The sequence below is a fragment of the Equus asinus genome, chromosome 14, assembly GCF_041296235.1.
Source record: "Equus asinus isolate D_3611 breed Donkey chromosome 14, EquAss-T2T_v2, whole genome shotgun sequence".
Lineage (NCBI taxonomy): Eukaryota > Metazoa > Chordata > Mammalia > Perissodactyla > Equidae > Equus > Equus asinus.
Window position 1 is genome coordinate 24,091,102 of NC_091803.1, and position 144,179 is coordinate 24,235,280.

Consider the following 144,179-nt stretch of genomic DNA (forward strand, 5'->3'; position numbering starts at 1 on the left):
AAGGAAACCAGACCATTGTTTTACACCATATGCAAAAATTAACTCAAATTGGATTAAAGACTTGAATTTAAGACCTGAAACCATGGAATTTCTATAAGAAAACATAGGCAGTAAGCTCCTTGACATTGGTCAAGGTATTTTTGGATTTGACATCAAAAGCAAAGGCAACAAAAGCAAAAATAAACAGGTAGGACAAGATGAAACAAAAGCTTCTGCATAGCAAAGGAAACCATCAACAAAATGAAAGTAAATATACTAATGGGAGAAAATATTTGCAAATTATATATCTGATAAGAGGTTAGTATCCCAAAATGCAAAGAACACATTCAATTCAATAGCAAAAGACAACCAGTCTAATTTTAAAAATGGACAAAGAAACTACTTAGACAATTTTCCAAAGAAGACACACAAATGGCCAACAGGTACATGAAAAAGTACTCAATGTCACTAATCATAAGCAAAATGTAAATCAACATTACAATGAGGTATCACCCCACACCTGTTAGAATGACTATCATCAAAAGGAAAGAAAATAAATGTTGGCAAAGATGTGAAGAAAGGGGAACCCTTATGTACTGTTGGTGGGAATGGAAATTGGTATGGCCACTATAGAAAACAATATGGAGGTTCCATAAAAAATTAAAAGTGGAGCTACCATATGATGCAGCAATTCAACTTCTGGGTATATAACTAAAGGGTCTCATAAAGGTATCTGCATTCCCATGTTCACTGCAGCATTATTCACAAAAGCCAAGATACAAAAATAATCTGAGTATGTCAATGGATAAAAGATGTGGTACAGGGGCTGGCCCCGTGGCCAAGTGGTTGAGTTCGGCGTTCCGCTGCAGGCGGCCCAGTGTTTCATTGGTTCGAATCCTGGGCGCAGACACGGCACTGCTCATCAAGCTACGCTGGGGCAGCGTCCCACATGCCACAACTAGAAGGACCCACAACAAAGAATATACAACTATGTACTGGGGGGCTTTGGGGAGAAAAAGGAAAAAATAAAATCTTAAAAAAAAAATGTGGTACATACACACAGTGAAATACTATTCAACTATGGCAAAGAAGAAATCCTGCCACTTGTAACAACTTGGAGAACCTTGAGGATGTTATGCTAACTGAAATGTCAGCCATGAGAAAGATAAATACTGTATGATATCACTTTTATGTGTGGAATCTAAAAAAAGCCAAACTCAGAGAAACAGACATAGAGTGGTGGTTACCAAAGGCTGGGGGGTGGAGGAAATGGGGAGATATTGGTCAAAGAGTACAAACCTGCAGTTATAAGATTAACAAATTTTGTACAGCGATCTACTGTACACCCTTGTGATTATAGTAATAATACTATATTATATACTTGACTGTTGCTGTGAGAGTAGATCCTAAATATTCTCGCCATAAAAAAGAAATGATAATTATGTGACAGGAAGAAGGTGTGGGAGCTAATGCTATGTTGATAATCATTTTGCAATATATAAATGTATTATATCAACATGTTGTACACCTTAAACTTACATAATGTTCTATGTCAATTATGTCTCAATGGAGCTGGAAAAAAATGATAGAACAAACTGTATCAATTTCCTCCTAAGATTGAGAACAAGGTTATGATGCCCTCTCCCACCACTTCTACTCAACATTGTGCTAGAAATCCTAGTCACTTAAAGAACTCAGTGAAATAAAACAACACACATAAAGTTTGGAAAATAAGTAAACTGTTTTGATTCAGAGATTATATGATCACATACCTAGGAAATCCAAATAAATCTACAAAAAAGTTATTACAAATAATTAGTGAATGTAACAAGTTTGGAAAGATTACATAATACAAGATCAATGTACAAAAATTATTAGAATGTGTATTATTAGCAATGATCAACTGGAAACTGAAATTTTTAAAGATATAATTTATATTAATATCAAATAAATAAATAATCCAGCGAATAAGAAGAGCAAGGCAAACCTAAGTATACTTCTAAGTCCTTAGTAACTCTGACTTATTAAAACTTTCTGTGCTACATAAGTCTTGAACCTCTGTTTTACATCAAAATGGATCTGAAAGAGAAAAAATTTTATTTTTACAGTTAAAAGTTACATGGGAAACAAACACTATTTTATAAAACAATTATGTAAAGAGTAAATGTATATCTTGTAATACTATGTCATAACTTGCTCTATACCTTTGCACAAGAAATTTTAAAAAAAACCACACATAGTTCATTTAGGGTGAATTTTTTGATCTCTAAAAGAAACTATGGACTGTCACATTCTCAAATGCCACAGAGTGATAATTTTTACAACATTAATGTTATTGCTTTTCATATGTGTAACAACATTGGTGACTCCAAATTTAATAACATTGGATTATGGTAGAAGAATGAGAAGATAAAATTTTCTTAGCAGTGTAATTCACCATCATGTTTAAAATTAGTAATAATTTACATTGTTTATCTTCTGAAGTCAATGATCTAAATTAGACTATCCATGCATATAATGTGGATAATATACTATTACTCTGTTTGTTTATTCAATGAACAATTGCCGCTATTGCTATGCACTGCTCTAGGCCAAGGAATGGAAACACAAGTGAACAAATCAGAGATCCTGGTCCTTGTAGAGTTTTCATCAAAAGTTCATACAGTAAACTTCTTTCTTCCCCCAAATAATAAAATCTGTAAGATGATTTAATAATATATATAAAAATTATTGTGGATGTACCTCCCTTTCCCCATATTTTTCAAATAAACGTTTTCAAAAAGTAAAGGTATTACAAACAGAGAGTATATTTTCACAAATATTTTGAGACTAAATTACACTATCCTGATATCCTGAAAAAATGCTACCTTGGAAATGAATGCAGTGGTAAAACTACAACAGAAAAAAGAAACATTATTCTTATAGGAGCACGAGAAAAACTCCATGCACTATGCCACATGTAGTTAGAGTGGACATATAAAGATCCTCAAATGTAGCCGTTTAATAGAGTGAGTCATGGTGAAGGTCAGCCACACAAATAGGTGAACAAATATTATAAATGCAGAACATTCAGGATATATAGTCAGAAGGAAATTTTTGAAATGACAAAAAAATCCACCTTATTTTCTAAAACATTGATAATATTAGTTTTTTTCTATTTTCTATTTTATTGAGGTTATGATAGTTTACAACCTTGTGAAATTTCAGTTCTACATTATTATTTGTCAGTCATGTTGTAGGTGCACCACTTCACCCTTTGTGCCCACCCTCAACCCCCACTTTCCCCTGGTAACCACTAATCTGTTCTCTTTTTCCACGTGTTTAACTTCCACATATGAGTGGAGTCATACAGAGATTGTCTTTCTCTATCTGGCTTATTTCACTTAACATAATACCCCCAAGGTTCATCCATGTTGTTGTGAAGGGGACGATTTTATCCTCTTTTATGGCTGAGTAGTATTCCATTGTATATATACACCAAATCTTCTTTATCCAATCATCAGTTGATGGGCACTTAGGCTGCTTCCACTTCTTGCCTATTGTGAATAATGCTACAGTGAACATAGGGGTGCAAGGGTCTCTTTGAATTTCTGATTTCAAGTTCTTTCGATAGATACCCAGTAGTGGGATGGCTGGGTCATATGGTAGATCTATTCTTAATTTTCTAAGGAAACTCCATACTGTTTTCCATAGTGGCTGCACCAGTTTGCATTCCCACCAGCAGTGTATGAGGTCTCCTTTTTCTCCACAACCTCTCCAACATTTGTTACTTTTTGTTTTGGTTATTTTTGCCATTCTAATGGGTGTAAGGTGATATCTTAGTGTAGTTTTGATTTGCATTTCCCTGATGATTAGTGATGTTGAGCATCTTTTCATGTGCCTATTGGCCATCCATATATCTTCTTTGGAGAAATGTCTGTTCATGTACCCAGCCCATTTTTGATTGGGTTGTCTGATTTTTTGTTGTTGAGTTGTGTGAGTTCTTTATATACTATGGGGATTAACTCTTTGTTGTATATATGACTTAGAAATATTTTTTTACCAATTGGTGGGTTGTGTTCTTGTTTCAATACTGTATTTCCTTGCCTTGTAGAAGCTCTTTAGTCTGATGAAGTCCCATTTGTTTATTCTTTCTATTGTTTCCCTTGTCTGAGAAGAGATGTATGGTGTCCAAAAAGATCCTTTTGATACTGATGTCAAAGAGTGTACTGCCTATATTTTCTTCTAGAAGTCTTATGGTTTCAGGTCTTACCTTTAAGTCGTTGATCCCTTTTGAGTGTATTTTTGTGAATGGTGTAAAGGAATGGTCTATTTTCATTCTTTTACATGTGGTTCTCCAGTTTTCTCAACACAATTTGTTGAAGAGACTTTCTTTTCTCCACTGTATGTTCTCAGCTCCTTTGTTGAAGATTAGCTGTCCATAGATGTGTGGTTTTATTTCTGGGCTGTCAATTCAGTTCCACTGGTCTATGTGCCTGTTTTTGTACCATTACCATGCTGGGTTTTTTGCTTTTTTGTTTTTGAGGAAGATTAGCCCTGAGCTAACATCTGCTGCCAATCCTCCTCTTTTTTGCTGAGGGAGACTGGCCCTGAGCTAACATCCATGCCCATCTTCCTCCACTTTATATGTGGGAAGCCTACCACAGCATGGCTTGCCAAGCTGTGCCATGTACACACCCAGGATCCAAACCATGGAACTCTGGGCCACCAAAGCAGAACGTGTGAACTTAACCACTGCACCACCAGGCTAGCCTCCATTACCATACTATTTTGATTACTATAGCTTTGTAGTATGCTTTGAAGACAGGGATTGTGATGCCTCCCAGTTTTGTTCTTTTGTCTAAGGATTGCTTTAGCAATTCAGGGTCTTTTGTTGCCCCATATGAATTTTAGGATTCTTTGTTCTATTTCTGTGAAGAATGTCAGGGATTCTGATTGGGATGGCGCTGAATCTGTAGATTGCTTTAGGTAGTATGGACATTTTAACTATGTTTATTCTTCCAATCCCTGTGCATGGAATGTCTTTCCATCTCTTTATGTCATCATCAATTTCTTTCAGGAAAGTCTTGTAGTTTTCTTGTATAGGTCTTTCACTTCCTTGGTTAAATTTATTCCAAGATATTTTATTCTTTCTGTCGCGATTGTGAATGGTATTGTGTTCTTGAGTTCTCTTTCTGTTAGTTCATTATTAGGATATAGAAAAGCTACTTATTTATGTAAGTTGATTTTGTACCCTGAAACTTTGCTGTAGTTGCTGATTACTTCTAATAGTTTTCCAATGGATTTTTAAAAGGGTTTTCTATATATAAGATCATGTCACCTGCAAACAGCGAAAGTTTCACTTCTTCACTCCCTATTTGGATTCCTTTTATTCCTTTCTCTTGCTTAATTGCTCTGGCCAAAACCGCCAGTACTATGTTGAATAAGAGTGGTGAGAGTGGGCACCCTAATCTTGTTCCTGTTCTCAGAGGGATGGTTTTCAAGTTTTCCCCATTGAGTATGATGTTGGATGTGGGTTTGTCATATATGGCCTTTATTATGTTGAGGTACTTTCCTTCTATACTCATTTTATTGAGAATTTTTATCATAAATGGATGTTGGATCTTGTCGAATGCTTTCTCTGCATCTATTGAGATGATCATGTGGTTTTTATTCCTCAGTTTGTTGATGTGGTGTATCACGTTGACTGACTTGCAGATGTTGAACCATCCCTGTGTCCCTGGTATAAATCCCACTTGATTATAGTGTATGATCTTTTTAATGTATTGCTGTATTCGGTTTGCCAATATTTTGTTGAGGAGTTTTGCATCTATGTTCATCAATAATATTGGCCTGTAGTTTTCCTTCTTTGTGTTGTCCTTGTCTGGTTTTGGGGTCAGGGTGATGTTAGCTTCGTAGAATGTGTTAGGAAGTGCTCCATCTTCCTCAATTTTCTGGAATAGTTTGAGAAGGATAAGTACTCAGTCTTCTTTGAATGTTTGGTAGAATTCTCCAGAGAAACCGTCTGGTTCTGGACTTTTATTTTGGGGGAGCTTTTTGATTACTGTTTCAATCTCTTTACTTGTGATTGGTCTACTCTGATTCTTTATTTCTTCCTGATTCAGTTTTGGGGGCTTCTAAGAGTCTAAGAATTTATCCATTTCTTGTAGGTTGTCCAATTTGTTGGCATATAGTTTTTCATAGTATTCTCTTATAATCTTTTATATTTCTGTGGTATCCGTTGTGATTTCTCCTCTTTCATTTCTAATTTTATTTATTTGAGTCTTCTCTCTTTTTTTCTTAGTGAGCCTGGCTAAGGGTTTGTTAATTTTGTTTATTTTCTCAAAGAACCAGCTGTTTGTTTCATTGATCCTTTCTACTGTCTTTTGTTTCAATTTCATTTATTTCTGCTCTAGTTTTTTTTTTTTTTAAAGATTTTATTTTTTCCCTTTTTCTCCCCAAAGCCCCCCGGTACATAGTTGTATACTCTTCGTTGTGGGTCCTTCTAGTTGTGGCATGTGGGATGCTGCCTCAGCGTGGTTTGATGAGCAGTGCCATGTCCGCGACCAGGATTCGAACCAATGAAACACTGGGCCACCTGCAGCAGAGCGCGCGAACTTAACCACTCAGCCACGAGGTCAGCCCCTCTGCTCTAGTTTTTATTATTTCTCTCCTTCTACTGACTTTGGACTTTGTTCTTTTTCTAATTCTGTTAGGTGTGGTTTGAGATTGATTATCTGAGATTTTTCTTGTTTATTGAGGTGAGCCCATATTGCAATGAATTTCCCGCTTAGGACCACTTTTGTTGCATCCCAAATGAGTTGGTATGGCATGTTTTCATTTTCACTTGTCTCCAGATAATATTTGACTTCTCCTTTAATTTCTTCATTGATCCACTGGTCGTTCAGTAGCATGTTGTTTAATCTCTACATCTTTGGCCTTTTCACACTTTATTCTTGTAGTTGATTTCTAGTTTCATAGCATTATGATCATAAAAGATGCTTGATATATTTAAATCCTCTTGAACTTCTTCAGGCTTGCTTTGTTTCCAAACATATGGTCTATCCTTGAGAAAGTTCCATGCACGCTTGAGAAGAGCGTGTAGCCTGCTGTTTTTGGATGGAGTGTTCTATATATATTAAGTCCATCTGGTCTAGTTTTTCATTGAATTCTACAATTTCCTTGTTGACTTTCTGTCTGGATGATCTATCCATTGGTGTTAGTGGAGTGTTGAAGTCCCCTACTATTATTGTCTTGTTGTTGATATCTCCTTTTAGTTTTGTTAGTAGTTTCTTTATGTACTTTGATGCTCCTGTATTTGGTACATATATATTTATAAGTGTTATGTCTTCTTGGTGGAGTGTCCCTTTTATCATTATAAACTGCCCCTCTTTGTCTCTCTTCACCTATTTTTCCTTGAAGTCTACTTTGTCTTATATAAGAATGGTGACACCTGCTTTCTTATGTTCACTATTAGCTTGGAGTATCATCTTCCATCCTCACCTCTGAGTCTGTATTTGTCTATGGGGCTGAGGTCTGTTTCCTGGAGGCAGCATATGGTTGGGTGTTGTTCTTTAATCCATCCTGCCACTCTGTGTCTTTTGATTAGAGAGTTCAATCCATTTACATTTAGAGTGATTATTGAAATGTGGGGGCCTAATGCTGCCATTTTATTGCTCATTTTCTGGTTCCTCTGCATTTCCTTTGTTTCTCGTCCCACAGATTTTGGACTACCAATTCAGGCAAGTAGTTTTCTAGGTTGGTTCTTTTATTTTTAATTTGTGTCTCTGTTATAATTATTTGCTTAGTGGTTACCATTGATAACTTAGGTTTAACGTATGCCCAAAATAAGCATAATATTATCATCCAAATGTTATTCATGGTTCCCCATTTTTCTCTGGCTCTCTCTAACTTCTGAAGCTTTTATTCTAATATTAGTTTTACAAGGTCTAGCATCAAAACATAGGAGTTCTAATTAAAAACTCAACCTTTATTGTAATACAAACTATCAAGGATCATTATCAATAGAATTGATAAGAAAAATAAGCCTAAGAATTAGCTTTTTGTAACATAATATTTTACGCCTATGACTCCTTAAGAAATCTCCCACTTCTATTTAGATATGAAAAAAATCATACTTGTGCACTGGAGCCACAGGCAGGGCTATGGTACAAGAATTCCCACAGCTAACCAGCACTTTTTACACTGTGCTATGTAGTCTCTTACTTCTTTTCATTTTAGTAGATATTTATTGATTGCCAACTCTGTGCAACTCTTTGTTCTAAACACTGAAGATAGAGCATCTAACAAGCTGGTCAAAGTACTTGCTCTCAAGGAGCTCACATTCTAGTTGGGGAAAATATACAGGCAAAAAAAGTTAAAAATTAGTAAAACTTTAATCAGAGTTAAGTGCCATGAAGACAATCTCACAGAAAGCATCAAAAATGATAGAGCACTACAACATAAAGAATGGTAAGAAAGGACTATTTCTTATGATCTTTGTCTTTCTTTATATTGGTGCACACCTGAGTCTTCAATGTTTCAGAGGCAGCTTTCATTTTATAAAAATCTATTATTTCTTCTTCCAATTGTCTTCTCTCCTCCTCAAGTTGCATTGTCTTCTCTTGTTGCACTCTTTTAAGATGCTCAAACTTGTCCTGTAGCTGTGAAACAAATTTAAAGTTGTGACTCAAAGCACACTATGGTGGCACATCCTTAGGATCATGCTTGTTTTTTTTTTTCTGATTATCAAACATATGCTAATTATCAGAGTAGAGCTTGATCTAAACAACAGTCTCATAAATTGTTTTTAAATTAAAAATTCAGATATGAAATTTTTTTCTTGATTTTAATTTAAAATATGTCCTCATTGAACCAAATATAATAAAACCAAAAGCTATGAACAACACTCAATTTTTAAAACACTTTACTTTTCCTAATGAAGCGTATTTTCTCAGTCTATGTTTTCCCACAAATCTCTTCAAATAAAATTTGATAAATCCATGCTCACTGAAATACATACATTAAAATATAACATGGATTATGAAACATTTGTTGAGAATTTAATTGATAAAGACTTTTTGAAAGGGAGTCTGATAATTTCCTTGTTAACTGAAGTTAGCATAGTGATAGAAAGAAACAAAAAGCTTTAAGGACCTCATTCAGTTACATTTTATTTACTTGTGGTGTTTTATTTAACCTGTGGGACTTAAGCCAAGTTAGCAATATGAAGGAAATGATATCACCTTGGATTCCGTTAGAGATAGGCCTAGGTCTTTGACACAACTTTATTCAACAACATAAAGTTTGCTTATATGCATCAGAGGAGTTGTGTTTTTTAAAGCTATGGCTTGTATGGCATAAAACTATGAAGGACAGGTTTATTTGCAGTTTAACTTTTTGAAGGGGTTTCCACTGCCAAGATATTAACCATCTGGCTTGTATGTCTGTGAAGAACACAAGCACAGTCTTAACACCAGTGGTTCTCAACCCTGGGTGTCCATCAGAATTATTCAGTGAGCTTGTAAATCTCCCAAAGCTCAGGTTGCTCACAGATCACTCACATCAGACTAACACTGAAACCCAGGCATCAGTGCTTTTAAAAATTCCCCAAGTGATTTCAGTGTGCAGCAAAAATTGAGATCCATGATTCTAAATAAAGATTATTTTTCCCTCTGCTGGAGTCAGATATCTCTTGGAATTACATTTTCTGCCCTGAGAAGCAAATGAGCATCTAGACACAATGACAAGAAGAATGATTGGAAAGGCTGGGGATGTGAGAGTGCGGTATCTATATCTATAAATAATGACAAAAATCAATGAGAAAATGTTTTACTTAAAGATGGGAGGGTGAGGGTAGAAATCAAAAAGAGCTAAACTTCATATTAATATATAAACATTTCAAAAGTTAACCACTTCATGGTGTAAAACAAAATTTTGGATAGCAGGGGAAACCCATAATTGGAAAGGGGAGGAATATTTTAATAGTTTTTCAGTTAATTGAGGATATTCTTTGATACTACATCAAAACCTGACAAATGCTAGTTTCTTAAAGGTCAGCAGCAATGAGGAATTTGATACCATATCAGTGAACTGTTTATCTTCTATAATGTTACAATCTATTGATCTATCTTGCATTTTGAATTAATCTTTTACCCATATGTGATTTGTCACATAATGCATTGATTATTTGGAAAATATTGGCTCACTGATTTATCTGAATTATGTATATCTTCCAAATGGAAAATTTTCCAAAATTCTAATATTTGCTTGAGACTCAAATATTATTACTGGCAAAGAACACTGTCAGTTGTTTTCCTTACAGGGATAGGCTCACTTTATTAGTTTTTGAGACAATATCTGCCAAATACTCAAGTCTGAATAACCATTGTTTATCAGTCAATTGTTCTTTCAAATAAAAATGGTGTTCCATGAAAAAAAATTTAACCACTTCAGTGAGAAACTTGACTTTTTTCCCACGTCAGGTACAAGGCAAGGATGTCCCCTCTCACACTACTTTTCAATATTGTACTAGAAGTCCTTGCTAATTCAATAAGGCAAGAGAAGGAAATAAAAGGCCTACAGATTGGGGAGGAGGACATAAAACTGTCTTTGTTCACAGATAGCATGATAATCTATATAGAAAATCCAAAGAATTCACAAAAAAACTCCTGGAATTAACTAGAGATTATAGTAAGTTTGCAGAATACAAGATTAATATACAAAAGCTGATTACTTTCCTACATACCAGCAATAAACAAGTGGAATTTGAAATGAAAAACACAATGCCAACTGAATTAGCACCCAAAAAAAAGAAATACGTAGTCATAAATTTAACAAAATATATCCAAGGTGCATATGAGAAAAACTACAAAACCCTATTGAAAAAAATCAGAGAACTAAACAAATGGAGAGCTATTCCATGATGATGGCTAGGAAGACTCAATATTGTCAAGATGTCAATTCTTCCTAACTTTATTTAGAGATTCAATACCATCTCAATCAAAATCCCAGCAAGTTATTTTATGGATAACAAAAAAATGTATTCTAAAGTTTATGGGCAAAATAAAAGATTCAGAAGAGCCAACACAATATTGAAGGAGAAAAACAAAGTTAGAGGATTGATGCTATCCAACTTCAAGATTGACTATAGTAATCTGACTAAAGCTACAGTAATCAAGACAGTGTGATATTGGTGAAAGAATAGAAAAATAGATGAGAGCAACAAAATAGAGAACCTATAAATAGATGCACATATAGTCCATTTATGCTTGGCAAAGAGCAAAGGCAATACAATGGAGGAAAGATGGTCTTTTCAATAAGTGGTACTGGAACAACTGGACAGCCACATGCAAAAAAATGAATCCAGACATAGATCTTACACTCTTCACAAAAATTATCTAAAATGGATCATAGACTGAAATGTAAAATACAAAGCTATAAAACTCCTAGAAGATAACAGGAGAAAATCTAGATGACCTTGGGTATGGTGATGATCTTTATGGTGATGTCTTTTAGATACAATACTGAAGAGACAATTCATGAGAGAAATAATTGATAAGCTGAGCTTTATTAAAATTTAAAACTTCTGCAAAATAAAACGTCAAGAAAATTAGAAGACAAGTCACAGACTTGGAGAAAATATTTACAAAAGACAGATCTGACATAGGAATGTTTTCCAAAGTATACAAAGAACTCTTAAAATTTGGCAATAAGAAAAAAAAATCTGAGTAAAAAATGGACCAAATACCTTAACAGACACCTCACCAAAGAAGATATGCAGACAGCAAATAAGTATACAAAACTCTGCTCCATATCATATACCATCAGGGAAATGAAAATTAAAACAACAATGAGATACCACTACACATCTATTAGAATGACCAAAATCCAGAACACTGACAATACCAAATGCTGATGAGGATGTAGAGCAACAGGAACTCTACATTCCTACCTACAATTGTTGGCAGGAATGCAATACAGTGCAGACACTTTGAAAGACATTTGTTCTCCTACAAAACTAAAAATGCTCTTACCATATGATCCAGCAATTGTCCTCTTTGGTAGTTACCCAGAGGAGTTAGAACTTGTCTACACAAAAACCTGCACGTGGATGCTTACAGAACATTTACTCATTGTCAAAAGTCGAAGCAAACAAGGTGTCCTTCAGTAGATGAATGGATAAATAAACTGTAGTACATTCAGAGAACGGAATATTATTCAGTGTTAAAAAGAAATGAACTATCAAGCCATGAAAAGACATGGAGGAATCTTAAATACATATTATTAAGTGAAAGAAGTCAATCTGAAAAGGCTACATACTGCATGACTTCAACTATGACATTCCGGAAAAGGTAAAACTTTGGAGATGATAAAAAGATCCATGGTTGCAAAGGGTTTGGAAGAAGGGATAAACAGGCAGAGTACAGAGAATTTTTAGGGCAGTGAAATGCTCAATATGATATACTAATGGATATATGTCACTGTAGATTTGTTCAAACCCATAGAATGTACAACACCAAGAGTGAACTCTAAGGTAAACTATGGACTTTGAGTGATTATGATGTGTCAATGTAGGTTCATTCTTGGTTTAAAAAATGTGCCATTCTGGTAAGTCATGCAGATAACGGCATAGGCTATGCATGCGTAGGGGCAGGAAGTATATGGTAAATCTCTGTACCTTCCTCTCAATTTTGTTAAGAACATAAAATTGCTCTAAATGTATAATTTTAATTTATTAAATTTTATATTTTAAATATATACAGTTATGTCAATTAGCTTTCAATAATGCTGTTTTTAAAAAAGAATAAATTCAAACTTTCTCATAAGAGGATTGAGCAATATGTTATCAATGTGATTTATTATATTGACAGATTAAATGAGAAAATCATCATCTCAGTAGATCCAAAACATCAGTTTATACAGAAAATAGGACAAAAAATTTTCTTATTATGGAAAAAAATATCCACCAGACCACATCATATGTTACAGTGAAAAATTAGCAATATTTCTAATAAGTCAGCAAAACAAAACAGCCTGATGTCTATTCTCCTTGAAGTCACAACCTATGCAATAGAATAAGAAAAATAAGTGAGAAATATAAATATTGGTTACAAAAACATAGAAGTGTGACTAAGTTGTAAATAATATGATGATGTAAATAAGGGACAAGATAATCGAAAACTATTAGGACCAATAAAAATAAAATTTTTCCTGCTGTCTTGCAATAATCAATTTCAATATAAAAAAGAAAAACCTGTTCCAATTGTAATAGTAAGGATAACTTTAAAGATGCTAAGAATAAGCTGAACAAAATATAACAAAGACCTATACGCATTCTAAATAGTTTTTCTGAGGAACATGAAAGTATATCCTGAATAAATAGAGATGAATATAATATCCCTGTGGTAAGTCACAATATTGGTAAAGATGTTATTCTCTGGAAATTAGTCTATCAAGTTAGTGCAATCTCAATCAAAATCCAACAGGACCTTTTAAGGAACTTGATAATAGTTCTAAAATCTGAAAAACCCAATATGCAACAATAGCCAAGAAAATTAAGCAAAACTGGAAGATGAGAGGAGAGACTTGCCCTAAAATATACCAAAACAAACTTGTAAAGCTATGATAATTAAAATTCTGTTACAATAGAAGAGAATGAAAAATATATATCCATGAAACAGAAAAGATGGTCCAGAAATAAACCACTTGTAGAAATTTAATGCTATAATATAAGTAGCATTTGAAATCCACTAGAAAGGATGAACTACTCAAATGCTATTTGTATAATTGGCTACCAATCTGTAAGAAAAAATACAAAACTAAATCCCAAATGTAAAAAACAAATCTATAAAAATACTAGAAGAAAACAGGAATATACATTTATACCCTTCAGGTAAGTAAAACTTTCTTAGGCAACAGAAAAAACATTCAAAGGTTATAAATGACAAGACTAGTACATTTGACCATATCAAGGTATAAAATTTCTATTGAACAAAGGTCATTATAAATAAGGCTGAAAGACAGCAGACGGATTAAGAGAAGTATTACAAATATTTATAAAACGAGCATTTTTTACAATATATAAAGAATTATAAATCAATGAGAGAAAGACAAACAAAAACACTATAAAAATACAGGCAATTCTCTGAAAAAATACAAGCAACAGATTAAAATATGACCAAATTCTCTAATAGTGTAGGATATGTACAAACCTAACCTTGAAAATTCTAAAGATACAAGTTTGAATTTTGACTAATCCATCTGCTAGATGTGCTTAGAAAGTTTACTTTAAGCTCTGTGAGCCTCCACTTTCCTTGTCAGTTCATTAGTTGTTGTTTACTTATCATGTTTTAAATAATTAAGTTGTTACTTTTCTGAGCAAGCCAGGTAGGCCTGTTTCCCTCTCACTTTGTTCTCTTTCAATGCCTTTGATATCGACCCTAATATCAGTTTCCCCACATAAAACCCAGCATATATGGGGTTAAAACCAAAGCACTCATTCCCTGCTTACTCTCTGGCTTCCTGGCTCCAGAATCCACTATTCTCCATGGAGACAGACACCGTCAAGGACAAGCACCTGGATCATCTCCTCCCCGCAAAGAGATACAGGCTGGTGGGAAAGCTGCTGACCAGCAAGGCCATGTGCTCCCCCTCCCCTACCTAAAACACCAAATAAAAACCCCTTCCTTTTAGCTTTTCGGGGAGTTTGGGATTTCAGCATTAGCTGCCCTCTCTCCTTGCTCAGCGCTGTGCAAAAATAAAATTCCTACTTTCTTCCACCACACCTGGTGTTAGAGATTGGCTTGCTCCACAACGGGTGAGCGAACTCACTTCAGGTTTGGTATCACCTTTAGAATTCTGGTTGTTTTATTTCTACAAGAAATTCATTTGCTTCTTTCCAGAGGCATTACTAAACCCTGGTAAGAAACTCTGCTACTCCTAATTTTGCACAAGCAATTTTAGGCTGTGGTTGGCTCTTTTTGGTTCTTCCTGAAAGGACATGTAATTGACGAATGGGAGAAAAACTGATCTCCAGAGAGCAAAATTAAAGCAGAAGTACAGAAATAAGTATCATAACGAAGGGGAGTGAGGTAGGGGAGAAATAGAAAATTTAAATGGTTGACGTGGTCTCCAGTCACTTCCTCCTTTGGGCTGAAGTCCCCAAAAGATCCAGCTATGCTTTCTGATCTTGATGCCATAAGATACCCTTGAATACTTCCAAAATACTTCCCTTTATACCTAAGCTAAAGAAATTTCTATTACTTATAGTTCAATTGTCCCTGACTGAGACATCCGGTATGCAGCAGCTAGTCACTATATTTTTTCTATGGAAAAGGAAGTTTATGTTCCAGTTTACCTGCTAAAACTAAACGTTCTTAAGTTGAAGCCACATGCACTTGAGAGAAAGATATGTATGATTTCAAATATATTCCTTTGCCAAAAATGTATTGTAGCAAATAATCAAGACCATATTGGCAGCCTCTTTTTCCGTTTTCTTGGAAACATAGGGATTAAATAAAAAAGGACCCACATCATTCACCAACTAAAATTTCTCTGATTAATCAAGGCTTGCACTAGTCAATATTCACCTGCTTATTTACAAAAGTGAAGAGAATTTTCTAACGCAGTAGCAGTGTTAGAAATTCCATGACTCTTTACAGAAGTCAATAGCTTAACTTTGTTATAAATTAAACTTTATGCATAAAAACTGAAATTATACATAAAATAAAGGTAAATAGCTTTTAAAAATTATTTTAGGGGTTATCTAAAAGGAAAATTCTCTAAATTTGCTATAAAAATAAAATTACAGACTTTTTTTAAGGTTGCATTCAAAACCTATATGGTAAATAGCTACTTTTTGAATCATATCATAAACTAAACCCTTTGAGATTAAAACCCTCAGATCAGTAGGATGTCTAAAAATCAATATGAATTATATCAAACTAGTAGTGCTTGCCTCTTTTTCAGCTTCTTTAAATGTTGCTTCTTTCTCCTTTACTAGCTTCATAAACTTCAGTTTCAACGCCTCTTCTTCCCTCTGACATTGATCAGAGAACTCCTGTCTTTTGGCTTCATAGATCTCTTGAAAACTAAAAAGTAATTTTGATTACTGTCATAATAAAGTGTTAATATAAATAAACATGGAAAAATATATTGTATGTCATGTCCTGTATGAAGACATTTTCCAATATTCTCTTCTGTGTCATGAGATGTAAAAACGTGAGATACAATATCAAACATGAGTATATAGAAATTATATATAATGAGTACTAGAATTTTGAAACAGTTATATCAGTGGTTTCTTGTCCCCATCACTTTTCATTATATCACGTCTTCACTACTTTTGACTATAAAATTTGGGGAAACCTCTAAATTGTGAGGTTCTCAAAACAAAATAAAGCCAGGCATCTTTCAAAACACGATTTAAGATAGCCCGTTCAATTTTGGTTGTCTTCAAAGTACCATAACTGATATAACTGGAATATACTACACTGTCATACTTCTGAAGTGCAAATCCTATTCCTTTTCAATATAGCTAAATACGCCCACCCTCAAACTGTTTTCATTTGAATTCCATGTCATCATACTGCTGCTTTTTCTCTTTACTGCATCCAACACTCATATATTTTGCCATCCTTTTCAATGTCCTTTGTCATATTTTGTCAATCTTTGCTAATATCTGCCAACCTCCTTCCTGAGCTTCTGTTTCATGTAAAATACAAAAATAGAAACAAAATAATGTTTTCCTTTTGGATACACATTGCAGCATATACACATACTGCAGCATGTAAATGAGCCCTTGCATTATGTTGCTCCTACCAATTCTCTCCATGTAAGTGTGAAGATGATTAGAAAACATAAAATTCAGGATGGCCCAGGATGTGAAAAGTACACTTATTCTCATTCCCAAATTATTGTATCTCATTGTTTTAGGGGATTTCTAAATCACCCATTACCTTCTTCTAGCAAGATCACCACTCACCTAACTGGCTGGTTGTTTGGGCCAACATCACTGAAGCCCATCTCCTGCAGTTTGCAGCACCTATAATTTTCATAGTGCCAAGTGTGGGTTTGTTGTTTCAGGTCTTCCATATTTCTGCTAAGAAGAATATCCCGGAGCTTAACAAAGTCACAGTGATTCTCATTTTCCACTAGGCAAAAAAATAATAAAACCACAACACTCATTATCAATCCCTGGCACTCAAGTATTCTTCAATGCATGCATGCATAAAAACACACTTAAAATAACAGCTAAGGGATCATTCTGGTTAATAGCTGTAATTCTTTAAATCATGGAACTGTGGTTATATGGTGCATACCAATTATAGGCAGAGTTTATTTTTAGACCAGGAAACTTGCTTTCAATTTATTAGGCAAACAATAAATAGGAAACAATGAAATAACACTTTATGTTATATTAATATATGTCATAGGTTTTCATTAATAATTATTGTAATCTTTATTATTTAATGCTATATTAAATTAATTTAATATATTACTATTTCATTAATAAATAATTGTAAATTAGCATTTTACAAACTACTCTCAATGTATTTCACAAAGTGCTAATAGATAATGCAATAATTTTACTAAAGTCAATAATTTCATTAAATAACTTACAAAGTAAATAATTTTATGCACTCATAAAGGCCTTAACAATTGTGCATGCTTTGGCTATCAAATTCTACGTATACACCATATTTATGAGACAGGCAATATTCAAAATCAATCAATAAATTCACATGGCTCTCTCTGATGTTTGTATATCCAGAAAACTGAGCACAACATATTGTGTATTGTGTACGATATTGTAACCAAATCTTAATATTCATTATAATATGTTGTTTTTAAGTATGTTCATAAATTTAAAAATTTCTAATACATCAATTGATAAAAGACAACTTTTCAAAACTACTACAGGTAGAGATAATCCATCTCCCAGTACTTAGCATCACAAGTATATGAACCACAGCTGCTTACTACAATATTCCAACTCATTATGATAGTAGCTAACATAAGTGTCTAGGTATAATTTATCCAAAGGTAAATTATATTTCTTGATTTTAAAAAGAGTTTACCATCCTTTTTTCTAGTGACTATTTAAAAGTGCTTTATAAATTAGATAGTAGATAATTTATGTGACATGCTTTAAACACTAGTATTTATACTTCAGTGTTGTTCAAAGTTCTTTTGTTCAAAGCACTTTCCAACATTCTGAATGTGATGGTTTATGTATAGAGAGATAATATGCATATGGTAGATTGGGGTAAATGAAAAGGTTCTGCTCAGCCTCTGTGGATTTTTCCCTAAAGCACCATCCAGCAAATTCCTATGAGAATGAATCATAGTTAAAGTGAGCACTAACTTAAGTGAAACAGAATCTGTGCTTCCTATTAGTGACTGTGAATTAACTGTTTTGCAAGAGTTACCAATATTGGTTCACGTTAAAATGTTGATTTGAGACTACAAGTATATATATATATATATATACCCATATATATAATTGTGTATATAATATATAATATATAATAATTATTATTTATTATATTTTATAACAATATATTATTATATTTTATATATATTATAATATATATAAAATTATTCCAAAGCAAGCCTTCTCACTTTCATCATATTTACCTTGTAAAACTCCCCAAGGGTACTGACGGCCTCTGACCACCCTTTTTCCAACTTTCACTTCATCCGTACTTCCCACTACAGCAAGAGGTAAGTGTCCCTAGAAAGTAAGAACAGTTTTAATCATATTCCCTTATACAAATATGGCTTACTTTCTTACTCTTGTCTCTGTTACGGAATAATAAAGACAAAAATATCATAATAAGTTTATTCAAACAAATGATATATCCTGCCTCAAATTTTATGACTTGGCAATAAATTGATTTCTGCAACCATTTATGTCAGACCATGCACACAATTAAAAGCTATTTACTGAGTAGAGCCTAAAGCAAAGCATTCTGCTGTGGGGAATACAAAGAAAAAAGATTTTTAGTAGACATATTTTTCTCACATTCTCTTTACCTTAAAACACAAAGATAATGTCAAATAAATCATACACAGAGGATCTCATCAAGACGGCGGTGTAAGCAGACTCTGAATTCATCTCCTCCAATGAACACAACCAGGTTACAACTATTTTTGGAAAAATTACCCCAGATAGCAAACTGAAAACAGTATAAAAAGAACCACCACAACAAGGGACAGTCCTGACTGAGGCAGAAGAGGCAGAAATTCCTTCTGGACAGAAAAAAAGCCACCTTCACGAGCAGCAGAGTTTCACTGCTGGCCAGGGGGGAGCCACCCTCAGATACGCAGCCCTCCCTGGTGGAGTGAGGCCCTGAGAGGGGGCCCGACACTGCTATAAGCATCCTTCAGACTCAGCACAATTGAGACAAGGGTCTTACTATCTGGTTTTGTGGGCTATTAACTGCAGTGGGTAATACCTTGAGAAAAGCTATCAGAGGAAAGTAAGAAAAAAAGGCTCTTAAAGGGCCCACACACAAGAATACTCTATCCAGCAAGGTTGTCATTCAGAATGGAAGGAGAGATAAAGAGCTTCCCAGAAAAGCAAAAATTAAAGGAGTTTATCACCAAGAAACCAGTTCTACAAGAAATGCTGAAGGAACTTATTTAAGCAGGAAAGCAATGACCATAAATAGGGATAAAAAATTATCAACCCTCCCCCCTCCCCAAAATCCAGGCAATAAAATCACTGGTAAAGGTAAAAATGTATTAAAGGTAACAGACCAACCACCTATGAAATAACATGAAGGTTAAAAGACAAAAGTACTAAAATTACCTATTTCAATGATATGAGGGTAATGGATAGACACACACAAGAGATTATATATGATTTCAAAAACATAAAATGTGGGAGGAGGCGAATGAAAAAACAGAGCTTTTAGAAAGAGGTCAAGCTAAAGAGTCTATCAACTCAATATAGACTGCTGTATACACAGAACATTATACAGGAACTTCATGGTAATCACAAACCAGAAACATATAATAAGTAAGCAAATAAGTAAGATGAAAGAAATCAAAGATATTACTAAAGAAAGCCATCAAACCACAAGGGAAGAGAGCAAGAGAAAAAGACAGTAATAGAGAAGAACTACTAAAACACCCAGGAAAAAAAAGTAACAAAATGGTAATAAGTACATATCTGTCAATAGCTACTTTAAATGTCAATGGACTAAATACTCCAATCAAAAGGCATAGGGTGGCCAATTGGATAAAAAACAAGACCCATGTATATGCTGCATACAAGAGACACACTTCAGACCAAAAACACTCACAAACTGAAAGTGAAAGGATGGAAAAGGATACTCTATGCAAATGACAAAGAAAGAAAGTGGGGGTAGTAATACTTATATCAGATAAAATAGACTTTAAAGCAAAAACTGTAACAAGAGACAAAGAAGGGCACTACATAATGATAAAGGGAAGAATCCAACAAGAAGATATAACACTTGTAAATATCTATGCACCCAACATAGGAGTACCTAAATATATAAAGCAATTATTAACAGACATAAAAGGAGAAATAGACAGTAATACAACAATAGTAGGGGACTTTAACACTCCACTTACACCAATGGATAGATCACCCAAACAGAAGGTCAATAAGGAAACGCTGGCCTTAAACGACACCTTTGACCAGATGGACTTAGTAGATATATATAGAAGATTCCATCCAAAAACCACAGAATACACATTCTTTTCAAATGCCCATGGAACATTCTCCAGGATTGATCACATATTAGACCACAAAATAAGTCTCAATAAATTTAAGAAGATTGAAATAATACCATGCATCTTTTCTGACCACAAGGGTATGAAACTAGGAATCAACTACAGGAAGAAAAGAAAAGCCAGAAAAACGTGTAGATTAAACAAAATGCTACTGAACAATGATTGGGTCAATGAAGAAATCAAAGGAGAAATTTAAAAATTCCTGGAAAAAAATGAAAATGAAAATGAAAATTTGACATGCCAAAATCTATGGGACACAGCAAAAGCAGTTCTAAGAGGGAAGTTCATAGCAATTCAGGCCTACCTCAACATAGAAGAGAAATCCCAAAGTCAGCAGAAGGAAGGAAATAATAAAAATCAGAGCAGAAATAAATGAAAGAGACTAAAAATTAATGAAACCAAGAGCTGATTCTTTGAAAAGATAAACAAAAAAGGCAAACCTTTAGCTAGACCCACCAAGAAAAACAGAGAGAAGACTCAAATAAATAAAATAAGAAATGAAAGAGGAGAAATTACAATGGACATCTCAGAAATACAAAAGATAACAGAATCCTATGAAAAGCTATAAGCCAACAAATTGGATAATCTAGAAGAAATGGATAAATTCTTAGAAACGTATAACCTTCCAAAACTGGACCAAGAAGAAGTAGAGAATTTGAATAGACCAACCTCCAGTAAGGAGATCGAAACAGCAATCAAAGACCTCCCAAAAAAGAAAAGTCCAGGACCAAACATCTTCCATAGTGAATTCTACCAAACATTCAAAGAAAACGTAATACTTATCCTTCTCAAACTATTCCAAAAAGTTGAATGGGAGGGGAGGCTTCCTAACTCATTCTACGAAGCCAACACTATCCTGATACCAAAACCAGACAAAGACAACACGAAAAAAGAAAATTACAGGCCAATATCACTGAGGAACATCGATGCAAACATCCTCAACAAAATCCTAGCATATGGAATACAACACTTTATTTTTTATTTTTTATTTTTTTTTTAAGAAAGATTAGCCCTGAGCTAACATCTGCTGCCAATGCTCCTCTTTTTGCTGAGGAAGACTGGCCCTGAGCTAACATCCATGCCCATCTTCCTCTACTTAAACATGGGACGCTTACCACAGCATGGCTTTTGCCAAGCAGTGCCATGTCCACACCCAGGATCCGAACCGGCAGACCCTGGGCCGCCGAGAAGCAGAACATGTGAACTTAACCACTGCATCACCAGGCCGGCCCCTAAATACAATACTTTAAAAAGATCATACATCATGATCAACTGGGTTTTATTTCAGGGATGCAAGGATGGTTCAACGTCCACAAATTTATCAATGTGATAGACCACATTAACAAAATGAACAATAAAAATCACATGATCATCTCAATAGATGCAGAGAAAGCATTTGACAAGATAAACAGCATCCTTTTATGAAAACAACTCTGAATAAAATGGGTATAGAAGGAAAATACCTCAACATAATAAAGACCATATATGACAAACTCACAGCAAATATCATTCTCAATGGAGAAAAACTGAAAGCTATCCCTCTAAGAACAGGAACCAGACAAGGATGCCCACTGTCACCACTCTTATTTAACATAGTATTGAAAGTCCTAGCCAGAGCAATCAGGCAAGAAAAAGAAATAAAAGGGATCCAAATTGGAAAGGAAGAAGTAAAACTGTCACTATTTGCAGATGACATGATTTTATATAAAGAAAACCCCAAAGAATCCACTAAAAAACTTTTAGAAATAATAAATGAATACAATCAAGTCGCAAGATACAAAATCAACATACAAAAATTGGCTGCGTTTCTATACACTAACAATGAAGTAGCAGAAAGAGAAATTAAGAATACAATCCCACTCACAATTGCAACAAAAAGAATAAAATACATAGGAATAAACTTAACCAAACAGGTGAAAGATCTGTACACTGAAAACTATAAAACATTGTTGAAAGAAATTGAAGAAGAGACAAAGAAATGGAAAGATATTCCATGCTCTTGGATTGGAAGAATTAACATAGTTAAAATGTTCATACTTCCTAAAGCAATCTATAGATTCAATGCAGTCCATATCAAAGTTCAAACAATATTTTTCATAGAAATAGAACAAAGAATCCTAAAATTTATATGGGACAACAAAAGACCCCGAATAGCCAAAGGAATCCTGAGGAAAAGGAACAAAGCTTGAGGTAACCCACTCTCTGATTTCAAAATATACTACAAAGCTATAGTAAGCAAAACAGCATGGTACTGGCACAAAACCAGACACAGAGACCAATGGAACAGAATCCAGATCCCAGAAATAAACCCACACATTTGTGGACAGCTAATATTCGACAAGGGAGCCAAGAGCATATGATGGAGAAAGGAGAGTCTCTTCAATAAATGGTGTTGGGAAAACTGGACAGCCCCATGCAAAAGAAGGAAAGTAGACCATTATCTTACATCATGCACTAAAATCAACTCAAAATGGATTAAAACTTGAATGTAAGACCTGAAATCATGAAACTTCTAGAAGAAAATATAGACAGTACGCTCTTTGACATTGGTCTTAGCAGCATATTTTCAAGCATCATGTCTGACTAGACAAGAGAAAGAATAGAACAAACGAACAAATGGCACATCAAACTAAAAATCTTCTGCACAGCAAAGGTAATCATAAACAAAACTAAAAGACAACCTAACAATTGGGAGAAGATATTTGAAAACCATGTATCAGATAAGGGGTTAATATCCAAAATATACAAAGAACTCATATGTCCCAACAACAAAAAACCCAACAATCCAATTAAAAACTGGGCGAAAGATCTGAACAGAGATTTCTCCAAAGAAGATATGTGGATGGCCAACAGGTGCATGAAAAGATGTTCAACATCATTAACTATCAGGGAAATGCAAATCAAAACTACAGTGAGGTATCACATCACTCCCGTCAGAATGTTTACCATTAACAAGACAGGAAAGAACAAGTGTTGGAGAGGATGTGGAGAGAAGGGAACCCTCGTACACTGCTGGTGGGAGTGCAAACTGGTGCAGCCACTATGGAAAACAGTATGGAGTTTCCTCAGAAACTTAAGAATATATCTACCATACGATCCAGCTATTCCACTGCTGGGGATTTATCCAAACAATTGGAAACCACAAACGCATAAAGATACATGCACCATGTTCATTGCAGCATTATTCACAATAGCCAAGACTTGGAAGCATCGTAGGTCCCCAACAAGGGATGAATGGATAAAGGAGATATGGTATTTATACACGATGGAATACTACTCAGCCATAAGAAATGATGAAATCCGGCCATTTGTGACAACATGGATGGACCTTGAGGGTATTACACTAAGTGAAATAAGTCAGAGGGAGATAGTCAAATACCATATTTTCTCACTCATAAGTAGAAGATAAAACCAATGACAAACACATAGCAACAGAGATTGGATTGGTGGTCACCATAGGAGAAGGGGGCAGAGGGGAGGGCAAAAGGGAGGATTAGGCACACATGTGTGGTGATGGACTATAATTAGTGTTTGGATGGCGAACATGATGCAATCTACACAGAATTTGAAATATATTATGATGTACGTTTGAAAGCTGCATAATGGTATAATCCAATGTTGCTGCAATAAAAAAGAAATAAAAAAGAAATGATCCGCAAATAACTTTTAACTCCAATATAAAAGTTAAAAAACAAAAGTATTGAGAATAATTATAATAATTAGTTAATGGGTATACAATATAAAATATATTAATAAATAGCCCTGTATATGTCAGTAAATTCTAAATACAATTAAAATTTCACTCTGGATGGTGAGAGTCAGGGGCAGTCTGAAAAATGAGGTGCAACCCAAGAAAGACTTGGGAAGATGATAAACAAAGTAGGTAAAAAAACAAAAAAGGAAGCTACAGACCAAAATCTTATGAATATTGATGCAAAAGGACAAAAAAAAAGAAAAAAAAAGAAGGCATACAAATCAGAAATAAGTGAGTTATCTCTGTTCTCAGATGACATGATATTTTCAACATATTTTAATTTAAATATAATTGACATATAACATTAGTTTCACGTGTATAACATAATGATTAAATATTTGTATAGATTGTGAAATAACCACCAAAATAAGTCTAGTTAACATCCATCACCACACATAGTTAGAATTTTTTTCTTGTGTTGAGATCTTTTTTTTTTTTAAAGATTTTATTTTTTCCTTTTTCTCCCCAAAGCCCCCCGGTACATAGTTGTGTATTCTTCGTTGTGGGTTCTTCTAGTTGTGGCATGTGGGACGCTGCCTCAGCGTGGTCTGATGAGCAGTGCCATGTCCGCGCCCAGGATTCGAACTGACGAAACACTGGGCCACCTGCAGCGGAGCGCGCGAACTTAACCACTCGGCCACAGGGCCAGCCCCTTGTGTTGAGATCTTTTAAGATCTTCTTAACAACTTTGAAATATACAGTACAGTATTATTTTTTCCTTTTCTTATTGTGGTAACATTGGTTTATAACATTATATAAATTTCAGGTGTACATCGTTATATTTCAATTCCTGTGTAACTTATATCATGTTCACCATGCAAAGACCAATTACAGTGCATCACCACACACATGTTGCCTAATCACCTCTTTTGCCATCATCACTCCCCACTTCCCCTCTGGTAACCACCAATCCAATCTCTGTTTCTATATGATTGTTTGCTGTTTTTGTTGTCTACTTAGGAGTGAGATCATATGGTATTTGATTTTCTCCCTCTGCCTTATTTTGCTTAGCATAACACCCTCAAGTTCCATCCATGTTGTCACAAATGGCCGGATTTCATTATTTCTTATGGCTGAGTAGTATTCCATTGTGTATATATGCCACATCTTCTTTATCCATTCAACCCTTGATGGGCACCTAGGTTGCTTCCAAGTCTTTGCTATTGTGCATAATGCTGCAATAAAAATAGGGGTGCATGTATCTTTATGCACTCCTAATTTTTCTTCTTTCTCTGTGCTTCTATCTATGTATTACATGGGTCATATATGTCTTCTGATCTTGGAGAGGTGGCCTGATTTAAGATATGCATTATGAGGCCCAGTAATGTTCTCGCTCTTGTCACTAGTCCTAAATGTTCCAGGAGCATCCCCTTTGTGGGCTACTTTTGTCCTGTTGTGGCAGGGTGGCTCTTGTGGCAGATGCCCAGGGAGCCTAGGCTGTCTCCCTGGCTGGTTGGTTGTAATTCTCAGCTGCATGTAGCTGCTATGGACACTTCAGTCACTCTATTGGGTATGGAGATCCCAGCACAGTTGGCTGCAAGGTCTAATAGCACATTCATGTTGCAGTTGTTCTGTTGAGTAGGCCCCAAGCATGCTGGTTGCTAGGCTCATGGGCTTACAATTGCTGTATGCCTCCAGCCTGCAAGGCTGTCAGCTCTCTCAGGACTGAAGCTGAGTGGGACTGGCCTCAGACATGGGAGCACCTACCCTTTTCAGGCTTTTGAATGTGTGGCAAATCCCTTATGTAGCTGTTTGAGAAGCACAAGTCTTCTGCAGCTATGTCCTACCTCCCACGTGGCCTCACACACCATTAACACAGTCCTTCCTCATGTGCTCATCCAAACCTCCTGAAGTGGACCCAGTCACCCCACTGCAGAAGCCTCACACACTCACCCAGTGCCCCAGACACTCCACCCACTCCTCACACATGCCCTGCCCTACAGAGGCTAACCTTCTCCTTTGGCTGCAGAGGATCCAGGCACCCAGCTTATGCAGGCTGACAAGTTTCCCAAGGGCTTGCTGTTGGGTAGGGCCAGTCCCTAGGGCAGGCTGCCTGCCCTTGCTGAGCTGGATTAAATTGGTGCTCTAGTAGGTGGGGCAGACCCTGGTATACCATGCCAGAGGAAGTACCTCAATGGCATCTTCCAGCCTCTGTGTCAGCACATCTGTATTAGGTCACAATAATGGCTGCTGCCAATGTCTCAGTCCCTGGAGAGGTCTCACCTCTCACCAACATGCACCAAGAGACTATTAGGTGAGTCTCTTCTTGCCAAAGGACTGTGCAGCTTTCTTTCTGGTGATTTTAGGTTGCTTTCCAGAATGGGTGAATTTGTCCATGGGCCCTTTAAGAGCTGGCTTTTTACCCCTTTGTGTCCAATAGCTTTTCTGGAAGTATTCTCAACAGACTTGAGTAGCCAAAAAAATCTTGAAAAAGAAGAACAAGATTGGATGTTTCACACTTCCTGAATTCAAAACATATTACAAAGCTATAGTAGTCAAAGCAGATTGGTACTGGCATAAGGACAGACATAGAGGCCAATGGAGTCAAACAGAATTAATTCTCATGTATTTGATCAAAAGATCTTTGATAAAAGTGACAAAACAACTGCATTTGAAATGGACAATCTTTTCAACATATGGTGCTGGGAAAACTGATTACCAACAGGCAAAAGAATAAAGTTGGCCTTATCTTACATCATATAAAAATTAACTCAAAGTCAATTAAAGACCTAAATATAAGATCCCAAACTATAAAACTACTAGAAGAAAACATAGGATATGGATTTGGCAATAATTTTTTTAGTAAGACATGAAAAGCATGGGCAACAAAAGCAAAAAATACAAGTGGGACTACATCAAAGTTAAAAACTCTGTGCATCAAAGTACATAGTCAACAAAGTAAAGAGTCAATCTATGTAATGGAAGACAATATTTTCAAACCAAATCAAATAACGGGTTAATATCCACAATATATAAATAACTCCTAAAACTAAGCAAATTTTTAGTAAAATTAATAAATTTTAAAATGGACAAAGAACTTAAATAGACATTTCTCCAAAGATGAACACAAATGATATGAAAATATGCTCAGCTTCACTAACCAATAGAAAAATGCAAATCAAAACCACAATGAGATATTGCCTCACACTCATTTAGATGGCTTCTATTAAAAAAAAGACTATAACAAGTCTTGACAAAAATGTGGAAAAATTGAAGCCATTGAGCATTGTTGGTGAGACTATAAAATGATGCAACCATTATTTAGTCTTAAAAAGGAAAGAAATTTTGTCAAATTCTGCAACATGGATGGACCTTGAGAGCATTATGCTAAGTAATATTAACCGGTCACAAAACACAAATAACATGACTCCACTTATATGAGATGTCTAAAATAGTCAAATTCATAAAAACAGAAATCTGAGTGGTGGTTGCCAGGGCAAGAGGTAGATGGAGAATTGTTGGTATGGATATGCAAGATTAAAATGTTCTGGAAATCTGTTGAGCAACAATGGGGATGTACTTAACACTAAAACCAAAAGAACAGAAGTCATACAAAATATGATCTCAGATCATAGTAGAATTAAAGTAGAAATCAATAACAAAAAAATAGCTGCAAAAATTGAAGATAAAACAACACACTTTCAGGGACCGATCCCTTGATCAAGTAGTTAAGTTCACACACTCTGCTTCGGTGGCCCAGGGTTTCACCACTTCAGGTCCTAGGCATAGACATGGCACCACTCATCAAGCCATACCGAGGTGGCATCCCACATAGCACAACCAGAAGGACTTACAACTAGAACATACAAATATGTACTGGGGGGCTTTGGGGAGAAGAAGAAGAAGAAAAATGAAGATTGGCAACAGATGTTAGCTCAGGTACCAATCTTTAAAAAAAACACACACACACTTTTAAATAACCCATGGCTCAAAGGAAATTTTTAAAGTATTTTGAACTAAATGAAAATAAAAATAAAAGTTAAGAAAATAGGTGGAATTCAGTGAAACCAGTGCTTAGAGAGAAATTTATAGCATTCAATGCATATATTAGAAAACAGGAAAGATATACATTAATAATCTAAGCTTCTACTAGGAAAAAGGGAAAAAAGGGCAAATTACATCCAAAGTAAGCTGAAGAAAATAAAAATTAGGGCAGAAGTCAATGAAATTGAAAGAGGAAATCAATAGAGAAAATCAGCAAAACCAAAAGCTGGTTCTTTGAAAATATCAAAAATATATATAAGCCTCTACCTAGGTTAACTAAGAAAAAAAGAAAAGACACAAATTATTAATATCAGAAATCAAAATGAGACCATCACTACTGACCCCATGTACATGAAACTGAAAATAATGGAATACATTGAACAATTGAACAACCCACATATTTGATAACCTAGGTGAAATGAATCAATTCATACAAATTTACACAAGGAGAAATAATATGAATTTGCCTTTATCTCTCAAAGAAATTGAGTCAATGATTAATAAATTTTCAAAATGTGAAGCACCAGACCAAAATATGTTCACTAGTGAATTTTTCCATTCAAGGAATAAATTGTACCATTTTCTGAAATCTTTTCCAGTAAATAGAAGCAAAGAGAATATTTCCTCATTCTGAAGCCTGCATTATCTTAATACCAAAATGAAACAAAGACATTAAAAGAAAGAAAAACTACAGACCAATATCTCTGATGAAAATAGATGCAAAAATCCTCAACAAAATATTAGTAGATTGAATCCAACACTGTATAAACAGAATTATACTCCATGACCAACTGGGATTTGTTCCACTTGGATTGGATCAACATTTAAAAATCTATTATTGTATCCATTACATCAAGAGCCTAATGTAGAAAAACACATAATCATATCAATAAATGCATTTGACAAAAAGCATTTGAAAAAAATCCAACAACCTACATGATAAAAACTCTCAGCAAACTAGGAGTAGAAGGAAACTTTTTCAACTTGATAAAGAAGAACATCTGAAAAAACTACAGCTATTATCACAAGGGTGAAAAACTAGAGGTGTTTCTACTAAAATTTCTGCAACTAATAAGCAATAATAACAAGGTTTCAGAATCCATGGTTAATACACAAAAATCAATTGCTTTTTCATATGTCAGCAATAAACAATTGGAATTTGAAATTAAAAATACAATATCACAGTAACGACAAAAAATTAAGTAGCTAAGCATAAATCTAAGAAAATATGTGTAAGATCTATATGAAGAAAACTATAAAACTCTGAAGAGATAAATGAGAGAAAAATAAACGGAGACATCCCATTTACATAGAGAGGAAGACACAATTTTGTCAAGATGTCAGTTTGTCCCAACAAAATCTATAGATTCAACACAATTAAAATCAAAATCCCAGCAACCTATTTTGTTACAATTGACAAACTATCTCTAAAATTTATTTTGAAAAGCAAAGGACCCAGAATTTCCAACACAATATTGAAGAAGAAGAAAGTTGGAGGACTGATAATACTTGACCTCAGAACTTACTACAAAGATACTGCAATCAAGACAGTGTGGTAATATCAAAAGAATAGACAAGTAGATAATGGAACAGAATAAATAGAAAGCCCAGAAATATTCCCACACAAATACAGTCATCTGATCTTTGATAAAGAATCAAAGGCAACTCAATAGAGAAAAGATAGTCATTCCAACAAATGATGCTGGACGAACTGGACATCCACGTGCAAAAAAACAATCTATAAACAGACATTACCTATCTCACAAAAATTACCTGGAATTGGATCATACACCTATGGAATGAACAACAACAAAAAGAATACTAATGTATGCTGGGAACTTTAGTTAATAATGTATCAATATTGACATCAATTGTAACAAATGTAGCAAACTAATGCATGATGTTAATAACAAGAAAAATCTCGGGGGGAGGTGTCTTAAAAATGTATATAGGAACTCTGTACTTTCTGCTTAATTTTTCTGTAAACATTAAACTACTAAAAAAAAGTCTTTTAAATAACTTTTTAAAGGACAGAAAAGGTGCTGAAAGACACATGTGAGGTGAGAGTTTAATAAAGGCTAAACTGTGTGACTGCTACTTTGCAAAGGTGAACTGAGTAATGAGACAACTGAGAGGGACTCTCCTGGAGTTATAACAAATAACAAATACCTCAGGAACTATTCCTTAAAGAAGCCACAATGTGGAGTGATTTGAACAAGATAGTGAAATGGGAGTTCTCTGCCATAATCTCCCCACAGAAGCATAAATTTTGACAACCACTCATGGACAAGAGTGCCTTTGTAGGAATCCAGGCGTCCAGTGGAGAAGTTCCAACACAGCATTTGAGCAAAAAGTCTGAGAATAAATACTTCGAAGAAGATAAGAAGAACAATTTCACTTTACTCACATTGCCTCTTGCCTTTGGTGGCCCAGGACAGTGCTAAGTGACCCATGGGGCCCATTGTTTCTCCCATGGGGAAAGTGAGAGTGAGTGCCCAGCTTCCTCAGCCATGTGGGTGCTATCCAAAAGGACCACTTCTGTCTGGCCCCCCTCAGAATACTGAGGTGAGTAGCATGGCTGAGTGATTGGGGGAAGCTGGGAGTGAAAAGCAAAGAATAGAAATGATAGTCTCAAGGGCATGGAACTCAACAAAAGGCCATGGATACTCCCAGCCACGTGGTTAAATTCCATCAGGAGGCTGCTCAATGAGTCATTTGGGACACCTTGCCTGCGGACCTCACCAACTGGTCCATGGGCATGCCAGCACTCAAGGTACCTCACCCATTCACAAGGCCAGTTACCAGGAGTGTCCCTGCAGAGAGTAAGTGCAAGACTTTGCAGATGGCTCATGAGCATGCACATAAAGCTGACTCAACTCAGCAGGATTGGGAGAAGGCACACAAATGTGAGATTTCAGGGCATCACCCTAGAGAAACAAACAGGAGGCTCTCAGAACATGACCAGCTTGATGGGAATAAGAGAAGGGATACAATATTAAGAATTGCCCCCAGAGGCAACAAGAGATGTGGAGGAGGAATATCCATTAAAAAGTATGAGAGCACCTCAGAATTGCTAGCTTAGAATACTGGCAAAGGTATTGGTATCCAGAAGCCAGTTAGTAAAGACCAGAGGAGGTGACACCTTCTTAAAATGAAAATAAAAATACCAGGACTTTAGGGAACAAGAAAAATCAAGGACACATGGCATCACCAAAGGAACAGAATAATTTTTCAGTAACCAATCTCAAAGAAATGAAGATCTATAAAGTGCATGACAAAGAATTCAAAGTAATTGTCTTAATGGAGTTCAGACAGCTACAGTGGACAAAGATATACAACTCTACGAAATCAGGAAACAATACGTGAACAAAAAGAGAATTTCAACAAAGAGATGGAAATCATAAAAATAATCAAGCAGAAATGTTGGAACTGACGAATAAAATAAAATGATGTAATAGAGAGCATCAATAGCAGACTTGATGAAGCAGAAGAATCAGTGAACTTAAGGCATTTGAAGTTCCCTCATCAGAGGAGAAAAAGGAAAAAATGAAAACAAATGAAGAAAGAATACGGGATATAAGAAAACTCATATATGCATTATGGGAATCACAAAGAAGAAGAGAAAGAAAAAAGAGCAGAAATTTTATTAAAGAAATAATGGCTGAAAATTTCCCAAATCTAAGGAAAGAAATGGACATCAAGGCACATAAAACTCAACATCTCCAAAAAGGTTGAACCCAAAAAGAGACTACACCAAGGCACTTTATAAATAGCACTTCATAAAAATCAAAGAAAAGGAATTTTGAAAGCAGGAAGAGAAATCAAATTGTCACATAAAAGGACACTCTTAATAAGAGTATCAGCAAATTTCCCAACAGAAACTTGCAGGCCAGAACAGAGTGGATGATATATTCAAAGTGCTGAAGGAAAACAAAACCAGACTAAGAATGCTTTAACCAGAAAAGCTATCCTTCAGAAATGAAGGAGAGGCAAAGACTTTCCCAGACAAACAGGAGCAAAGGATTTTATCACTAATAGACCTGTCTTACATAAAATGTTAACGGGAGTCCTTCAAGCTGAGACAAAGGGATGTTAACTAATAAAATGAAAACATATAAAGCATAAATCTCACTGGAAAATGTAAGTATCAAATTCAGATGCAAATTTAAGTCAAATTCAGATAATCTAATAATGTAATGGTCAAGTATAAATCCTTTTAAGCTCTAGTATACACGTTAAAAGAGATAAGTAATAAAAATAACTTCAATAATTTGTTAATGGATACACAATATAAAATGATGTAAACTGTGACATAAAAAACATAAACTGTTCATGGGGAGTAAAAAGGTAGTTTTGCATGATATCAAAGTTATCAGCTTAAAATAGACTGTTATAACAATAAGGTGTTTTATGTAAGCCTCATGGCAACTACAAAAAAAACTACAGGATATACACAAAAGATAAAGAAAAAGGAATCAAAGCATATCATTATAGAAAATTATCAAATCAAAAGAGAAACAAAAAGAGGAAGAAACAAAAGATCCACAAAACCCAAAAAACAATTAACAAAATGGCAATAGAAGCCCTTGTCTAGCAAAAAGTATTTTAAATGTAAATTATTAGATTCTCTAAACAAAAGACATAGAGTGGTTGAATGGATAAAAAAAAGAGACACATTAAAATGCTGCCTATAAGTACCCACTTCAGCCTGAAGGACATATATATGCTCAAAGTGAGAGATAGAAAAAAATGTTCCATATAAATGGAAACCAAAAGACAGCAAGGGTGGAATACTTATATCAGACAGAGTATACTTTAATTCAAAATATACAACAAGGACTAAGAAGGTCATTATATAATTACATAAGGGGTCAATTCATCAAGAGGGTATTACAATTGTAAATCATCACAGCACAAAAAATATATATATATTTATATATAAATATATAAAGCATATATTAATAGATCTGAAAGGAAAAATACACAGCAATGCAATAATAGTAGGGGACTTCAATACTACACTTTCAACAATGAATAAATCATACACACAGAAAATCAATAAGAAACAGAGGACGTGAACTGCAATTTACACAAAATAGACCTAACAAATTTATAAGGAACGGTCCATCCAACAGCAGCAGATTACAAACTTTTCTCAAGCATCCAAGGGGCATTCTCCAGGAAGATGATATGTTAGGTCACAAAAGAAGTCTTAAAAATTTTAAGATTGAAATCATATCAAATATCTTTTCTAAGCACAATGGGACAAAACTAAACTAATAACAGGAAGAAAACCAGAATATTCACAAACGTGTGGAACTTAAAGAACACACTCTTGGGACTGGTCCAGTGCCTGAGTGGTTAAGTTCATGTGCTCCACCTTAGCGACCTGGGGTTCACTGCTTCAGATCCTGGGCATAGACCTATGCACTGCTCATCAAGCCATGCTGTGGCAGCATCCCACACAGAAGAACTAGAATGACTTACAACTAGGATATGCAACTATGCACTAGTGCTTTGGGGAGAAAAAAGAAAAAAAGAGGAAGATTGGCAAAAGATGTTAGCTCAGGGCCAATCTTCCTCACAAAAAAAAAAAGAGAACACACTCTTGAACAACCAATAGTCAAAATAAATCAGAAGGGAAATAGAAAATATCTGGAAACAAAAACAGAAACATCAAAACATATGTGATGCTGCAAAAGTAGTTCTAAGAAGGAATTATATAGCAATAAATGTCTACATTTAAAAAAAGATTCTGATTAATGATGGCAATATAGGAGGCTCCTGAACTCACCTCCTCCCACAGACACACAGACTCTACAGCTACATACGGAAGAATTTCCAGTGAAAGAAATCCAGAAACTAGCTGAGCAACTCTTGCGCATCGAGTAGTGAAAAAAAAAAAACCCACATTAGAGAGGCTGAGACACAATCTCACCAAGAACCCACTCTCAGTGTGGCATCACAAAACCAGGAGGAAACTCACAACCTCCAGATTCTCCCTCATGAGTAAAGTGCTTGGATTCCACATCTGTCACACAACTTTAAATACATCCATCTGAGAAACAGACCTCAAAAAATCTAGCTGTAAAAGGCAATGGAGCTTGCTTCCAAGAGACCCACAAGGCTATAGCAAAATAAGAAACAGTTCTTAAGGAGCTCAGGAGGATTCACTGTAGCCATCCTCCCAGGGCCCATCACAGAGGCAGTAGACTGAAACCAGTCTTTCCATGAAGGATGCCTACTTGCTTATCTTAAACGCTGTAGCCCGAGGGGCAGACTTCTAATTTAGCACACACCTATGGGCTAACTTCAATACTGCCAGACATGAGGGAGACTGGTGGATACAATCTTTGTGTTCTCCCTCCACCTTCCTTCATGTCACTGGTATTTCCTGGTAAGAAGCTCGTACATAGGTCTGGCATCCTGGCTTTTGTGGGTACTGCACAGGTGGTCAGTGGAGCATACATGTGTAGTTCCCATAGGACAGTAACAGAGAAGCAGTTCTTAACAAGCTATCTCCCAAGAGCCCAGCACAGAGGCAGAAGACTGAAAAAAGTCTTCCTAAGAAATAAGACTTTTCTTATCTTAAAATGTGTGGCCTGAGAAGAAGCCTCTAATTTAATACATATCTAGGGACTGACTGTAATACCCTCCAGAGACCTGGGAGGCTGGCAGGTGCCATGTTCATGTTCTCTTTCTGCCTCACTAGAGGAGGCTACCTCCCCAAAAGGAGCTTGTGCTCACATCTAGAACCCTGGCTGTTATGGTTGATGCCCAGTGTATACACCCATTGATTGGTTCTGGTAGCCAGAATTGATTAAATTTTGGGGTTTCACAGGACTTTAACAAACATAGAAACAGCCCTTAACCAGCTATCCTGCCAGGGTACAGTGCAGAGGAAGCAGGCTGAAATGCCCAGTCTTTCTGGGGAAAAGACCCATATACAGATCTTAAAAGCAGCAGCCTGAAGGTCAGGCTTCTAATTTAACACACATCTAGGGGCTGAATTCAATAGTCTCCAGAGGCTTGGGAGGCCAGCAAACTCCATCTTCATGCTTTCCATATGTCATGCCACACGTCATCAGTGACACCATAAAAGGAGCTTGTGTACACTTGTGGTGCCCCAGCTTTTGTGGCTGCCACCCACAGGACACATCTATTAATGGCCTGTATCTGATGGCCAGGAGGACTTGTGTAAACAGGTTCAATAAGATGGTAGAAAAAAAGAAACATTTTTAAACTGGATATCCCCCAGGGCTCAGTGTAGAGAAAACAGAAAGAAATGTTCATCTTCTACTCTTCCCCTGAAAAAGATTTATTTGCATACTTTAAAACTGCTGCCTGAGGTCCCAATTTCCAATGAGCCTACATCTAGGTGCTGACTGAGATACTCACCTTTGAAACACTGACAGGTCTTAGCACAACCTCAACAAACGAGAACCAATAAAAACAAAAAAAAACCACTTGGACAATCACAAAGATTTGAGAGAAAACTAAGAGCTAGGGCAAGGTTGAATCATACGATTGATCTCTTACCTGAGTTCACCCCTACAAGACTGGGAGTAGTGGCTGTTTTATCTAATGTACAGAAATCAACACGGAAAGTAAAGGAAAATAGAGTCAGAGGAATATGTGCCAAATGAAAGAACTAAATAAAACTCTAGGGAAAAAAACCTTTAGTGGAATGGAAATAACTGATTTATCTAATAAAGATTTCAAAATAATGGTCATAAAGATGCTTACTGAGTTCAAAGAAAGAATGGATGAACAGATGAGAATTTCAACAAAGAGATACAAAATATAAGAAAGTACCAAACAGAAATCACAGAGCTGAAGAATACAATAGAAACACTAAAAAATTCAATAGAGGGTTCAACAACAGACTAGGTCAAATGGAGAAAGGGTTCAATGAACTAAAAGACGGGTAGTGGAATTCAATCAATCACAGAAGAAAAAAGGAAAAAGAAGGAAAATGAGTTAATATAGCTTAAGAAACTTATGAAATAACATCAAGTTGACCAATATTTGCATTATAACATCCCAGAGGGAGAAAAAGAGAGAAAGAGGTGGAACGTTTATTTGAAGAAATAATGGCAGAAAACTTCTCTAACCTGAGGAAGGAAACAAACATCCAGATCCAGGAAGCCCAGAGAGTTACAAAAAGTGGAATCCAAAGAGACCCACATCAAGACATATTATAATTAAATTGCCAAAAGTTAAAGACAATGAGAGAATTTTAAAAGCAGCAAGAGAAAAAGAATTCGTTTCTTTAATGGATCCCCATAAGACTATCACCAGATTTTTATGCAGAAGCTTTACAGGCCCAGAAGGGAGTGACACAATATATTCAAAAGGGTGAAAGAAATAAAGCTGCCAACCAAGAATACTCCACCAGGCAAAGTTGTCTTTCAGAAATGAATGAAAGATAGAGTTTTCCAGACAAGCAAAACCTGAGGGAGCTCATCATCACCAGATATGCCTAACAAGAAATGTTAAAGAGATTTCCATAAGCTGAAACCAAAGAGAGAAATAGATACAATAATAGCTGGGGACTTTAATATTCCATTTTCACCAGTGGACATATCATCCAGACAAAAAAACCCACTACAGAAACATTGGACTTAAATGACATATTAGGCCAGATGGACATAATATATTTTCACGTACATTCATCCAAAGAAGCAGAATACACATGTTTCTCTAGTGCACATGAAATATTCTCCAGAATAGCTTATATATGGACCACAAAATGTCTTAATAAATTTAAGAAGATTGAAATTATATCAAGCATGTTTTCCAACCACAATGTTATGAAACTAGAAATTAATTACAAGAAGAAAATGGGAAAATTCAGAAATATGTAGGGAATTAGAAAAGCATGCTACTAGGGCAGCCCAGTGGCATAGTGGTTAAGTTCGTGCACTCTGCTTTGGCGGCCAAGGGTTTGCAGGTTCATATCCCGAGCATGGACCTAGCACTGTTTGTCAAGCCACACTGTGGCAGCATCCCACATAAGCTAGAAGAAGATTGGCATAGGTGTTAGCTCAGCAACAATCTTCCTCAAGCAAAAAGAGGAAGATTGGCACAGATTTTAGCTCAGGGCCAATCTTCCTCACACATACACAAAAATGCTACTGAAAAACCAGTGGCTCAAAAATAAATAAAAAATATCTTGAGACAAATGGAAATAAAAACACAACATACCAAAACTTATGAAATGCAACATAAGCAGTTCTAAGAGGAAAGTTTGTAGTGATAAACACCTACATCAAGAAATAAGAGAGATTTCACATAAACAACTTAAATTTAACCTCAAGAAAAAAAATAAAAAATGAACCTCAAAGTTAATAGAAGGAAGAAAATCACAAAGATAAGAGCAGTAATAAATGAAATAGAGAACAAAAAATTAGAAAAGATCAATGAAACTAAGAGCTAGATTTTTGAAAAGATAAAATAGACAAACCTTTAATAGACTCACCAAGAAAACAGATGACGACTCAAATAAATAAAATTAGAAATAAAAATGCGTTACAAATACTAAAGAAATACAAAGGATCGCAATCGACTACTATGAACCATCAAGCTCCAACAAATTGGACAACCTAGAAGAAACAGACAAATTCCTAAAAACATACAATCTGCCAAGAGTGAATAATGAAGAAATAGAAAATCTGAACAGACCAATTACTTGAAGAGAGATTGAATCAGTAATCAAGAACCTGTCAACAAACAAAAGTCCAAGATCGTATGGCTTCCCAAGTGAATTCTACACACACTTATAGAAGAATTAGTACCAATCCTTCTCAAAGTCTTCCAAAAAATAGAATAGGATATTATACTTCCAAACTTATTTTATTTTATTTTTCTAAATATTTTTTGGTGAGGAAGACTGCCTTAAGCTAATGTCTGTTGCCAATCTTCCTCTTTTTTGTATGCAGGACAATGCTGCATCATGGTTTAATGAATGGTGTGTAGGTCCGCACTCAGGATCTGAAACCATGAACGCTGGGACACCAAAGCAGAGCACGTGAACTTAACCACTACGCCATCAGGCCAGCCTCCAAACTCATTTTAGAAGGCCAGCACTACCTGATAACAAAACCAATCAAGGACACTATAATAAATGAAAATCACAGGCCAGTATTCATACAATGATGGTTTAACATTTACAAATCAATGTGATATACCACATTAACAAAATGAAGGATAAAAATCACACGATCATCTCAATAGATGCAGAAAAACATTTGACAAAATTCAACATCCATTTATGACAAGCGCTCTCAACAAAGTGAGTATAGATGAAATGCAACTCAACATAATAAAGGCATATATGATGATCCCACAGCTAACATCATACACAATGACGAAAAGTTGAAACCTTTTCCTCTAAGATCAGGAACAAGACAAGGATGCCCACTATCACTGCTGCCATCACCATAGTACTGGAAGTCCCAGCCAGAGCAATTAGGAAAGAAAAAATAATAAAATGCATACAGATTGGAAAGGAACAAGTAAAACCATCTCTCTGTGCAGAGGACATGACTTATGTATAGAAAACTCTAAACTCCACCAAAACACTATTATAAATAATAAATGAAATCAATAAAGTTGCACAATAAAAAATACAAAATTTAGTTGTATTTTGTACTTTAATAACAAGCTGCCAGAAAGAGAAATTAAGAAGACACACATTTAAAATTGCAGAAACAGGATGAAATTCTGAGAATAAACTTAATCAAGGAGGTGAAAGATCAGTACCTTGAAAATTATAAGACATTGCTAAAAAGGAATTGAAGAACACACAAACAAATGGAAAGATATTCCATGATCATGAATTGGAAGCCTTAAGGTGAAAATGTCCATACTAACCAAGGCAATCTACAGATTCAATGCAATCTCTTTCAAGTTTCCAATAACATTTTTTTAGAGAAATAGAACAAACAATCCTAAAATATGTATAGGTCCTCAAAAGACCCCTAAAGCCCAAGCAATCTTGAGAAAGAAAAACAAAGCTAGAGGTATCAAAGCTGATTTCAAACTATATTACAAAGCTATAGTAATCAAAACAGTATGGAATTGGCATAAAAAGAGAAACACAGATCAATGGAACAGAATATAGAGCCTAGACATATATCCATGCATATATGTTCAATTAATTTAACACAAAGGATGGGGCCGGCTCCGTGGCTGAGTGGTTAAGTTCGCATGCTCCACTGCGGCGGCCCAGGGTTTGGATCCTGGGCGCGGACATGGCACGACTTGTCAGGCCACGTTAAGGTGGTGTCCCACATCCCACAACTAGAAGGACCAGCAACTAAGATATACAACTGTGTACAGGGGGGTTTGGGGAGATAAAGCAGAAAAAAAAAAAGATTGGCAACAGTTGTTAGCCCAGGTGCCAATCTTTAAAAGAAATTTACACAAAGGAGCCAAGTATATACAATGGAGAAAGGATAGTCTCTCCAATAAATAGTGTGAGGAAAAATAGCCACAAGCAGAAGAATTAAGCTATTTTACACCATCCACAAAAAACAACTGAAAATGGATTAAATATTTGAGCATAAGACCTAAAACCATAAGACTCCTCAAAAAAGCAGGGATTAAACTCCTTGGCATCAGTCAGCCAAGGTTTTATGTATTTGACACCAAAAACAAAGGCAATTAAAGGGAAAAAAGCAGCAAATGGGACTACCTCAAAGTAAAACCTTCTGTACAGCAAAGGAGACTATCAACAAAATCTACAGAATGGAATAAAATATTCACAAATCATATTTCTGATAACAAGTTAATATCCAAAGTATATAAAAAACTCAATAGGAAAAAATCAACTAATCCCATTTTAAAATGGACAGAACAACTGATTAGACATTTTTCCAATGAAAACATACAAATGGACAACAGGTACACAGAAATGTGTTCAACATCACTAATCTTAAGGGAAATTCAAATGAAAACTATAATGAGATCTCACCTTAGACCTGTTAGAATGGCTATTATCAAAGAGACAAGAGATAACAAGTGCTGGCATAATGCAGAGAAAAGAGATTCTTTGTGCATTGTTGGGAAAATGTAAATTGGTACTGCCACCTAGAAAACACTATGGGTGTTCCTTAAAAAATTAAAAATATAGCTACCACATGATACAGTAATTCCACTTGTAGGTATTTATCTGAAGAAAACAAAATCACTATATTGCAGCACCCTATGTTTATTGCAGCAATATTTACAATATTGTAAATTCACATTATTTACAATAGCCAAGCAATGGAAACAACCTAAGTGTTCATCAACAGAGGAATGGATAGAAAAAACTGTGGTATTTACAAGCAATTGAATAATATTTAGACATATAAAAGACAGAAATCTCATTATTTGTGATGACACAGATGGACCTTAAGGACATTATGCTAAATGAAATAGGCATGACAAGGAAAGACAATTACTGTATGACTTCATTTATATGTAGAATCTTAAAAAAAAATCAAACTCATAGAAAAGAGATCAGATTGGTGGTAGTCAGAGGCTGAGGGTGAAGGATGAACAAGATGGGTGAAGGTGGTCAAAATGTGCAAACTTCCAATTGTAAGATAAATAGGGCCTGGAGATGTAATGTACAGCATGGTGACTATACTTAATAGTACTGTATTATATTAACACAGTACTTAATAGTAATATACTTAACAGTACTGGTATTTCCTAAGAAAGTAGATCTTAAGAGTTCTCATCACAAGAAATACAACATGTAACTGTTAAATAAAGTTACTATGGTAATCATTTTGCAATATATACATATATCAAATCATTGTCATATATATAAAACTAATACAATGTTATATGTCAATTATATCTCAAATATAAAAAGAAAATAAAAAAGGAAAATTTCAATATACAGCCTAACTTTACACATCTAGAAACTAGAAACACATTAAGAACTAGAACTAGAAGAATAAACTAAACCAAAATGTAGCAGAATGAAGAAAATCACAAAGATAATAGCAGAAATAAATGATATGGAGACCATAAGAAAAAGAAAAGATAAATGAATCTAAGTCATAGTTTTTGTAATGGTAAAGAAAATTAACAAACTTTTTTTGCCTAGATCAAAAAGGAGACTCAAATAAATAAAATTATAAATGCAAGAGGAGACATTACAATTGATACCCCTAAAATAGGAATGCTCCATAATAGACTATTATCACCATTTATACACCAATTGAATAACCTACAAGAAATAGATAAAAACCTAAAAGCACACAACCTATCAAGACTGAATCATGAAGAAATGGAAGACCTGAAAACACCAAAAATAAGTAGGGAGACGCAATCAGTAGTCAAAAACCTCCCAACCAAAAAATGCCTAAGCCCAGATTACTTCACTGGTGAATTCCACTAAACATTTAAAGGATTACCACTATCCTTCTAAAACTCTTCAAAAAATTGCAGAGGAAGGAACACTTCTAAATTCATTATACAACTTCACCATTTCCCTGATACAAAAGCCAGAAAAGGACACTATGGGAAAAAAATTACAGGTCAATATCTCAGACGAACATAGATGCAGAAATACTTAAGAATACTAGCAAACTGAATTCAATAGTACATTAAAAGCTTTATACACTATGATAAATTAGGACTTATCTCAAAGATGCAAGAATGGTTCACTATTTGCAAACCAATCATTGTGATATTACCACATTAACAAAATGAAGGCTAAAATTATATGATTAATATAATAATTATAATTATATATGATTACATATATAATAATTACATAATTATATAATATATATGATTAAATATACCATAATTACATAATAAATGACTAATTACATATATATGATTATAATTATATATCTTATAATTAATATGATTATAGTTAATAATGTACTGTGTACCTGAAATTTTCCAAGAGAGTAGGTATTCAGTGTCCCCCAACAATGTGCAAATAAAAGGTAATTCTATGAGATGATAAATATATTAATTAGCTTGATTTTGGTAATCATTTCACTGTACATAGTGAGAAGAAAACATCATGTAGTACATGTAAAATATATATACAATGATTATTTGTCAATCAAATATTTATGAAGCTGCTTACAAAAGAAACAACAGCTAAAGACAGAGCTTTCCCTGAGGAGAGACAGCAATCTTGCCTAGGAAGCTTTGTCTTGTAAGCAGGGTCAGTGTCCAAACAAAAAGCTCGAGAAAAGACAGAAGTTCAATAAATAGTTAAAGAAGCCTGTGTAGGGAGAAAAAAGACATTAACACAGCCAGTAAATCTGAAGCCCAGCCCTTGATATGGGCTGAATAATTTCCCCTCAAAATTCACATTTTGAAGCCCTAAACCCCAGACCTCAGAAGATAACTATATTTGGAAATAAGACCTCTAAAGATGTGACTAAGTTAAAATGAGGACATTGGTCTGGGCCCTAATACAAACTGACTGGCATCCTTATAAGAAGAGGAAATTTGGACACATAGAAATGCCAGTGGTAACTTGTGCAAAGAGGAAAAACCATATGAAGACATAACAAGAGAGGGGCCAGATGAAAGGAAAGAGGCCTCAGAAGAAATCAAATCTGCCAACTCCAAGAGTTTGAGAAAATAAATTTCTCTTGATTAAGCAAAAAAAAAGGAGCCACAGGGGCTTGACTGGTGGCGCAGGGCTTAAGTTCACACATTCCGCTTCAGTAGCCTGGAGTTTGCCAGTTCAGGTGGGGACCTATGCACCACTTGTCAAGCCATGCTGTGGCAGGCATTCCACACATAAAGTAGAGGAAGATGGGCATGGATGTTAGCTCAGGGCCAGCCAATTTTCCTCAGCAAAAAGAGGAGGATTGGCAGCAGATGTTAGCTCAGGGCTAATCTACCTCAAAAAAAAAAAAAAAGGAGCCACATTTTGACTTGATCAATTTTAGAGAAGTTTATGTCACAGGGCAATGTCAAAAACAATTTAGCAATCAGTTGGCAATTAGTAGAGTTTACCATCCGAGTATAAGCATGTGAAGAGATGTAAAGAGTCACACCAAAACCAATGTCATTCCAGGGTGACTGTTGCCATATCAAAAGCTGTGCCTCTCTAAAGAGCAACATCAGGGACTTAACACTGTAGGAAAGAAAGTAGATTTAACTAAGATAATTTAGCTATACAAATAACAATAACAAGCCCTATGGCAGAAGGGAAAATTACTACTCAGCCTGGCTACAATATAGTACCTGAAATGTTTCATTTTGAGCAAAATATTATGAAGAATGCAAGCAAACAGGAAAATTTGACTCATACATCAGAAAAAAGGCAATGGAAACTGGCTGTGAGACTGATCAGAAATCAGATTTATCAGATAAAATGATTTCAAAATAATCATTATAACCATGTTCTTAGAACTAAAGGAAATCTAGATTAAAGAAGTAAAGGAGAGAGTGATGTCAGCATCATTGCAAAGTAAGTTGTTCCCTTTGTCTTTCCCCTCTACCTTACAACTAAAAGGCCATTCATTAACCAACAGAGGATTCCCTACACAGCACAACACCTGAGAGATCCACACAGTCATACATCTGAAGGTGGGTGGACTGGATCCTTGGGAAGCAGTGTAACTAGGTGAATAGAACCCTCCTCCTCCATGGTGGCAGCAATTCAGATCACAGATCCTCACACAGCAGCTGTCATGACTATAATTGGGGGAAGGGGCAGCCTGGCCCATGCATGAATGCTTTAGGAGTGGTAGCCTGGCCTGCAGGAGTAGGCAGCATGCTGCAGTGACCCCACCCATGGGAACACGCCCCACCAAGTGGTGGTGGCTCAGTCCCCACAAACGTGCCCCTCCAACTTAGTGCAGCAGCTCAGTCAGTCCCCTGCCAAGCACAGAAGCCAAGCCTTCACATGTGTGACCCACCCACACAGCAGTGAGTTCACCTGAATGTGCACAACTGGCACACTGAGAGCAGAGACCCTGCCTGTGTGAGTGTAACTAGATGAGTGGCTGCAGCCAGCCCATGCAAATGCAGGTTTAGAAAACATAGCTCCTTGTGGCAGTGTCCCACATACAAAATAGAGGAAGACTGGCATAGATGTTAGCTCAGGGTCAATCTTCATCAAGCTAAAAGAGGAAGACTGGCAACAGATCTTAGCTTAGGGCCAATATTCCTCACAAAAAGATAGTTCAATGAGCTCAGGAATAAAATTAATGACCAGAAGGAATACTTCACCAAAGAAATTAAAGCACTTAAAAGAAACTATATAGAACTTCTCCATATGAAGAACACAATTAATGAGATAAAAAATAATCTAGAAAAGATAAAAAATAGAGCTGACGATGGAAGACAGAATTAGTGACTTAGACAATAGAAATACAGAAATGCTTCAGGTGGAGGATGAGAAAGAACTAAGATTTTTTAAAATGAAGAAATTCTTTGAGAAATATCCACCACAATTAGGAAAAGTAATATAAGGATTATAGGTATTCCAGAGGGAGAAAGCAGCAGAGAGTTTATTCAAAAAAATAATAGCTGAGAACTTCCCAAACCTGGAGAAAGAACTGGACTTACAAATACATGAAGTCAATAGGATTCCTAATTACGTAAATGAAAAAGACCTTCTCCAAGGCATATAATATTAAAACTGGAAGAGTCAATGACAAACAAAAAATATTAAGGGAAATAAGGCAGAAGAAAATGAGATACAAAGGAACCCCCATCAGGCTTTCAGCAGATTTCTCAGCAGAAACCTCACAAGGTAGGAAAGAGTGGAATGATATATTCAAAACACTGGAAGACAAAAGCCTTCAGCCAAGAACACTCTATCCAGCAAAGCTATCCTTCACATATCACAGAGAAATAAAAACTTTCCCAGATAAACAAAAGCGGAAGGAGTTCATCACCACTAGACCTGCCTTACAAGAAATGATGAAGGAAGCCCTCATACCTGAAACAAAAAGACAAAGGATAACAAAGCTTTGAGCAAGGAGATAAATAGACAAAATCAGAAAATTGCAGCTCTTGATCAGAACAGGTTAGCAAACAACTATAACAAAAGATAAAGTGCAGGAAAACATCAAAAATAGCTATAAACACTTCAATTTAGTCACAAACTCACAACATAAAAAAGAATAACTTATGACAACAATAACTCAGATGGAGAAAAAGAAAAAGATGGAACATGCTTAGGCTAATGGAGATAAGAGGCTATCAGAAGATGGACTTTCTCTTCTATGAGATCTTTTCTACTAACCTCATGGTAACCACTAAACAAAAAATAAGAGCAGAGCCACAAATCATAAATAAAGAGAACATTAAGAAAACCATCACAGGAAACCACCAAATAGAAATGGCAGACAGAAATAAAAAGCAAAAGAAACAAGGGAAATATAGAACCACTGGGAAACAAGAGACAAAATGGAAGGATTAAGCCCTCATTTATCAATAATCATTATAAATGTAAATGAATTGAATTCTTCAATCAAAAGACAGAGTGGATGAGTGGATTAAAAAACAAGACTCAACAATATGCTGCCTCCAGGAAACACATTTCAGCTCCAAAAGCAAACATAAGCTCAGTGTGAAGGGATGGAAGATGATGTTCCAAGCAAATGGCAAGCAAAACTAAGCAGGTCTTGCCATACTTAAATCAGACAAGGCAGACTTCAAGATAAAAAAGTCAAGGAGAGGCAAAGAAGGGCATTAAATACTGAAAGGGACATTCCACCAAGAGGACATAACACATGAATGTATATGCACCTAACACAGGAGCACCAAAGTATACCAAACACTATTAACAGACTTCAAGGGAGAAATTAACAGAAACACAACAACAGTAGGGAACATCAAGACCCCACTTACATCAACGGATAAATGATCAGACAGCCAACAAGGAAAAAATGGCCTTAAATGAAACACTAGTCCATATAGGCAATAGTTATATATAGAACATTCCATCCAAAAATAGCAAAATACACGTTCTTCTCAAGGGCACATGGAACATACTCAAAGATAGAGCAGATGATGGGAAAGAAGGCAAGCCTTAATAAAGTTAAAAAGATTGAAATCATGTCAAGCATCTTTTCTGACCACAATGCTATGAAACTAGAAATCATCTACAGGAAAAAAGCTAGGAAAGTCACAAATATGAAGAGAGTAAACAACATGCTACTGAACAACCATTTGATCAATGAATAAATCAAAGGAGAAATCAAAAAACACCTGGAGACAAATGAAAATGAAAATACAAGATACCAACTCATGGGCTGCAGAAAATTGGCACTAAAAGGGAAATTTATAGCAATGCAGGCTACCCCAAAAAGCAAGAAAAATCTCAAATAAGTAATCTTAAACCACACCTAACATAATTAGAAAAAGAAGAACAAAGTCCCAAATCAGCAGAAAGAGGGAAATAATACAAATAAGACAAGAAATAAATGAGATAGAGACTAAAAGAAAAGAAAAGAAAAGAAAGGATCAATGAAACTAAGAGCTGCTTCTTTGAGAAGATAAACAAAAAGGACAAACTCTTAGCCAGACTCACCAAGCAAAAAAGGAGAGAAGGCTCAAATAAATAAAATTAGAAATGAAAGAGGAGAAATTACAACAGATACCTCAGAAATATCAAGGATTATAAGAGAATATAATGAAAAACTATATGACGACAAATTGGATAACCTAAAAAACCAGATAAATTCTTAGACTCATACAACCTCCCAAAACAGAATCAAGAAGAAATAGAGAATCCGAATAGACCAATCACAAGTGAAAAGATTTAAGCAGCAATCAAAAGGCTCCCAAAAAACAAAAGTCCAGGACCAGAAGTCTTCTCTGGGCAATTCCACCAAATATTCTGCAGTATTTAATATTCATTCTTCTCAAATTATTCCAAAAAATTGAAGAAGATAGAACACTTCCTAACTCATTCTATGAGACCAACATTACCCTGATAACAAAACCAGACAAGGACAATGCAAAGAAGGAAAATTACTGGCGAATATCGCTGATGAACATAGATGCAAATATCCACAACAAAATATTAGTAAATCAAATACAACAATATATTAAAAGGACCATACACCATGATCAAGTGGATTTATACCAGGGACACAGGGGTAGTTCAACATCTGCAAGTCAATCAGTGGGATATACCACATTAGCAAAATGAGGAACAAAAATCACATGATATCAATAGATACAGGGAAAGCATTCAAGAAGATACCAAAGATATTTATGATAAAAATCTCAATAAAATGGCTATAGGAGGAAAGTACCTCAATATAATAAAGGCCACATATGACAAACTCACAGCCAACATCATGCTTAATGGTGAAAAATGGAAAGCTATTCCTCTGAGAACAGGAACAAGACAAGGGTGCCCACTCTTGCCACTCCTATTCAACACAGTACTGGAGGTTTGGCCAGAGCATTTAGGCAAGGAAAAAAAACAGGGATCCAAATTGGAAAGGAAAAAGTGAAACTCTTGCTGTTTTCAGATGACATGATTCTACGTATAGAAAACTCTAAAAATCCACCAGATAGCTATTAGAAATAATCAACAACTACAGCAAAGTTGCAGGGTACAAAATCAACTTATAAAAATCAGTTACATTTCTATACACTAATAATGAATTAGCATAAAGAGAAGTCAGGAATACAATCCCATTTACAACTGCAACAAAAAATAAAATATCTAGGAATAAATTTAACTAAGGATGTCAAAGACCTATACACTGAAAACTATAAGACATTACTCAAAGAAATCAAAGCAGATATAAATAAATGGAAAGATATTCCATGCTCATGGAATGGAAGAATAAACATAGGTAAAACATCCATATTACCTAACGCAGTCTACAGAGTCAATGCCATTCCAATCAGAATTCTAATGACGTTCTTCACAGAAATAGAACAAAAATCCTGAATAGCCAAAGCAATCCTGAGAAAAAAGAACAAAGCTAGAAGCATCACAATCTGTGACTTCAAAATATACTACAAAGCTATAGTAGTCAAAAGAGCGTGGTACTGACACAAAAACAGACACACAGATCAATGGAACTAAATTGAAAGCTGAGAAATAAAACCACGTATCTATGGACAGCTATTTTTCAACCAAAGAGCCAAGAACATACAATGGAGAAAGGAAATTCTCTTCAATAAATGATGCTGGGAAAACTAGACAGCCACATGCACAAGATTCAAAGTAGACCATTATCTTACTCCACACACAAAAACCAAGTCAAAATGGATTAAAGACTTGAATATAAGACCCAAAACCACAAAACTCCTAGCAGAAAATATAAGCAGTGCACTCTTTGATATTGGTCTTAGCGGCATCTTTAGAATACCATGTCTACTCAGGTAAGGGAAACAAAAGAAAAAATTAACAAATGGGACTACATCAAACTAAAAAGCTTCTGCAAGGCAAAGTGAACCATAAAGAAAGTGAAAAGACAACCCACTAACTGGGAGAAAATATTTGCTGAATCACATATATGACAAGGGATTAATTTCTAAAATATATAAAGAACTCATACAACTCAGCAACAAAGAAACAACCTGATGAAAAAATATGCAGAGGACATGAATAGACATTTTTCCAAAGAAGATATACAGATGGCCCACAGGCAAATGAAAAGATGTTCAACATCACTAATTATTAGGGAAATGCAAATCAAAACTACAATGAGACGTCACCTTACACCCATCAGAACGGTTATTGTTAACAAGACAAAAACCAATAACAAACATTGGAGAGGATGTGGAAAAAAGGGAACCCTCATACACTGCTGGTGGGAATGCAAACTGGTGCAACCACTATGGAGATTTCTCAAAAAGTTAAAAATAGAAAAACAATACAATCCAGCAATCCCATTACTGAGTATTTATCCAAGGAATATGAAATCAGCAATACAAAGAGATTTATGAACCCTTCATTCATTGAAGCATCATTCACAACAGCCAAGATATGGAGGCAATGCCAGTGCCCATCAACTAATGAATGGATAAAGAAGATGTGGTAATATACATACATACATACATACACACACACACACACACACACACACACACACACAATGGAATATTACTTAGCCATAAAAAAGACAACATCGTCCCATTTGCACCAACATAGATGGACCTTGAGGGTATTATGTTAAGCAAAATAAGCCAGACAGATAAAGACAAACACTGTATGATTTCACTCATATGTGGAAGATAAACACATGGATAAGGAGAACAGATTAGTGGTTATCAGAGGGGAACAAGGTGGGGGTGAGTGAAAGGGGTAAAGGGGCACATATGTTTGCCGACAGATAAAAACTAGACTATTGGTGGTGAGCATGATGCAGTCTATACACAAACTGATATATGATAATAATAATATACACCTGAAATTACACAATGTTGTAAACCAATATGACCTCAATAAAAGTTTTAAAAAGTAAAGGAGAGTGACTTCAGCAAGATGGTGAAAGAGAAATACACATCCTCCCCATAGAAACATTGATTTGGCAACCATCCACAGAAAAAAGTAGCTTTGTGGGAGCCTCAGGATGCGGGTGGTGTTTGCCACACCCTGGTGAAGGCCTAGAATGAAGAAAGATACTTTGAGGAAACAGGCTAGGATCCCAGGAGCAAGCCTGCTGACTGTAAACCTGGCTGCAGACTTGGAAGCAACCATCTCTTTCTATGAAATTAGCTCCAATCCTGTCCATCTGCAGTGTTGCCATAGGCAGGAAACATGCCAACCTGTGACCTTGGTAACAGGCCCACTGACTGAAGATCCAATCGAACCAAGAAACAATCCATGACCCAGCTCCAACCCCTCTCAACCATGGTCCAAGAGGCAATCTCATCTGTCCAGGGACCTGTGGGTAGCCATGTCCATTCATGCCTATGGGAATAGCCCTGTGGACAATTGACTGTGGACCTGGAAGCAATCTCATGACCTGGCTCTAATCTCACTCAACTATGGTTCCATAGGCAGTCTTGTCTGCTGGAGGACTTAGCAGAAGTTATACCCACTGCACCCTGGCAACTGGTCCACTGCCTACAACCCAACTCTGGGCAGGAAGGGGCCTCAGAACTCAGCTCCAGCCCGCCTCATCTGTGGTCCTAGAAGAAGTCATGTCAGTTGGAGGACCCAGAAGGAGAAAGACTTTACCTTTCAAAACCAGTCTGAGTAGACTGAAAGTGGTGATTATTCTTTCAAATGCAGAGACGCCAATGCAAGGCTACAAAGATCTCAAAGAATAAGGCAAATGTGACACTACCAATGGAAAGTAATAAAGCTCCAATAATCAACCCTATCAAAATAGAGATCCTTTTGCTTGACAAAGAGTTTACAATAATTTTCTTAAAGAAGCTGAATGAGGCACAAGAAAATGCAGATACACAATTAAACAAAATCAGGAAAACAATATGTGAACAAAATTAGAAGTTCAATAAAACATAAAAGCCATACAAAACAACCAAACAGAAGTCCTGGAGCTGAAAAATATGACCGAGCTGAAAATTAAAGTAGATCATTTTAACGTCAGACTTAATTAAGCAGAACAATCAGTGAACTCAAAGATATTTTGAAATCATTCAGTTAGAAGGACAAAAGCAAAAAGAATTAAAAAGTGAAAATCTTTGGGATTATTTGACATCATCATGGAATCAATATACACATCATGAGGGTCCCAGAAGGAGGAGAGAGAGAGAGAGGCAGGGGAGAGAGAGAAAGAGGCAGAAAACTTATTTAAAGAAATAATGGCTGGGGCTGACCCAGTGATGCAGCAGGTAAGTTTGCATGCTACACTTCGGCAGCCCAGGATTCGCCAGTTTGGATCCCAGGAGTGGACCTACGCACTGCTTATCAAGCCATGCTGTGGCAGGCATCCCACATATAAAGTAGAGGAAGATGGGCATGGATGTTAGCTCAAGGCTAGTCTTCCTCAGAAAGAATGGCTGAAAGTTTCCCAAATCTAGAGCAAGAAGTGGACATTCAGAGTCACAAAGCCCAAAATTATAAAAATTAGAACCTAAGCAGTTCTACAAGAAGATACACTTTAATTAAATTGTCAAAGAAAAATTTTTGTGGGGGTTTTGGGGAGTATGATTTTGTCTTTTTACTCTATATTTTTAAATTTTTTCTTTTTGAAGTATAATGGATAAAGACAAATTTTATATATTTAAAATGTACTGTATGATATTTGGATATGGGTATACATTGTGTAATAATTGCCATAATCAAACTAATTAACATATCCAACACATCATACAGTTACCATTTCTCTTTTTTTTGTGGTAAGAACACTCAAGATTGGCCCTGTTAAAAAATTTTAAGTGTAAAATACAGTATTGTTAACTATACTCAAATTGCTGTACAATACATCTCCAGAAGTTTTTCATCTGGTATAACTAAAACTTTCTACTACCTGATCAATATCAGAAAGAAATAATTTTGAAAGCAGTAAGAGAAAGCAACTTGTCACATAAAAGGATCCCTCTTAAGACTCTTAGCAGATTTCTCAGCAGAAACTTGCAGGCCAGAACAGTGGGATGATATAGTCAAGTGTTGGAAAAAGAAAAAAAAAAACAACCAAGATTACTTTACCTTGCAAAAGTGTACTTCAAGAATGGAGAGATAAAGACTTTTTCAGGCAAACAAACACTGAGAGAGTTTGTACCACTACATCTACCTTGCTAGAAATGTCATCAGAGTTCTTCAAGTTGAAACGAAAAGATGCTAAACAACTTGGAAGCACGTGAAAATAGAAATCTCACCACTAAGCATAAACATAAAAACAAAATTTTATAATGGTGGCACATAAATCACAACAGACAAAAGTATTAAGAATGACTTTAACCATAGAAATTTGTTAATGAAAACATAATGTAAAAAGAAGTAAAATCTGACATCAATTACATAAAATGGAGAGGTGTAAAGTGTAGAATTGCTGTATGTGATTGAAGTTATTAGCAAAAACCAGATTACTATAAATATAAAATATTCAATGTAATCCCTCATTGTAATAACTTTTAAAAAGTACAGTAGATAAATAAAAGAAAAACAAGAATAATCAAAGCACACCACCACAAAAATTAAGCCACAAATAAAGACAAAAGAAGAGAAAGGAAGAAGAGAACTACAAAACAGAAAAATTTTTTAAATTGCAAGAAGTTACTACCTACAATAAATTAAGTGTAAAATGACTAAACTCTCAAATCAAAAGACATAGTCTGAGTAGATAAAAAAATAAGAACCAACTATAGGTTGACTACAAGAAACTGAATTTAGATTTAAGGACACACATAGTCTGAAAGTGTAAGGTGGAGAAAGATAGTCCATGTAAATAGTAACCAAAGAAAGTAGAGGTGGGTATACTTTTATCAGACAAAATAGATGTCAAGTCAAAACTGTCATGAGACAAAGAGAGTCATGACATAATGACAAAAGCATATAATAATAAAAATATCAAATCAACATGAATATATAACAATTATAAATATATTTATCACTAACATCAAAGCATCCAAATATAAAAAGCAATCATTGACAGGCCTGAAGGGAGAAACAGACAAAAATGTAATAATAGTAGGAATTGTCAACATTTCACTTTCAAAAATGGCTAGAACAGTCAGACATAAAATCAATAAGAAAATGGCAGAACTGAAGAGATAATGCTATAGACCAAATAGACTTAAAAGATATATACAGTACATTCCACCCAACAGCACCAAATTACCCATTCTTCTCAAATGTACATGGAATATTCTCTGGTATAAATCATATATTGTCACAAAATAGACCTCAACAAAATTAAGAAGACTGAAATTATTATTATCTCTTCTGAACTAAATGGAATGAAACTAGAAATCAATAATAGAAATAGGAAAATATACAAATACGGGGAAATTAACACACTCATAAAAAACTAGTTGGTCAAAAAAGAAATCAAAGAGAAAATTAAAATATATCTTGAGACAAGAAACACAAAAACATAATATATCAAAACTTATGCATGCAACAAAAATGTACTATTAGAGAAGTTTATAGCAATAAATTTCTACATTAAAAAAGAAGAAACATCTCTAATAAACAAGCTAACTTTACAATTCAAGGAAATAGGTGGAAAAATTCCAAACTAAAATTAGCAGAAGAAAGGAATAAAAATGATTATAGGAGAAATGAATTATAAAGACTAAAAAACAATTTTATAAGCTTAGAGTTGCTTTTTGGAAATGATAATCAAAATCAATAAAGCCTTAGCTAAAGTTATAAAGGAAAAATAGAAGACTCAAGTAAATAAAATCAGAAATTTAGGAGAATACATTACAACAGATCACACGACTAAAAGCATCATAAGGGATAGTTATGAACAGTTATACTCCAACAAATTGGATAACCTAGAATATAAGGAGAAATTCCGAAAAACATACAACCTATCAAGATTGAATCAAGAATAAATAGAAAGCCTGAGCAGACTAATAATTAAAAAGGAGATTGAAGAATAAATTTTTTAAAATTTCCAACACAAAATAGCCCAGGACCAGATGGCTTCACAGCTAAATTCTACCAAATGTTTAAAGGAGAACGAATACCCATCCTTCCTAAACTTTTCCAAAAAAAGTAGAAGGAAACATTCCAAATTCAGTCTATGAGGCCAGCATCACCCTGATACCAAAGCCAGATAAGAACATACAAGAAAATGAAATTACAAGCCAATAACCCTGATGAACATAGACGCAAAAGTCTTCAAGAAAATAGCAGCAAACCAAATACAACAGCACATTTAAAGAATCATATGCCATGATGAGTTAGTATTTATCCCTGGGATGCAAGGATATTTCAATGTACAGAAATCAATCAACGTGATACACCACATTAACAGAATAAAAGATAAAAACTACATGATCATCTTAATAAATGCAGAAATAGCATTTGACAAAATTCAATGTCCTTCCATATAAAACTCTCAACAAATTAGATATAGAAGAAAATTACCTAAAAGTAATAATAGTCATTTATGAAAAGCCTACGACTGATATCATACTCAATGGTTAAAAGCTAAAAGATTTCCCTCTAAGATCCAGAACCAGGCAAAGATGTCCACTTTCATCTCTCCTATTCAGAATTAGGCAAGAGAAAGAGAAGAAAGTCATCCAAATAAGAAAGGAAGAAACAAAACTATCTCTGTTTACAGATGACACGATATTATCTGTAGAAAACCCTAAAGATTCCACAGAATATTACTCACCCAAAAAATAAAACTAGGAAATCCTGCCATTTACTACAAGATGGATAGAGTTTGAGGGCATTATGCTAAGTGAAATAAATCAGACAGAGAAAGACAAATACTATATGATCTCACTTATATGTGAAATCTAATTTTAAAAAAACCCACCAAACTCATAGAAAAAGAGATCAGATTTGTGGTTATCAGAGGTGGTGGGGGAGGGGAAAGGGAATTGGAGGAAAATGATCAAAGATTCAAACTTCCAGCTATAAGATAAGTAAGTACAAGGAATATAACATACAACATGATGACTATAGCTAACACTGCTGTATAATACGTAGGAAAGTTGTTAAAAGAGTAGATCCTAAGAGTTCTCATCACAAGGAGAATTTTTTCTTTTCTTTTTATTGTATTTATATGAGATGATGGATGTTAACTAAATCTATTGTGGTAATCATTTCAGTATATATTTAAGTCAAACCATCATTCTGCCCACCTTAAACTTAAAGAGTGATGAATGTCAATTATTTCTCAATAAAACTGGAAGAAAGAAATGAAGGGAGAAATAGACAATTCTACAACAATATTTGCAGACTTCAATATCCAAATATAAAACAATTGATAGAACAAAGATAAGATCAACAAGAAAAGAGACTTGGACAACACTATAAACTAACCAGACAAGCATTTATAACACTCCACCCAAAAATAGAATGTACATTCTTATTCTTGCTTGGGTTTAAGACTCTGAGGTGAAAGAACATCACCATACACAGGATATTGTCCTAAATATTCAATTGCAGGGCAAGACATGCCAGAAATTCTATAAATCCTAGTGGTTTCATGTGGATAAGAACGTAGCCTGTGTAAACATAAATAAACTGAAAGATCATTTTCACCTTCAAAGAGAATATACATTATTTCCAAGTGCACATGAAACATCCTCTAGGGTGGGCCATTGGGTAAACCATAAAACTAAATTCAATAAATATAAAAGAATAAAAAATATACAAAGTATGGCCTTCAACCATAGTATAATGAAAATATAAATCAATAGCAGTGGAAAATTTTGGAAACTCACAAATATGTGGAAATTAAACCACCACAGTCTTAAATAACCAGAGTCAAAGTTGAAGTAAAAAGAAAAACAGAAGATATTCTGAGATAAATTAAAATGAAGACACAGCATATCAAAATTTGTGATGCAGTCAAAACAATGTTTAGAATGAAATGTATAGAAATAAATGCCTATAAAAAAGAAAGTTATTAAATCAATAACTTAACCATCTATCTTAAGACACTGAAAAAAGAAGAGCAAACTAAACCTAAAGCAAGTAGAGGAAGGAAATGACAAAGATTAAAGGGAATATTAATGAAATAGAGAACAAAAAATTCAAAGAAACCAAAAGATGGTTGTCTAAAAGACAAACAAAATTGGCAAACCTTTAGCTAGATCAAGGTAAAAAGAGAGGAGATTCAAATTATTATAGTCAGAAATGAAAGGAACATTACTACCAATCTTACAAAAATAAAAATTATTATAAAGGAATACTATAAACCACTGCACACCAACAAATTTGACAACACTTAGATGAAATGGATATATAGACGTTTTTCCAAAGAGGATATACAAATGGTCAATATGTATATGAAAAGATGCTCAACATCACTAATCATTGGAGAAATGCAAATGAAAACCAAAATAGGGGGCCAGCTCAGTGGCATAGTGGTTAAGTTTGCACGCTCCACTTTGGCAGCCCAGGGTTCACAGGTTCAGATCCCAGGCGTGGACCTACACACTGCTCATCAAGCCATGCTGTGGCAGCATCCCATATACAAAGTAGAGGAAGATTGGCACAGGTGTTAGATCAGGGCCAATCTTCCTCACAAAAAAATCCCCCACAATAGGATATCACCTCACATCCAGTAAGAGAAGCTAATATTTAAAAAACACCCAGAACATGACAAATGTTGATGAGGATGTGGAGAAAACATAATCTTTGCACACTGTTAGTGCGAATGTAAAATAGTGCAGCCACTATGGAAAACAGTTATGGCAATTCCTCCAAAAATTAAACATAGAATTACTGTACAATCCAGCAATTCCACTTCTTGGCATATACTCAAAGGAACTGAAAAAAGAAACTCAAAGAAATATTTGTACAGGCATGAAATAAATATTGAATGATTCCATTTACAGGAAGTACCTTGAGTAGTCAAATTTATAAGACAGAAAATACAATGGTGGTTGCCAAAGGCTGGGGGGAGGAGTAATGAGGAGTTATTATTTATGGGATGCAGAGTTTCAGTTTTGCGAGATGGAAAGAGTTCTGTGGATGGATGGTGGTGATGGTAGCACAAGAATGTGAATCTATAATGCCACTCAACTGTGCACTTTAAAATATTTAAGATGGTAAGTTTCATGTTATGTGTATTTTATCACCATTGAAGAAAACATATAAGTAAATCTTTATTACCTTGGATTTGGCAAAATGTTCCTAGATATGACACCAAAAGTACAAGCAACAACAAAAATAGATAAATTGGACCTCATCAAAATTTAAAAATTTGTGTTTCAAAGGACACCAAAAAGCAAGTAAAAGAATGACTAAAAGCAGATTGGGAGAAAATATTTGCAAATCATATATCTCAAAGTAATTTGTATCCAAAATATAGAAAGAACACATAATTCAATAATAAAAAGACAAAGCATAATTTAAAAATGGGCAAAATATCTGAGTAAATGTCTCTTCTGGAAATATATACTAATATCCGTAAGCATATGAAAAAGCTAAGTATTATATAATTCCATTCATACGATATGTCCAGAACAGAGAAATATACAGAGAAATTTAATTAGTGTTTGTCTAGGATTGGTGGGGAGGAGGGCTGACAGGTAGTGTGGGAGAAGAGCTAAAGGGTCTGGGTTTTCTTTTTGAGTTGATAAAAATGTCCTAAAATTGATTGTGGTGATGGGTGAACACATCTGTAAATAGATGAAAAATTGTTGAATTATATACTTTAATGAGTGACTCATATGGTATGTGAACTATATCTTAATATAGCTGTTTAAAAAGAGAATTGATTCTCAGAAACATTTTTCAAAATCAAGAAAATAAAACATTTTTCCACACTGGGTTTTGGAAAAAATACCTTATTATACTCTTTTCATCAGATACAAGTGACAATGTATTACTAATATTGTTACTTATAAATTATATTTTCATTCACACCTGTAAAGTAGAATTGATATTCAATAGTTCAAAGCTTACATTCATTGAGGAGTTCACTTGAGCAGTACTTTGATCATCTGTTGGGAACTGGTATATCTGTATGCCATGACTAACCAATTCATTCATTATCTTAAACTTAAATTTCTGTAAGTCACTTTTTGACAATGTATCTGCTTTGGCAATCAGTGGTATAATGTTCACCTATTAAGAAGAAAGCAAACAAAACCTCATCAGTGAATATTTTTTATTAATCCTAGAATTTTTACAGTAAAAACCACAATCTCTGACAACAAATTTTTGTAGCTAATCACTAGCTATCTTGCCTTCCCTATAACTTTTTTCCAAAATTCTCAGTACTTTTGAAGATTAATCTTTTATCAGAATTTAAGTCCTGAAGTCTTAACTTTCTTTCTTTTGGCAAACTTTCTTATACTTCCAACAAATCTGGAGTTAGTAAAATGTAAGTAGTAGGATGAAGTAGTCTATTTACTTCACTATCATTTTGATTTCTTATTAAACTGCGTGCTAAAAAGTCAGAAAAGACCTGTCATCAAAATTGTAGACCAGATTAATTTTGTCCTTCTACCATTATTTATTCATACCACCTTCTCCATAAATTTGTCTTAATCAATGCCCCATTTTCACAAATACTTGCTCTATCTAGATGTCTTTGCAGATAAATTTGCTTGTGTTTTCCAAAGAGCACCTAAAATGTATTTTTTGTTACCATACCCTAAAGGTTGAATGTGTGTGTATAGCATCTCGCTAACAAATATGTTCATTTGTAATTTATAAAAAGGAACTGTTACATATTTGAGGTTGAAATTTTATTCATAAACTTTTCTTCCTAGTTCTACAACGTGATCTTTCCTGTCTCCTGGCATTTTCACATTAATAATTAAACTTTGTATAAAATAACAATATGAAAAATTCTAAAATATGTTTTATTACTGTTAAAATAAGATTTTATTAAATCACAACTACATGATATCAAGTTCGGTTATATAGTAGGGATGCATAAAAGTCAGTTTTAGGTATATTGCTTTTGCTCTAGATTATTCAACTTTTTAAAAACAATCCTTATGCAAAGCTGTGGCTTCCATATTATAACATAGATGTTCAAAATTTTGTATAATTTTAAAATATTAAATAATAGCTTCCACAGTAAAAATCAGACTACTGCCAAAGTAGATTCAACACTATCATGAATGTCTTGGGTTTTATCGATGAGCAAGCTGGGAAAAGATATCCTCCAGTGATAGTAAATCATTATCACATAAGAAATGGAAACTTTCCATGACAATAATTCCTCAGGTGATCAGACTTGAGGAACAAAAGTCTGTTATTGCAGGGAGAGCTGAGCAAACTGGAAGAGAAGACAACAGATACACATGCTCCCTTGCCCCTTGAATGTAATGGTCCTTGAAAAAACTAGCAATTTATGTTTCTGGAAGTGGCTTGATGATTATGGCTGCCCATAAAGTTAAAAACAAAACTATGTGTCCTTGACTATTGAATATACTACTAATCAAGAAATTGAGGCAGCTAAATTTTAACTAGAAATCTAACTATTTCAACTCCTTGGTAAAATGTGAGATTAAGTACAAAGTTTGTTTTCAGTTTGAACAATACATAACAAATTCAGGCTTTATTTGATATACAGAATCCAATTTTGGAAATTTTCCTCTCTACTGCTGTATAAAGTAAAAGGCAACACGTTTTATCAGGGCTGAGTGCAGGAAAGGATCTCAGGACATAATTTCTTTCATGTGTATATTAATCCTCTGTTGAAAATATGTATATTGCATTCTGAATCTTCTCCGATAGAACCAGCAGCCAGGATCGTGCTTCATGTTTCACACCATCAGTGGTACCAGGTAAATCATAATGGGATTATTTTACAGTACTATAGAGTAAATTTAATTTCAAAAATATGAGCAAATGACCATGATCTAAAGTATCATTTAACCACCAAAAAACCCCTAAATTTTTATTTTAATTTTTTTACCTGCATCTCATTTTCCTAACTGATGCATTTTCTAATTAAGTTTCTCTGGAAAGCAAGCTAAAGCTGAAATGTATCAAATGCTGTTATGGACTAAATGTGTCTCCATGCCCCATGCATGTGTTGAAGTTCTAAGACCTAGTATCTCAGAATATGACTGTATTTGGAGATAGAATCTTTAAAGAGGTGATTAAGTTACAATAAGACCATTAGGATGAGTCTTAATCCAATCTGACTGGTGTCTGTATAAGAAGAGGAAGCTTGGAAACAAAGGAATATCAGATGTGTGCATAGTGGAAAGATCCTGTGAGGACACACTGAGAAGGTGACCATCTGCCACCCAAGAAGAGAGGTTTCAGAGAAAACAAAACTTGGTGACACCTTGATCTTGGACTACCAGCTCCCAGAGCTGTGAGAAACAAATTTCTGTTATTTAAACCACTAAGTCTGTAGTATTTTGTAATGGTATCCCTAGGAAGCTAATACAAATGCTTTAAGTATTAACAGAAAAATATATATCTACATGTAATACAAAATAACATGTTCTTGTACACAAATGCCTTCAAGATATAAATTATCTCAAAATAAATACAAAATCTTGATAGGTTGATGGATTTACCAAACATACCTTACTGTCAATATTCTTCAAGGTTAATAAATCAAGGGACTTCAGAGAATGTCCTGTAGGTGAAATGAAGTAAAGGCACACATGGATACGAGAATCATGGTAGTCAATGAAGGAACGTTTAATTTTCAATTCTTCTTGAAGATAGGCCTCAAATTGAGCATCTATGTAGTCAACTATTGGTTGGTAGCTGAAAAAAGTCATTATTTAAACATTTAGCTTAATAGATTAATGACATTGGAAGTCTGCATTTTCATCATTTAATAAATAGTTAATATGTGTACTTAGTATGTGAGTATACATATCAATAACTTAACAGTTAATATGTGAGTACATATATTACCAAAAGTATTTTAAAAATATATCACCTGTCCTTACAAAGATAGCAATTACAAATCAATACAAAGGCATATGCTTTACATTGTTTATAGAAATGGCAAAATGATCTATCAGTTCAATGCAATTCCAATCAGAAACCAAATTTTTTATGTGTATATATGTAGAAGTGCAAAGGACCAAGAATGCTCAAGACATACTGAAGAAAAACAGGGAGATATATTCTTCGTGGTCCTATTATAAAACTAAAATAATAGGGTGTGGTATCAGCACAAGGATAGATAGACTAAAGCACAAGACAATTTTTGGATGTGATAGAACTGTTCTATACCACAACTGAGACGGTGGATGTACAACTCTATGCATTCTTAAAAACCTACAGAAATATACACCACAAAAAGTGAGTCTTACTGTATGTAAAATTTAAAAAGAATGAAATTAGCATCATGGCAGTGAATATGTCCCTCCTTTGTCTTCCTTTTTAAAACTAAAAATTAGATCCATCCACAAATAAAAGTACCTCTGCGGGAGTTGTGGAACTGAGCACAATATGCCAGGGGACCAGGAATAGTCTTGCCCAACTGTGCCTCTAGTAATAGTCAGATAAACCTCTGCACAGGCTGTGGAACCAGCAGGAGCCAGCAAATCTGCCCCAACACCTCTTACATGCACTTGGGGAAAAACTGGAGAGTGCTGACTTGGGCATACACCCACAGAGGAGAGAAACTTGTAGAAGTTCAGCAATCCAGACAGGACATTCCAGCACACCATTGGAGCAAAAATAAAACCAAATTTGGATGCATTGGAGAGGGTAAGAGAAAGTTTGCTAAAGTCTAAAATATACCAAGGTGATACAGCACTGTGCTGAAATAACAAGTTGTGACATCTGCCTCAGGGAAAAAGGAGAGCCATGAATGAGTGTCTAGCTACCCCAGTTGTGCAGGATGCTGCTGGAAAGAAACATTTCTCTCCAGAATCACCCAGAATACTGATGCAGGAAATCCATGACTAGGGGGAGGAAGAAAGTTGGGAAAGAGGCAGATAATATAAAAGGGCATTAAAGGGACATGGTCCTTGCTGACTAGGCTCAGTACATCAGCAGGAAGTCTGACCAAGAACCTCTAGGAGAACCTCATCTGATGATCCGCTGCTGGGACCATAGCACTCCCAATGCCCTGAGTGCTAAACCCTCACCTCCTCCAACTCTGCAGCTGGTTGTGTGTGCACAGTACTCATTGTGGTTGCAAGAGCAAGATCTAGTAAATAGAGTGTGGTCAGAAAAATAAGACAAGGGTCTATGAGCAAGGAAGAAACCATTTTATGTAAAATTTGAGTTGTAGCACCACTTACTGGAAAAAAAGAGAAGTTTCCAGCAGCCAGTCAGAGGAGTTGAAGAACAGAGAAGACATAAAAGCTTAAAATTTTTCCACAAGAAGAAGCAAGAAGTGCATAGCTGGGGTATCCTTATGAGGTCAGAGAAATTCCCAGATATAACGGGACAAATGAACAATATATCCCACCTAAATGCAACTAAAAGATTTGAGGAGGCATCTGCTACATCAAATGTGAAATCAGCAATGCAAAACTCCTAAGAACATGAAGAATCAAGAAAACATGTCATCACTGAAATGTAACAATAATCCTCCAATAACTGAACTAAAGGCACAGAATTTTGCTGTCTATCTGATTAAGATTACAAAATAGCTATTTTAATGAAACTTAATGGGATATAAGAAAATACAAAAAGGCAATTCAACAAAATCAGGAAAACAATACATGTTCAAATGAGAAATTTAACAAGGAGATATAGGTCATAAAAAAGATCCAAACAGAAACTCTGGAGCTGAATAATTCAATTAATGAAATAGGAAAATGAAATAGAGAGCATCTACAGCACAGTAGACCAAATGGAGGGTAGAATCAGTGAGCTAGAGAATAGAACATTTTAAATAACCCACATAGAGGAGAACAAAGAAAAAAGAATGAAAAAGAGTGAAGAAAGTCTATATGATCTATGAGACTCCACAAAACATACAAATATCAGCATAATTGGAGTTCCAGAAGGAGAAGGGAGGTCAAAGGTGGCAGAGAATTTATTTAAAGAAATAATAGTTGAGAACTTCCCAAACCTGAGGAAAGACTTGGACATCCAAGTTCACAAGCCTAATAGATCACCATATATCTCAATGCAAAAGACCTTGAAGACACACTACAATGAGACTGTGAAAATCAAAGACAAAGAATGAATCCTAAAAGCAGCATGAGAAAAAAAAGACTATGACCTACAAAGGAACCCCATTGGCTATCAGTAGATTTCTCATCAGAAACTCCACAGGCCAGGAGAGAGTGTAATGACATACTCAAAGTGTTGAAAGACAATAATTGCCAGCCAAGAATACTCTATTTGGAAAAATTATTCTTCAGATATGAAAGAGAAATAAAGACTTTCCCAAGCAAACAAACGAAAAAACTGAGGAAGTTCATCAGCACTAGACCTTCCTTGCAAGAAAAACCAAAAGAAGTTCAGGCAGAAATGAAAAGACACTAATTAGAACATAAAAACATACAAAAATATAAAACTGGTAAAGGTAAATATACAGTCAGACAAAAAAATCTAATTCTGTGACATGTGTTAACCAGTTAAGTATAGTATAAAAGTTCAGGACAAAAGTACTAAAAATAACTATAGATACTATAGTTTGTTAACAAATACACAATAGAAAAAGAGGTAAATGTGACATCAAAGATATAAAAGAGGGGAGTAAAAGATTGGAGCTTTTGTGTGCCATGGAAGTGAAGTACCTATCAGCTATAATGGACTCTTTTATCCCATAAGATACTTTATGTAAGCCTCATGATAACCACAAAGCAAAAACCTAAAGTATACTTACAAAAGATAAAGAAAGGGGAATCAGAACATACCAGCCTGGAATAAAGTTGGAGACATGACATAAAGAAATACAGTGAGTTCCTTAAAGATAACTACGCAAAATCAGAAAAATGATATGTGAACAAAATAACAATTTGAACAAAGTAGAAATGATAAAGAAGAAGCAAACAGAAATCCTGGAGGTGGAAACTATAATAACCGAACTGAAAAATCACCTGAGGAACTCAACAGTTACTTGATGAAGCAGAAGAAAAATTAGCAAACTCAGAGGCAGGTCATTTGAAATTATCCAGCCAGAGGAGCAAAAAGAAAAAAGAATAAAAAATAGTGAAGAAAGAGCATCATGGTGGAATGAGCTTGCCCGGAACTCTCTCCCCTCCAACATACAACAAAAAGGAGTAACCATATTCCAACAGAAAATATCCTAATAGCACAGGAATCCTTGGAGACTCACAGCAGCCAAATTATGGAGGGTGGAGAGGCTGGAGCCCCCCTTGGAGGACCTGGAATGGGGTAAGAGAGAACTTTGCTCCCTACCCTAAAGACTGGGATCGCTGCCATGGGAGGCTCTGTGAGGGAAGGTGGGTGGAGGGGTTGTGCATCCGTGGGATCAACCAGGACTCTCTAGCGCCCTTGCAGCCTAGAGGGAAGCCCTCTGACAGGGCAAAAGCTTTCACATGGGGTGACCTCATCAAGCCAAGACCCCAAGAGACCAGATAGAGAGAGCTGATCAGGAAACCTGGACCTGCATGCAAAAGAAAATGCCCACCCACCAAGACCGAGGCTGTGCTGTGCCATCTTGGGTGAAGGCAGAGGGCTCAGAATATGCGTCTCTTGATCCCCATCTAGTGGCGATAGGCTGTAACTGCAAGTGAATAATATAACGGGTAAACCTGTAGTACCAGCATCAATCAGTTCATCAAAACTCCAGACCAGAGGGAAAACAATAAATACCCAGAATTATGTCCTGAGGACTCAGAAATAAGTAAACTAAATGACAATGAATTTAGAATAGCTATTGTCAAAAACTCAATGAGGTAAAAGAGAATATAGAGATACAATTCAACGAGTTCAGGAGCTACTTCACAAAAGAGATTGAAAGTATAAAGAAGAATCAATCAGAAATACTAGAGATGAAAGACACAATGGAAGAGATAAAACAAAATATGGATTCCCTGAATGTTCGTGTGGACACCATAGAGGACTGAATCAGCATAATCAAAGATAGACATGTTGAAATGCTCCAGACAGAGGAGAGAGAACTGAGACTAAAAAGAAATGAAGAAAGTCTCTGAGAAATATGCCACTCAATGAGGAAATGTGGCATAAGAATTATAGGTATCCAAGAAGGTGAAGAGAAGGAGAATGGAGCAGAAAGCGTGCTCAAAGAAATAATAGCAGAGAAGTTCCCAAATCTAGGGAATGAGAGAGAAATCTGTGTGGAGGAAGCTTTCAGATCTCCTAGATTAGTCAATGTAAAAAGACCTACTGCAAGGCATATAGTAGTAAAACTGGCAAAAATGAATGACAAAGAAAGAATAGTCAGGGCAGCAAGGCAGAAGAAAATAACCTACAAGGAACCCCTATCAGACATTCAGTAGATTCCTCTGGAGAAACCTTACAAGCAAAGAGAGAATGGAATGACATATTCAAAACTTTAAAAGATAAAAATCGGGGCTGGCCCTGTGGCCGAGTGGTTAAGTTCGCGTGCTCCATTGTGGCAGCCCAGGGTTTCACTGGTTCGGATCCTGGGCATGGACATGGCACCACTCATCAGGCCACACTGAGGCAGTGTCCCATGTGTCACAACTAGAAGGACCCACAACTAAAATATGCAGCTAGGTACTGGGGGGGTTTGGGGAGAAAAATCAGAAAGATGAAAAAAAAGATTAAAATCTTCAGCCAAGAATACTCTATCGAGCAAAACTATCATTCAGATATGAGGGAGAAATTAAATCTTTCCCAGACAAACAAAGACTAAGGGACTTCGTAGCCACAAGACTCTCCCTACGAGAAATCCTCGAGAAGACCCTCATACCTGAAAAAAGAAAGAAAGGGAGAAAGAGTTCACAAAACACAGAGAAAGGAGACAGATAGAATCAGAATAGGATAGCAAATATTCAAATATAGCATTAGGATAAAGGGAAGGAAAACGCCAAAAACAAAGACAATCTTGTCACTTTAACCACAAAATCACAACACAAGTTGGAATAAGATATGAAAATAATAACTTAGGAGGGGAGGAGGAAAGGGACTGAATCAGTTTAGATGAAAGAAATAAGAGGCCATCAGAAAATGGACTATGTTATGCATGAGATTCTGAATACACACTTCAGGACAGCCACTAAACTAAAAAGCAGAGCAGAGACACAAATAATAAACAAGGAAAAAACTAAGAAATACAGCACAAGAAACTGCAGAAATCAAAGGGTAGACCAAAACACACAGGACGAGAAACAAAGGAAATGCAAGAAAACTGGAAAGCGAATGACAGAATGACAGCATTAAGCCCTCATACATCAATAATCACCCTCAATGTAAACGGATTGAACTCTCCAATAAAAAGACACAGAGTGGCAAGATGGATTAAAGAAGAAGATCCGACAATTTGTTGCCACCAGGAAACATCTCAGCTCCAATGACAAATACAGGCTCCAAGTGAAGGGGTGGAAGATGATACTGCAAGATAATGGCAAACAAAAGAAAGCAGGTGTTGCAATACTTGTATCAGACAAAGTAAATTTCGAGATAAGGCAGGTAAAGAGAGACAGAGAGGGACAATATATAGTGATCAAAGGGACACTACATCAAGAAGAAATAATGCTTATAAATATCTATGCACCAAACACAGGAGCACCAAAGTTCATAAAGCAACTATTAACAAACCTAAAAGAAGGTATCAAAAATGGCACAATAATAGTAGGGGACCTCAACACCCCACTCACATCATTGGACACATCATCCAGACAGAAAATCAACAATGAACCAGTGGAATTAAATGAAAAGCTAAAACAGTTGGATTTAATAGACATATATAGAACACTTCATCCAAAAACAGCAGAATACACATTCTTCTCAAGTGCTCATGGAACATTCTCAAGGATAGACCATATGTTGGGAAACAAGGCAAGCCTCTATAAATTAAAAAAAAATTGAAATAATAACAAGCATCTTCTCTGATCATAATGCTATAAATGTAGAATGTAATTACAAGAAAAAAGCTAAGAAAGTGACAAAGACGTGGAGACTAAACAATATGCTATTGAACAAGCAATGGATCATTGAAGAAATTAAAGAAGAAATAAAAAAATATCTGGAGACAAATGAAAATGATAACGTGCCATACCAACTCATGTGGGATACAGCCAAAGCTGTATTAAGAGGGAAATTCATCGCAATACAGGCACAGCTTAACAAACAAGAAAAATCCCAAATAAACAATCTCAAATTACACCTAACTGAATTAGAAAAAGAAGAATAAACAAAGCCCAAAGTCAGCAGAAGGAGAGAAGTAATAAAAATCAGAGCAGAAATAAATGCTATTGAAACAAAAAAGGCAGTAGAAAGGCTCAATGAAACAACGAGCTCATTCTTTGAGAAGATAAACAAAATTGACAACCCCCTAGCCAGACTTACAAAGAAAAAAGAGAGAAAGCTCAAATAAACAAAATCAGAAATGAAAGAGGAGAAATAACAACAGACTCCACAGAAATACAATTGATTATAAGAATACTATGAAAAACTATATGCCAACAAAATACATAACCTAGAGGAAATGGATAAATTCTTAGACTCTTACAACCTCCCAAAGCTAAGTCAAGAAGAAGCAGACAATCTGAACAGACCAATCAAAAGGAAAGAGATTGAAACAGCAATCAAAAGCATCCCAAAGAATAAAACCTCAGGACCAGATGGCTTTCCTGGGGAATTCTACCAAACTTTAGAGAGGATTTAATATCTATACTTTTCAAGCTATTCCAAAAAGTTAGGGAGGATGGAACACTTCCTAACACATTCTATGAAGCCAACATCACTCTGATACCAAAGCCTGACAAGGACAGCACAAAGAAGGAGAACTACAGGCCCATATCACTAATGAACACAGATGCAAAAATTCTCAACAAAATATTGGGAACCCGAATCGAGCAATACATCAAAAGGATAATACATCATGATCAACTGGGATTCATACCAGGGACACAGGGATGGTTCAACATCCACAAATCAATCGATGTGATACACCACATAAACAAATTGAGGAATAAAAACCACATCATCATCTCAATAGATGCAGAGAAAGCATTTGACAAGATCCAACAGCCACTTATGATAAAAACTCTTAACAAAATGGGGATAGAAGGAAATTACCTCAACATAATAAAAGCCACCACTCTTATTCAACATAGTACTGGAGGCTTTGGCCAGAGCAATCAGGCAAGAGAAAGGAATAAAAGGAATCCAAATAGGGAGTGAGGAAGTGAAGCTCTCACTGTTTGCAGAGGACATGACCTTATATAGAGAAAACCCCAAAGAATCCATTGGAAAACTATTAGAAATAATTAACAACTACAGCAAAGTTGCAGGGTATAAAATCAGCTTACATAAATCAGTAGCATTTCTATACTCTAATAATGAACTAACAGAAAAAGAACTCAAGAACACAATACCATTCACAATCGCAACAAAAAGAATAAAATACCTTGGGATGGATTTAACTAAGGAAGTGAAAGACCTATACAATGAAAGCTACAAGACTTTCCTGAAAGAAATTGATAATGACATAAAAAGAGATAGAAAGACATTCCATGCACATGAATTGGAAGAATAAACATAGTTAGAATGTCCACACTACATAAAGCAATCTACAGATTCAACACAACCCCAATCAGAATCCCAATGACATTCTTTACAGAAATTGAACAAAGAATGCTAAAATTCATATGGGGCAACAAAAGACCCCGAATTGCTAAAGTAATCCTGAGAAAAAAGAACAAAGCTGAAGGCATCAAAATCCCTGACTTCAAAGCATACTACAAAGCTACAGTAATCAAAACAGCATGGTACTGGTACAAAAACGGGTTCACAGATCAATGGAACAGAACTGAAAGCCCAGAAATAAAACCACACATCTATGGACAGCTAATCTTTGACAAAGGATCTTAGAACATACAATGGAGATAAGAAAGTCTCTTCAACAAATGGTGCCGGGGAAACTGGAAAGCCACATGTAAAAGAATGAAAATTGACCATTCTTTTTCGCCATTCACAAAAATAAACTCAAAATGGATCAAAGACCTGAAGGTAAGACCTGAAACCATAAGGCTTCTAGAAGAAAATGTAGGCAGTACACTCTTTGACATCAGTATTAAAAGGATCTTTTCAGACACCATGTCTTCTCAGACAAGGGAAACAATAGAAAGAATAAACAAATGGGACTGCATCAGACTAAAGAGCTTCTTCAAGTCAAGGGAGAACAAGATTGAAACAAAAAAAGCCACCAATTGGGAAAAATATTTGCAAGTCATATATCTGACAAAGGGTTAACCTCCATAATATATAAAGAACTCACACAACTCAAGAACAAAAACTCAAACAACCCAATCAACAAATGGGCTGGAGACATGAACAGACATTTATCCAAAGAAGATATACAGATGGCCAATAGGCACATGAAAGGATGTTCATCATCACTGATCATCAGGGAAATGCAAATCAAAACTACACTAAGATATCACCTTACACCCATTATAATGGCAAAAGTAACCAAAACAAAAAGTAACAAATGTTGGAGAGGTTGTGGAGGAAAAGGAGCCCTCATACACTGCTGGTGGGAATGAAATTGGTGCAGCCACTATGGAAAACAGTATGGAGATTTCTCAAAAAATTAAAAATAGAAATACCATATGACCCAGCCATCCCACTACTGGGTATCTACCCAAAGAACTTGAAATCAGCAATTCCAAAAGTCCCATGCACCCCTATGTTCATTGCAGCATTATTTACAATAGCTAAGATTGGGAAGCAACCTAAGTGCCCATCAACTGATGATTGGATAAAGAAGATTTGGTATATATATACAATTGAATGCTACTCAGGCATAAAAAGGGATAAAATTGTCCCATTCACAACAACATGGATGAACCTTGCAGGTATTATGTTAAGTGAAATAAGCCAGATAGAGAAAGACAATCTCTGTATGACTCCACTCATACGTGGAAGCTAAACATGTAGACAAAGAAACAGATTAGTGGCTACCAGGGGAAAGGTGGGGTGGGGGTGGGCCCAAAAGGTGAAGCGGTGCACCTACAACATGACTGACAAACAATAATGTACAACTGAAATTTTGCAAGGTTAACTATCATAATCTCAGTAAGAAAATTTTTTTAAATAGTGAAGAAAGCTTTGGGGGATTATGGGACTCTATCAAGCTAAACAATATATTTATCAAGAGAATCCTAGAAGAAGAGAGTGGGAAATGGGCAGTAAGCTTATTTAAAGAAATAATGGCTGAAAATTTCCCATATCTGAGGAGGGAAGTGGACTAGCACATTCATAAAACTTGAAGGACCTCAAAATAAGATGAAGCCTAAGAAGTGTACACCAAGATATGGTATGTTCAAATTGTCCAAAATCAGCAGCGAAGAGTACATTTTGAAAGCCGTAACAGAAAAACAACTCATCACATATAAGGGAGCTCCAGTCCGACTATCAACTAACTTCTCAGCATAAAACTTGCAGGCCAGAAGGGAGTGGGATGATATATTCAAAGTTATGAAAGAAAAAATAATTATTTATATGTATTACATATTATAGAGTATATAATAATTACTAGTATATATTATATATAATTATTTTTAATAAAGTAATATATAATAATCAGTTAAACAGATTAAACTCTCCAATCAAAAGACATAAGGTGCCCAAATGGATAAAAAAACAAAATCCAACTACATGCTCTACAATAGACCCACTTTAGAATCCAGACACTCATAGGCTGGAAGTGAAAGGATGAAAAAAGCTATTCCTTGAAAATGGTAACAACAAGAATGTAGGGGTGACTCTACTTCTATCAGTTAAAATAGAAATTAAGTTAAAAGTTGTCAGAAGAGACAAAGAAGGCTATTTTATAAAGGTGAAAGGATCAACTCATCAGGAAGGTATAACAATTATAAATATATATGAAATCAACATTAGAGTACTTAAATATAAAAAGCAAACATTCACAGAACTAAAGAGAATAACACACAGTAACAGTAAGAGACTTCAATATCCCACTTTCAACAATTGATAGAATATCCAGACAGAAAATCAATAAGGAAAGAGCAAAACTGAGCAACACAACAGAACAAATGCACCTAATAGATATATACAGAACATTGGACCCAACAGCAGCAGAATACACGTTCTTCTCAAGAGCACACATAACATTCTCCAGGATGGATCATATGTGAGCCCACAAACAAGTCTTAACAAATTTAAGAAGACTGAAATTATACCAAGTATCATTTCTGACTGCAATAAAATGAAACTAGAAGTCAATAACAAAAGGAAAAATAGAAAATTCACAAATGTGGAGAGAGTTAAAAACAGGCTTACGAACAAACATTGGGTCAAAGAAACAATCAAAACAAATTACAAAATATCTTGACACAAGCAAAAAATAACAACATACCAAAACTTCTTGGAAGAGCAAAAGCAGTAGAGGGAATTTTACAGTGATAAACGCCTACATTTAAAAACAAGAAATATCTCAATTTAATATCCTAACTTTAAACCTCAAGGAACTAGAAAAAGAAGAGTAAACTAAACCGAAAGTTAGAGAAGGAAAGAAATAAAGATTAGAGCAAATATAAATGAAATAGTAGTAGAAAATAGCAGTAAAACTAAATTCTTTTCTGAAAAGATAAATAAAATTGGCAAACCTTTAGCTAGATGAAGAAAAAGATTACTCAAATAAATAAAATTATAAATGAAGGAGGAAAAATTAAAACTGATGCCACAAAAAATAAAAAGAACCACACAAGACTGATATAAACATTTATATGCCAACAAACTAGATAATCTACAAGAAAGAAAGAAATTCCTACAAACATACAATCTACCAAGACTGACTCACAAAAAAATAGAAAATCAGAGTACACTAATAATAAATAAGGTGATTGAATCAGCAATCAAAAATTTCCCAAGAAAGAAAAACCCAGGACCAGATGTCTTCAGTATTGAATTCTAACAAACATTTGGAAAGGAATTAACGCCAATACCTCTTAAACTCTTCCAAAAAATTTAAGAAACAGGAACTTTTGCAAAATCATTTTAAACAGTTAGAATTGCCCTGAAAACAGAGTGAGACAAAGATACCACACACAAACAAAAAATAAAACTACAGGCCAGTATCCCTGACGAACACACATGCAAATATCTTCAGCAAAATACTAGCAAATTGAATTCAACAGAACATCAAAAGGATCATACCCCATGATCAGTAGGATTTATCCCCGGAATGCAAGGATAATTCAACATAAGCAAATCAATTAATGTGGTACACAACATTAACAGACTAAAGAATAAAATCACAAGACCGTCTCCATAGTTGCAGGAAAAGTGTTTCACAAAATTCAACACCCCTTCATGACAAACAAACAAACAAACAAACAAACAAACTCTCAAAATTAGGTACAGAAGGAATTTATATCAACACAATAAAGGTCATACATGAAAAGCCCACAGCTAATATCTAAATTGTTGAATTTGTGGGCATTGAATTGTTTGTAGTACTCTTCTTCTTTTAATATTTGTAAGAGCAGTAATGATATCTCCTCTTTTATTCTTGATATTGGTGGTGTTTACTTCTCATTTCTTTTGCTTGCTCAGTCTGGCTAGAAGTTTTCAATTTTATTGATTTTTTTTGAAGAACAGGCTTTGGGTTTTATTGATTTTCTGACCTTTTTCTATTTTCATCAATTTCTGCTCTACTATAATCTTTCTTATATTTTCCTTTATTTAGGGTTAATTTGTTCCTATTTGTCTAGTTTTTTTTAAATGAAAACTTGCATTACTGACAGATTTTTTTTCTAACATGAGGATATCATGCTATAAGTTTCCCTCTCAACAACACTTTTTCAGCATCCTATAGTTTTTTTAAAATTGAGATAAGAATACTTAACATGAGGTCTATTCTCATAGCAAACTTTTAAGTGTGCAATAAAGTACTGTTAAATATAGTTACTATGTTGTATAGAAGATCTCTAGAATTTATTCATCTTGCATAATGGAAACTTTATACCCATTGAACAGAAACTCCTGATTTCTCCTTCCCTGCAACCAACCGGCAACTGACATTTTACTCTCTGCTTCCATGAGATTGACTACGGGTTGTGATCGAAAAATGAAAATGCCTGAGACCCATGAGGAGCATGTCATAACTTAAATAGAAAGGTGCTTTACAAAGGATTTTTGTTTCAGAATCATCTATTAACCTGTCCATAAATGTTTTAGGCATTTTTATATTATAATTGATATATGTTAAATAAATTTACTCTGCATTATTTTAAAAGTATTTCAATTGCTACAAAAATTCAATAACTGCATAAGATAAGGTCTAAGAGGAAACTTACTAAACTCATAATAGTGATTATTTAGCAAAAAGAAATGAAGCAAAGTGCTTAAGGTTGGCCCAGTGGGTTTTCATTTCATCTGGATTATTTAAATTTTTTACAGAAATATATTCATTTATGACTTGGATAATTGATAGAAAACAAGCAATACAACAAGTAAAAAAATGAGAAAAATCAATTTTAAAACATTTAAGAAACAACCCTATTATATAAAAGAGGACTAGTGGGTTGAACGGTGATCTCCAAAGGGATATGTCTGCATTCTAACCCCTGGAACTAGTAAGTATAATCTTATTTGAAACAAAACTTTGTAGATATAATTATGTTAAGAAACTCAACGTGAGTTCATCCTGGATTGTTTGAGTACACCTTAAATCCAACCATAAATGTTCTTAAAGGAACATGGAGGGCAAAGGAGAAGGTAGAGGTGGAGGCACAGATTGGAGGGATATAGCCAGAGTGAATGCCAACAGCTAATAGAAGTTGGATAAAGTGAAGAAGCATTCTTCCCTACAGCCTCTAGAGGGAGTTTGGCCCTACCAACACCTTGATTTTGGACTTCTAGCCTCCAGAACTGTGAGAGAATAAGTTTCTGTTGTTTTATGCCACCCAGTTTATGGTAATTTGTTATGGCAGACTCATGAAATTAATATAGGATGCACTAACTCTTGTGGATCTTATTCCACCATACAATGAAATGCTTACAATACATTAAGTATATTGACCATAGGCTTAATCTTACATTTAAAAATATACTTTCAGAAGTACTGACTATTGATACTATGGTAATATTTACTTTTTAAATATTAAGAACTATTTAAAGCAATGTATCATATGTCTTTGACACAGCCCCTTTTCTACTGTCTATTCTTTTCATGAGTTTCACATAAATCATTTTCATATTTAAGTTAGAAGTTGAGTATTTATTTAAAAGACTTCTTTAACCAGTGGCGAGCTGGTAAATGTTTAAAATATGGCTCTTTGGAAGGAAAAAAACAAACTCATTTGTAAAACTTGCTGATTTCTGTGGTGTGAATACTCCCACCTTGGCTGATTTCAAGCTACCCAAATGATGTCATTGAATGTAGAATTGAGAAGAGATGAGTACAATCTGCTCTCACAAGCTTGTACAAACCAGCTTTAGCACACCTCTGCATCTAACTAACATAAATCACACAAAACAGTCAACACATGAAAAATATTTTCACTCTGAAGCTAACTTTACCTCACTAGAAGAGTAACACAGAATAATGAATATGCATCCATTTCAAAAAGGAGTAAGACTCTAAAGCTATTGCTAAGTCACAATTTATTTCCCTCTTATACAAGAAGTTTAAATCTGATACAGGAACTTAAAAAGTCCTCATAATATCATATAAGAAATAAGAAAATAAGCTAAAACTAATAGAAACCACATCAACAAATTTTTGCTATAATTGGTTAATACAAAAATCTTGTAAGAAAATGAGACAACTGCATACAAAAATATCAATTTCATAATAAGAAAACATTACTTAATTAGGAAAGAATTAAAATCTAGGATTAAAGATTTCAATTGTCTTAGAAGAATATTACAATTTAGTCCATGGAGAAAGAAAATAAATTCTTTGAAATAAAAAAAAACCTTTTAATTTAAAATAAGAAAACACTAACCTGGCTTCTTTGTTTATTTGATCACCATATCCCACTGTATTCACAACAGTTAATTTCAACTGAACGTTGTTTTCCTGAAGTTTATATGTCTGAATTTTGAGTCCAACATTTGAGTAAAAATGTGAGGATTTTTTGTCTTTCAAATTAGTATTAAACAATGTGTCAATCAGTGTTGATTTTCCAATTCCAGTTTCCCCTGTAACAAACATAGATACATCATTTAGGGACATAAGATGGCTGAGAAGTAACACTCTGAGCCCCAAGAGTGGTTTAAAGTGTCCCAAATACTTCAAAGATTGGGATGTCCTTGAAGGTATACATGCTACTCCTGACTCCGTCAGTCATTAACATAATATAGAAAGAAAATAGACACAAAGGCACATCAGATTTTGAAGAGTGCTGAAAAATTTAAAGAAAAAAGTGTAAGTAATATGACTAGGAAGACAAAACCCCATACTAATATAAATACATGGTCTTGAATTAACAGCACCAGTGTTATGCTGTTTAAGATAAGTTGAAGTGAGCATTTGGGAAAATTAAGGAATAATTGAGATGAGGCATTTGGCACTTACCCACACAGAGAATATTAAAAGAGAATCCTTGTTGAATAGATTTGTTCACCAATTGATGAGGCAAACATTCAAAACCAAAATGATCGAGCATAGTTAAGGAACGAATATTATCTTCTTTTTGCTTAAAGAAAAAACCAAATAAAAAGATTTTAATGAGAATAGGAAATAATGTCATTTGAAAATATAATTATAATATAAATCAAAGAAATTAGAACTATCATTTGATTACCATATCTCAGACAAGGTGCAAATAAATTTGTGATAAAATAAGCCTTTGTCTAGACACATAGATTTTGCTATCGTTTTTATAAATAGTGAATCTATCTCCTGTCACACTCAGAGACTGTCTCTAAATTTAAAAATAGGAAATTTTTTAAAACTACAAGAAACTCTATTGTATTTCTCTAAAATAATAAATTATTCTTCCACAGAAAAAAAGGGAAAAAATGACATTCTTTCATTCTGTTTCAATGTGTTAATATGTTTAGGAAACCCAATATATGTTAATATATGCAAGGAAACCAAAGTTAATTTGAAATTTTTTAGAAAGTAACTAAAAACTTTGACTTCTAATTTGTCATATAACCTCTGAGAACTTGTGCTATATCACATTGTTAAAGGAATCCACTGATAACAACACCTAGAAATCCATGAATATTATACATAAAGTGACAAATTAGTTATTTTTAAAAGGTAGAAAAAATAATTCAAAGAAGGCTTAACAATCTGTGTTAATCTCACCCCTGGAAATCTCTCCCAAACAACTAGAAAAATTTACAAAAACTTTATGCAGAAGTGTTGATTGCAGCTCTCTATTTAACATCCAAGTGTATGGCTCTCTGAGATAGGAGAATATCCAAATAAATTATAACATATTCATTCATACTCTGGGGCATTCTTAAGTCATTAAAGATGTTTGTGGAAAATGCTTTAATAAATTGAAAATAGTAAGTAAAAAAGTAAGAAACAAAATTGTATATATATTTCTAGCTTATGGTGATATTAGAGTTACTTATAGTATTTTATCTTTCCTCACATTAACAATTAGAAATAACGTTTGAAGACACTGGAAGGGAAAGGAAAGCAGGCAGATACAGGAAGAAATTAAATTCTGGAAATAAGAGTAGCATAATAGGTGAAACCACATTTATTCACATATTTTCTTGAAGCTACTCCCCAGTAAGTGAGGTCCTTGGGAAGTAGAGCACCAGGAGAGAATCATAATCTTGGGCTGGGAAGTCTAAGGTCAGAGATTTGGGCTGCCATAATGCCAGAATATTGAGAAAGAAATCCTGGAAGAACAAGTCACAGAGGGGAAAGATTCAAATCTGCAAACTTTAGAACACTTGGCTGAGCCTAACTCTGCATGTGCAGGCATGATTACAAAGAGCTCAGCGGCAATTGAGAGAACAGTCTGTGTTCCGAAAGTGCTAGGCTAGTATTTCAGCAGTGGTCCTGGGAAGTCCTAATGAGAACAAGTTTAGAGTTCAAATTTCTCCCAAGTTAGACAAGTTTCATAAACACTTCAGACTTTTTATTTAAACTCTTAAAAGACCTTTCTGAAGGATTAAGGGCTATGCTCTAAGTTAAAGGGTTATTCCCAGGTCAAAGAGAATAACTAAAATAAACCCACCTTTAGTAAGCATAGTACCATGATTCAACAGAATCCAAATGATTTTCTAGTAATCTAATTGCCTGCTAAAACAAAATTCAACACTCCTTAGAGAAATATAATAAAGGAATCCAGACTTTCTACAATATACTATCCACAATGCTCAACGCATAATCAAAATTACTAGGTATGAAAAAGCAGAAAAAAATGTGTCCCGTAACCAAGGAAGAGCATAATCAATAGAAAGAGCACACAATGAGGATACTGGAGTTGGCAGACAAATACTACAAAATAACAATTATGAATATATTTAAGAATCTATTGAGAATGATGTATATAATAAATGAAGTGATGGATAATTTCAGAATAGGTAAGAAAATTCTAAAAACAAATGAACTCATAGAATGGAAAACATACAATATCTGAAGTAAAATAATTCTTTGAATGAGGCAGTTCCACTTCCAGCATCAGAAATTAAGCATCTAGAGGACCCAAACTTCTCACTCAACAACAACAGGAAACTGCACAAAATAAATACACAATGACCTGAAAAATCTGAGAGATACAAAAATCTGGGCAGATACTGAAGGGGAGCCAACACCTGGAAGAAGAGATGGTGTGATGAGTTTTCATCTTGACAAATTCTAGCCTGAGTAAAGGCCAAAGTCAGTGCCACACAGGACATCAAATATTCTAATGAAAATCCTCTAGCCTCTCTTGCATAAAGAACCAAAAGACAGCATGCGAGAGAACCACAGATATTGGAGAATGAGGATAAAATCCAAGAAAGGAGATAAGCAAAGAGAAGGGCCTCAAATTCTGTGTATGTACTCTATGCAAGTTTCTGGCTGAACCCTAAAGCAGAATATATGACAACAATTATAAATAGCTCAGTCATATAGCTCAATTATATGTAAAAGAACTTAAGTGAGATTTGAGCTTCCACACAAGACATATATTCAGTTTGATCTCATACAAGTTCATTGCCCAATAAAACAAAAACATCAACACTCTTTGGAAGAACATTACAGAATCCTAAAACCACAGTGTAATATTCATATATCCAGGATACATTCTAAAATACATTCTAAAATGTCCTGAGCCTGAGGATTCAATGGAAATTAACACGAAAATGACCTAGGTATGAGAATTGCTGAGAGGTGTTTCAAAGCAACTATTATAAATGTGCTTAAGGACATAAAGGAAAGTATCCATGCAATTAATAAAGAGACAAAAATCTCAGCACAGAAATAAAAACTATAAATTAAGATAAAAGTAGAATTCAAAGAATTAGAAAGTAAAATACATATTTGAGAAAATTAAGCCAAAATTAGCTGTTTTGAAAGATTGATAAAACTGATAAACACCTAGCTAGACTAATTAAAAAAAACATAAAACACAAATTGCCCCTATCAGACATGAAAGAGGGAATAGCACGACAGATGACACCGATATTAAAATAATAGTCAAGCTCACAGAAGCAGAGAATAGGATTTTGATTGCCAGGGGCTAGATGGTGGGGGAAATGGAGTGATGTTGGTCAAGGGTACAACATCTCATTTAAGCAAAATAAGATCTAATGTACAGCATGGTGAATATAGTTAATAATACTGCATTGAATGCTTTAAATTTTCTAAGAGTGTACATCTTAAATGTTCTTACAACATACACAGAAAATGTATGTGAGGTGATCGATCTGTTGATTAGCTTTATTATGCTAATTATTTCACAATGCATACATATATCAAAATATATTTGTACAACTTAAGTATACATAACTTTTATTTGTCAATTATGCCTCAATAAAGCCAAATAAATAGTAATTAATAATAATAATAGAATACTATAAGGACCTTTTTGCCAACAAATTTGAAACATTTTGCCAACAAATTTAAAAACAGATAAATTATTTAGGAAAAACCAAATTATAAAAATGACACAATGGGAAATAGAAAATCTGTATTGCCACACACCTGTTAAAGAAAAATTGTAATCAAAAACCTTCTCACAAAGAAATCTCCAGGCCCACCCACCTGATTTCACTGTTGAATTCTGTCAAGGATTTAATGAAAAATTCACACAAACTTCACAAAATAGAAGAGGAAGACATTTTTTCCAACTCATGTTATAAGAGTAGAAACAATATCAATATAAACATCTGAGAAAGACATTGTAAAACAAGAAAACTTTACATCAATATCTTCCATGAGCATAACTAAAAATCTTTTTAAAATATTACCAAATAGAATCTACTAATGTACAAAAATCATAATAGATCCTGAACAATAGGCATTTATTCTAAAAATGCAAGGTTGGTTCAACACTCAAAAATCAATAGATGCATTTCACCATATTAATAGAATTTTTTTAACCCCATATGACTGACTCAAGAGATGAAAAAAATTACTTTTGAGACATTCAATAACCATTTATAACTTTTTAAAACCTATCGGTCAGCTAAGAATTAAAGAGGACTTCCTCAACCTGATAAATAAAATATTGCCAAGGGAACTTAAATCCAACATTGTAATTAATGGTAAACATCTGAATATTCCCCCCCAAGATTGAAAACAAGGCAGAGATGTCAGCTTTTGCCACTTCCACACAGCATTGTACCAGAGGCCCTAGAAGAACCCTAGAGGAGGCCCCAGTGTCACCTGAGATTGAAGTGCAGAAGGACCTGTGGCAGGCAGCCCCAATGTGCTCACATGAGGCTCCCACGCTGAGTCCCACTTGGCCTTTGCATTCTCCACTTTACCACAAGCCCCTTCCTGTGCATGTTCCATGGCCCTGAATGCCCTCCTTCATCAATGCCTAACCATCTCAAAATTCTTGACCATTATGTCTTGAAATATTTCTCCTTCTTTGTTCTCTCTTCTTTCTCTGGGATTCTGATAATGCTTCTCTAAGCATTTTTTATTTCCGTATAGCTCTTGGATATTTTGTTCTATCTTTTTTTCTCACTCTTTTTCTCTCTGATGTTTCCAATTTTCTAATTCTATAGATTTATCTTAGAGTTTACTGGAGCTTTCTTGACATAGTTGAATCTACTGATGAGCCCATCAAAAGCATTCTATATTTCTCTCATTATATTTCATTTCTAATATTTTCATTTGATTTTCTTATAGTTTTCATCTCTCTGCTGAAGTTACTCACCTGATCACTCACATTGCACACATTTTCTATTAGAGCTTTCAATATGCTAATCATAGTTATTTTAAATTCTCTGTCAGATAATTGCAACATCCATGTCATATTTAAGTCTGGTAATGACAATTGCTTCATCGCTCAAAATTTCTTTTCTTCCTCTCTTTAAGTCTTTATGTCTTTTTGTTTAAGTCTTGTAACTTTGGGGCTGAAAACTGGATATCTTGTGTAAGACCATAGAGACTGAGATAAATAGATTTTATGCTTGAAATTTAACACATTTTCCCTCTTGTTAGGTCTTTGGTACAGAGATTTATATTTGATTGAGTTGGGCTGGGTCGAGATTTGAAATTGCTATAAAGCATACCACATGCTTAAAATGCCTCTAGTAATACCTTGTGCTTATAGTGGGGATTGGCTTGCCAGAGAATGTTTTTCTCATGAGTGCGCCACCCTCAATCTTAAATATTCCCTTTTTTTGCTGTGCCTCAGAAAGAGTATGCTTCTTGCAAATTGTTGTTATTTGACAGTAGTTACCCTGGTGATGGGGGCTGTAGGGGTGGGTGAGAATCCTTTTTTAATCTGTCAATCTTAGGCAAGCACTCTCCCTATGGGTCCAGGGATTTGGCCTCTATTGCCCTCTTCTGATATAGTTCTGAATTCATCATGGATTTCTGTACCTCTTCTAGATGTTGAGGCTGTTTTTGTGTTAGTGTTCGAAGGGCAAGAGTCTGTTGCCCATTCCCCCAACAGATTCACGCTTTTCTATAGAGGAGAAAGGAGAAAATGTCAGGTCTGAGTGGAGTTTCTTGCCCCTCCTTCACTGCTGCTGTGCCTTCTCCCAGTACTGTAGCATGAGAGAGATTTTTTCAGAGCTCTACCAATCTTTCACTGAATGTCTATTCGCATTGGAGAAGAAAAAGTCTGCAAGGTACAGATTTATTCTGGCCCCCAGAGGTTTTTACCATTTGACAAGGCACACTGTAGCAATTGGACACTTGCCTTAGATGAACTCTTCTTATTGGTGTTTATGTCTTGCCTAGGCTAGTCAATATTTACACCTTGTATTTCCCTCCAGGCCCCTGTCTCTCTCTGGATTCTGGGACAGTTGGTTGACCTGTTACCTCAGCTCTAGAATGAGTTCAAGAAAAGTTTTGATCTTGCTGTTAGTCCATGACTGTATCATTGTATGTTGCAGTGATGCTTTTTTCCAGCTCTCTACATCTCTGAGCAGAAATTGGAAGAGGATATACTTGATTTTTGTATACTGACTTGGTATCTTGTAATCTGGATACATTATTCTCTTAGTAGTTCTGGGAGATGCTCAGTAGATTCTTGCATAGTTTCTACCTTTTTATAATATAGAATTAAATATTTTGAATATTTATGCCTTTTTTTCACCTCACAGGATCATGAGGGAAATCTGCAGGGCTTGACCACTGGAGATCAGATTGAGATGAAGAAGGCGGTGGGGCAAACAGCAACTGGCACTCAGATCTTGGAAGACTGCATTCCTCCTCACAGCAGTGCCTGAGTAGATATCCCAACCAGTGGCTCTGTCTATCTGCTGAGCTGAGCAGTTGTCCTCATCTGGCATAGGAGCTGGATGGGCAGTTCTACCTGATTTAAGTCCACAGTCAATCAGCCATACAAGCAGAAGAGTATGTTCTACAGCCTCACCCTGCACAGAAGCAAATTTGAAGCCCCGTCTACAGCCAAATATAGCCTACAGTTCCACCCAACCAGGAAGCCTAGCCAGAGCACCCAGTAATGGCATAGGCCATCCCACTGCCCTGCTTACAGTGGCACCCAAGTAGAGGGCCCAGCAAACAGCTCTACCCATCTGCAGACCAAGGTAGTGGCCTCATCTTTCCATGGAGCTGAGTGGACTTTTCTGCTTCATTTGAGTCTCCATACATTGAGCCATAACAACCATGGAGTTAGTTGTACAGTTCACCCAGGAATGGAATCAAATTCACAGACCTGCCCAACTGCTGAGTATAGCTACTAGTCTTGCCTGACTAGAAAACCCAGGAAACCACAGATCTCATTCTACAGCCGTGCTTGCTCAGGGAACCAATAAAGCAGTTATATCCAACTGTTCTCAGACAGCAACACCGCCCTGACTTCAGAGCATGGGCAGTGGCTACCCAAAGAGAGACTTCAATAGCAAGCCCACCTACTCAAGGGCATTACCAACTGAAAAATGCAGAACTGCAAGCTGAGCTCACTGCTAAAAGACTCCCTGCCAAAACAAATCTGTAAAGTCTTAAAGAGGAGACCACTTACTCAAATGCACAGATACCAATGAAAGGAATCAAAGATCACAAAGAATCAAACAAATATGATACCACTAAAGGAAATTTTAAAAGCCCCAATAGCTGACCTTACATAAATGGAGATCTATAAATCTCAAGAATATTTTCAAGAGAGATGTCATCATCACAGTAGTGTAAGAGGATCTTTTTGTCTCTTTCCTTCAATCTATAGTGAATAAAACATCCATAACCCAACAAAGGATACATAGCACAACACACTAAGATGCTGGAAAAATCTACACATTGGTACACATGAAGGTGGATGAATTGGAACACACAGAGGAAGCTAAACAGAGGAACAGCAGATGCAGAGCCTGGGATTCTGGACCCTTGCCATGGAGGCTGAGCCAGCCACCCCTAGCCCCAGAGAACTTGGTGTGGAGCAGCAGAGGCATGTGGTCAACTCCAGTCAGCAAGCCAAGGCAGCACCTGTGACCAAGGGAAATGGAAAAGCAGTGGAGGTGGAGCCCCATGATCCTAGGCTCTCTGGTCTTAGCTCAGAGACCTGCATGCAGAACTCTGACATCCCAACTGCAAGGGCACCTATGATGACAAGGTAACAAGCAACAGCTGAGACGTTGCCCCACATACCAGGATCCCTCCCCAATCCCACTCTCCCCTCCATGGCAGTGGAGATTCCCACCCAGGTGATCCCAAATGCTGAGGCACCAGCCATCCCTGTGGCCCCAGTCACAAAGCAAATGACTGCAGTGGCATCAGCAACAGCAAGGCATCAGCGACCCCCAGAATCACAGGCAGCAATGAAAAGAGTACTGGTGACACCCCAAATAGAAGTGGAAGAGGATGGAACATGAAGATCCTCAAATATAGCAGCTCAGGTAAGAGACACCAAAAACTAGTGCTATAGGGCCACCTACTGAAAAACAAAATAAAAGCTTCTAATCTCCAAGCAATTGAAAAGTTTGACTCAAAACAAAGCTATACTTAAATAAAAAACATATTTGCTACAACAAATGCACTTGCAGAGGAATAACTCAGCAAGTACCCCAAAAATTCACACTACCATGGCAATGCATAAAGAAAACAATTCTCCAGAAACAAAACATAAAGTTTTGGAAGACTGTGATCTAACTGATAAAGAATTCAAAATAACTGTCATAAAAAAACTCAACAAGCTATAAGAAAACCCTGAAAGGCAGTTCAATGAGCTCAAGAATAAAATCAATGAACAGAAGGAATACTTTACCAAAGAGATTGAAACTCTAAAAAAGAACCAAACAGAAATTTTGGAGCTAAAGAACTCAATAAATGAGATAAAGAATGCATTAGACAGCACTGGAAATAGAGCAGATCACATAAAAGAGAGAATTAACAAGTTCAGAAATAGAAACCTAGAAGTAATGCAGGTAGAAGAGGAGAAAGAGCTAAGATTTTAAAAAACGTATAAATTCTACAAGAATTATAGAATCCTCTGTTAGGAAGGGCAACATAAAGGTAATTGGTATCCAAGAAAAAGAAGAGAGAGAAAGGAGTGGAGAGCTTATTTAAAGAAATAATATTTGAGAACTTCCCAAACCTGGAAAGGAACACGGATATACAAACCCATGAAGCTAATAGAATACCCACTTATCACAATGCAAAAAGACTTTCTCCAAAACACATGATAATAAAACTGTCAAAAATCAGTGACAAAGAAGGAATAGTAGAAGCAGCCAGGGAGAAAAATAAAATAACCTACAAAGGAATCCCCATTAGGCTATGAGCAGATTTCTCAGCAGAAACCATACCAACCAGGAAACAGTGGAGAGATATATTCAAAATATTAAAAGATAAAAACTGTCAGCTATAAGCACTCTTTCCAACAAAGTTATATTTCAGATATGAAGGAGAAATGAAGGCTTTTCCAAACAAACAAAAGCTGAGGAAGTTCACCTCCGTGAGATGTGCCTTACCAGAAATGTTTAAAGGAGCCCTTCTACCTAAAATGAAAAGGCAAAGGCGTACAAAGCTTTGAGCAAGGTGATAAATACATAGACAGAATCAGAAAATTGCAAATCTATATCAGAATAGAATAGTATACACTTAATTATACACAAAAGTTAAAGGAGAAAAAGCATTAATAATAATTATAACCACTTCAATGGTGTAGCAAACTTACAACACAAAAAGGGATATAATTTATGTTTATAATTTATGACAATAAAAGCATAAAAGATAAAGAGGAAAAGGACAGAACTTGCATAGGGAAAAGAAGATAAGAGTCTATCAGCAGAAAAAAAGACTATCTTATCTATGAGACCTTACATACAAACCACATGGTAACCACAAAACAAAAACTCAGAACAGAGTCACAAAACATGAAAAAAGAGGAAACTGAGAAGCACATCACAGAAAACCATCAAACTGATATTGTAGACAAAAAAAAAAAAAAAAGCAAAGAGGCAGGCCCAGTGGCACAGCGGTTAAGTTCACACGTTCTGCTTCTTGGCAACCCAGGGTTCACTGGTTTGGATCCTGGGTGTGGACATGGCACTGCTTGGCAAGCCATACTGTGGGAGGCATCCCACATATAAAGTAGAGGAAGATGGGCATGGGTGTGAGCTCAGGGTCAGGCTTCCTCAGCAAAAAGAGGAGGACCGGCAGTAGTTAGCCCAGGGCTAATCTTCCTAAAACAAAACAACAACAACAAAAAGACAAGCAAAAAGAAACAATGAAACTAGAGAACAGAAAACTAAAGATATTAAGTTCTCATATATCAATAGTCGCCTTCAATGTAAATGGATTTAATTCCGTTTACAATGGAGTTTTAATCAATTCCAATCAAAAGACACAGAGTGGCTGAATGAATTTAAAAACAAAGCCCAAAAATATGCTGTCTCCAGGAGATCCATCTCAGCTCTAAAGACAAACATAGGCTCAAACTGAAGGGATGGAAGATGATACTCTAAGCAAATAGCAACCAATAGAAATTGAGTGTAGCCATACTTATATCAGACAAAATAGACTTCAAGCCAAAAACATAATAAAAGACAAAGATGGACATTATATAATGATAAAAGTCACAATCTCTTGAGAAGACACAACACTTATTAATATATATGCACCCAACATAGGAGTATCAAAGTATATAAAGCAATTATTAACAGACAAAAAGGAAGAAATTGACAGCAACAGTAGTAGGAGGTTTTAATACGCCACTTTCATCAAAGGATAGATCATCAACACAAAGTCAACAAGGAAACATTGGCTTTAAATGAAACATTAGGTCAAATATATTCAACAGATATATAGAGAACATTCCATCCAAAAGCAACAGAATACACATTCTTCTCAAGTGAACATAGGAAATTCTCAAAGATAGATCACATGCTGGGAAACAAAACAAGTCTCAATAGTTTAAGAAGACTGAAATCATATCAAGTAACATTTCCAACCACAATGGTATGAAACTAGAAATATACTACAAGAAAACCTCTGGAGACTAAACAACATGCTACAGAACAACTATTGGATCAACGAAGAAATCAAAAACTACCTGGAGACAAATGAAAAAGAAAACAGAACATACCAAAATCTATGAGATGCAACAAAAGCATTATGAAAAGGAAATTTATAGCAACATAGTCCTACTTCAAGAATCAAGAATAGGGGAAGGAGGAAGGGGAGAGGGCAAAATGGGTGATTAGGCTCAGATGTGAGGGGATGGACTATAATTAGTTTTTGCTTGGTGAACATGATGTAATCTACACAGAATTCAAAATATATTATGATGTACATCTGAAAATAAATTTTTTTAAAAAAACCATCAAGAAAAATCTCAAATAAACCATCTAACATTACACCTAAAGGAACTAGAAAAAGAGAAACAAATGAAGCTCAAAGTCAGTAGAAGAATGGAAACAAAAATCTGAGAGAAATAAATGAAATAGAGACTAAAACATCAATAGAAAGTATCAATAAAACTAAGAGCTCATTCTTTGAAAAAATGAACAAAGTTGTCAAAACTTTAGCTAGAATCACCAAGAAGAAAAGAGAGAAGCCTCAAATAAATAAAATCAGAAATAAAAGAAGAGAAATTACAATGGATATAACAGAAATACTATGGGAACACTATGAAAAGCTATACACCAACAAATTTGATTACCTAGAAGAAATGGATAAATTCCAAGAATCTACAACCTTTCCAAACTGAACCAAGAAGAAATAGAGAATCTGAGTAGATTGGTCACTCTTCAAGAGATTAAAACCATAATCAAAACCTTTCAGAAAACAAAAGTCCAGAAACACATGGCTTCTCTGGTGAATTCTACCAAACATTCAAAGACTATCTAATACCTATCTTTCTGAAACACTTCTGAAAAATTGAAAAAGAAGAGGCACTTCCTAACTCATTTTATGAGGCCAACATTATCCTGATACCAAAATCAGACAAGGATGAGACAAAAGAAGGAAGTTACAGGCCAACATCACTGATGAATGTAGATGCAAAAATCCTTAACAAAATGTTAGCAAATTGAATACAACAATACTTTAAAAGGATCATATACCATGATCAAGTGTGATTTATTCCAGGGATGCAAATATGGTTCAACATCCACACATCAATCAATGTGACACACATTAACAAAATGAAGAATAAAAATCACCTGATCATCTCATGAAATGCAGAAAAAACATTTGAAAGATTCAGCATCCATTTATGATAAAAAAAAAAACTCTCAATAAAATGGATATAGAAAGAAAATACTTAAACATAATTAAGGCCATATATGACAAACGCACAGCTAACATCAAACTCAATGGTGAAAAGCTGAAAGCTATCCCTCTAAGAATAGGAATAAAATGAGGATACCCACTCTTGCCACTCTTATTCAACATTGTACTGGAAGTCCTAGCCAGAGCAATTAGGTAAGAAAAAAGAAGTAAAAGGTGTCCAAATTGAAAAGGAAGAAGTAAAACTGTCACTATTTGTGGATGACATGACTGTATATATAGAAAACCCTAAAGAACCCACCCACAACTATTAGAAATAATTAAAAGTACAGTAGAGTTGCAGGGTACAAAATCAATGTACAAAAATCAGTTGCATTTCTATACGCTAATAATGAACTAGCAGAAAAAGAAAGCAATAATACAATCCTATTTATAATCACAACAAAAAAGAATAAAAGATCTAGGAATAAACTTAAACAAGGAGGTGAAAGACCTGTACACTGAAAACCATAAGACATTGTTGAAAGAAATAAAGAACAGACTTGAAGAGACAGAAAGATATTTTCTGCTCTTTGATTAGAATTAAAATATTTGGAATGTGAATATATCCTAAAGGAATCTATCGATTCATTGCAATCCCTATCAAAGTCCCAATGACATTCTTGACAAAAATAAAACACAGAATCCTAAAACCTGTATGGAACAACAAAAGACCCCAAATAGCCAAACAATCCTGAGAAAAAAGAACAAAGCTGGAGATATCACAGTCCCTGGATTCAAAATATAGTACAAAGCTACAGTAACCAAAACAGCATGCTACTGGCACAAAAATGGACACATAGGTCAATGGAACAGAATCAAGAACCTAGAAATAAACCCACACAATGATGGACAGCTAATTTTTGACAACGTAGCCAAGAACACACAATGGAGAAAGGAAAGTTTCTTCAATAAATGGTGTTGGGAAAACTGGATAGCCACATGTAGGAGAATAAAAGTAGACCACTACCTTACACAAGACATAAAAATTAACTCAAAATGGATTAAAGACTTGAACATAAAACCTGCAACCATAAAACTCCCAGAAGAAAACATAAGCAGTATGCTGTTTGACATCAGTCTTAGCAGTAACTTTTGGAATATGTCTCCTCAGGCAAGGGAAACAAAACAAAAAATAAACAAATGGAACTACATCAAACTAAAAAAGCTTCTGTATGGCAAAGGAAACCTTCAAAAAAATAAAAAGGCAGCCTACTGAATGGAAAAAACACCTTCAAATTATATATTGGATAAGGGTTTACTATGCAAAATATATAAAGAACTCCAACAACTCAACAGCAAAAAAGAAACAATCTGATTAAAAAGTGGGCCAAGGATGTGAATAGACATTTTTCCAAAGAAGATATACAGATGGCCAACAGGCATATGAAAACATATTCAAAATCACTAATTATTAGGGAAATTCAAATTGAAACAACAATGAGATATTACCTCACACCTGTCAGAATGGCTATCATTAAAAAGACAAGAAATAACAAGTGTTGGAAAGGATGTGAAGAAAAGAGAACCATTGTACACTGTTGGTGGGAATATAAATTGGTACAGCCACTATAAAAAATGGTATAGAGATTCCTCAAAAATTTAAGAACTACTGTATGATGCAGCTTTTCCACTTCTGGGTATTTGTCCAAAGGGCACGAAAACACTAATTCAAAAAGATATATGCTCCCCTATGTTTACTGCAGCATTATTCACAATAGTCAAGACTTGGAAACAACCTAAGAGCCCATCAGATGAATTGATGAATAAGATGTGGTATATATACACAATGGAATTCTAAGCCATAAAAAAGATGAAATCTTGCCATTTGTGACAACACGGATGGACTTTGAGGGTATTATGCTAAGTGGAATAAGTCAGATTGAGAAAGAAAAATTCCAGATGATTCCACTCATTTGTGGAAGATAAACAAACACATAGATACAGAGAACAATTGGTGGTTACTAGAGGGGAAGAGGGGGTGGGAGGAGGGCAAAAGGGGTCAAGGGGCACATTTGTACAGTGACAGGTCACAATCTGACTCTTGGTGGGGAACATGACGTAGTCTATACAGAAGATGAAATATAATGATGTACACCTGAAGTTTATATGGTGTTATAAATCAATGTAACCTCAATCAAGAGAAGAAATGGGGTTCTATAAGCTATCTGACAAAAACTCAGAATAATCCTCTTAAAGGAGTTCAAAGAACTACAAGAACATACAGGTAGACAACCCAAAAATTAGGAAAACAATGCATGAACAAAATGAGAAGTTCAATAAAGAAATAAAAATCATTAAAAAATAGAAATCCTAGAGCTGGTTAATACAATGACTATATTGAAAAATTCAATAGAGAGCTATGACAGAAGACTTAACCAATCAGAAGAAAGACTCAATGAACTAGAAATAAATCATTTGGAATTATTCAGTCAGAGGAACAAAAAGAAAAAAGTATAAAAAAGATTAAAGAAAGAGAGGAGATCCAAGATGGTGCCATGAGTAGTCCTCTTTGTCTCTCCCCCTTCGAGTCTACAATTATTTGGACACTTATCGCTTAACAAAGGATATCCAGACAGCATCTCAGGACGTCTGAGAGACCCACGCGACTATACATCGGAAGGCGGATGGACTTTCCTCCGGGAGGATGTGGAAATAGGTGAAAACTCTCCGACCCCGACCGAACAGCCTAGTACTCGCAAGCGGCTTTCTTCCAATGGACGCCCCCAGAAGATCAACACACATCTAGGGCAGGAGCAAGCACACAACAGAGGAGCGACAGTGGAAACAGGTGACCAGAACCCTACCTAAACCCCCCGCAATTACTCCTAAACGCAGAGGGAAACTTTGGAGTTGCACACCTGGGCCCGCAGGGAGATCCCGCCTGGTGTTCGTGGCGCCCGGAGGGTCCCAGAGAGAGTCACTGAGGGTACGGAGGTCCCCCGGCTGCCACTGCCTGTGTGGTGGGGCTAGGGATTGCCGGAGATCTCCGAGCGGACTGGGGCTTGGTGAAGCTCCAGAGGCCGACTCCATGCCCCGGAGGGGAAGCTCCAGAGTTCCGCCCGGGCAGCAGACAGGGCTCTCTGTCTGCCATTAGCGGAGGGGCCATGCCCAGCATTCAACTCCGGGAAAGTCCCGGAGAGAATCCCAGAGGGAGAAGTGACCTCCAGCTGCCATTGCCCACTCCGTGGGGCTAGGGATTGCTGGAGATCTTGGAGAGGACTGGGGCTGGGTGAAGCTCCAGAGGCCGGCTCCGCGGCCCGGAGGGGAAGCTCCAGAGTTCTGCCCGGGCAGCAGACAAAACTCTCTGTCTGCTATTAGCGGAGGGGCCACGCCCAGCATCCACAATACTGGGAGGGTCCCGGAGAGGAGAATATCAGGCAGGGCAGCAGCTGACCAGCTACCACTGAAATCAGGATCTCCGGCTATCCCCCAAGACAGGGCAAAGGGCTCCCCGAGTTCCTGGGGAACAGGACTGGGGCTGGGGGGAGTTCCAGCGACCCAGCTCCGTAGCCTAGGGGGAAACCCTACAGGCTCACAGCAGCCCCAGGGAAAGCCTCTGCACAGCACTACTAGAAAGCACCCATCCAGCAGCCACAAGGCTGGAAGACCCCGGGACAAAAGTAGCATAGCTAGGTGAACTAACCACAGACTGTAGAAGATGCCAATAGCTCTCCTGCGACCCATAGTGGACAAGTGAGATTTTGTGGGTGCCGACAGCGACGGAGCGACAAATATAAGTGATCCCACCCCTGGCCGCTGGAAAAGCCCATAACACCGCTGCAGACCCCAAGGAGGGAGCACGTCTAGGTGGGCTACAACAGTAGGCACCAGCAGCCTGAAGCCCCCCTGTGACGGCCCCCACAGCAGAGGAGGGAATCCAAAGGACCACTGTGACTGCGAGGAGGGGCCCAGGCCCAGCTAGCAACTGCGGACAGGGTTCCTGGTTGGTGCAGTATAAACAGCTGCTCCCCCACCGCAGCAGCTGAAACAAGTGAAAGGAGCAACTAAACTCTATCTCTATGCGGAGGCACAAATCAACAACATCAAGCAATATGAAAAAATACATTAAATCTCAAGAACAGAAAGAAAATAACAAATACACAGAAAACAATCCCAAAGAAAATGAGATATATAACCTAAATGATGATGACTTCAAAACAGCCATCATTAAAATACTCAATGAGTTAAGAGAGAATTCTGACCGACAACTCAACGAGTTCAGGAGCTATGTCACAAAAGAGTTTGATACGATAAGGAAGAACCAAACAGAAATATTGGAAATGAAGAACACAATAGTGGAGATTAAGAAAAATCTAGATGCTCTGAACAGTAGGGCCGATAATATGGAGGAAAGAATTAGCAATTTGGAAGATGGCAATATAGAATTGCTGCAGGCAGAGGAAGAGAGAGAAGCAAGACTAAAAAGAAATGAAGAAACTCTCTGAGAATTATCAGACACAATTAGGAGATGCAACGTAAGGATTATAGGTATACCAGAGGGAGAAGAGAAGGAGAAAGGGACAGAAAGCATATTCAAAGAAATAATGGCTGAGAACTTCCCAAATCTGGTGAGAGAGATGGATCTTCAGGTGACAGAAGCCAACAGATCTCCAAACTTTATCAATGCAAGAAGACCAACTCCAGGGCATATAGTAGTGAAGCTAGCAAAAGTCAACGACAAGGAGAAAATACTAAGGACAGCCAGGCAAAAGAAACTAACCTACAAAGGAACCCCCATCAGGCTATCAGCAGATTTCTCAGCAGAAACTTTACAGGCTAGAAGAGAGTGGAATGATATATTCAAAAATCTGAAGGACAAAAACCTACAGCCGAGAATTCTCTACCCAGCGAAAATATCCTTCAAATACGATGGAGAAATAAAAACTTTCCCAGATAAACAAAAATTAAGGGAGTTCATTGCCACAAAACCTCCTCTTCAGGAAATCCTCAGGAAAACCCTCATTCCTGAAAAATCCAAAAAAGGAAAGGGGCTACAAAACCAAGAGCAGAGGAGATAAGTAGAAGGGCAACAACAGAGAGTAACAGCTCTTCATCAGAACAGATTAAACCATGGGACGAGAAACAAAGGAAATTGAAGAAAACCGGAAAACAAGACACAAAATGGTAGTGGTAGGCCCCCACATCTCAATAATCACTCTAAATGTAAATGGATTGAACTCCCCAATCAAAAGACACAGAGTGGCAGGATGGATCAAAGAACAAGATCCAACAATATGCTGCCACCAGGAAACACAACTCAGCCCCAAAGACAAACACAGACTCAGAGTGAAGGGATGGAGAACAATACTCCAAGCTAATAATGAACAAAAGAAAGCAGGTGTCGCTATACTAATATCAGACAAGGTAGATTTCAAAGCAAAACAGATAAAGAAAGACAAAGAGGGACAGTATATAATGATAAAAGGGACTCTCCACCAAGAAGACATAACACTCATAAATATATACGCACCCAACACAGGAGCACCAAAATTTGTAAAGCAACTCTTAATAGAACTAAAAGAAGACATCAACAACAATACAATAATAGTAGGGGACCTCAACACACCATTAACACCATTGGACAGAACATCCAGACAGAAAATCAACAAGGAAATAATAGAATTAAATGAAAAATTAGACCAGATGGACTTAATAGATATATATAGAACACTTCATCCAAAAACAGCAGGTTACACATTCTTCTCAAGTGCCCATGGAACATTCTCAAGGATTGACCATATTTTGGGAAACAAAGCAAACATCAATAAATACAAGAGAGTTGAAATAACATCAAGCATCTTTTCTGATCATAATGCTATTAAACTAGAAATCAACTACAAGAATAAAGCTGAGAAAGGGGGAAAAATGTGGAGACTAAACAACACGCTTCTGAACAAACAATGGATCATTGAAGAAATTAAAGAAGAAATCAAATATTATCTGGACACAAATGAAAATGAGAACACGACATACCAAATCATTTGGGATGCAGCAAAAGCAGTCCTAAGAGGGAAATTCATCTCAATACAGGCTCACCTCACTAAACAAGAAAAAGCTCACATAAGCAACCTCAAACGACATCTAACAGAACTAGAAAAAGAAGAACAAACAAAGCCCAGAGTCAGTAGAAGGAGGGAAATAATAAAAATAAGAGCAGAAATAAACGATATTGAAACAAAAAAGACAACAGAAAGGATCAATGAAACAAAGAGTTGGTTCTTCGAAAGAATTAACAAAATTGACAAACCCTTAGCCAGACTCACCAAGAAAAGAAGAGAGAAATCGCAAATAAATAAAATTAGGAATGAGAGAGGAGAAATCAAAACAGATACCAATGAAATACAAGAGATCATAAGAGAATACTATGAAAAACTATATGCCAACAAATTGAACAACCTGGAAGAAATGGACAAATTCCTAGACTCCTACAATCTCCCCAAACTGAATCAGGAAGAAATGGAGAATCTGAATAGGCCAATCACAAGTAAGGAAATAGAAACGGTAATCAAAAACCTCCCCAAAAGTAAGAGTCCAGGACCAGACGGCTTTTCTGGAGAATTCTACCAAACATTCAAAGAAGACTTAATACATATTCTTCTCAAACTGTTCCAGAAAATTGAGAAAGATGGAGTACTCCCTAACACATTCTATGAAGCCAACATCACTCTGATCCCCAAACCTGACAAGGACAACACAAAGAAGGAGAACTACAGGCCGATATCACTGATGAACATAGATGCAAAAATCCTCAACAAAATTTTGGCAAACCAAATACAGCAATATATCAAAAAGATTATACACCATGATCAAGTGGGATTTATACCAGGGACACAGGGATGGTTCAACATCCGCAAGTCAATCAATGTGATACACTACATCAACAAAATGAAAAACAAAAACCACATGATCATCTCAATAGATGCAGAGAAAGCATTCGACAAGATCCAACACCCATTTATGATAAAAACCCTCAATAAAATGGGTATAGAAGGAAAGTACCTCAACATAATAAAGGCCATATATGACAGACCCACAGCCAACATCATACTCAATTGACAAAAACTGAAAGCCATCCCTCTGAGGACAGGAACAAGACAAGGGTGCCCACTTTCACCACTCCTATTCAACATAGTACTGGAGGTGCTGGCCAGAGCAATTTGGCAGGAAAAAGAAATAAAAGGAATCCAAATAGGTAACGAAGAAGTAAACTCTCGCTGTTTGCAGACGACATGATCTTATATATAGAAAACCCCAAAGAATCCATAGAAAAACTATTAGAAATAATCAACAACTACAGCAAAGTAGCAGGGTATAAAATTAACGTGCATAAATCAGTAGCATTTCTATACGCTAACAATGAACTAACAGAAAAAGAACTCAAGAACTCAATCCCATTCACAATCGCAACGAAAAGAATAAAATACCTTGGGATAAACTTAACCAAGGAAGTGAAGGATCTATACAATGAAAACTACAACACTTTCTTGAAAGAAATTGACGATGACATAAAGAGATGGAAAGACATTCCATGCACATGGATTGGAAGAATAAACATAGCTAAAATGTCCATACTACCTAAAGCAATATACAGATTCAATGCTATCCCAATCAGAATCCCAAGAACATTCTTCACAGAAATTGAACAAAGAATCCTAAAATTCATATGGGGCAACAAAAGACCCCGAATTGCTAAAGCAATCCTGAGCAAGAAAAACAAAGCCGGCGGAATCACAATCCCCGATTTCAAAACATACTACAAAGCTACAGTGATCAAAACAGCATGGTACTGGGACAAAAACAGGTGCACAGATCAATGGAACAGAATTGAAAGCCCAGAGATAAAACCACACATCTATGGACAGCTAATCTTCGACAAAGGAGCAGAGGGCCTACAATGGAGAAAAGAAAGTCTCTTCAACAAATGGTGCTGGGAAAACTGGACAGCCACAAGCAAAAGATTGAAAATTGACCATTCTTTTTCACCACACACCAAAATAAACTCAAAATGGATCAAAGACCTAAAGATTAGGCCTGAGACAATAAGTCTTTTGGAAGAGAATATAGGCAGTACACTCTTTGACATCAGTTTCAAAAGAATCTTTTCGGACACTATAACTCCTCAGTTGAGGGAAACAATAGAAAGAATAAACAAATGGGACTTCATCAGACTAAAGAGCTTCTTCAAGGCAAGGGAAAACAGGATTGAAACAAAAAAACAGCCCACTAATTGGGAAAAAATATTTACAAGCCACTTATCCGACAAAGGGTTAATCTCCATAATATACAAAGAACTCACACTGCTTAACAACAAAAAAACAAACAACCCGATCAAAAAATGGGCAGAGGACATGAACAGACATTTCTCAAAAGAAGATATGAATATAGCCAATAGACACATGAAAAGATGTTCATCATCGCTAATCATCAGGGAAATGCAAATCAAAACTACACTAAGATATCACCTTACACCCGTTAGATTGGCAAAAACATCCAAAACCAAGATCGACAAATGTTGGAGAGGTTGTGGAGAAAAAGGAACCCTCATACACTGTTGGTGGGAATGCAAACTGGTACAGCCACTATGGAAAACAGTATGGAGATTTCTCAAAAAGTTAAAAATAGAAATACCATATGACCCAGCCATCCCATTACTGGGTATCTATCCTAAGAACCTGAAATCAGAAATCTCAAGAGTCCGTTGCACCCCTATGTTCATCGCAGCATTATTTACAATAGCCAAGACGTGGAACCAATCTACATGCCAAGAAACTGATGATTGGATAAAGAAGATGTGGTATATATACACAATGGAATACTACTCAACCATAAAAAAAGACAAAATTGGCCCATTCACAACAACGTGGATGGACCTTGAGGGTATTATGTTAAGCGAAATAAGCCAGTCAGAGAAAGACGAACTCTATATGACTCCACTCATAGGTGGAAGTTAGTATATTGATAAGGAGATCTGATCAGTGGTTACCAGGGAAAAGGAGGGGTGGGGGGAGGGCACAAAGGGGGAAGTGGTGTACCCACAACATGACTAACAAAAATGTACAACTGAAATCTCACAAGGTTGTAATCTATCATAACATTAATAAATAAATAAATAAATAAAAGATTAAAGAAAGCCTATGAGACTTAAGGGATACTACCAAGATAACAGTACATGCATTATGAGAATTCCAGAAGGAGGAGAAACAGAGAAATGGACAAAAAGTATATTTAAAACAACAATGAGAAAATCCAAATCTGGGAAAGCGTAGACATCCAGATTTATGAAGCCCAAAGGAACCCAAATATTTTGATCCTGAAAGAGTCTGCACTGAAACACATACTTAAATAGTCAAAAGTCCAAGACAAAGAAATAATTTTGAAAGCAGCAAGACAAAAGTGACTTGTCACATACAAGGGAACCCCCATAAGACTCTAGGTAGATTTCTCAAAGGAAATTTTACAGGCCAGGAGATAGTAAGACAATATATTCCAAACACTGAAAGAAAAAAACCTGTCAACCAAGAATACTATACCTAGCAAAGCCATCTCTCAGAAATGAAATAAAAATAAATATTTAATCATACAAACAAAAGCTGAGGGAGTTCATTACCATTAGACGTTCTTATAAGAACTACTAAAGGGCCTCAAGCAGAAATAAAAAGGTGCTAATTAATGTTAAAAATATATGAACATAGGTGTAAAACTCAATAAATATATAGTCAAAGTCAGATTCTCTAATATTGTAATGTATTAATAATTTAATGTATTGTCATGTAATTGTACAGTTCTAGTTTAAAAGTTTAAAAATAACCATAACTACAGTAATATTTTATCAGGGGTGCAATGAAATAATACATAAATTCTAACATAAATAACCTAAAACTTACAGGGGGGAGACATAAAGGTGTAAGCTTTCTGTATGCTATAAAAGTCAAATTGTAAGTATTAATAGGATGTTATAAATATAAGATATGTTAGCCTCATGATAACCACAAAAAAACTTGTAGTTGATACACAAAAGATTATGATGAAAGAGTGAAAGCATACTACCACAAAAGTCATCAAATCACAAAGGAAGAGAGCAAGATTAAGAAGCAAAGAACAAAGGATGCAATCAGAAACAATTAACAAAATGGCAATAGTAGGTCCTTATCTATCAATAAAGGTGCTTTAAACCACCTTTAAGTGGGATAATTCTCCAATAAAAAGACATAGAAGGCTGAATGAATAAAAAAATCAATATGATGCTTACTAGAGACTATACCTTTAAGGACACAATAGACTAAGAGTGAAGGGGTGAAAAGATATTACAAGCAAATGGTTCCCAAAAGAAAGCAGGGGTACCTACACTTATATCAGACAAAAGGGACTATAAGCTATAGTGATAAAGGAGCAAATCCATCAAGATGATATATCAATTATAAACATGCACTGAACAGCAGAGTAACTAAACATATAAAGAAAATACTATCAGAACTAAAAGGAGAAAGAAATAGCAATACAACAGAAGTTGAGGACTTGAATACCCACTCTCAACAATGGGTAGATCATACAGATGGACAACCAATAAGCAAATAGCAGATTAGAACAACGTAATAGACCAAATGGACCTAACAGGCATATACAGATGATTCTGTCCAATAGCGGCAGAACACACATTCTCAGTTGCACATGAAATATTTTCTAGTATAGATCAGATATTAGGCCACAAAACAAGCCTCAACAAATTCAAAATCATAGAAATAATATCAAGTATCTTTTCTAACCACAATGGTATGAAATTAAAAATCAATAGCAGAAGGAAAGATAGAAAATTCACAAATACATGAAAATTAAGCAACATACTCCTGAACAACAAATGGATAAAAGAAGAAATCAAAGGTAAATTTAAAAAATATATTGAGACAAATGAAAATGGAAATATAATATACCAAAATTTATGAAAAGCAGCAAAAGCAGTTCTAAGAGGAAAGCTTATAGAAGTAAATGCATACATCAAGAAAACAAGAAGGTCTCAAATTAAACATCCTAATTTCACTCCTCAGGGAACTAGAAAAATATGAACAAACTAAGCCAAAAGTTAGTAGATGGAAGAAATAATAAATATAGAACAGAAATAAATAAAATAGGTGATTAGAACACAAAAGATTAACAAAACTAAGAGATCATTCTTTGAAAAAATAAAATTAACAAACTTTTAGTTTTGTTAACTAAGAAAAAGGAGAAAGAACTCAAATAAATAAAAATATACACAAAAAAGAAGACATTACTACTGATACCAAAGAAATACAAAGGATCATAAGATACTGTTATGAACAACTATATGCCAACAATTAGACAGCGTAGAAGAAATGGATAAATTCATAGAAACACGCAACCTACCAAGACTGAATCATGAAGAAACAGAAAATCTGAATAGATCAATAATGAGTGAGAGATTTAATTTGTAATCAAAAACCTCTCAACAAGGACCAGCCTGGTGGCATAGTGGTTAAGTTTGCCTGCTCTGCTTCAGTGGCCTTGGTTTGGATCCCAGGTGCAGACCTACACACCACTCATTGGCCCATGCTGTGGCAGTGTCCCACATACAAAATAGAAGAAGATTGACACAGATGTTAGCTCAGTGCCTATCTTCCTCACACACCAAAAAAACCCTCTCAACAAAGGAAGCCCAGAACCACATGGCTTCACTGGTGAATTTTAGCAAAGACTTGAAGAATTAGTGCCAATCCTTCTCAAAATCTTCCAAAAACTAGAAAAGGAAGAAACAGTTCCAAAAAATTTTAATGAACCCAGCATTACCCTATCCCAGAGCCAGAAAAGGAAATTACAAGAAAAGAAAACTACAGGCCAATATCCCTGACGAATCTGGATGCAAAAATTCTCAATAAAGAACTAGCAAAATAAATTCAGCAGTACATTAAAAGGATCATACACCATGATCAAAAATGGATTCATCCCCGGGGCACAAGATGGTTCAACATATGTGAATCAACAAACATGATACATCAAATTAATAGAATGAAGGATAAAAATCATAAGATCATCCCAATAGATGCTGAAAAACATCATCCATTCATGATAAAAATTCTCACCGTAACGGATATAGAAGGAATGTACCTCAACATAATAAAGGCCATATATGACAAGCCCAAAGCTAACATCATACTCAATGGTGAAAGGTTGAAAACTGTGCATTTAAGAACAAGAATAAGACAAGGGTCCCCACTCACCTCTCCTGTTCAACATGGTGCTGGACATTCTAGCCAGATCAATCAGGCTATAATTGAAATTTTAAAAAACTTCTGAATCATAAAGGAAGAAGTAAAATTGTTTCTGTTTGCAGATGACAAGATTCCATATATAGAAAATCCTAAAGACTTCACCAAGAATCTGTTAGAATTGTTAAACAAATTCAGTAATTTGAAGAATACAACATAGAAAAGTCATTGGAATTTTTATATGCTAACAACAAACTGTCTGAAAAAGAAATTAAGAGAACCATCCCATTTACAATAGTATCAAAAACAATAAAATACTTAGGAATAAATTTAACCAAGGAAGTGATAGATCTGTACACTGAAAACTATAAGACATTGATCAAATATATTGAAGAAGACACAAATATAAAGATATCTCATGTTCAATGATTAGAAGAATCAATTTTGTTAAAATGTCCACACAACCCAAAGCCACCTACAGATTCAATTTAATCTCTTTTAAGTTTCCTGTCGCATTTTTTACAACAATAGAAAAAAGAATAATAAATTTGAATGGAAGCACAAAAGACCACAAATAGCCAAAGCAATCTTGAGAAAGAAGAACAAAGCTGAAGGCCTCGAACTTCCTGATTTCAAACTATGTTACAAAGCTATAGTAATCAAAACAGTATGTCACTGACATAAAACTAGACACATGGACAAATGAGACAGAATTGAGAACCCAGAAATAAACTTATGCATATATTCAACTACTATTTGACAGAGGAGACAAGAATTCTCAATGGAGAAAAGACATTCTCATTAATAAATGGTGCTGGGAAAACTGAAGATTCATATGCAAAAGAATAAAACTAGATCTCTATTTTACATTCCTTACAAAAATTAACTCAAAATAGGACTTCAGTATAAGACTGAACCTGTAAAATTCCTAGAAGAAAACGTAGAGAAAAGCTCTTTAACATTGGTCTTGGCAATAATTTTTTGGCTATGACACCTAAAGCAAAAGTAATAAAAGAAAAAATAAACAAATGGGACTACATCAAACTAAATAGTTTCCACAGAGCAAAAGAAACAATCAACAAAATGAAAAGGTAACCTACAGAATGGGAGAAACTATTTGTAAATCATTTATCTGATGAGGGGTTAATATCCAAAATACATAGAAAACTCTTACAACTCAGCAAAAATCTAATAATCCAATTAAACAGTGCAAAGGAGCTGAACAATCTTCCAAAGATATTCAAATGGCCAAAAGGTACATAGAAAGGTGCTTAAGCATCACCAATCATCAGGGAAATGCAAATAAAAACCACAATGAGATATCACCACATATCTGTTAAAATGTTAGAATTATCAAAAAGGAGATAATTGCTAGTGAAGATATAGAGAAAAGGGAATTCTTGCACACTATTGGTGAGAATGCAAATTTGTACAGTCAATATGAAAAACAGTACAGAGGCTTCTCAAAAAAATAAAAATAGAACTATAATATGATTCAGCAATTCCACTTCTGTGAATATATCCAAAGGAAATAAGTCACTATCTGAAGAAGATATCTGTACTACCATGTTCACTGCATCATTATTTATAATAGCCAAGACATGGAAACAACCCAAGCATCCATCAATAGATAAATGTTAAAATAAATTATATTTATTTATATATATAATGGAATATTATTCAACTATAAAAAGGTGGAAATCCTGCCATTAGCAACATAGATGAACCTTGAAAGCATTATGCTAAGTGAAATAAGTCAGGTGGAGAAAGACAAATACTGTATAATCTCACTTATATGTGTAATCTAAAGTCTAAACTCATAGAAACAGAGAACTTATTGATGGTTGCCTGAGGCAGGGAGTGGAAATGGGGTAATGTGAGATGGTGGTCAAAAGGTACAAACTTCCAGGTGTAAGATAAATAAATTTGGGTGACGTACAGCATGAGGACTATCATTAACAATACTGTAAAGTATATTTGAAAGTTAAGAGAGTAGATCTTAAAAGTTCTCATCATAAAAAAATATTATAACTGGGCCAGCCCACTGGTACAGTGGTTAAGTTTGCATGCTCCGCTTTGGTGGCCCAGGGTTCACAGGTTCAGATCCTGGGTGCAGACCTAAGCACTACTCATCAAGCCATGCTGTGGTGGCATCTCATATACAAAATAGAGGAAGACGGGCACTGATGTTAGCTCAGAGCTAATTGTCCTCAGCAAAAAGAGGAAGATTAGCAATGGTTGTTAGCTCAGGGCCAATCTTCCTCACCAAAAAAAAAAAATTGTGACTATGTGAGGCGATGGATATGTCAACTAAAATTACTGTGATAATTATTTCACAATACATGCATATATCAAATTATTATGATTTGATACATGTATATACATATACATTGTTAAACTGATACATTATTATATGTCAATGATACCTCAATAAACCTGGGGAAAATAAGAATTTTGAAAGATTGATAATAAATACAAAGCCATAGATACAAGAAGTTCAGAGAACACCAATCAGGGTAATTAACAACAACAGCCAAGTGACCTAGACACATCATATTCAAACTGCTAAAACGAAAAGTCAAACAGAACATTTTAAAGCCAACCAGGGATAAAAGATACATTACATAGAGAGGAACAAAAATAATAAGTACAGTGACCTTCTATTCAGAAACCATTCAAACTAAAAGTGAATTGAGTAACATCTTTAAATTGCTGAAAAAATTTACCCTGCCTTACCAGAATTATACATCCAATGAAAATATCTTCTAATAGTTAGGGAGAAATAAAGACTTTCTCAAAATAATTGTGGGTGTATATTGCCGGAAGACCCATTCCACTAGAAACATTAAAGGAAGTTCTTAAAGAAGTATGAAAATAGCCAGTATCTTGGACATACACAATCGAAGACAGAGAACTTGGGATGGAATAAGTAAATTAGAATTTATTTTACATAATTTATGTAATTGCATAATTCTGTTTATATGATACTCTGGAAAAAGTAAAATTATAGAGATGGAAAACAGATAAGTGGTTTCCAGTGATTGGGGTGAAGGGAAGTGTAGTCTACAAAGGAAAAATATAAGGATATTTTTAGGGTAATGGAATTATTCTGTATGGTATTGGGGTGATGAATGCATTTGTCAAAACCCATAGAACTGTACACCACAAAGGGTGACTTTTACTTAATGCAAATTAAAAATAAAATTAGTTAGGATGTCAAGGGAACCAAAAGTAGATTTTGGACTGTAACAAGTGAATCTAACTGTAATATAAATGAATAACTTGACCACACTGAAGAAGGTGCAGAAGAAAGGAACTGACCTAAGTAACTTTGAAAAACAGTGTTTCGACTGGGAATGTAAAACCAAAGATAAATTTAAAAATGTACATAAACACTATACTCTGGTTGGTTAGTTTGTTTCTTACTGGGGTTAGCAATTCTGAAACTACTTTTCATGTATAATAGGGTTAAATAAATAAGTTAATGTATTTTAAACACTGAGAGCAGTTTTCTTACAAGAAAAAGGGAGAATGCTAAAATGAGCCCTGTGTTACTTGTTTAGAGTTAGAGGTATTATTGTTTGTATATATATATATATATATATGCACACATGCACACACACATCTCCTATATATACCTATATATATATATATCAGGAGATCAAAGTAAATATCATCTGTTCTGTGAAGGGACATATCAATGTCATGTCCTCCTCATAGAATACACTAAGAATATAACATCCTATCTTTTTGATTTTTTCCAAAAATCTGTGGTCTCTATCTAACCATAAGGAAACATCAGACAAATCCAAATCGAGGGACATTCTACAGGGTATCTAACCTATACTCTTCAAAAAGCCCAAGGTCATGAAGGACAAGAAAAAACTGAGGAATCCTGCCTAGCATAATAGGCTAAGGAGATACGACAACTAAAGACCAGGTCTTGGGTCAGAAAAAAAAAATTAGTGGAAAGACTGATGAAATTCAAATGAAGTGGGCTGTTCAATTAGTTACTTTGTACTAATGTTAATTTCATTACTTTTCATAATTGTATCAACGTTATGTGGAATGTTAGGAGAATCTAAGTAAGGGGTATGCACATAGGGTAGACAGATGAAATACAAGACACATCTACTTAAATTTGAATTTCAGATAAACAACAAATAATTTTTTGGTGTAAGTATGTCCCATGCAGCATTTGTATTTTTATTTGCTAAATCTGATAACCCTACATAAAGGAGCTCTCTGTACTATCTTTGAATCTGCTTATTTCAAAAAAAAAGTTAAAGATGGCCCTGACTTTGTCATGGGGAATAGATACAAAAAGGCAGAGTAGGCATCTTTAGGGAGACTTCCGTGACGTGGTTTCTAGAGCGCCTGGTACATAGTAAATATTTCCAAAATGAATGACAAAATCAATGAATAAATGGACCAACAATTAAAAATTTTGAAGTTAAAAGTAGAAGCCAAAAATTATAGTTTTAGTAAGATTACTCAGGCAATGTATTTTAGAGTATACTCAAATTAGAGAATCTATGCCATGAAGTTAATTCAAAGGAAATCTTTACCAGCTTTAATCAGAGACTGTTCTTATCTGGAAGCACGATGAAATGTTCTACAGTTGATTAGTCTTTCTGAAAATGTACAGCCAAGCTACTATGTGTTTTTCTAGAAACTCTAATACAATCAAATAGAATTGAAATTTTTGTTTGTGTAAAAACAATTAAATTGTTTTATATTCACCAAAAAAGTCAATAGTGTTTCTACACACTAGCATCAAACAACTGAAAAAACAGGAAATTTAAAAGTGCATTTAAAGTAGCATCAACAAATTTAAAATACATAGGAGTTAAATTAATAAAAGTTATGTAAGAAATTTACACACAAAAAAATGAGAGAATAAAATAGAACTAAATAATGGAAATATATGTCATGTTTATACATTAGAAAAAATATTAAAATGTCCTTTCTCCCCGTATATAGTGACTCAAATGAAATCTTTTCTTTATAAGGTGCTCATTTATTTATTTATTTATTTTAAATTTTTTTTTGTGGTAATAACATTGGTTTATAACAGTGTATAAATTTCAGGAGTTCATTCTAATATATTTTGATTTCTGTGTAGATTACGTCATGTTCACCAGCCGAAGATTAATTACCATCCATCACAACACACGTGCCTAATCACCCTTTTTTCCCTCCTCCCTTCTCCTTTCCCCTCCAGTAACCACCAATCCAATCTCTGTTTCTATGTGCTTATTTGCTGTTTTTATCTTCTACTTACGAATGTGATCATACGATATCAAATGCAATCTTAAAAGCACAGGAGGTGGGGCTGGCTCCGTGGCCGAGTGGTTAAGTTTGCGCGCTCCGCTGCGGCGGCCCAGGATCCTATCCTGGGCACGGACATGGCACCGCTCGTCAGGCCACGTTGAGGTGGCATCCCACATCCCACAACTAGAAGGGCCTGCAACTAAGATATACAACTATGTATGGGGGGTTTGGGAAGATGAAGCAGAAAAAAAAAAAAAATGAAGATTGGCAACAGTTGTTAGCCCAGGTGCCAATCTTTAAAAAAAAAAAAAAAAGCACAGGAGAATCTGTAAAATGGCACCTGCTAGCCAAATGTTGCATATTTGAGCATCAAAATTAATAACTGTGGAATTACTGTTCTTTATATTCCAATTCCATATTTCCTTTCAACTTTCCTACCACTCCCTGGATTACCCTGCTATGAGACTCTTAATTGAGTTCAGTAGTAAGAGTAAAATAGATTTACTGTATCATGTTTTTGAGACAAAAACCAGCCTAACAAGATAGAGTTGTCCCCCAGTGAAGCCACAAGTCCCCTGGCCTAACAAGATAAGGTCCAAACCAATCAGTAAGCTAAGAGAATCATACAGAGACCACCATGATCCACATTCCACTGCCTTAGGACTTTCCCGGGCTTATTAATGCACCCTAGGATCCCGGAGTTGGCTGACAGTTGCCTTTTGCCTCATTACCATAGTAAAACTCACACCCAGGGGTGGAGAGCTAGCACACTAATGATACATGTGACACATGAAGTAGCATGCTGTGTGACAGTGCAGGTGCAAGCACAACCCCACCTCTACATGCCATGATAGAAGACCCATCCCCTGCCCCAACCTGATAAAAACCCTATAGTATGGCTATTCAGAGAGCCACTCGCTTCTATCTCTCTCTCCCTTCTTCCCTTTCCATGATTGTTTCCCTTGTGCACAAGCTAATAAATCTTCTATCATCTCACTCTTGCTTGTTGTCTCTGTTGATATCTATCCTGGGGAATGACAAGAACCCAGGGCAGGGCCAGCCTGGTGGCACAGCAGTTAAGTGTGCATGTTCCACTTCAGTGGCCCAGGGTTCACTGGTTTGGATCCCGGGTGCAGACATGGTACCACTTGGCAATCCATGCTGTGGTAGGTGTCCCACATATAAAGTAGAGGAAGATGGGCACGGATGTTAGCTCAGGGCCAGTCTTCCTCAGCAAAAAGAGGAGGGTTGGCAGCAGATGTTAGTTCAGGGCTAATCTTCTTCTTCAAAAATAAGCCCAGGGCACTGGTAACATTTTTAGCATAAATATTTTGAACAGTGTGGTCAATAGTTTGAAACTATTTAAAAATCTTATCTTCAGAAAGAAAGCACAGAGTTGGTAGTCCTAAATAAAAGCATGCTTCAAACGAAAAATACTCTTTGCATAGAAAATAAAATTATGCCACTTCCCTTTCCATAAGTACTCTAATATAACAGATACAATAGATATAAGGAGAATATTTGTATTGAATTAATAGTGTCACTGTGATTAGCATCAGAACTAATTTAATCCTCCCATGTCAAAATAAGGAATTAAGATCCAAACAGTTTACATGATTTACCCAAAGACACAGAGCTTGGTACACTTAGAGCTCCCTGAAGTAGAATTTTATTCTTTTAAATTCTTAGTTCCTAGCTCACTGTGGTTCTAAATAGTTGTTGGTTGAATTAGTATATGTTGAATGAAAAATGAATGGTAGGGATAGGACCTTTGCCCTAAATACCAGGAATCAACTAAGGAATAATTGGTAGAAATGCTATGAGGATTTTATATCTAAAGACAATGTATTTGGCAATACTAAATTGAAAATGCAATCAAATAAGAAATCAGAAAGTAATATTCAACTCTTCACTATCTGTGTTTTTAGAAGAGGGCTGAGCTCTTCTCAACTTATGAAGAGAACATTCTGATCCATATAATCTGAAGATTATTTTAGTGTAGCAATAATAGATTTGGACACTCCACTGTCCTCTCTGCCCTAGACTCCCTTGTGATAGTATTCTCTCACTTTTAAAACTGTAGCTCAGGGAGGTACCAGATCAAAGTGCCTTGTGTGTCCATGGAACAAAATACAGCCCATTGTCTTATCAGGAAAGGACCAGAAACATTTGTCTCATTAGCATCAAGTTCTCAACCACAAAGCAAATAGTGCAAGCAGGAGTTTCCATAGTATCATCATTTCCTTCTTTTTTGGTGAGGAAGATTCACCCTGAGCTAACATCTGTTGTCGATCTCCCCTTTTTGTCCTTTTATGTGGGCTACCCCCACAGCATGGCTACTAACAGATGAGTGGTGTAGGTCCATACTGGGGAACTAAACCCAGGCTGCCAAAGTGGAGCATGCCAAACATAACCACTAGGCCACCAGGGCTGGCCATCAGCACTATTTCTTAACAAATGTCTTCTAATGAGCCAAAAGTTCTTTCTTATAGTATTTATTTTTATAAAATGCCTATATCTATGTAGAAAACTTAAATGGTTCAGATTCTACTAATTTGGAATTTGTGATCATTCAAATCTTGTTCTTGAAGTCACCTTTGCACCATCCACAGATAAAGCAAATTAAGAAGTAAAGTAAGTATATAAAAATATAAGACTTAAAATACCATTTAAAAGATTATTTTGTATATATTTACATGAAATGGAAGTACTAATCATAGATTATTTTAATTCATCATGATAGCAAGTACACATGAACTATATCTAGCAAATGGGCTCATGTACATAAAGTTATAGTCTATAAATTATAAAAGACTCTAAGCTCTGACAAGCCCTGATGTTTAACCTGTACTCATTCTTTTCCAGTGGCACTGGTGACAACTGAATAAGAAAAGTCACTTGTTATTGTGAGCCTTTGGGATAGTCACTGGTGCCTCTGTTTTCTCTTTTGTAAAATGAGATCATTTGACCAGGTGAGCTTAAAATTCTTTCACATTCTAATGTTCTATAAGTCGACCCTTATTTATGAAGAGCCTGCAATTTCAATGAGAATAAAAGCCATGCAAAAAAAGTTAAAATATTTGTTAATATCATACTGAGTACGAAAATTATACAAAAGTCAATAAATAATATAGGAATTTGGAAGAAGGATAGATGACTATGGTATGAAGTAGTTAAGGATAATTCAAAAAGATAGTAGATTGGCACTAAAAGGATAAATTTGTATGGAGGAGATAAGTATTATGAACAAGAGGCAAATATGGCAATGGGCTTAGAAGTAGAAGTATAGACTATGTGCCTTTGTGTAGTAAGGAACTTCCCTACCTAAAGGGAAAGATTTAAATTGGGAAACTGAAGTAAGGAAAATTGAAAAGAGAAAAAGAACCCCAACAATAGAGAGTTTGGAATATGAAGCTAAGGAATATAGATTTTATCTAAATGGTAATGGGCAGTGACTGGACATTTTGAGCAAGGGAATAGTAGAAGAAATAAGCATTTCAAAAAGATGAATAAGGAACTGATATGCAAAGTGACCTGGAGAGGAAACCAGAGCCAGAAGATGAGTTGTGGGCCCACTTCCCCAAAAAAAATCAGTGATAAAGTTACTGGTGTGAATGGAAAAAAAAAAAAAAAAAACAGAGATGAGGGAGATGTTCTGAAAAAAAGAATCAAAAGAACTTGACAGCTAACCAGCTACGATGATCAGTGATAAGAAAATCAGAGGAGAAAGCTAGTATTTTTTGTGTGTGAGAGAAAGATAAGTTTGAGTTTTAGAATTTTAATTTTAAGGAAAGTATAGAAATATCCTGAAAGCGACTGGATACATTTGAACACAGTGGAGGCTTGAAAGCAGATAAAGAAGAACAAAAGGCCCAAAAATGCGAAATGGGAAATGCCCACTCTCAGGAGGTGAAACGGTTAGTCTAAAAAGGAGATGATGACTTGCCAGACAAGGAGACAGAAAAAAGAATCAATACAATGCCAATTATAGAAAATACTGTGACAAGTGAGAAAGCTAGGTAAAATCCAAATGAATATGCTGCATTTACAACCCATGGCTTAAAGGCAAATAAAGCTTCATAAAAGCACAAAAAGGGAAAAGAAGCAAGAAACTTAGTTGATGTATAAAGACTTAATATTGTAAAACAACTGAAACCAGCAAAGAGTTAGCCACTGATGATTAAGTAGCTAGGAACTAAAGGTTTTTTTCCTTTTTGCAATTACTGATTATAGCTTTTAGCTGTTTAACCCACTTCTTGTTAACTGTGCTGTTTAGGCAATATGCTCTCTGACTCCCACTAGGTTCCTATAGAAAACATCTCCCTAGAGCCTTGGTCACCATGGTAATTGGTGGGTGAGTTGTTATTCAGAAATTGGAATTCCTCGTCCACTACAGGCCAGTTGAGACCACCAACTCATCAACCGGGCCTGCAGAGATGTCCAATAGGTGACCTTTTGATGTCAATTGGCTAAAAACTCCACCCTCAGGTCATGCTAACACCGCCATTTTGTGAACATGGGTCCTATGAAAAGGCATGAAGTCTGAATGTGCTTGTGCAGATCATCAATTACCTCACTTCTCCTTACCTCCAATCACGTATCTCCACATTTCAGACTACCTTGCCCCCCCTAACTCATAAATATCCTTGAGTCCATATTTCCAGGGAAGTGGATTTGAAGCTCATACTCTCACTTCCTCACATGGCTGCGTTGTGATTAAACTCTCTCTCTGCTGCAATCTCATAGTCTCAGTGTTTGGCTTCCTAGGCGGTGGGCAAAAACTAACCTGATTTGGTAACACAACTTCAGAGAAAAAAACCTATGATAATCAGTGTATCCAGATAAAGAATGGGCAATCTGAACTTATCTCTACTGGTCAAACCTTTCTTGTAAATTTGTCTTCAACTCCAGGAAGGACACTTGAACACTGTATATCATTCCACATTTTGTATAGTTCCTGGTACAGTGTCACTGCCCATTAAATACCCTGAAAAAAGGGAAAGAGAAGGTGGAAAAAAGAGGAAGGGAGAATGACAGGAAGAGAGAGAGAGAGAAGGAGAGAGGGAGATATTAAGGAAAGAACCCATGGGAGAGTGACTAGGCTAGTAACAGAACTTAAGTTAAAACACTATGTGAGGGGCTGGCCCCGTGGCTGAGTGGTTAAGTTCGTGCGCTCCGCTGCAGGCGGCCCAGTGTTTTGTTGGTTCGAATCCTGGGCGCGGACATGGCACTGCTCATCAAACCACACTGAGGCAGCGTCCCACATGCCACAACTAGAAGGACCCACAACAAAGAATATACAACTATGTACTGGGGGGCTTTGGGGAGAAAAAGGAAAAAAAATAATAAAGTCTTTAAAAAAAAACACTGTGAGAAGAGTGTAGATCTTCAAAGTTCTCATCACAAAAGGAAAAATTATAACTATGTTTGGCAATGGATATTACCTGAACGTATTTTGGTAATCATTTTGCAATATACGCATTTATCAAATTATTACGTTGCATATCTAAAACTACTGCAATGTTATATGTCAGTTATATCTCAATTTTTTTAAAAAGTGAGAAAACTGGATATTTGAAGTGTGAGGAAAAGAGGCATTTTAGAGGAATAGATATGAAAACACATGAAGACTGTCATATTGAAAAAGAATTTCATTCATTTTGTGACATTCGAGAGAGTGGTGAAAGGAGGACAAGTTCCAAGGAGCAAATGTCATATAATATATGACAAGAATTTTCTCATAATTAAAGGCATCCAAAAATTAAATGTGTCTACTTAAACCTTGAATTCCAATATAGGAAAGAGACAAAAAACCAGGCATTCTCACATATTGGTGGCTGAAGTATCAATTGGCATAATATCTTTATAGAGTGATTTGATAATTGCTATCAAATTTTAAATTCCATATACTTTCTGACTCAACACTTCCATTTCTAGAAAAATAATTCAATGTGTCCATGAAAAGCTATGTAGGAGGATATTCAATGCAGCATTGTATAGAATAGTAAAAAACCAAAAACAAGAAAAACCCAAATTACCTTATAGCTACCCAGAGGGGAGTGGTTATTGAAGAAAAGTACTTTCATAACAGCAAAAGTACAGAGCTATTAAGAATAAGGTTGGTCTGTATGTGCTGATATGAAAAGTTGTCCAAAGGTTACTTATTCCTGATTTTTTTTTTAAAAGATTTTATTTTTTCCTTTTTCTCCCCAAAGCCCCCCGGTACATAGTTGTGTATTCTTTGTTGTGGGTTCTTCTAGTTGTGGCATGTGGGACGCCGCCTCAGCGTGGTCTGATGAGCAGTGCCATGTCCGCACCCAGGATTCGAACTAACGAAACACTGGGCCGCCTGCAGCGAAGTGCGCGAACTTAACCACTTGGCCACGGGGCCAGCCCCTACTTATTCCTGATTTTAAAAAAAAAACACCTAGGTTCAGAGAAGTGTTTTCTCTTTCCCATTGTTTGAAATTATCTTTGCAAGAACATTATTTTTAATATTTAATAGAGAGAATAAACTAAGTTGCCAATTGTAGAAGGGTTCAAAAACAGAGTGGAAGATTATGTACTAAATGGTTTGTAGCAATCATTTATATATCAAGTTAAAGTTTGATTAATTGGCCTTTGGGATTCCTTCTAATTCTAAAATTTTGTGATTTTAATGTTGCATAAACAAAAGAGCATTCACCATGATTTAAATGCAGAAGGGGAGTCAAAGATAATATGGAATGGGCATAATCCAGTGATTTAGTCACTAAGCCATGACTTTGACAGTACTTTCACAAAAGCAATGAAGAAAGATGAATCAAGGGTGATTTTAAAAATGTGGCTGATAGAAAAATAAAGATGGAATAAGCCATTCACTTCAGAGAAGTAACAGGGAGAAAGAGAGGAGAAAAAAATATGAGTTTGTTGGTTCAAACTAAGATATAGAAAAACACACATGTTTGGAGGAAGAGAAAACAATGAGAGCCATTAGTTATTAAAACATAAACAAACACTATTTAACATAGCTCAGTATTCATGTATATATTTGACATTTTGGTCAAAAAGAATTCTAAAACCCAGTTTTCACCCATTCATACATTCTACTCTCTTTTAGTGTAAATTTTTATGTGAATTATTTTATCTTCTCACTAGTATAGAAGCTCATCTTAAATGGAACTTAATTCATTCTCCCATTCAGTAAAGCAATAAAGAAGCAGCCACTCAACCACTTCCTAAAATAACTGCATTTTAAAGTTACTTATTAACAGTACATAAAGTTCCACAAGCATATGGATCAAAATAGTACTGTTGTTCTCACCTAATGGGAGGTTCTGAAGTTTTAATTTGTTATTCCTTAGTGTTAAATAGGAATAGTCGTTTGAGCTATTAAAAAGGCCTTGCAGACTCAAGAAATATGCAGCAAATATTTAACCATCATTGATATTTAACGTCAATCGATATAAAAGCTAATTCATGTCCAAACATAACAAACATAAGCCTTTATCTTCTAGATCTCTATCCGTTTTCTGAGTCAGTATTTTAAAACTACACTATCTTATTGAAGTACAGAATGGAGAGTTCTATTTGAAAGATATACTCAACCACATCTTCTTCATCAGGTATTTGTGTGGACATATTCATTGGTTTTTCTGCCATGCCAGACTGAAAGAGCTAAAAATGAAGAAATAAAACATTTTAAAAACTATTTTAAAAGGTTATATTTCTACAATATAATTTAAGTCAATAAGAAAGTCTAGTGTAGACATTATCTCAGCTTTTAGCTTTTAGTACAAACTATTGTTGACTTGTTTTAAATTGTGGCTGTTTTGCTAGACAGGCTTTTATACAATAAATAATATATAATATTCAACTTATAACATACAGTAATGCATTTAACCGTAAACACACAAAAAGCATCTAAAGAAAGATAAACTCCACTTTGAAATCAAGAGGGCAAAGAATATTCTTCTTCTTTAAAGGACTCTCTGGGCATGAGAAAGGGAAATATGGAATTTTCCTTTAAAAAGTACCAAAAGAACCAGGCAGACTCTTATAATTACTTACCTTTCCAGAGCAGTTTACCAGGGAGGGCTGGACTGTGCAATGTATTTATAGAAAGAGAATTGGGAAAGCAGAGCTCATAAAATCTAAACAAGTCCCTTAGACCCTGAACTAAATTAACGATAGTTGTCATTTATGAAGCACTTACTATGCACCTAGCGTTGTGCTGAGTGCTTATGCGCTTTACCTCCTTTAGTCTTCATAGTAGATATGAGACACAAATTTTCAATGCCATATGCCAAGTGAGAAAATCTGGATTCAGAAAAATTAAGTAACTTACTTGCCCAAGATTTCAGCTATGCAGCAGATGCAGGTCTGAACTAACTCCAAAGCTGGTGTCGTTTCCACTGTCTCCAGTTATGGACCAAATATTCACTGTGTTTGCAACAGTTTGGAACAAGGGAGGAGAAGTACAAGAGAGCACGTTGTGCTGATTTCTAGGCAGAACTGCCTGATAAGGACATGCTACCCTACTTTTGAGTACAACACAAAGATATGGATAATATGAGGCATGTTTTAAAAGGAAATATATATTGGTATAGCAAAGAGAAAAAGCAAACAGAATCAAAGAATGGCTCTGTACCGTGGTCTCTTCACTTGATATTTCCAGAAGATTATTCCACTTTAGTATATAGATTTATCTCATTTTTTCCCCAATGGCAAATAGTATTCTCTAATACAGATAGTGTTTTTTTCCACTGTATGGTTTACCCTAATCTAGTATATATGAAAGTTCTATATTATTTAGCAGAACATTAATGGTGGGTATTGCAGTGATTTCAAGCCTTTAATTACAATCAAAAATAAACATTTAAACTATGGAAAAAGGGTTGCTTCTTAACTCCTTATACTTATCCTCTTTCAGAATTTGAAGTAAGTCACTATAAATTCAAGAGCCTCAACTTTCAGTTATGCAGATAAAAAATTCCAGAGATCTAATGTACAGTATGATGACTATAGTTAATAATACCATATTGGATACTTGAAATTTGCTAAAAGAGTAGATCTTAAGTGCTCCTACCCTCCCCCCACACACAAATGATAATTATGTGAGGTGTTGGATATGTTAATTAGCTTCATTACGGTAATCATTTCACAATGTATATGTATTTCAAAACATCACATTATATACCTTAAATATACACAATTTTTATTTGTCCACTTATCTCAATAAAGCTGGAAAAAAGAGAAAAATATTTTTTTATAAAGTATCCCTGTGTAACTGCTGACTTTTTGTCAAGTCTGCAGAAGATGGTTTGACAACTATAGATACAAATTATTTTATATTTAAAAAGCTAATTAATGGTAGCTTAACCAAACAGAGGCTTACTTATCTCACATAAATCAAGAGCGCAAGTTCTCAGAGTATGATCCTTAGGTCCCTGGGAATCCCTGAGATTCTTGCAGGGGGTCTATAAGTTCAAAATTTTTTTCTAATAATAATAATAAGATAATTTGCTTTTTCCACTGTGTTGACATTTTCACTGATGGTTCAAAAGCAATGGTGGGTAAATCTGCTGCTGCTTTACTCAAAGCAGTGACACCAAGTTGTATTATTAGTCATTGTGTTAGTCATTTCACACATTCACAGCAAAAAGAAAACGGAGGTGAGTACCCATAAAGCATTTATACCGTATGTAAGTATGATGGCCCTCTTGAGTAAAGCAAGTTAAGTCGTTGTGGGAAATAGTAACTCCTTTTTCCATGGAACACCAATTTCAATTGCAAAAATGACTGACAAACACTTCTTCAGGCTTTGTTATTTCTAAGACAGTTTCTTGAAAATGAATGAAATGTACTTTGTAACATGAAGAAAAATAACTGAAATGTCAACAAATAAGAGGCATAAACTGCAAGAGAAGCAAAAAATTTATTTGGCATCTCAAGAATTGCAATTCAGGGAGCACAGATTAAGGTAGAAACACAAATAGTCTCCCCCTAGGGAGTAAAAGGCAGGGGCTTTTAAAGGAGTTATTATTACAGTGTTAGTAAGAATACTTACTACAAAGAATTTTAATGGGAGTTGGAGGCAGAGAGCTCATCTTGGTTAAACATTGATTGACAATTGTTTCTATTTTCAGAAAGTCGATAATCCTCAGTCTTTGTGATCCGGATGTCCATTCTCTTCCCAACTTCTCAAACAATTGCTTGTAAAACAATTGCCATTTTGACCAGTTCAAAGGTTTGACCCAGTGCAAGATTCAAGACAGCAAGGCAGTTTCTCTGGAAAGGCAGCTCTGATTCCATTTTAAATGGCTCCACTATAGTCAGTTTTGACAGAAAATATAGGTTGTAAATGATAAAGTTTGAGCTTATAGGTTTTGGAGAACTTATATCCACTATGGATCTTCACAGCTTCCTAATATTTACAGACTTTCCCAAAAAGATTGCTGAGGATGTTAACAAATAAAATTTTTCATTTTATATAATGAAATATGTCAGTATTAAATAGACTAGGGTTTCCCAACTTAGAACTAGTGACACTGGGGGCTGCACAATTCTTTGTGAAGGGCTGTTATGTGCATTGTAAGGTGTTTAGCAGCATCTTTGGCCTCTACTCAGCAGCAACCCCCAAACGTGACAGCCAAACTTGTTTCCAGACATTGCAAAACATTTCTTAGAGGGTTAAATCACCCTCAGTTAAGAACCACGAGGTTAGGGGCCGGCCAGGTGGTGCATAAATTAAGTGCGCATGTTCCGCTTCGGCGGCACGGGGTCCGCCAGTTTGGATCCCGGGTGCGGACATGGCACCGCTTGGCAAGCCATGCTGTGGTAGGTGTCTCACATATAAAGCAGAGGAAGGGGCTGGCCCCGTGGCCGAGTGGTTAAGTTCGCGCGCTCTGCTGCAGGCGGCCCAGTGTTTCGTTGGTTCGAATCTTGGGCTCGGACATGGCACTGCTCGTCAGACCACGCTGAGGCAGCGTCCCACATGCCACAGCTAGAGGAACCCACAACGAAGAATACACAACTATGTACCGGGGGGCTTTGGGGACAAAAAGGAAAAAATAAAATCTTTAAAAAAATAAAAATAAAAAATAAAGCAGAGGAAGATGGGCATAGATGTTAGCTCAGAGCCAGTCTTCCTCAGAAAAAAGAGGCGGATTGGCAGATGTTAGTTTAGGGCGTCTAATCTTCCTTGGGAAAAAAAACTAAAACACTAGGTTAGATAACTCACTAAACAGGTATTTTCCAAATGACCAATGCATGGCATTACAAAGTCATACATGAGTTCCAGATCCATTTGGAGAGTGACATAGACCAACAGATTTGTGTCAAATGCTCTTGACACAATTGAACATATGTAAGTATAAAACTAAATCTCACACTTTATGCAAAAATTATTCAGAATGGATGCCTGCAATGTGTTGGGCCATACCTCATATGTTAAGGGTATAGTCCTCCACAAGACTGCTCTCACATCAGACACCAGCTATAAGTTCAGGAGTCCTCAAGCCACTCCCACTTCTGAGCACATGGCTACAAATTCAGAGGTTCCCATGACCTTCTCAGGTTTGATAATTCACTAGAATGACTCACATAACTCACTGAAGCCTGTTATACTCACAGTGATGTTCATTATGGGCAAATAATACATACTAGAGGAGACACACAAGGTGAGATCTGAGAAAGTTCCAAAGGGATGCGTTGCTCTCCTCACGACTGTGATATGTGACAATACCTAAAGAGTATAGCTAACCAGTGTAGGTCACCTGAACTTTTGGTGTCTAGAGTTCTTACTAGGGCTCAATTACATACTGCCTGCATGGCTGACTATTAATCTCCAGCCCCTCCTGGAGGTACAGGCTAATACCTTTAGTCTCAAGTTATTCCATAGATTGAAATTGATACAGCATGTTCCAAAGACCCCACCTTGAATTACACTGTTAAACTGTCCAGTGGCCAAAGCTCCAGGCAAAGATGCTCCTATTGAGGAGGACATTCTAGGGACCTAGAGATCACTACCCAGTAGCTGAGGGCAAAGACCAGACATCTATTTGGATAAAATTAATTCTTCACTATATAGGTACTCAATCATTTTTAATTGTGTAAAGTTTCTCAAACCTAGAAATTTAACCCACTTGTCTAGAGCTAAACAGTTAATCATGTTGTTTCTGTTACATAACAGTGTCTTCAAAGACATATGCTTTAACTTTTCATTTCTGGGGAGGGTTTGGCTTATTTCCTCATGCTATGCATGGCTGTGATATGGCTGACAGCCATCTGGTAGCAGACTGATTAAATTAGCTCCTTTTCATCATGGAGGGAAAGATTTCTCCTCAGTGAAATAGATAAATATCTGGATATAGATTTGCCTTCGTTGCTTATAATGCCTCTGCCAGCACCACCATCACGAACTTGCAGAATGCCTTATTCATTGTCATGCCAGTCAGGAAACACAACCTGAGCTGCAGTGTCCAGAGTTTTTATTAGAGTTTCTTTATACAGTTGTGCGCCACATAATGATGTTTTGGTCAATGTAAGACTGCATACATAATGGTGGTTTCATAAGATTAGTACCATATAGCCTAGGTGTGTAGTAGGCTATACCATTTAGGTTTGTGTAAGTATACTCTCTGATGTTTTCACAATGATGAAATTGCCTAATGATGCATTTCTCAGAAGGTATCGCTTATCATTAAGCAATGCATGACTGTATAAGCATGATTGATTGAATCATCAACCATGTGGTTGAACTTCATCTCCAGTTCCCTTTTCTCTCCAAAGGTTGATATCATGTGGCTCAAAGCCCCAACCCTCCACTCACATAACTGGTCTTTCTGGTGTGGCCAGTATCCATCTTGAGTTATCTCATTAGCATAAACTCTCTGGGGGTCCACCATGAGTCACATTGCTAGCGTAAACTAGCAAGTGTGGTCCCAGGGACCAAAGAAAAAGGGACAAAAGGCACTCCAATCACTCAGGAAATTCCAAAGGTTTAGTGGTTATCTCCAAGGAACTAGGGACAAAGGCCAGCCAAGTTATTTATTACACAATCATAAACTTAAATATAAAATATGAAACTTTTAGAAAAAATATAAGAAAATTTCCAGGACCTAAGGTTAGTGAAAATTTCCTAGACTTGACAACAAAAATACAATTCATAAAAGGAAAAATTGATACACCACGATCAAGTGGGATTTATACCAGGGACACAGGGATGGTTCAACATCTGCAAGTCAATCAACGTGATACACTACATTAACAAAATGAGAAACAAAAACCACATGATCATCTCAATAGATGCAGAGAAAGCATTTGACAAGATCCAACACCCATTTATGATAAAAACCCTCAATAAAATGGGTATAGAAGGAAAGTATCTCAACATAATAAAGGCCATATATGACAAACCCACAGTCAACATCATACTCAATGGACAAAAACTGAAAGCCATCCCTCTGAGAACAGGAACAAGACAAGGGTGCCTACTTTCACCACTCTTATTCAACATACTACTGGAGGTGTTGGCCAGAGCAATTCAGCAGGAAAAAGAAATAAAAGGAATCCAAGTAAGCAATCAAGAAGTAAAACTCTCACTGTTTGCAGATGACATGATCTTATATATAGAAAACCCCAAAGAATCCACAGGAAAACTATTAGAAATAATAAACACCTACAGCAAAGTTGCAGGGTATAAAATCAACGTGCATAAATCAGTAGCATTTCTATACGCTAACAATGAACTAACAGAAAAAGAACTCAAGAACTCAATCCCATTCACAATAGCAACAAAAAGAATAGAATACCTTGGGATAAATTTAACCAAGGAAGTGAAAGATCTATACAACGAAAACTACAAGACTTTCCTGAAAGAAATTGATGGTGACATAAAGAGATGGAAAGACATTCCATGCACATGGATTGGAAGAATAAACATAGTTAAAATGGCCATACTACCTAAATCAATCTACAGATTCAATGCTATCCCAACCAGAATCCTAATGACATTCTTTACAGAAATTGAACAAAGAATCCTAAAATTCATATGGGGCAAGAAAAGACCCCAAATTGCTAAAGCAATCCTGAGAAAGAAGAACAAAGCCGGAGGCATCACAATCCTTGACTTCAAAGCATACTACAAAGCTACAGTAATCAAAACAGCATGGTACTGGGACAAAAACAGGTGCACAGATCAATGGAACAGAATTGAAAGCCCAGAAACAAAACCACACATCTATGGACAGCTAATCTTAGACAAAGGAGCAGAGGGCCTACAATGGAGAAAAGAAAGTCTCTTCAACAAATGGTGCTGGGAAAACTGGAAAGCCACATGTAAAAGAATGAAAATTGACCATTCTTTTCCACCATTCACCAAAATAAACTCAAAATGGATCAAAGACCTAAAGATTTGGCCTGAAACAATAAGTGTTCTAGAAGAGAATATAGGCAGTACACTCTTTGACATCAGTTTCAAAAGAATCTTTTCAGACACCGTAACTCCTCAGACGAGGGAAACAATAGAAAGAATAAACAAATGGGACTTCATCAGACTAAAGAGCTTCTTCAAGGCAAATGAAAACAGGATTGAAACAAAAAAACAACCCACTAACTGGGAAAAAATATTTGCAAGTCATATATCTGACAAGTGCTTAATCTCCATGATATATAAAGAACTCACACAGCTCAACAACAAAAAATCAAGCAACCTGATCAAAAAATGGGCAGGGGACTTGAACAGACATTTCTCCAAAGAAGGTATACAGATGGCCAATAGACACATGAAAAGATGCTCATCATCACTAATCATCAGGGAAATGCAAATCAAAACTACACTAAGATATCACCTTACACCTGTTAGAATGGCAAAAATATCCAAAACAAAAAGTGACAAATGTTGGAGAGGTTGTGGAGAAAAAGGAACCCTCGTACACTGTTGGTGGGAATGCAAACTGATGCAGCCACTATGGAGAAACGTATGGAGATTTCTCTAAAAATTAAAAATAGAAATACCTTATGACCCAGCCATCCCACTACTGGGTATCTACCCAAAGAACTTGAAATCAGCAATTCCAAAAGTTCCATGCACCCCTATGTGCATTGCAGCATTATTTACAATAGCCAAGACGTGGAAGCAACCTAAATTCCCATCAACTGATGATTGGATAAAGAAGATATGGTGTATATATGCAATGGAATACTACTCAGCCATAAAAAAGACAAAATCGTCCCTTTCACAGCAATGTGGATGAACCTTGAAGGTATTATGTTAAGTGAAACAACCCAGACAGAGAAAGACCAACTCTGTATGACTCCACTCATAGGTGGAAGTTAAACATAGAGACAAAGAGAATTGATTGGTGCTTACCAGGAGAAAGGGGGGGGTGGGGGGAGAGCACAAAGGGTGAAGTGTTACACCTACAACATGACTAACAATAATGTACAACTGAAATTTCACAAGGTTGTAAACTATCATAATCTTAATAAAAAGTTAAAAAAAAAAAAGAATGTTACTTGCTTACCACTTTAGAGAACTCTGTTGTATCAGTGAATGGAAGTTATACAAACTCTGCAATTCATATAGTGCAGTGTTTAGGCACACTTGTACAGGGTCCTAGTTAACGGCAATGTAGGAGAATCCTGAACTCATTTCTTCCCACAGACACATCAAATATGCAGCTAATTCCAGTACATTTGCATCTGATAAAACCCAAAAACTAGCTGAGTCGCTCCTACACATCAGATAACAAGAAAAATCACACATCGAAACTTGTAGGAGAGGCTGAGACACAATCTCACCATAAGCCCCACCTCCAGCGTGGCACCCCACAATCCAGATATAGCTCACAACTTCTAGTTTCTCCCTGAGAAGTGAAGGGTTTGAACCCAACATTTACAATGTGCACGTGAGAGACAAGCCTCTAAAACATCTAGCTTTGAAATCCAATGGGGCTTGCACTCATGAGATCCATAAAAGGCTTTTTGTGAGACAGTTATTAAAGGGCTCACAGAGAAACATCTGGTAATGCCCCAGGGCCCAGCACAGAAGCACCAAATCTTTCTGTAAAAGAGGCCTATTTCCTTATCTTAAAGCTTTGACTTGAGGGGCAGGCATCTAATTTAACACACCTCTCGGGGACTACTGAAAGATGGAGGTGGTCAGGTATCATAGTTGCACTCTCTGTCTGCCTCACTCCGGGTCATGGGTATCTCCTGGAAAGGAACTTCTGTACTCACCTAGCACCCTAGTTATTATGGCTTCTTCCCAGGGGATGCCCCTTGATTGCTTAGGTTTGGTAGCAAGCAGAGCTTACATTTGCAGGTCCCTCAGGAGTGTAACAAATGGAAAAAGAGTTTTAACTGGCTACATCCCAGGCACATCAAAGAGGCAGGAGGCTAAAATGCCCAGTCTTTCTATGAAAAACACTTATTAGCTTATCTTCTCAGCAGCAGCTTGAGGGGCAAGCGTCTGAGTAAACACACATCTAAGGGCCAACTGTAATCCTCTCCAGAGACCTCAGAGGGTAGGTGTTATCTTTGCTCTCTCCTTTTGCCTCACTCCAGGTCACTGGCACCTCCTGAAAAGGAGCTTGCACAGACATCTAGAGCCCCATGTGTTGCAATTACACCCAGAGAACATCCCTTGATCACCTGGCTCTGGTGGCCAATGGGGTTTATGTTTCCAAGTCCTGTAGTGCTGTAACAAACAAAGAAAAGTTCTTAACCAGATACACCCCCATGGAACAAGCAGAGACATCATACTGAAACATGCCTCTAGTATTTCTGTGGAAGAGGCCTACTAGCTTATCTTCATAGCTATGGGCTGAGGGACAGGCTTCTAATTAAACACACACATATGAGCTGACTGTAATCTCTCCAGAGACCATAAAGGGTGGCAGGTGCTATCTTTATGCTGTCCTTCTACCCAACCACAAGTCATCACTCTCCCCAGAAAAGGAGCATGTGTACATATCTGACACCCCAGCTTTTGTGTCTATCACCCAGGAGACACATCCCTCGATAGTCTGACTCTGGTGGTGGCCAGTTGGGTTTGTGTTTGTGTGTTCAGTTGGATGGTAGGAAACAAAGTGTCCTCAACTGGTTATCAGCCAAGGGCTCACTGCAGAGGGAACAGAGAGAAAAACCCATCTCCAAGTCTTCCCCTAAAAGAGGTATATTAGCATACTTTACAGCTGCCAACCAAGCTTCTGTCTTCCAATCAGCCTGAATTGAAGTGCTGACTGAGATCCTCCCCTTTGGAATGCTGACAGGATCCATCAACTACTGGGATCTACTAAAAGTGAAGTAGGCTTCTTGGACAATCACAAAGGTTTGAGAGACAACAAAGGGCTAGGGAAGAATTGAACAATAAAGTTCATTTCCTACATGAGGCCACACCTTTGAGACTGGAAGAGGTGACTGTTTTATCTAATACATAAAACTGACTCAGTCAAGGAAAATGAAGAAACAGGAATATGTTCCAAAGAAAGGACAAGATAAAACCTCAGAAAAAGACCTTAATGAAACAGAGATAAGTGATTTACTTGATAAACAGTTCATATAATAGTCATAATTATGCACATAGAGCTCAGGAGAACAATGTATGAACTAAGTGAGAATTTCAACAGAGATATAAAATATAATAAAGTAACAAATAGAAGTCACGGCACTGAATAATACAATCATTGAACTGAAAAATACAACAGAGGGTTTCAACTACAGACTAGAAGAAGCAGAAGAAAAGATCATTGAACTCAAAGACAGGTCAGTAGAACTTACCCAATCAGAGCAGCAAAAATGAAAAGAATGACAAAGTGAAGAGAGCTTAAGAGATTTATGGGACAACATCAAGCAGAACAAAATTTGCATTATAGGGATCCCAGAAGGAGGAGAGAGAGAAAGGGTAAGAGAACTTATTTAAAGAAATAATGGCTGAAAACTTCCCTAACCTGGGGAGATAAACAGACATCCAGATTCTGGAAGCCCAGAGACTTCCAAATAAGATGAACCCAAAGAGACCAACATGAAGACACATCATAATTAAATTGTCAAAAGTGAAAGTCAAGGAAAGAATCTTAAAAACAGCATGAGAGAAAACAACTTGTTATGTACAAGGGAATCCCATAAGATTATCAGCAGATTTTTCAGCAGAAACCTTGCAGGCAAGAAGGGAGTGGCACAACATATACAATATATTGGGTGAGGGGGAGCTGTCAAGCCAGAATACTCTATTCGGCAAAGTTGTCCTTCAGAATTGAAGGAGACATAAAGAGTTTTCCAGCAAGCCAAAAGCTGAATGAGTTCATCACCAGTAGACTGGCCTTAAAAGAAATGTTAAAGGAACTTCTTTAAGCTTAAACAAAAGAGCACTAATTAGGAAGAGAAAAACTTATGAAAGTATAAACCACATTAGCAAAGATGTATACAGTAACGTTTAGACTAACCTAATGTTGTAAAGATGTGAGTTAATCACATATAAAGCTAGTATGAAGGTTAAAAGACCAAAGTAGTGAAAATAACTATTACTGCAATAATTTGTTAAGGGATATACAAGATAAAAATATGTAAATGGTGAGATTCGAAACATAAAATGTGTGGCTAGAAGTAAGACTGCATTCAAACTTATAAGTTGTTTTATATAAACCTCATGGTAACCACAAAGTGAAAACATATAGTAATTATGCAAAAGATAAGCAGAAAGGAATCTAAGTATACCACCAAAGAAAATCATCAAATCACAACGGAATAGAGAAAGAGAAGAAGAAAAGAATAGAAAAATTACAAAAAATCAGAAAACAATTAACAAAATGGCAATGTCTGACCTTATCAATAATTCCTTTAAGTGTAAATGAACTAAATTTTCATTAAAGAGACATAAAGTGGCTGAATGAATTAAAAAACTAGATCCATCTATATGCTGCCTGTAAGAGACTTGCTCCAGTTGTAAGGACAGAAAAAGACTGAAAGTGATGGGATGGAACAAGATATTTCATGCAAATGGAAGTCAGAAGAAAGCCAGAGTAGCTATACTTATATCATACAAAATAGACTTTAGACAAAGACTGCAGTAAGAGACAAAGAAGGTCATTACCTAATGATAAAGGGTTAATCCAACAAGGAGTTACAACCTTTGTAAATATTTATCCACCCAACATAGGAGCACCTAAATAAATAAAGCAAATATTAACAGATCTAAAGGGAGAAATAGACAGCAAAACAATAATAGTAGGGGACTTTAATACCTCACTTTCATCAATGGATAGATCCACCACACAGACAAAAAAGAAAATATTAGACTTACATGACACATTAAACCAGATGGACATAACAGACATATACAGAACATTCCATCCCAAAGCATCAGAATACACATTCTTCTCAAGTGCATATGGAACATTCTCCAGGATAGGTCATAAGTTAGGCCACTAAACATGTCTCAATAAATTTAGGAAGAGTGAAATCATATCAGGCATCTTTTCTGAAAACAATGATATGAAATTAGAAGTCAATTACAAGAAGAAAATTTATATAGAAGTGAAGATTAAACAACACGCTACTGAAAAATCAGTAGTTCAAAGAAGTCAAAAAATACCTTGAGACTAATGAAAATGGAAATACAAAATATCAAAACATGCAATGCAGCAAAAGCAGTGCTAAGAGGGAAGTTTACGGCAATGAACAGCTACATCAAGAAACAAAAGAGATAAATACACAGCCTAACTTTACTCCACAAGGAACAGGAAAAAGAAGAACACATGAAGCCCAAAGTTAGTAGAAGGAAGGTAACAACAAAGATCAGAGTAGAAATAAATGAAATAGAAACAAAAAATAGAATAGAAAAGAACAACAAAACTAAGAGTTGGTTTTTTGAAAAGATAAAATTGGCAAACTTTTCGCTGTACTCATCAAGGAAAAAAGAGAGAGGACTCAAATAAATAAAATCAGAAGTGAAAAGAAGATGTTACAGCTGATACAACAGAAATACAAAGGCCCTTAAGAGACTACTATTAATTAGACAACCTAGAAAAAGTGTATAAACTCCTAGAAACATTCAATCTACCAAGACTGGATCATGAAGAAGTAAAAAATCTGAACACACAAATTGCTAGTAAGAAGATTGAATCAGTACTCAAAAACCTCCCAACAAACAAACTTCTAGGACCAGATAGCTTCACTGGTGAATTCCAGCAAATAATTACTAAAGAATTAATATCAATCTTTCTCAAACTTTCCCAAAAATAGAAGAGGAAGGAACACTTCCCAACACAAATGGGACTATATCAAACTTAAATCTTCTCCAAAGCAAAAGAAACAATAATCAACAATCAAAAGCAAACTACAGACTGGGAGAAAATTTTTGCAAGCCATATATCAGAAGAGGAGTTAACATCCAAAATATATGAACAACACATACATTTCATTCTTTTGAGTGTGACTATTTAGTTTTCCCAACACCGTTTTTTGAAAAGACTACCCTTTCTTCCTTAAGTATTCTTGACTCACTTTTCAAATGTTAGTTGACCTTATATACATGGGTTTATTTCTGAGCTCTCTGTACTGTTCTAATGGTCTGTCTGTTCTTATGCCAGTACTATGTTGTTTTGATTATTATAGCTTTTAACATAGTTTGAAATTAGGAAGTGTGATGCCTCTAGCTTTCTTCTTCTTTCTCAGGATTGCTTTGGCCATTTGGGGTCTTTCTGGTTCCATATGAATTTTAGGATTGTTTTTCTATATTGGTTAAAAATGCCACTGGGCTTTTGATAGGAATTTCATTGAATCTATAGATGGCTTTAGGTAGTATGGACATTTTAACAATATGAATTCTTCCAGTCCTTGAACACAGGATATCTTTCCATTTATTTATGCCTTCTTCAATTTATCTTACACCACTTGCAAAAATTAATCAGCATGGATTAGACTTAAATGTAAGATCTGAAACCATAAAAATCCTGGAAGAAAACATAGGGATGAAGCTCTTTGAGATTAGTCTTGGCAACATTTTTTGGATATGACACCAAAAGCACAGCAAACAAAAGTAAAAATCAACAAATGGGACTACATCACACTAATAAGTTTCTGCACAGCAAAAGAAACAATCAACAAAATGAAGACAAAATCTACTGAGTGGGAGATAATATTTGCAAACTATATATCAAATAAGTGGTTAATATCCAAAATATATGAGGAACGCATGCAATTCAATATGGATTAAAGGCTTACCTGTAAGTCCTGAAACCATAAAACTACGAGAGGAAAACAAAGGGGAAAAGCTTCTTGATGTTGGACTGGGCAACGATTTCTTAGCTGTGATACCAAAAATACAGGCAACAAAAGCAAAAATAAACAAGTGGGACTACATCAATCTAAAAAGATTTTGCACTGCAAAGAAAACAATCACAAAAATGAAAAAGGCAGCCTAAAGAATGAGGAAAGGTACTTGTAAACCACATATCTGATAAGGGGTTAATACATAAAATATAAAGAACTCATATAACTCAATAACAAAAAAACAAATAGTCTAATTATAAAATGAGCAAGGAACCCAAACATACCTTTTTCCAAAGAAGATATTCTATTGAACAATGGATACATAAAGAGGTGTTCAATATCACTAATCAGGGAAATGCAAATCAAAATCACAAGATATCACCTCACACTTCTTAGGATGGCTATTACAAAAAAGAGAAAAAATAAGTTTTGGGAAGGATGTGGTGAAAAAGGAATACTTGTACACTGTTCACAGCATGTATATTTGTACAATCATTATGGAAAACAGTATGGAAGTTCCACAAAAAAATAACAATAGAGCTACCAAATTTTGCAGCAATCTCACTTCTAGGCATATATCCAAAGGAATTGAAATCAGGAACTCAACAAGGTATCTTCATCCCCATGTTCATTGCAGTATTATTTCCAATTGCCAGACATGGAAGAAACTTAAATGGGTATTTATGAAAGGATTTTTAAATTGTGGTATGTACACAAAGAAGGGCATTACATGATAAAGGGAAAAATCCAACAAGAAAATACAGCAATTGTAAACATGTATGTCCCCAACATAAGAACACCTAAATAAGGCAACTATTATCAGACATAAAAAGAAAAATAGTCATAAACACAATAACAGTAGGGAACTTTCATACTCCCCTTACATCCATGGATGGATCATCCAGACAGAAGAGCAACCAGGAAACATTAGCCTTACATGACACAATTAGATAAGATGGATTGAATACATATATACAGAACATTCCATCAAAAAACAGCAGAATACACATTCTTCTCAAATGCACATGGAACATTCCCTAGGATAGATCACATATTAGGCCACAAAACAAGTCTCAATAAATTTAAGATGATGGAAATAATATCAAGCATCTTTTCTGACCACTACAGTATGAAACTAGAAATAAACTACAAGAACACTTTTAAAAAATCAGCAATTATGTAGAGAATTCACAAAATGCTACTGAAGAACTATTGGGTCACCAAAAAATAAAAAACATCTGGAGATAAAAGAAAATGAAAATATGACATACCAAAATTTATGGGATACAGCAAAAATGGCACTAAGAAGGAAGTTTATAGTAAATAAAAGCCTACCTCAAAAAACTTGAAAACTCTCATAAATAATCTAACACTACACCTAAAGGAATTAGAAAATTAAGAACAAACAAAGCCCAAAATCAGTAGAAGGAAGAAAATAAAAATCAAAGCAGAAATAAATGAAATAGAGACTAACGAGATAACAGAAAAGATCAATGAAAATAAGGGTTGGTTCTTTGTTGAAAAGGTGAACAAAATTGACAAAACTTTAGCTAGATTCAACAAGGAAAAAGAAGACTCAAATAGATGAAATCAGAAATAAAATAGGGGAAATTACAGCGTATACCACGGAAATACAAAGGGTAATAAGAGAATAGTATGAAAAGATACGCCAAGAAAAAGTAAACTCTAGAAATAGATAAATTCTTAAGATTGTACAACTTTCCAAAAACTGAATCAGTAAGAAATAAGGAACTTGAATACGCCAATCACTAGTAAGGAGATTGAAACAGCAACCAAAAACCTCCCAAAAAACAAAAGTCCAGAACCATATGGCTTCCCTGGTGAATTCTACCAATCAAAGAAGATTTAGTTTCTATCCTTCTCAAACTCCTCCAAAAAACTGATGAGGAGAGGAACCTTCCTAATTCATTCTATGTGGCCATTACCCTCATACCAAAACCAGACAGACAACACAAAGAAAGAATATGACAGACCAATATCACTGATGAACATAGATGCAAAAATCCTTGACAAAATACTGGCAATTTGAATACAGCAATACATTCAAAGGATCATACACCATGATCAAGTGGGATTTATCCCAGGGATGCAAGAATGTTTCAACATCTGCAAATCTCAATGTGATATACTACATTAATAAAATGAAGAATAAAATCACATGATCATCTCAATAGATGCAGAGGAAGCATTCAACAAGACACCACATCCACTTATGATAAAAACTCTGAATAAATTGGGTATAAAAGGGAAATGCCTCAACATAATAAAGGCCATATATGATAAACCCACAGGTGACATCATACTAAACAGTGAAAAACTGAAAGCTATCCTTCTAACAATAGGAACAAGCATGCCCACTTTGCCGCTGTTATTCAACAGAGTATTGGAAGTCCTCGCCAGAGCAATTAGGCAAGAAAAAGAAATAAAAGGGAACCAAGTTGGAAATGAAGAAGTAAAATTGTCACTATATGCAGATGACATGATTTTATATATAGAAAACCCTAAAAGAAATCCTCCAAAATATTATTAGAAATAATAAATGAATACAGTAAACTTGCAGGATACAAAATCAACATAAAAAAGCAGTTGCATTTCTATACACTAATAATGAACTAGTAGAAAGGGAAATCAAGAATACAATCCCATTTACAATAGCACCAAAAAGAACAAAATACCTACAAATAAATTTAACTGAGGAGGTGAAAGATCTATACATTGGAAACTATAAGACATTGTTGAAAGAAATCAAAGAGGACATAAAGAAATGGAAAGATATTCCATGCTCATGGCTTTGAAGAATAAACATAGTTAAAATGTCCATATTACCTAAAGCAATCCACAGATTCAGTGCAATCCTAGTAACCAAAGCAGCATTGTACTGGCACAAAAACAGTCACACAAATCAGTAAAACAGAATTGAGAGTCCAGAAGTAAAGCCACACAACTGTGGACAGCTAATCTTCAACAATGCAGATGAGAACATTCAATGGAGAAAGGAAGGTCACTTCAATACATGGTGCTAGGAAAACTGGACAGTCACATGAAAAGAATAAAAGCAGACCATTATCTTACGCCATGCACAAAATTAACTTAAAATAGATTAAAAACTTGAATGTAAAACTCCTAGAGGAAAACATAGGTAGTAGGCTCTTTGACATTGGTCATAGCAGTATCTTTTCAAATACCTTGTCTATACTTAGGCAAGAGAAACAAAAGAAAAAATAAACAAATAGGACGGTATCAGACTGAAGAGCTTCTGCACAGCAAGGAAACCATCAATAAAACAAAAAGACAGCCCACCAACTGAGAGAAAATATTTGCAAATCATATATCTGAGAAAAGATGAATTTATGAAATATATAAGGAAGTCATACAACTCAACAACAAAAAAATGAACAACCTGATCAAAAAATTGGCAGAGGATATCAACAGACATTTTTCCAAAGACAATATACAGATGGCCAATAGCACATGAAAAGATGTTCAGCACCACTAATCATCAGGGAAATGCAAATCAAAACTACACTAAGATATCACCTTGCACTCATTAGAATGACTATAATCACCAAGACAAAAAATAAGTGTTGGAAATGTTGTGTAGAAAAGGGAACCCTCATACACTGCTGGGTGGGAATGCAACCTGGTGCAGCCACTATGGAAATAGTATGGAGATTACTCAAAAAATTAAAAACACAAATATCATATGACCCAGCTGTCCCACTACTGAATATTTATCCAAAGAAATTGAAATCACCAATTCAAAGACACTATGCACCCCTGTGTTCATTGCAGCATTATTCACAATAGCCAAGATGCGGAAGCAACCCAAATGCCCATCGACTGATGACTGGATAAAGATGTGGTATACATAATGGAATACTACTCAACCATAAAAAAGACAAAATCATCCCATTCGCAACAACATGGAAGGACCTTGAGGTATTATGTTAAGTGAGATAAACCAGACAGAGAAAGACAAACACCACATGATTTCATTCATGTGTGGAAGATAAACAAAAACAAAGACAAAGAGAACAGTTCACTAGTTACCAGGGTGAAGGGGGTTGAGGGTGGGCACAAAGGGTGAAGGGGCGCACTTACATAGTGATAGACAAATGGTAATGTACAACTGAAATTTCACAATTTTGTAAACTGCTATGACCTCAATAAAAACAAAATCCATCCTAATTGGCCCCAACTAAAAAAATCATTACCATTTGAGCTGTAAACTTTAGTGATTTGGAAAATTAGATTCTGGAGTAGAAGTCTTTTTACCAGTTGAAAGGAATAGAACAACATATTTGTTTATTAAAAAAATTATCTTGAAACAAACAAAAATGGAACCACAACATATCAAATCCTGTAGGATGATGCTGCAAAAGCAGTTCTGACAGGAAAGTTTATAACAATAAAGGCAAAAATTAAAAATTTAGAAAGATCTCAAATAATCTAACTTTACACCTCAGGGAACTAGTAAAAAGAACAAACTAAGTCCAAAATTATCAGAAGGAAGGAAATAATAAAAATCAGAGCAGAAATAAATGCAAGAGACAAGAAAAGCAATAGAAAGAATCAACAAACCTAACAGCTGATTTTTCAAAAAGATAAATAAAATTGGCAAACCTCTAGCTAGACTACTTAAGAAAAAAAAAAGATTCAAATGAATAAAGTTAGAAATGAAAGATAAGATGTTACACCTGGTACCAAGAAATCTGGTATTATAAGAGACTACTATGAACAATTATATTTCAACAAATTGGATAACCTAGAAGACATGCATAAATTCCTAGAAACATATCAAGATTGAATCATGAGTCCAGCCCCAGTGGCCTAGTGGTTAAGTTTCGTGTGCTCCACTTTGGCAGCACAGGTTCAGTTCTGGGCACAGACCTTCACCACTCATCTGTCAGCAGCTATGCTGTGGTGGTAGCTCACATAAAAAGGGAAAAAAGAGGAAGATTGGCAATGGATGATAGCTCAGGGTGAATCTTCACCCACAAAAAAAAAAAATTGCATCATGAAGAAATAGAAAATATGAACAGACTAATCATGAGTAAGGAGACCCAGTCAATAATCAAAAAGCCCCAACACACACACACACACAAAATAGGATCTGGTGGCTTCACTGGTGAGATTTATCAAACATTTAAAAAATAATGTCAATCCTTCTCAAATACTTTCAAAAAGCTGAAGAAGAGAGAACACTCCCAAACTCATTTGATGAGGCCAGCATTACCTCATTAACAAAGCCAGATAAGATACTATAAGACAAGAATTATAGCCCAAGAGCCATGATGAAAAGAGATGCAAAAATTCTCAACAAAATACTAGCAACTCAAATTCAAAAGCACATCAAAAGGATAAAATGCCATGATCAATCAAAATTAATCCCTTGGATGCAAGCATTGTTCAACATATGCAAATCAATAAATGTGATGCACCACAGGAATAGGATGAAATAAAATAATTATGGATCATCTCAATACATGCAGAAGAATTTTTTTTAAAATGCAACATCCTCTCATGGAAAAAAACCTCAAAAAATTAGGTATAGAAATAACATACCTCAACATAATAACAGCCATATACAACAAATCCACAGCTAACATCATACTCAATGATAAAAGACTGAAAGCTTTTCCTCTAAGATCAAGAACAAGACAAGGATGCCCACTCTCCTCACTCTTATTCAACATAACCCTGGAAGACCTGGCTAGAGCAATCAGGCAAGATAAAGAAATAAAAGGCATCCAAATCATAAAGGAAGAAGTAAAACTGTCATTATTTACAGATGACGTTATCTTATATAGAGAAAATCCTAAAGGCTCAATCAAAAAATTATTGGGATTAATCAACAAACTCAGTAAAGTTGCGGTTTCCAAATCAACATACAGAAATCAGTTGCATTTGCATACACCAACAATGAGATATCTAAAAAACAAAGACAAAAAACTAACCCATTCAGAATAGCATCAAAAACACACACAAAAATAGTAATAAATTTAACCAAGCAAGGGAAAGCCATGTACACTGTACAATGAAAACTACAAGACTTTGACGAAAGAAATGGAAGAAGACATAAACAAATGGAAAGATAGCCCATGTTCATTGATCAGAAGAATTAATATCGAAAAAATGCCCAATTTGCCCAAAGCAATCTACAAATTCAATGAAATACTTATCAAGATTCCAATGGCAATTTTTACAGAAATAGAAAATAATTTTATGCAACCACAAAAGACCCCATGTAGCCAGGCAACACTGAGAAAAAAATGAGATAGAGGAATTACACTTTCTGATTTCAAACTATACTACAAAGCTCTAGTAATTAAAACAATATAGTGTTAGACTAAAAATAGACACATAGACCAATCAACAGAAGAGAGAGCCCAGAAATAACCCCTCCACACATGGTCAATTGATATTTGACAAGGAAGCCAGGAATACTCTAATGGGGAAAGAACTGTCTCTTCAACAAATGGTGCTGGGAAAACTGGATGCAAAATAATAAAACTGGTCCCCTAACACCTCTCAAAAATTAATTTGAAATGGATTAAATACTTAAACATAAGACCTGATGCCATAAAACTTCTAGATAAAAACATAGGGAAGAAGCTCCTGGACGGTGGGCTTGGCAATGGTTTTTTTGGACATGACACCAAAAGCGTAATCAACAAAAGTAAAAATCAACAAGTGGGACCACAATGAACTAAAACCTTCCGCACAGCAAAAAGTACTACAAAATGAAAAGATAACTTACAGAATGAGAGAAAATATTTCCAAGCCATATATCAGATAAGAGGTTATTATCAAAGATATATAAAGAACTCATACAACTCAGTAACAACAACAACAAAAATCTGATTTAAAAATGAGCAGAGGAACTTAATAGACATTTTTCCAGAGAAGACATCCAATGGCCAACAGGTGTATGAAAGGATGCTCAACATCACTAATCATCAGTGAAATGCAAATCAAAAGCAAATGAGATATCACCTCACACCTGTTAGAAGGGCTATCACCAAGAAGACAAGAGATAAGTGTTGGAGAGGATGTCGAGAAAAGGGAACCCCTGTACACTGTTGGAAGGAATGCAAATTGGTTCAGCTACTATGGAAAACAATATGAAGGTTCCTCAAAAAGTTAAAAATAGATCTACCAATTCCACTTCTGGATATATACTCAAAAGAAATGAAAACAAGAAATGAAAGAGATATATGCACACCTATGTTTATTGCAGCATTATTCACAATAGCCAAGGTACAAAAAGAATCTAAGTGCCTATCAACAGACAAATGGATAAGGAAGATGTGAGATTATATATATATACACATATATATAATAGAATATTATTCAGCCATGAGAAAGGATATCCTGCCATTGTGATGACATAGATGGACCTTGATCATGTTACACTAGGTGGGATAATTCAGACAAAGACAAATACTGTTTGATATCACTTATGTGTGAAGTGCAAAAAAGCTGAACTCGTAGAAACAGAGAACAGAGTGGTGGTTACCAGGAGCTTGAGGGCTGGAGAATTGGGGAAAAGTCAGTCAATAGGAACAAACTTCCAATTAGAAGATGAGCAAGTTCTGGAGACCTAATGTACTGCATAGTTAGTATAGTCAACAATATTGTATTATATACTTCAAATTGCTAAGAGACTAGATCTTACATGTTCTCACCACAAAAACTAAATGGTAATTGTGTGACATGATAGAGGTGTTAGCTAACACTACAGTGGTAATCATATTGCAAAATGTAAATATATAAAACAACACATTGTATACTTTAAATATACACACTATTGTATGTCAATTATATCTCAATAGAGTTGGGAAAAACAAATGGAAAACCAAAATTTAGTAAATGTCTAAAAATGTATACATCTGGAAACTAGTCTGCCCATTGCCTAGCTCTCAAGGTAAAAATGAAAGCAAAGATAAATAATTCAGAATCACTAACAGAAGGGAGCATGTCAGTTCACTGAGAAGTGCAGTATTTGTTGTATCTTATATCAAAAAGAAATATTCATGCAACAATTTTCACAACAAATATTGCAAGTTTTTCAGACAATACCTACCACCACAGATTTCCTGTCAGTGATCTTAGGTCAGCACTTCCAATAGAAGTATAATGTGGCCACATATGTAATTTTAAATTTTCTTATAGCTATATTAAAAAGGTAAAAAGATTCAGGTGAAAATAATTATTTCATTTAACTCAATATATCAAAATTTTATAATCTCAACATGAAATCCTTATTTTTTAAAATTGAGATATTTTACTTATTTAATTAAATCTTTTAAATCTAGCATGTCTTTTACATTTTCATCACATCTCAATCCAGACCAGCCACATTTCAAAGACTCAGTATCTGCTGTGGACTAAATGCTTGCTTCCTCCCAAAAATCATATATTGAAGCCCTAATTCCCAATGTGATGGTATTTGAAGATCGTGCTTTTGCAAGATACTTAGGATTAAATGAAGCCATAAGAGTGGAGTCCTTATGATGAGATTAATGGTCTTACAAGAAGAAGAAGAACTCAATAAAATAACTTTATGTTAAAAAAAGAACAAGAAGAGAGAGAAATATGCATCTCTCTCTCCTGTGTGAGGACACAGTGAGAAAGTGGCCATCTGCAAGCTAGGAAAAGAGCCCTCACATGGACCAAATGGCTGACACCTTGGTCTTTGACTTCCCAGCCTCCAGAACTGTGATAAACAAATGTCTATTGTTTTCGTCATATAATATCACTAGTGCCTACCACATTGGACAGCAGAGTTCTAGGTGAATCACCAACCATTTAGTAACCCAGCTACATTTTCTCCAGTGTGGCGTCATGGAGCATGACTTTCAGATATAGTTGTTTATTGTGCACAAAATACTGCATGATTTGATCTGGCGAGTTGTTCTATGATACTGATACCTGAAAGAGATGGTAAAGGAGCATGGAGAAGGAGCATGTGCAATTGCAGAGGCTGGGGTCCAAAACCAGCTGTGCCAAGTACAGGGTGAGTGATCTTGAAATGGACACCTCTGAGTCTCAGGTCTTGATTTGTTAAAAAAAAAAAAAAAAGCAACAAAATGGGTTATAAGTAATGTGAAAAATGAAGATGTGTTTTCCCAGTGTCTGGCACACAATAAGTGCTCAGTAATGTTAGCTCGTGAGCAATAGTTAAAGAAGCATGCAGAATTTGAAATTACTTTTCCAGAAAATTAGGGTCATCAGCCATCCAGGTATCATATTCTATCCTAAGTGCTTCACACGTGAATTATATGATCTTTACAACAAGCCCATGAAGTAGGCACTAGTGCCATGCTCATTTCACAGATTAGGAAAATGAAACATAAGGATGTCAAATAACTTGTGCAAGTCCACACAGCTTATAAGTGGCAGAGTCAAAATCCTAACTGGACAGTCCATTGCCTTATCCACTGGGCTACACTGCTTCTCTAAATAGTCTCAAGTACCAAGAAATATTCTTCCCTTTAGTGTGGGGCCACGTGTGTACTTCTCCAAGGACCTGCATACACATGGATCCACATGGGCTTCCTCGCTTTTGGAGAGGTTCGCTTAAATCCTACCTTTTCTGGCTGCTGTGTATGGGTATGTCACGGTTACATGGACCTTTCCATTCAGTCCAGCCTAGCATTTGTTGTTGGTATGAGAATGCTGAGGCTCCACCAGGAGGAACGTGTGGGAACTGCTTCCTCATGCCAGTAGATTTTTAGAGTTTTTTGTGGTGTGCCATGGTGTTTTGTTGTTAAATCCACACACATACACATGCAGGAGCACATACACACACAGATAAATATATAAATATACATATATAAATATATAAATTTCTTTACACAGACATATATAGAAAGAGAGGACAGGAGAAGGGAGGAAGAAAAAGGAAAAACAAGGAGGGAAAGAAGGAAGAGATAAGGTACAGATCACAGACTCTGGCCTCGGGGCATGCCCTGCCTTCAAGACAAGCCCCACAGCCTTAAATCCTATTTGGGTCACTCTTCCAAGCTGTTTTTCTGATTTCTGAGCTTATGATATAATAATACAGGGAAAGAGAAAAATTTTCAGAGAAAATGCAAAAATAATTTTGAGAAGGATTACTGACTACCTGATACTGGGGAAGAAGCTGTTGACCAAGAAGAACAGACAGAAAGAAAGCAGAGTAGCCAGTGCAGCAGTTCAATATGGAGGCAAGCATTGGCCAGCCCTCCAGGTTATGTGAGTCTCCCCCAACTGAGAAGTTTGTGCTCATCGTCCTATTTCTAAAGAAAATATTCTACTACCTTTATCAGACCTTAATTGAAGAAAAAGGATAATATGAAAATGAGTTTAGAAATTTTCTCATTGCAAACAAGAAATGCGTTGGAGGAGGACCTTGGGAGGATGGTAGAGTAAGAAGCATTGTTACCGAACCTGAAGTGAGTTCACTCACCCGTTGTGCAGCAAGCCAATCTCTGACACCGGGTGTGGTGGAAAAAAAGTAGGAACTTTATTTTTGCACAGTGCTGAGCAAGGAGAGAGGGCAGCTAACGCTGAAATCCCAAACTCCCAGAAAAGCTAAAAGGAAGGGGTTTTATTTGGGGCTTTAGGTAGGGGACGGGGGGCATATGGCCTTGCTGATCGGAGCTTTCCCACCAGCCTGTCTTTGGCCTTGAGACACTTGCAGAGAGGAGGGAGCTCGTGACCTTGCTGGTCAGCAGCTTTCCCACCAGCTTGTATCTCTTTGTGGGGAGGAGATGGTCCAGGTGCTTGTCCTTGACAGTGTCTGTCTCCAGGGAGGATAGCGGATTCTGGAGCCAGGAAGCCAGAGAGTAAGCAGGGAATGAGTGTTTTGGTTTTAACCCCATATATGCTGGGTTTAGTGTGGGGAAACTGATATCAGGGTCGATATCAGCATCAGGAAACTGTCTTCCTACCTAGGCAACAATTGCACTGGCAGAATCTGTCTGATGTAGCTATTTTGGAACTCTGGAGTCTGTTGAAGCCTTGCAACTTCCAAGGGAAGTGTTGGACAATAATGTATGGTTAATTTTGGTCAATTTCAGCCCTTGGCATAGTAGCAGTTACTAGTAGCAGTCCTCCACCCTCAGCCACATGGCAGGCAGCTGTGCACTACAAGACCAGCTTACACACAGCTTGTGGGAGCCAGGGTGTGCAAAAAGATCCATGTCCTCCAAACATTGAGGATTTGTGCTCTGATCACTGATTGCTGCTTCTAATCACAGAGGTGGAGACAAAGAGGTAAGCAACCATTGTTGTTGAGCCTTCCTCCACTGTTGCAAACCCCTCCCTCTCCAGGTGAGGTGAATTCCAGGAGATCTAAAGGGCTGGTGCCCCTTCCCCCACTTCACTTTCCTAATTTTCCCCTTCCACAAGTGAAAGGACATCCAGAAACAATTGCATATATGAGGAAAATTAGAAAGTGACAACACACGTGCAGGGAAAAGCTCAGAAAAGACCTAAGAAGACCTTAAGTTTACACCTTAGGCTGATCATTGGCACAGAAACAGCCTATAACAATTTTAAAAAATTAAAACAATGAACAAAAAACAGCAAACCCTGGGAAGGGGGAAAATTTGGTTTCCAGAGTTAAGACATTATTAGATTCAAATCTACAGTGTTCAACAAGGAATCACAATGCATACAAATAAACAGGAAAGTATGTCCCATTGAAAGAAAGAAATAAATCAATAGAAACTGTCCCTGAAAGAGACCTAATGGTAGATAGATTACACAAAGACTTTAAAGGCTTTAAAGTGCTCAAAGAACTAAAGGAAGATGTGGATAAATTCCAGAAAATGATGTGTGAACAAAGTGAAAATATCAATAAAGAGACAGATAACCTTAAAAAAAAAGAAATTCCAGAGCTGCAAAGTACAATAACTAAAATTAAAAATTCACTAGAGGGATTCAAAGGCAGATTGGAGCGAGAAGACAAAAGAATCAGCGAACTTGAAGATAAGACAATGGAGGGGCAAGCCCAGTGGTGCAGTGGTTAAGTTCACATGTTCCACTTCAGTGGCCTGGGGTTCATCAGTTCGGATCCTGGGCATGGACGTGGCACCACTTGGCAAGCCATGCTGTGGCAAGCATCCCACATATAAAGTAGAGGAAGATGGGCATGGATGTTGGCTCAAGGCCAGTCTTCCTCAGCAAAAATAGGAGGATTGGCAGCAGATGTTAACTCAGGGCTAATCTTCCTCAAAAAAAAAAAAAGATAAGACAATGGAAATTAATCAGTCTGAGGAGTAGAAATAAAAAAGATTGAAGAAAAGCAAACAGCCTAAGGAACTTGTGGGACACCATCAAGCAGACCAACATATGCCTCATGGGAGTTCTAGAGGAAGAGGAGAGAGAAAAGGGGACATAGAGAATATCTGAAGAAATAATGGCTGAAAATTTCCAAAATTTGGTGAAATTAATGAATATAAACATCCAAGTAGATCAATGATCTTCAAGTAAGATGAACTCAAAGAGATCCACAATGAGACACATCAAATCAAACTTTCAAAAGACAAAGGCAAAGAGAAAATCTTGAAAACAGCAAGAAACGAATTGTCATATACAAGTGATCCTCAATAAAATTATCAGAAGATTTCTTATCAGAAAATGTTTAAGTCCAGAGGACAGTGGATAGGTATTTTTAAAGTGCTAAAAGAATAAAACTGTCAACCAAGAATTCTGTATATGGCAAAACATATTTAAAACAGTCCCTCAAAAGTGAGGAAGAAATTAAGACATTCTCAAATAAACAAAAGCTAAGTGGGTTTGTGACCACTAGACCTGCCCTGCAATAAATGCTCAAGGGAGGCCTGTAAGGTGAAATGAAAGGAAAATAGACAGAAACACAAAGCCATATGGAGAAACAAAGATCTCAATAGAGGTAAATACATGAGCAATTATAAAAGCTAGTATTACTGTAACAATGTCTTATAAATGAACTTTTTCTTTTCTACATGATTTAAGAAATTAATTCATTTCAAGGAAAAATAGCTATTATTAGTGTAAACGTTAGTATTGCTGTAAGTTTGGTTTGTAACTCCAAATCTTGTTTTCTTCATAATTTTAGAGACTAATGCATTTAAACGAAATATTAGTTTATTTTTTAGGCACACAATGTTTAAAGATGTAACTTTGTGACATCAACGGCTAAAAGGGGTGGGGACAGAGCTGTAAAGAAGAGTTTTTTATGTTATTGAAGTTAAGTTGATATAACTTCAAATTAGAGTGTTCTAATTTTAGGACGTTAAATGTAATCCCCATGGTAACTGCAAATAAAATAGCAAATAAAATATATACAAAAGGAAATGAGAAAAGAATTTAAACATTTCACTACAAAAAATCAACTAGACATATAAGAAGATAGTAATGCAGAAAATGAGGAACAAAAAAACTCACAGGCATATCAAAAACAAATAACACAATGACAGAAGCAAGTTTCTCCTTATCAGTAATTAGTTTAAATGTAAATGTATTAAACTCTTGAATCAAAAGACAGACTGGCAAAATGGATAAAAACACATAGTCCTTGGGGCTGGCCCCGTGGCCGAGCAGTTAAGTTCGCAAGCTCCGCTGCAGGCGGCCCAGTGTTTCCTTGGTTCGAATCCTGGGCGCGGACATGGCACTGCTCATCAGACCACGCTGAGGCAGCGTCCCACATGCCACAACTAGAAGAACCCACAACGAAGAATACACAACTATGTACCGGGGGGCTTTGGGGAGAAAAAGGAAAAAATAAATATTTAAAAAAAAAAAAAAAAAAAACACATAGTCCAACTATATGCTGTCTATAAGAGACTCACTTGTGATCCAAAGACACAAACAGATTGAAAATAAAAGGATGGAAAAAGATATTCCATGCAAATAGTAAACAAAAGAGACCAGAGGTGTCTATACTAATATGAGACAAAGAAGACTTTAAATCAAAAAAGTTTACAAAAGACGGAAGGATCTTATATACTAATAAAAGCTTTCACAGAGCAAGAACATATAACAATTAAAAACATTTACACACTCAATGACAGACAAGCAAAATTTATGAAGCAAAAATAGTTGAAGACTTCAATACCTCCCCTACTACAATGGATAGAACAACCAGAAAGGAGGTAAGTAAGGAAATGGAGGACTTAGCACAAGCCGCCTAGACCACACAGACGTCTACAGACACTTTACCCAACAACAATAGAATTCAAGTTCTCCTCACATGGGACACATGGGGCATTTTCCAGGATGGATCATATGTGAAGCCACAAATAGATTTAAAAAGATAGATAGCAAGGGAGGGAGGTGGAACAAAATGGTGCGGTGAGCTGACCCAAGACTCTCTCCCCTCCAAAATTAAACCAAAGAAACGGAAAAACTGAATTTCAACCAACGACCTCTAAGGCTGAGACCGTCAGAGACCTGCAGAGTAAGAAGATGGAGAACAGAGAGGCTGTAGCCGCCCTCAGAGGAGCTGGAACGGGGTAAGAGAGAACTTCGCTCCCTCCCCTCAAGACTGGGATCGCTGCCACGAGTGAGGGAAGGAGCGGAGGAGGGGCCACATGACCAGGGCATTGTCCAGGACTCCCGCTGCCAGTGCAGTGGAAAGCCACTGATGGGGAAAGTTCCGTGTGCGGGGACCCCATCAAGCCAGGGCCCCGGGAGACCAGAGAACAGAGCTGATCCAAATCCAGATCGGTGTGCGAGAGAAACTGCTCCTCCCCTGGCAAACTGCGCTAGGCGCCGCCATCTTGCCTGAAGGAAGAGAGCTCAGAATGCGCAGCTCTCGACCCCCATCTAGTGGCAACAAGCTGTAACTGCAACCAAATTCTACCATCATGCACAAAAACCGCTCCTCTATCATCCAGCAATTTATAAAAGCTCTAGACCAGAAGGAAAACAATAAAAACACAGAATTAAGTCCTGAGGACTTGCAAATAGGTAAACTAAGTGCAAATGAGTTCAGAGTAGCTGTCATAAAAACACTCAATGAGGTAGAGAGAAAGATAGAGAAACAAGCCAAGTTCTGGAGTTACTTCACAAAAGAGATTGAAATTATAAAGAAGAATCAAACAGAATTACTAGAGATGAAAAATACAAGGGACCAGATAAAACAGAATACGGATTCCCTGAATGCCAATGTAGACACTATAGAGGAGCAAATTAGCATAATCGAAGATAGACAGGCTGAATGGCTCCAGACAGAAGAAGAAAGAGAACTAAGAATTAAAAAGAATGAGGAAAATATTAGAGAGATAGCGGATTCGATGAGGAGAAAGAATTTAAGGATCATAGGAATTCCCGAGAACATGGAAAAGAAAAATGGAGCAGAAAGTGTGCTTAATGAAATTATAGAGGAGAACTTCCCAAATCTAGGGATTGAGGGAGAAATGTGTGTGGAGGAAGCTTTCAGATCTCCTAGATTTGTCAAGGTAAAAAGACCTACTGCAAAGCATATAGTAGTACAAATGGGAAAAATGAAAGACAAAGAAAGAATACTCAGGGCAGCAAGACAGAAGAAAATAACCTATAAAGGAACTCCTATCAGACTTTCAGCAGATTTCTCTACAGAAACCTTACAAGCTAGGAGAGAATGGAGTGACATATTCAAAACTTTAAAAGATAAAAATCTTCAGCCAAGAATACTCTATCCAGCAAGAATTTCTTTCAGATATGAGGGAGAAATTAAATCTTTTCCAGACAAACAAAAGTTAAGGGAATTTTTAACCAAAAGTCCTCCACTACAAGAAATCTTCAAGAAGGCTCTCATACCTGAAAAAAGAAAAAAGGGAGAAAGGGGTCACAAACCACAGAGTAGGGAGACAGATAGATAGAACCAGAATAGGATAGCAAATATTCAACTATAGCATTAGGATAAAGGTAAGGAAACTACCAAAGCAAAGACGATCTTATCACTCTAAGTACAAACTCATAACACGAGTTGTAACAAGAAATGAAAATAATAATTCAGGATGGGAAGAGCAAAGGGACTAAATCAGTCTAGGCCAAGTAAGTAAGAGACCACTAGAGAATAGACTATATTATACACGAGATTCTAAATACAAACTTCAGGGTAGCCACTAAACTAAAAAACAGAACAGAGCCAAAAAACATACATAAGGAAAAATCTAAGAAACCCAGCATAAGAAATTGCAGTAGTCAATGGTTAGGTTAAAAAACACAGGACGAGAAACAAAGGTAAGGCAGAAAAACCAGATAATGAGTAACAGATTGACAGCATTAAGTCCACATGCATAAATAATCACCCTCAATGTAAACGGATTGAACTCTCCAATAAAAAGACACAGAGTGGCAAAATGGATTAAAGAACAAGATCCAACAATTTGTTGCCTCCAGGAAACACACCTCAGCCCCAAGGACAAACACAGGCTCAGAGTGAAGGGGTGGAGGACAATACTTCAAGCCAATAGCAAGCAAAAGAAAGCAGGTGTTGCAATTATTATATCAGACAAAACAGATTTCAAAATAAGACAGGTAAAGAGAGACACAGAGGGACAATATATAATGATCAAAGAGACACTTCATCAAGAAGAAATAACACTTATAAATATCTATGCACCCAACACAGGAGCACCAAAGTTCATAAAGCAACTATTAACAGACCTAAAGGAAGATGTTAAAAACAACACAATAATAGTAGGGGACCTCAACACCACACTCACATCAATGGACAGATCATCCACACAGAAAATCAACAAAGAAACAGTGGAGATAAATGAAAAACTAAAACAATTGGACTTAAAAGACACATATAGATCACTTCATCCTAAAAGAGCTGAATACATAGTCTTCTCAAGTGCACATGGAACATTCTTAAGGATAGACCATATGTTGGGAAACAAGGCAAGCCTCTACAAATTTTAAAAAAATGAAATAATAACAAGCATGTTCTCAGATCATAATGCTATAAGGCTAGAAATTAATTACAAGAAAAAAGCTGAGAAAAGCACAAGGATGTGGAGACTAAACAATACACTACTGAACAAGCAATGGATCACTGAAGAAATTAAAGAAGAAATCAAAAAATACCTGGAAACAAATGAAAATGATAACATGCCATACCAACTCATATGAGATACAGCAAAAGCTGTATTAAGAGGAAAATTCATCACAATACAGGCACATCTTAACAAACAAGAAAAATCCCAAATAAGCAATCTTAAACTACACCTAACTGAACTAGAGAAAAAAGAACAAATAAAGCCCAAAGTCAGCAGAAGGAGAGAAATAAAAATCAGAGCAGAAATAAATACTATTGAAATGAAAAAGGCGATAGAAAGGATCAATGAAACAAAGACCTGGTTCTTTGAGAAGATAAATAAAATTGACAAACCCCTAGCCAGACTTACAAAGAAAAAAAGGGAGAAAGCTCAAATAAACAAAATCAGAAATGAAAGAGGAGAAATAACAACAGACTCCACAGAAATACAACGGATTATAAGAGAATACTACGAAACACTATATGCCAACAAAATGGATAACCTAGAGGAAATGGATAAATTCTTGGACTCCTACAATCTCCCAAAGCTAAGTCAAGAAGAAGCAGACAATTTGAACAGACCAATCACAAGGAAAGAGATTGAAACAGCAATCAAGAACATCCCAAAGAATAAAACCCCAGGACCAGATGGCTTTCCTGGGGAATTCTACCAAACTTTCAGAGAGGATTTAATACCTATCCTTTTCAAGCTATTCCAAAAAATTAGGGAGGATGGAACACTTCCTAAGACATTCTATGAGGCCAACATCATGCTGATACCAAAGCCTGACAAGGACACCATGAAAAAACAGAACTACAGGCCAATATCACTAATGAGCATAGATGCAAAAATTCTAAACAAAATTTTGGCAACCCGAATTCAGCAATTCATCAAAAGGATCATACATCATGATCAGGTGGGATTCATACCAGGGACACAGGGATGGTTCAACATCCGCAAATCAATCAACGTGATACACCACATCAACAAACTGAGGAATAAAAACCACATGATCATC

General features: G+C 35.8%; 1 protein-coding gene across 1 annotated transcript; it reads right to left on the reverse strand.

The window, feature by feature from the left end:
• Positions 1-8,441: 8,441 nt before the first annotated feature.
• Positions 8,442-75,712, reverse strand: SEPTIN14 (septin 14). The gene is made up of 8 exons (XM_044747594.2): positions 75,598-75,712; positions 75,026-75,221; positions 60,536-60,722; positions 57,942-58,103; positions 18,598-18,694; positions 16,943-17,111; positions 15,917-16,049; positions 8,442-8,621 (listed from the first exon to the last, which is right to left on the reverse strand). Exons 1-8 carry the CDS (start codon positions 75,686-75,688, stop codon positions 8,442-8,444), a joined length of 1,215 nt encoding a protein of 404 aa, XP_044603529.2. The 5' UTR covers positions 75,689-75,712.
• Positions 75,713-144,179: the final 68,467 nt, after the last annotated feature.

Excerpts from the sequence above, each read along its gene's own strand:
- SEPTIN14 (XM_044747594.2), bottom strand. The coding sequence starts at position 75,688 with ATGCTCGATCATTTTGGTTTTGAATGTTTGCCTCATCAATTGGTGAAC. Across the intron at positions 18,695-57,941 it reads AAGTGAACTCCTCAATGAAT|GGACACTTACCTCTTGCTGT; the intron begins GTAAGCTTTGAA and ends CTTACTTTCTAG. Across the intron at positions 17,112-18,597 it reads CCCTTGGGGAGTTTTACAAG|TGGAAAATGAGAATCACTGT; the intron begins GTAAATATGATG and ends TTTTTTGCCTAG.